Raw genomic sequence first — 143,227 nt, forward strand, 5'->3', positions numbered from 1 at the left:
TTAAGCTGTATGTCTGGATTTTGTTCCTTTGCGCCCTCTGGTGGTGAACTGTGTAGGGTACAGCATTGCTGTTTGGGTCTCCACCCAGCCACTTTTCTTTTGCTAGCGCACATGGTGTCTGCATGCTGCAGCTCACAGGTAGCTCCACACATGGAGAAAATATCGTTTAAAGAGTGGAAATAATTGACAAAGAAGATGGAAGATAAGGCAATAAGGCCATAGAGGACTATTTAGCACCTCCTGGATGTCAGCTCATGAGGTTTGTGTATTTTAAATGTTTATTTTCTGTAATTAAGGATTTTTGATTGATTGACACTACGTACAAGAGCGCATTTTGATGTGATGTTTTTGTTTTATTGTTTTGTCCGTGAGCAGTTCTCACGGGTTGCCAAGACCAGAATAAACCCTGTTTTATAACTACATTGTGCGTACGTCAATCCTTGAGGGTGCTACACTAAATTTGATTCTGTTCATCTGGACGTAGCGTTTTCAGTAGGAGAAACCTTTCGTCACTCATCCAAGAGACGTATTCACCCTCAGCTGACTGCAGGTTTCCCCAATCTCATAAACAGTACATTACATAGCATAAATCCTGGCAATCTTTCTGGCAGCGTACATATCACTCTGTTTGTGTCGGGGGACCCGATCCTTGGGGTGGACCAGTTTTTGGCCACAGAGACCCGGTGTTTAGAAAAAAATGCATCTCAAATGCTCCGATACTCCTGACACATACGGGATCACTACAGTTTTTCGCTTGGGCAGCGGTTGTCCTTCTCTCCTGGATCGGCTGGAGATTTCTTTAGGCGCCTTCCCAGCTTTGACAAAAGTCCGGCTGGGATAACCACATTTACTCAGGGCCTTCTTGATGTGATGTTCTTCTGCCTCCCTGGTCGCTGTGTCAGTGGGGATGGTGTTCGCTCTGTTTTGTAGCGTCCTAATGACACCCAGTTTGTGCTCCAGTGCATGATGAGAGTCAAACCTTAAATACTGAGGAGGGGGCCTAGGGGTACATCAGTCACCATCTTACAATGCTGTGATTGCAGCTATTCCACCGTTCTCTGTGAATGGTACTCATGGCCTGTTGGGTCTGTGTTTCCACAAGCCCTGCTAATTCTAGAGACTTATTCATCATGAAGAAAACAAGACAGTCGATCGATCAAACACTTGTGCAAGGGAGGCCTCGTCTGTGTCCACCACGAAAATGACCTCGACCACAACCTCCCTTGCTGCCCTTTTTATTGAGACACAGTTCACACAAAACACGTCAGAACAAAGCCACGCCCCCTTGGTAAAAACAAAAAACTGAGTTCTCTACTTCCTGTCTTCACTTTTTCTACTGAAATAAAAGAGCTGATGCAGAGTTTTAATCTAAGTGGTGACGCCTGTCGTTCAGGAGAAAACTGCAGAAAAATTGCTATTTGACGCAGTCATGTCAGGTTGATTTGGGTTCCAGAGATTCGTATTATTGGGTTTTTATTTACTGATCTGATGATGGGGAACTGGGGTTTAACTTCTGAAAGTCACAGAGAAACTTTGATTTCAGTGAACTGCAGATAAAATTCAATAAAATCCAAACACTCAGATATGAAAGCTGAGCTAAGAGTAGGCTAGCTTTCGCTGAGAGTTTGGTTATCTGATAGCTTGGTCCATTTTTTAAAATTTGAAAATATTGAAAAAGTAATGAAAAGTAACATAGCACTAGTTTATTAAACAGCAATGCCTAAGCAGCCCTTAGTTTCGAGAAGAATAATCTTTAATCTCTCCTGTTCTCTTTCTTACATCTTTTCTCACTGAGTTTCGCTCCATGAGAAACAGTCCATCCCTGAAACAGTGTTTTCTGATATTTGTTGAGATGTTTGAAACATGTACTTTGAAATTACCTGTCACTTCCATCCATCCATTCTCTTCAGCCTATCCTTATCAGGGTCGCAGGCGGGGCCTATCCCGGTTGTCATAGGATCAGACCCATCACTGAAAAAAACAAAACTAAAGTTACTCTACATTAGAGCTAGATAGATGCCGAATTACTGCAACTTAAACTTGATTGACTTTTGCAGCACGAACACGTGACAGGAATGACAGAAATGCAGACACGTCTACAAATGTTTTGGCAGCATCAGCTGAGAGGAAAGCAACAAATTGCAGCCCAAAGATGATCTGGCTGGACATTAGCTAGAAATTCACATGATAGCCTCATGTGACAAATCAACATCAGTCACATGGGTGTATCAAACATGGGCTGCAGAAAGAAAATAGACACATATGAGAAAAGTGACCCACTGAACCCAAATCAGCTTCAAATTTTGAAAACTATCCTGGGAAAACATTCTTACCTATGACCAAAACCTGGAGAGTTGAGTAAGCTCTGCAGTGTGGTGGCAGATTTCAGTTCTTGTGTGTTAATCACATATTTAATCATATCACATTAGTTATAGTAATTTCACTTTCTGACTTAGTTGTATGCATGTTCACTACAGAGGGGCCTTGTGCTCTGCACACACAGTGAGACCATTGTAAGGGAGACATTAAATAGATAGTGAGACTCTTTTTGCTTATCGAGGGATGCGGATGTTTAGGTAGGGGCCCTGTTATGAAGTTGAAGGTCTACAGGCATCCTGCTTGTAGGGAGGTGACGGGTGGTCATAACTTTCCTTGGATTGGGGGGGGAGTCAAGGATGAGTTGGACTGAAGGTATAGAGATAAATGATGTGCTGTGGAACGTTCTTTATTTGACAGTGTTTGGGAAGGTATAAAATTGTTCATGGGCGGTGTCTTTCCTCAGAAAACTGTTTGGTGTTAGACCTGAACGTTTTCTCCACATTGCAATGTGTTTATTAAACCCACTTCAAATCAAGCTCACTGGGTGTGTTGCAGGTTATTGTTAAAATTTTCATAACAGCGGCAAAGGAAGCCCAGCAGAGGATGAACTTCCTGAGGCAGCTGAAGAAATTCAACCTGCCAACACGGACGATGATGCAATTCTACACTGCAATCATCGAGTCCATCCTCACCTCCTCCATCACCGTGTGGTACACTGGAGCCACTATCAGGGACAAACAGAGACTGCAGCGTGTTGTGCGCTCTGCTGAGAAGGTGATTGGCTGCAGACTCCCATCTCTGCAGGACCTGTACACCTCCAGGACACTGGGGCGTGCAGCTCGGATCACAGCTGACCCTTCTCACCCTGGACACAGTCTGTTTGACCTGCTCCCCTCAGGCAGGAGGCTCCGGTCCATTCGCACCAGAACCTCTCGCCATAAGAACAGTTTCTTCCCCTCTGCTGTTGGACTCATGAACAATAACCATATGACTGTTCCCACCACTAACACATGACCCTACACCATGTTCACTGCATCATTCCATGTTTGGCACTGATCACCACCTGCACTCATGTATATATAGTGGGGCAAAAAAGTATTTAGTCAGCCACCGATTGTGCAAGTTCCCCCACTTAAAATGATGACAGAGGTCAGTAATTTGCACCAGAGGTACACTTCAACTGTGAGAGACAGAATGTGAAAAAAAAATCCATGAATTCACATGGTAGGATTTGTAAAGAATTTATCCGTAAATCAGGGTGGAAAATAAGTATTTGGTCACCTCAAACAAGGAAAATCTCTGGCTCTCACAGACCTGTAACGTCTTCTGTAAGACGCTTTTCTGTCCCCCACTCGTTACCTGTATGAATGGCACCTGTTTGAACTCATCATCTGTATAAAAGACACCTGTCCACAGCCTCAAACAGTCAGACTCCAAACTCCGCCATGGCCAAGACCAAAGAGCTTTCGAAGGACACCAGGAAAAGGATTGTAGACCTGCACCAGACTGGGAAGAGTGAATCTACAATAGGCAAGCAGCTTGGTGTGAAAAAATCAACTGTGGGAGCAATCATCAGAAAATGGAAGACATACAAGACCACTGATAATCTCCCACGATCTGGGGCTCCACGCAAGATCTCATCCCGTGGGGTCAAAATGATCATGAGAACGGTGAGCAGGTGTCATGGTCTGGTTGGGCACCTGCAGGTCTCAGACAGCGGCTCCTCCTCCTTTAGGCGGAGTCAGGTTGCCCCTCCCTGGCTGACCACCTGTGAGCAATCGTGCCAGCGGTATATCAGACCTGCGCTCTCAACCACTCATCGCCTGAGTATCTGCTATTCCCATCGATAGCACCCGGAGTGGAGATCTTGTTCCCCTCGCTCCCGTCCTCCTGGACCTGGGCCGCCAGCTGCTCACACAACGTGGCCTGCCGACCCACTGCTCACCTACCTGCCTGCCTCCCCACGCCTCGACCGCTTCCGGGTTTTCCGCTCCACCTGTCCCCTCCATCTGAAACCAAGTAAGGCAATTCAATTCAACTGCGGAGGATTATTGGTTGTCTGCTGGATCCCTCTGATCGTGATCTCCTCTTGTTCCAGTGCCCCGGCCCCTACCTAGTCCTGTTTCTACCTCCCCGCTGTCCCCGCTGTTCAGCCGTCTCCTAGAGGTGTCTAGGTCGCCCTCATTTTCTCAGACGAATCCTACGCGCCACTAGTGTGGTGGCGTCGCCTTGTGTTTCACCTTTGTTTTCCCTGTGGGCGGAAATAAATCATTTGTTTTCTGTCACCTCGCTTCCGGGTTGGTTTCTGCGCCTGTGTCCATCCCTGTTCCCTCGTGCCGTTGAGCCGTGACAGCAAAGATCCCAGAACCACACGGGGGGACCTGGTGAATGACCTGCAGAGAGCTGGAACCAAAGTAACAAAGGTCACCATCAGTAACACACTACAACGGCAGGGAATCAAATCCCGCAGTGCCAGACGTGTTCCGCTGCTGAAGCCAGTGCATGTCCAGGCCCGTCTGAAGTTTGCCAGAGAGCACATGGATGACACAGCAGAGGATTGGGAGAATGTCATGTGGTCAGATGAAACCAAAGTAGAACTTTTTGGTATAAACTCAACTCGTCGTGTTTGGAGGACGAAGAATACTGAGTTGCATCCCAAGAACACCATACCTACTGTGAAGCATGGGGGTGGAAACATCATGCTATGGGGCTGTTTTTCTGCCAAGGGGACAGGACGACTGATCCGTGTTAAGGACAGAATGAATGGGGCCATGTATCGTGAGATTTTGAGCCAAAACCTCCTTCCATCAGTGAGAACTTTGAAGATGAAACGAGGCTGGGTCTTCCAACATGACAATGATCCAAAACACACCGCCCGGGCAACAAAGGAGTGGCTCCGTAAGAAGCATTTGAAAGTCCTGGAGTGGCCTAGCCAGTCTCCAGACCTCAACCCCATAGAAAATCTGTGGCGGGAGTTGAAAGTCCGTGTTGCTCGGCGACAGCCCCAAAACATCACTGCTCTCGAGAAGATCTGCATGGAGGAATGGGCCAAAATACCAGCTACTGTGTGTGCAAACCTGGTAAAGACCTATAGTAAACGTTTGACCTCTGTTATTGCCAACAAAGGTTATGTTACAAAGTATTGAGTTGTATTTTTGTTATTGACCAAATACTTATTTTCCACCCTGATTTACGAATAAATTCTTTACAAATCCTACCATGTGGATTCATGGATTTTTTTTTTCACATTCTGTCTCTCACAGTTGAAGTGTACCTCTGGTGCAAATTACTGACCTCTGTCATCATTTTAGGTGGGGGAACTTGCACAATCGGTGGCTGACTAAATACTTTTTTGCCCCACTGTATCTATCTACTTAGCACGTTTAATTCTTATTTTTATGTTTATTTAAGTGCTGTCTGACAGTATGTTTGCACTAAGTGCCGCAGCAATTTCCTAATGTTGTAAACCTGCTCAAGATTTGGCAATAAGATTCTGATTCTGAAATGAGCATTCCTTTAAATGGTGAGCAGTAGCTTTCCATATAGTCTGTTTTACACCTCGACCAAACAACAAATACAAAATTAAAACATTTAAAAACAAATCTCAGACATAATGTTGAGTCTTTTGTATGATTTTGTGCATCTCAAATAAAAAAAAAAGGAATAATCCAAAAAGTAGTTATATTAACACTAAAACACACAAGAAAAAAAAGTAAATTATTCCTCCCAAACAAATCGTATAAATTCCAAAAGCCCAAATAAAATCCTAAAAGATATAAAAGACAAACAAAACAGAAAGCAGAAAGTCACCATAAAAACAGCAACAATGAAGTCAAACTGGAAGCCAAACATGGAGTAGAAAACCTGAAACTCAGTCCTATGAAAACTACAAAGGAACAAACACTCAGTATTGTCAGAAATACACCCCACTATTAGAACAATAAAGCAATTAAAATTGAGCCAAATAAAAATCAAAAACACAAACCAAACAGAAAAGACTGAAAGAGAAATCTTCACGGCAACTCAAAATCCCAGGAGCTGAATCAGGGATCATGTCAGAATCTCCAACATAAATAGTGCCCTCACTACATTTCCTGTTTGTCATTGAGTTGATTTTCTTCTTTATATTGTGTCAGATAAAGTCTGACAGCTTTGAATTAAAACACATTGAAATAATTTCATATGATGTGTTTACACAGATGAAACCAGCCAACAGTAAATCAGATGCTTCACACTAACTCCACATGACATTCATCAGTAACCAGGAAAGTGAAGCTTTAATCCTGGTTCAGATGGATTAACATGAACAATCTGTTAATCCACTGAAGCTCACAGACTTCATCAACCTGTCAGATTATCTAAAAGACTGAAAGACGTCGTTTTAAACACTTACTGTTGTTCTGAAGGATCTCTGAAACCCTCAAACACTCTTCTGATCATCAGGATGGAAAAATTATCCACTGAGAGCAAATAGAAAAAAGAAAGGAAACAAACTTTGACGATAGTGATTTGGTCTCTGGCTGCACTAAACAGCCCCAGTGAACAATCTAACCCGTATTTCCTTGTCAGCTGTTTAATACGACACACCTTAGACCAGTTTGACTTCATAGCATTCCCGGACTTACTCAGCTGACTGGATCTGAGCCGTGTATTTGACAAACAAATACCACAAACACACCTAAAGTAGCAGAGAGGTAACAGCAACAGGAAGTTAATTCTCTGGCACAGGTGGATGTGTAGACTTTGTAGACTGTCTGTGTGTTTAGAGTTGAGATAAATGATGAATGAAGGGTCTCATGACAAAATGATAATAATAAAAGTCAAAGGAGTTTTTGTATCCAATAAATATAGACACTAATAAGAGAACATAAATAAAAGAAGAACAGTTAATATTAAACACACACATTACAGAAAATGTCAAAGGAATTAAAATATACTGTTGTACCTCCAGAGTGTACTGATTAACGTAAAGGTTGCTGGTTTGATTCCAGCTGGAGACACAAATCACTGTTGGACTGTCAGGAAGGGCACCGAGTGTAAAACTCTGTAAATCAAAATAAGGGGCACTAACTGCTGTGGGGTCGTCATGTGACCAGGAGCAGTCAAATGTAACTACTTTCTCTTTTACTCAACAGTGTTGAATGTAACAGTGTTGTTACTTTCATCTGTACAAAGTTTGTGTAAATAAGTTCTCACAGACAGAAAATCTGTGACACCTCCCACCTGACCACTTCAGAATCAGCTGAGGATATTTGTACAATCATTTATTAAAGGTTTTTAAATACTACATATATATTGGAATTACATACCCTTGCACTAAACAGCAGTGTTGGTTAAAATATGTCTATCATTTTGTGCCCTCATACTTATAGTTCAGGATATACATACATGACATTTTCAGGGCTAAAAATCTTTGTTAAACTCTGTTTCCAAGTATTCTGAATGTTGACATTTCCTCTATAAAGATCTGAAGGAATCTCTAAACACAGTTTTGTGGTTGTGGTGAAGTGAGTCACATAAAGAGTGTCACATTTCAGGAAAGCCACAGTTTTGTATATCCTGGTCAGACTGGTTCAGCTGACAGTGTTTGTTTGTTGTTGGTACAGCTGGACTCTGGGTGTGTCAGTGCATATCATCAAATGAGCTTCAGTAAAAGTAAATTCATCAAGGACTAAATGATTAATTGGATATTAACCAGATACTGATAATGAAAATTTTTGCTTCTTTTCTAGTTTATTATTCCTCCACTGAAACACGTCAGCATGATTAGTTAAACGACAGCAGGACAAATGTGATGAAACTCAGCAGGAGAGAAGAGACAAGGAGCAAAGTGTGACCAATATAAGCAACGTCACAAGGTCACTTTGTTCCTCTGTGCGTGCAGTGAATCAACACTAGAAAATAAACCATTTACAGTTAATATAGTCAGCAAACACTTGAAATTATAGCAAAACCCGAGGATGCTGAGGGAGCTGCAGCGCCCCCTGATGTGGTTTTCGTCATGTCGAAACCACAACCAACAAACTGACATGACTCAGTTGCACAAATAAATAATAATTTTTCACTCCAATTACATTTTTGATTTCTGATTTGATTTTCTTCCTTCACTTCTGAATATGAGGTTAAACTCTTAAACAGATTAAACTCTTATTATTAAAACAGTTAAGTCTGTGTTTGCTAACAGCAGAGCAGAGCTGCTAAAATTCACATTTTCTTGTTGTTAGACCAACTTTTTATAAATAAATGTCATTTGTTATGTAGATCAAGCTGTTCTGTGAGTGCTGTCCAGTGCTATATTTGTGTGTATGAAATATTTTCTTACAACATCCTGTTTCACAGACAAATATGGTATTTCTTATTGTCTTAAACTTATTTTAATGGAACACAATCAAATATGAACACATTCATAACAGTTTTGCTTAAAGAGGAAATGTCTGTGAAACAGGATGATGTAAGAAAATATGATAAAATATTTAATCTACACAAAAAAGCATTGATTTCTTAATTTTGGCTTTGAGAGTTTAACTTTCTCAGTACCCAATAAAAAAACATTAAAATGTGATTACAGTCTATCATCTTATTCTCTTCATATTACATAATCCATCCATATTACAATTCGTAAAGTTTTTCATATTGTCTTGTAGTGAAACATTAATATACATATTGTAACTTATATTGTAAATTTAGCAATTAACAACAACTATACATTGCAATTATTCTACATTGTGAAAAATATGTGGTATGCTCCTGATAAAATATTGATATGTCAATGATGTTTAAACTACTCTATCTCACTGAATACACCCAAGATATGACCACAATACAAATGTAGACAAAATAAATTATGACTCTTACAATGTACAAGGTTTCCTTTGACTTAACACTAAAACAATTCAAATCAGTGAAATTGGGCATAAGAAGTCATCAAATTTTGTTTAATTTTAGTTGTATTTTTATATAATACTAACACTCATTCACTTAAACAAACAAACAAACAAACAAACAAACAAACAAAATTATTAATAAGCACACTTTTAAGATCAACATGGGTTGAGCCAAAGTGCTGTACATAGTAGAGATAAAATTGTAAACATGCATAGAATATAAAAGACTAGTCGGATTAAAAGCTAGAGAGTACAAATGTGTTTTCAACCGGGTTTTAAAAATGTCGAGTGTTGGTGAAGACCTAATGTGAAGGGGCAGACTGTTCTAGAGTTTGGGTGTAGCGATCGCAAAAGCTCGGTCACCACTGTTTTTCCCTCTAGTTCTGGGCATTGTCAGAAGCAACTTATTTGCAGACCTAAGGGCTACTTGTTTTTTGTTTTTTTGTTAAAAGATCCGAGTGATAAGATGGAGCTAATACATTCAGAGATTTAAAGACAAACAGCAAAATCTTTAAGTCGATTCTGCGATGTACTGTCCCGAATTCGACAAGTGGCACAAAAACAAACCAATGGAGGCCCCAGTAGAGTGCAATCAGATGAAGAGTTTATTAAGAACACACGTGCGGGAAGAAGGACACAGCATCACATCTGCGGACTTCTTCTGCCAAAAATACACAGAGAATGGTTTATATATCATCAGGGTTTGACGCCCCCTCTTGCGTTCTATAACATATTTTTGTATTTCTAAGAACATCATTTGCATCTTGTACAGACAACGAGACAATTTTTACAGCTGAGTTCAGACACAGAAGTTCCTCTTTCTAACATCTTTTCCCAAATAAGACGATGATTTCAGGCCCTGGAGATACCCGTGGACTTGTCCTCCTGTTGACCCATCTTCTGTCACCTGTTACTAAGTAAACTCTTTTTTAAAAAAATTTTTTTATTAAAAGTTTTGTAATTATGACAGTCGTCCACATGGAAAAAAAAAAAACAGTAAAAAAACCAAACAAACAACTCATGATCATCGCTTCTCTCTTCTCTCATGGTATGTTTAGACCAAACACAAATCCCTCTTTTCTCATGATTACATATAGAGATACAAAATTTGAGCCTCAGTCATCTTTATGGACCGCCAGCCTGTATCATTCAGCTTTGATATGGAAACAGAAAAAAATAGGAAGGGAAAAGTTTGTAAAATCAAAATTCATTCTATATCTCACAAATGTTAATTTCTGTGCAGATTGTACCTTCTTATTTTCCTTTGCCTTTGCTAAAAAATAACGTCTTATTGCAGATTATATTCTGCCACTGAGAACCTCATAAGCTCTTTTATAAAAAGGTACTTTAATTTAGCAATACACACAAACAAACAAACAAAAACAAAAAAAAACAAAAAAAAAAAAACAAAAAAAACCCCCCACCCCCCCAGAAAAAAAACCCCCAAACAAACAAAGATACTACGCTCTAACAATAACTTAATGGCACAGTGAAACCCGCAGATCTGCTCGGTCTGGGGGAGCTCCCCTCCACCTCTTTACAGGTCCCATGTCATTAGGTTTTTACTACTGTCCACTCAGCACTTTACAGTCCATCCCTGATCATATTCGGAAAGGGGTATTTCCAGTCTCTTTTATAAACTACCTTTAAAAAAACAAAAAAACGTCCTTAGCAGACCTTCCTTCTTCCAGTAGTTGCGTGAATATCTCATCCCACATTACCACCTTCAACAAATCTGTCCCACTTCCTCCAATTTTTATGAAATTGGTCCATTTTGAGGTTAAAAAAAAAAAGTAAGTTTTTCCATTCTATATATTTCCTCCATTATTCCTATCCAATCTTTCTTTGTTGGGGGCTCTCTCTCCAGCCACCTCCTGGTAAGCGCTTTTTTGCCAGCTCCCAACAGGATGTTTATCAAGTTTTTGTCCTTTAAGGAGGCTGCTGATGGGATATCGCCCAAGTACACAGTACAAAAATCCAAATTTAGTTTGAGACCAGTCACCAAGTAAATTGATTCGACCAATTCACTCCAGTATGACAGGATTATTGGGCATTTCCAAAATATATGGAAATGATCTGCCATGTTTTCCCCACAGTTTCTCTAGCAGTGTCCATCTGTCAGTTGACCTTTTTGTTTGTATTTTATTTTGGGTGTTATGAAAATCCTAATAAAATTTTTCCACTCCTGTAATCATTATGAAGCTATAATTTGAGGTACAATAAAAGATACATTTAAAAAAAAGTTTTTGTACATTACATGGGGATTACAGGCATAGCAGCACTGAAGTAGTTCCCTGCACCATCCAGGTAACCTGGGTGTAAGCCAATATAGTTAGTGTTAAATGAATATTCAGATGGTTATGAATCATCTCTGGATAATTTCACTACAGAAAGATATGTTGAAGAAAACAGGTTAGAAATGTTCTGTGTGGTGTTGAGGACAAACATATTAATAGCCCAAAAGTTAGAAGAAGCAGTCAGTTTAACGATAATGTAATGCTTAATTTTAAATGAATAATAATTATTTTTAATGGGGTTTTTTTCTAACACTTATTCCAGAGTATCTATTGTCATTGTCAATTGTAACAGAGAGACAACACTGCCACCATGAGGTCACATTAAAACACTACTGGACACTCAAAGCAATTTAGTCAGTATGCCACATTTTCCCATTCACAAGTTTTTGTAACTTTCAGTGTCTGAGAATGTACAGAGAGCAACTTAGTAATCAGCATCTGGGCTGGATCAGACTGAAGCAGCCAGAAATCATCAAATTATTGGAATCAGAATCAGAATACTCTGGTCTAAGCTGCTGGGGGGACCAGTTAGAGACCAGCAGCTGGACATCAGTGGTTGGACTGGTGGACTACTTCAGTGAAGAGTAGACGACGTCTGGCTCTGGTTTAAAGTCTGAACACAAACACACACAGTTCAAACAACAGGAAACATGATTACAAGCTTTGTAGTTCAATCAAGACCTCCAGTCTCCACCTCTCTGCATCACACACAGTCTCAGTTCAGTCTTTACTGGGGACCAGCTCAGAAACAAATCACAGAGCTTCCATAGTGTCCACACTTCAATTGCTTAAATAAATTTCACACTCAACTCAAACCTGAAACAGACAGACCTTTAACAATTAGCTGGTCATGTGCATAAAATGGAATTAAAAAGAGATATAATTGATACTTCTAGCTTCTCTCTCTCTCTCTTTTTCTGTTTGTGTTCACTTGGTGAGCAGTCGGTGAGGCTTGAGACTGTAATGGTGAACATTGGTGTAGCAGTGAAATGAGATGTGGGTGTTTAACGTTTGACCAAGTGACTTGTAAACAGAAAATAAAAGAAGACCTAAAATTGAACCTTGTGGTACACCACAAGTAATGTCTATGATGACCACATTAGTTCCTTGTAGGAGTTGTGAATGAAAAAAAAAACAACTGCTTTCAAACCATTTTTTTTAACACATCAGTCATTTTCATTGATTGTTTAAGAAAAGTGGGTTTTAATAATAAAAATAATATAATATATATAATAATATAATAAAAATCAAGAAAATTATAGGGAGGAGGAGGGTTATTCAATCAGGAAGAGCAGAGAATCAGTGATGAGGATGTGAGGGCAACTATTAATAACATGAAGAGTGGAAAAGTGGTTGGCACAGAAGAAATGCCTGTGGGGGTGCATATGTCAGTGTATGAACTTTTAACTGATTATTTGAAATTAATGTTTGATTTGAACATTCACAAGTAGAACAAGTAGTAAGCAGACGTTGGACCTCATTTATTTATTTATTTACGACTAAAAAAATGTATTTACCAAATAAAAACTGACAGCTGAGTTATCTTTAAACAAAATGGGAGACATATCTCAAGACAAATGTGAAACTCTTATATTTCATTTTCATTCATTTTTTTTTTTATTAACTTACAACAAATTGTTTAAAATAGTAGAAAAACAGCCACTTTTCTGATAGAGATGAACGGTTTGATATCCTGAATTAAGTTGAGATAAGCTTAGCAAAAGACTGGAAACAGTCTGGAAATATTCACTTGGCTGTGTCCAAAGTTAAAGGTAAAGAGCAGCTGTACCTCTGGTCCTCTTTGGTGTGACAGCTATTTCTCCATAACTGATGGCTTCTGTTCTCTTTGCTGAGTAGACGGCAGCTGAATCACTCTCTGAAACATACAGAAATAATTGCATGTACAATGGTACTGTTTTAGTATTACACTACAGCTGTGGTAGCACATTGTTATTTTTGGTTTATTCAGATATTAAGTGTTAACCTTTATACACAGGTGTGGGTTTTCACTGTTTTTTTCCACCTCTGCTGAAAAACATTTGACCAGAATGAACCGGTGGGTGTTTCTGTGAACATGGCAAGCAGAAGACCACAAAAATGCCATCTTCTTTTAATGCAGACTGAGACACTTCACCACAGAGCACAAAGCAAACTTGTTCTCACAACATGAACACTTCTGTTAGCCAAACCAGGACACACTGTGGTAAAAGGTCTCATCACTCTCAGACTACAGTTAACCGGTGTCAACAACAGGAAGTTGCTTCTGTGGTTTCACATGCAGAAAGAAGTCAAAATAATTCATTGTATAAAAGTGGGTTAAGTGTCAAGAGTTTGTCTCCTTAGACATCTCGTGACATTGAATTATTCCTGTTAACAAGTTGCTTACTAAGTCCCAATCAACACTACTGTGGCATTTAATGCTCAGTTATATTGCTGCTTAAAAGTCACAACACACCTGCAATTTTGTCCAGGTAAGGTGGACTTGAAGCTGAGAGTACACCATTAGTCACTGCCAAATGTGGTGCCAAAACCTGTTGACCTGCCACATGTGAACCAAACAATTCTGAGATATTTGATTCCTCTTAAAACATCACTGACAGTTGATGTGATGAACACATCCTTCCTTCAGGGTCATGAACACATGCTGTAGTCAGCTTTGATTGTTCACCATTGTTGTGGCACAAGTGCTCATCACAACAATGAATAAATAATTAGGTGATGACTTCAGTGTTTTATATAACAGTAGATTAGCTGTTAATACACACACGCGATTAAATATGGGCTGATGCTACACAGGTGAAGGATGTGTTATGCAAAACAGGATGTTACATGAATTTACATGCTGGTTTCTGTGGGTGTTTTTTGACCACAGATTTTTAACATTTAACATTTTATATTACATATTTACATATTTATATTATATTTACACAGCTACATTTTGGGGGTTACATCTCTACGGGGGGTTATGCATCCAGTGCTTGTATTACTACTCTGGCCGCTGTGGACTTTATCTTCCACATCTGCTCCAGTTGTGTTATTAGCCTCTATTTTCTCATGGCCCTTCTTCCTGGTGTTTCTGTCCACTGGGATTGCCACATCTATTGCCACATCTATCGTTTTCAACCATCACTTGAAAACGATCACTGGTTGGAATCAGGTCTCACAAGACCATAGCCCTGTTGTTCTCAACCACCTTTAGTGGTGTCTCCCATTGGAACTTGGGAACTTACAGGACTATTCTATACGCCTTTAGAAGAAAACACTATAGTTCCTGTTATGTTATATGCGCCCAAACACTCCAGTATCTGTGTGGAGTGTACTGAATAGAAGGATTTTCTATGGTCAGTACAGAAGTGCTCAGATGGGTCTGTCTGGTGCTAGAGTCTGGTCTATCTGGTCTTAGGTGTACAGTTCTGTCTACCAGTAGCTGATGCTTTGACCCTCTGATGCTATCTACAATACCTGTCTGAGGTGTATTCATTTGTTTATGTTCCTACTTAGCTAGGTTGCTATGACACCTAAGAGGAGCTTCCATGTTTCTCAAGCTTCTGGGTGTTGTGCATCTGTCTCAGTGAACATGCCTTTGCAACATTGCTCAAAAGTCTGACACAATGGCTTTTGATTGGAAGACCTTTGGGTGGTCCCTCCATGCCCAAGGTGTGTTTTATTTTAACCCTAGAACACTATCGGCGGTGATTTTCACCCGAGCAAATGTATTTACATAATTTTCAATATGTTGCGTTTGTCTGAGTGTGGTGGGTCCCTGGGTAGCTTCAGCATTGTGTTTGACATTTTTGAAGACGTGGGTGTTTCCCTACCCCAAATCCCGCTTTTTCCTACAGGCATGTGTTCGGGTGAATTCCACCTGGCAATAGTGATAGAGGGTAAAGTAGGTTTTGGGTGGATTTCACCCGGTGATAGTGTTAGTGTATAAAATCAGGCGATCTTGCCGCATTTCAAGGGTGACAACATTCAGGCTCACCATATTTACTGTCCCTCTTCAACTACAGCTGTCACCCTGTTGCAGGTTTAGTGTCTTTGGCATCCCAGCTAGTGCGTAACACATAGGTAAGGTTTGTTTAACTTGGCAATTGTTAGCTGATTAGATTTCTTTTTCTTTTTTCTTTTCTTTTTTTTTTTATCTAAAAGCTATGTTATGTAGCTAGCTAGATAACTGTGCACATTATTTCTTTCAGCAAATAGCTAGCAATATAGCTAGCTGGTGAAGTTCTAGCACTCCTCTAGGGGGAAAAAATGCCAAAAAGGAATCCACTGAAGTACTTGACCCAAAAGGAAATAGAAGAGATTCTATTCAGGGAAAGCAGTGATTAAGATGTTGATCATGTGGAAGCAGAAGAGATGTATGACAGCGACAGTGACGTGGACTACATTCCAAAACCGGGCAATGATGACAGTGATAGTAATGGCTTTGAGCCTAGCACTTCAAGTCATCAGAGAAAAAAAATGCGACATCATGATTCAAGTAGACTGACCACCAGACAAATTCCCACCCCAGGACCTGTTGCCTCTAGGTTTACTGCCCATCTTACTTCCCCTGCCACGCCTGATGCGGTCCCTGACACGCCTGATGTGGGTCACAGGGGGAGAGGACACCGCCATGTGAATGATGACATGGCCTATATTGTGAGACTCCAAAACAAGTCTTACAGGTTTCCAGTGGAGTTCTCGGCCTCAGACATTGGCAGCTACCAGGACAGCTGCACGAAATTTTCATGCCTGCTTTTACACCAGGACCAACACCAGAAGCATCAAATGCTGACACCCCTGAGAAGTGTTTCACATTATTTTTTGAGGACCAAATCATAGACGAAATTGTGACATGGACGAACATCCGTATTGATGCTGAAGCTGTGAAGTATCGGAAGATAACAGTTACTTTCCAGAGAACAACCCCAGCAGAGGTGCGTGCAATGCTAGGGATTTGTATCTTTAGTGGTTGCCAGATGGACAACCATTTGTCTACTAAAGAAATGTGGAACCCTGCTACTGCTGCACCTGTGTACCGTGCTGCTATGTCTGAGGGTCGCTTTTCATTCCTCCTTAGCTGTCTCCGATTTGATGACCCTGACACACGGCAAGAAAGACAAGGCCATGGACAAATGTGTCCATTTAGAATGTACATCCCCAACAAACCTGCCAAATATGGTATCAAGCTTGTCCTTGCCAATGATGCCCAAAGCAAGTACCTGCTGACAGGAATACCATACCTGGGGATACTTGTAACACAACGACAGGATGGACAAAGTCTTGGCCAGCATTTCACCAAGGAGCTGACCAAACAATATCACCATACAAACAGGAATGTGACCGCTGATAATTGGTTCACTTCTGTGCCACTGGCGATTGATCTGCTGCAGAACTGTGGCATGACCTTAGTGGGAACAATAAAAGCAAACAAGAAAATCACGCGCCAGGCTCCAGTGCATTTCTCTTTACCAAAGAACTAACCTTGGTGTCCTTCCTCCCTGACAAAGCTTCAAAAAAGAAGGTTGTACTGCTCCTGTCATCCATGCATACACAACCAAGCATAGGACCCACTCGTAAGCCTGAAGTAATTGAATTTTACAACAAAACGAAGGGAGGTGTCGATACTTTTGACCAGATGTGCGCTCACTATGGTTGTGGAAGAAAAACCAAGAGATGGCCCCTTCGCGTGTTCTATGGCATGATCAATGCTGGTGTGATAAACTCATGGATCATTCACAATGAGAATGCAATGAAGAGAGGTGACAACCAAATGCAGAGGAGGCCTTATATGCAGGCTTTGGCATTGGCACTCATCAAACCATGGGCAGAGCAGAGGCTCCCCTCTTCAAATCTGTCACGTCAACTCAGAGTCGTGATCTGTAGCGTGCTCGACATTCCTACCCCTGGCACTCTTGAAGGTGACGCAGGACCAGTGGCAGCAGAAAGCAGCGGTCCCTTAGTGAGGTGTGCTGACTGCCCCACAGGCTTGGACAGGCAGACGCGATACAGGTGCCATGTCTGCCGTCGACCGGTGTGTCCACGCCATTACTACCCTGTGTGTACTGACTGCATGTAAGGAATAGGTAAGTAAGAGTGGTCCTGGAATTTGCATGTTATCCTTATTTAGTGCAGTGGTTATGAATAAATATCAATAAGTGGTGATTTCCAAGGGAATTCATATGGTAAAAAAAAATAGTTTAGTCAACTGGTCATTTTTACCCACTCATAAAATGTCATTTTTTGTTTCTCTCTCCTGCAGCTGTTTGCATGTAAAGGAGACTGTGCCTTCACCAGGGAAGACTCAAATATCCCAGGAATGGGTGGACCAAAGACCAAGTTTCCAGCATCATTATATTTTTGTTTAGGATTGGTTTTGTTCTCCAACTGCTAATTTTCCAGAAATTTTGGAGCATTTTCCCCCCATGAAACTTATTGAGCAAGCCTTGGATTCAGATGTGACAATGTCTTTTTTGTCCAGGTCATTGAACAATGGACTTGCTTTATGTTCTCATACGTAGAATGAACAAAGAGTATCCAAGAGTTAGGAGACTCTAGAGTATGGTTAAATTCCAGCCACCTAAAAGTCTGTGTTAGGTAGCCTGTTAATAAAATGATCTCATAATGCAGCTTCTTGTCTGCGCCATTTGGACTCTTAACAAACACTATCCCCCAGAGACTGTTCCCACCCACCAGTCTGAGCCATGGTCTAAATAACCCTTATCACTCAGGCCCCTCACACACACCAACTCTACTCAGAACAAGTTATTTGCACTACTTCAAAACACTTTGCAAATCTGTTCTCTATTGTATGCCTTTATCTTGATTTGTATATATTTCTCCTTCAACTGTAGGTTGCTGCCTGTGCGATCTGGACCCAGAAATAGTAGGAAATGAATAAAAAAAATAAAAAAATCGTGTAATTATTTACTTGAACAGCTTGTTAGCTTTAAGAACAAAATATTTATCTTGTTAATTTCTAAAATTTTGGGGACTTTATAAAAGCAGCCAATAAAATCTAAGAACCAATAAAGATTATAATATTCCCATCAGCTTCGTGCTTACTAGGAAATGTTAGCATGCTACCCACAAAGTAAACATAATGAATTGACCTACTAACTCAGATGTAAATCAAAGTATCTGGCTGTAAAAACAGACCATGATGGAGATGAAGAAGATCAGCTTTACCTGTCATATTTGAATTTTCTTGTTTCTTGTTGATGATAATTTGTCTATAAGTGACCTTGTCTGTTGTCACTGCTGAGTGGACTTCAGCATTCTCTGCAGAATGAAACAAACAAGGAAGACATCAGTGCAGGTCATACAGCTGATAGCAAAGCTGATTGAATAGAAATGGCTGCTGCAGAAACATTTCCACAAAAAGCATTTGATTCATTAATAAATAACTGACAATAACATTTATATAGAAAACTGATGACTACTCATGAGAAAGATTCGATCAACATATCAGAAAGTCAGAAACCACTAATTGATTAAATAAAAAAAATCATTTAGATTCAGTGTAATTATAAATACTAAGATAAACAGAATTTTGTTCAGCTAGGTTTTCACACCTGCAGCAGTTTTTTATTTGTTGCTTTTTATTTTTTAATCCTAAACAGGATGTTGAACCACTGTAGAGCTGTTAGCTCATGTTAACCACAGACCACAATCATTACAACAACACATATAGTATTGCATATTGTAGTATTGCATCTCTGAGATAGATATTTTTGAAATTCCAGTCTAAATTAATGGAATTAGGTGTAACTTTAATTGAACAGAGCTGTCAGGAAGTGCCAGTTTCTGATCTGATCCCTTTGCCCTTTGCTGTTGATGTGTATTTCTTAGCTATAACATCAGAGTTCATACTGGAACTATTCTGATAGGTCAAAGAGGGTGTACATTCTTCCGGGTTGACAGCCAATATTTCTGCATAACTCTGGCCTCGTTTAATGTGGCAATGTACTCAGTCACTCCACATGTCACGCATATCTAAACTCAGCTACACTGTTTGGTCAAAAAGTGTTGAGGAGGAACGGAAGACCTGATTTATAAAGCAAATATATCAAATGATCCAGTATCTCTCTGTTGAATCCATCACATTAGCAAGATGAGTTTCCTCCTGTTTTAGGTGATCCATCAGTATATCAGTATTAAATAACTCTGTAGCATTAGGAACCAGAAGGTTATCGAGACCCATGTTGAGTCTGGTAAACTCACTTGTATTCATAGTCACAATGTCTGGTATTCTTGGTGTAGGACACTAGGTATAGTCTTGAACTTCTAGAAGTCTGTGTGATTGCACAGGAGCAACCTAGAAAGGCCTCTAAGAATGAACGGCAATATGTCTGTGAAGGTTCTCAGTCATCCAGGTCATCGTAGTCAAAGGAGCTTGCAAAGAAAAGCGTCTGGACTTCCTTAAGTTACTTGAAGACGTTTCACGTCCCAGATTTTCTGGGACTCTCCACCATTTGACCTTAGAACTGAAGAAGCTACTCGGATGAGAGGTGAAACGTCTTCAAGTAACTTAAAGAAGTCCAGACGCTTTTCTTTGCAAGCTCCTTTGACCTCTAAGAATGAGGATGCTGAGGCATCAGTCATGCCCAGGTCTGGGTGGTTCAATCTGTGATTCCTGGTCCCAGAAATGTGTGAGAAAGGTCTGAGTCTCACCTTCATGTTTCCTTTATTCTACTGAACAAACTCAGACATGAAAGATCAGGAAGTCTGAGTCTCACCTTCAGGTTTCCTGTGAACACATCGTCTCACCAGCAGAACCAGGAACACCAGTAGAACCACAACACAGACTGATCCAACACATGACAACACTGAGAGAACAGGAGGAGAGAGTGATGGAGGAAGATTGATGGAGGTGGAACCAAGAGGAGGTGTGGATGTAGGTGGAGGTGTGGATGTAGGTGGAGGTGTGGTGGTGTGTTTGTCTAAAATAAAGCAAACACAGTCATTAAGTTGTCGTCACATTGTGAATGTTGAAAGCTGCAGAAACACAGACAGGTGAGTGTGTCACCTGTGACAGTGATCCAGCTGGATGGAGACTCTCCATGACTGCTGATGTCACACTTGTAGAGGCCTTCATCAGACCTGGAAACATGCTGGATGGTCATGTGACCTGTAGGCTGCTTCCTGATGAGGGAGCCATCTTTATAGAAAGCAGCTGGGAGGTTGGAGGGAGTGGTCTTTGTTTTACAGAGCAGAGTGACGTCATCTCCCTCCATCACAGGGAGGACAGGACTCTGCAGGATCACTGATCCACCTCAACACAGAGACAAACTACAGCATTTCATCCATTTACACACAGCTTCATCAACACTAACTCCACACACTCAGCTTACCAGTGACTGTCAGGTTAACCATGTTACTGATGGGACCCTCTCTGGACTCACACCAGTAAACTCCACTGTCCAGTGGAAAGACATAACTCACGTTACAGGAAGAATTAACTAAACTAGCTTGTTCTCCCCACCCATCTCCACACTGAGTCATTTGTAGGTTGCTTGTGTTTCTCCTCAGAGTCCATCCAGCAGAGCTGTCGTCCTCCTCACAGCTTAGAGACACAAAGTCTCCTTTATAGAACTGAGAACTGCTGGGACTCACAGTCAGACGAGCTGTGAGGGTTAAAATGAAAAACAATTGTGATCTGTTACACTTATGTTATATAACAAGTTAATTCTGAAACATGAACCCAATCAGGTCATATCAGTGAGCATTTATCAGGGTTAAACTGTGACAGAAGAAGATTACTGACCTTGGTTTGTTGTGCAGCTCAGCAGTGAGATCAGAACTAAAGAGAAATGACACTCAGGTTGATTTCAGGTGAACATAAAGAACGATTCCCCTGCACCACCTTTATCTAAAAAGCAGCTCTTTGTCTTAACTGGCTACCTTGTGAGTATGCACCAAATATTTAAAATTACAATAATATATTTATGTCCACTGTGCAGCTGTGTTGATATAACGAGTGAATGATTTGATCTTTTCACTGCCTGCTGTGTTTCCTCGACTCCTGAGCAAAGATAAAGAGTCAGTTCAGACCTGCAGTTGGTCCTCGTTGTATTTTGAACTTGAATTCAGCCTGATTTTTTTTTCATGTCTTCTCCTCCATCATCAGTTATCAGGAGAGCAGACAGTCAAAGTACAAGAATTCAAACAAACACAGAGATTCTACTTACAGAGCAGACACAGCACAGATGTTTCCTTCATCGTCCTTCTCACTCATTTGAGCTTTTTTTCATTTCTGTCACTGACACCAAGTAAAGCCCGCCCTCTTCCTCTGAGCACAAGCTTTTCTATTGGTTCATATGCAGTTGTGGGTTATTCTCTTGTCCTTTTAGTGAAATATATTACGTGGATTGGCTTTTTGTGGAAAAAAAACCCAAACAAACACTTTAAACCACTTCTGATGAAAAGATAGAATAGAATAGAATAGAATAGAATAGAATAGAATAGAATAGAATAGATGAAGGAACAGTAATCACCAGTAATCTGAAACATATAAGAAAGCACTGTTTTAAATTAATCGAAATATATCTTATATTTCATTTCTTTTTTTTTTAAATTTTGTTTCACACATGGTACAGCAGTAATTCATTTCCTATATCTTTGATGCCCCAGAAATTCACAAAGATGAAAATAAAAATCTGAAAAAAATGAAAGTAAAATCCATGTCCATGTAGTGGACGTCCCCTCAGTGAGAGAGGCAGATATGAGCTGAAACACAGGAATCAAACCAGGGACGCTGCTGTTATGGAGCTGAACTGGAACCATTCAGACACTGAGGCCCTCTGAACACATTTTAATTACAGCTGTGCAGAGACACACTGATGACTGACTGGAACACTATGATTCACATTTTACATGAACACCATCCTCACACATGGTTTATATATGGCCACTAGAGGGAGACGTTGGACTTTAAATACTAACATGGATACAAGCAGATCATCTCACTGAGCACCAGTAAGTTTCCAGGTGTATTTAATGATTAATAATGCCCTTTAATGTTTGCATAAATATGAGATCAGTTTAATTTACAAGAGGAAAGGTGTGTGGTGAAACATATGTGTTGTTCTGTTGTATATTTTTCAAATTTAAATTTTGATCAAGTGTTTTTTTTTTTGCTCATTTATAGAAATGAGCAAATTTTCCTATGCTTTTTTCATGATTACAGATAAGCAGTCTCTTTAACCCTTTAAGACCTACCATAGAAACAAGTCCACCAGAGCTTATATTATATTTTTACATGGTGTGGTGCCATTTTTGGGAGCATTTCAAGTTGATATACATCGATACAACTATTATAGCCCAAATTTTAATAATATGTATGCATTAAGTGCATAGTAATTACATAAATTGCAAAAAAGTGCAATAAACTACAAAAAAATTGAAAATATTTTTTGTTTTTTTAACATATATTTCTAGTTAGAGAAATTTAAGAGGCTTAACCCTCAAAGCTGTAAATACAAAAAAGTTGCACAAAATAGTTTCCCACCACAGGAAATTTATTTTGAGTGTCTTCATAGTTTTATTTTTGAAATACACCAATTTTCATATACTGCTTGAAAAACGAAAATAAATATTATACTGCAAATTTGCAAAAAAGCAGCATATGCATCAAAATAAACTATTTCCAGCAGTGCAATATGAGTCCTAAACATCCCAGAAACGACACAGAAAGTCATAAAGTCAAACACAACTTTTAAAAACACAAGTATAGGCTCATAAGCCCCCGATGGTAGAAAACTACATTTCCGCAAAATGACGTCACTTCCGGTTTCAGTCAGGTCATGGCGGACATGCGATAGTTCGCGCTGACGTCTATTCCAACGTGGGAAGTGTTATGAACAGCTGATCGGATCAGCAAAGCGTGTTTCTGAAATATTATGTTTTTGTTGCTGCAAGTGCTTTTTATGCAGTTTTTGCAAAGCAATATGTGGAAGGAAACTGTGACCTAGGACAAGCTGATGGCATAAGATGTAAGTACAACTCCTCCGGTTTCATTGTGCAAAAAAAATTATTGTGCTAGCTTACGTGGTTGCAGTGCTACCGGGATTTCAAAATAGTTACGCAAAATGGAGCGTGTCCACTCCGACCGGCTTTAAAGGGTTAAGAACCAAAAGAAGTCCAGCTGCCTTTAGAGGACCAGGATGTGGAAGACTAATAGTCGATAAATACAATTTTAAAGAGCGGCGACCAGGAGCCAAGGTCCTGGAGGACCAATCCCCAGCTACCAGGACTGGCAGTTGGGACATGTAATGTCACCTTTCTGTTGGGGAAGGAGTCTGAGTTAGTGCGTGAGGTTGAGAGGTACTGGTTAGATATAGTCGGGCTCACCTCTGGAACCAGTCTCCTGGAGAGTGGCTGGACTTTGACTCAGTCTGGAGTTGCCCCTGGTGAGAGGCGGTGGGTATCTCTGTATCCCTTCGGCTTGCTGTCTGTATTTTGGGGTTTCTCCCAGTGGACGAAAGGGTTTGTTTGTTTCCTGTGCCTCTGGTTCGGTGAGCGGGTCCTGATCGTTTCGTGTATGCGCCGAGTGGCGGTTTAGCGGTTTAGAGTACCCAGCCTTTTTGGAGTCCCTGGGTGGGGTGCTGGAGGGTGCTCCGCCTGGGGACTCTCTTGTCCTACAGGGAGACTTCAATGCCCACGTGGGCAACGACAGCAAGACCTGGAGTGGTGCAATTGGGAGGAATGGCCTCCCGGATCTGAACCCGAGTGATGCTTTGTTATTGGACTTCTGTGCAAACCACAGCTTGGCCATAATGAACACCGTGCTTGAACATAAGAGTGTCCATAAGTGCATGTGGCGCCAGGACACTGTAGCCCGCAGGTCGATAATCAATTTTGTAATCGTATCATCAGACCTAAGGCCATATATTCTGGACACTCAGGTAAAGAGAGGGGCTGAGCTGTCAACTGATCACCACTTGGTGGTGAGTCGGATCAGGTGGTGGGGAGGACGCTGGACAGACCTGGCACGCCTAAACATACAATGAGGGTTTGCCGGGAACGTCTAGCAGAGGCCCCGGTCTGCGAGATCTTCAACGCACACCTCCAGTAGAGCTTAACAACATTCCAAGGGAGCCTGGAGACATGGAGTCCGAATGGACCATGTTCGGCATCTCTATTTCCAAAGCAGCTGCACTAAGCTGCAGCCACAAAATGGTTGGTGCCTGTCGTGGTGGTAATCCCCGAACCAAATGGTGGACACCAGAGGTGAGAGGGGAGCCATCAAGCTGAAGAAGAAGTTAGGGTCGGTTAGCCTGTGGGACTTAGGCAAAGCGGAACACGGAGCAGGCAGTGGCTGAAGCAAAAACTCTGTGGGAGGAGTTCGGAGAGGCCATGGAAAAAGACTTCCAGATTGCCTCAAGGAGATTCTGGCAAACCGTCAGGCAACTCAGGAGGGGAATACTGCGTATTGACGACTGTCAAGCCTTTGAGTCGCCGAGCAGCTGAATAGGGGAATAATGTTGACGCGCCCGCTGTTCAAAACGTAAGTCAAAGTTCCAGATTAAAAAGATTAAAAATCTGTAGAAAAACAGTGATCAAAAACATTCTAAGCTTGAGCGGTCAGCAAAAGTCGACTTCCCCCATCACCCGCTCATTCACAAAAATTCCCTCGGGACGTGAACAGGTGATATAGCAATCACTATTACTATTACCGACACCACGTAACCCAAAGCTACGCCTATCCACAACACTGCGGGTAAAGCGCTGCTGAGTTTGACTGAGAAAATTTTTGGGTGGTGGAAGGAATACTTTGAGGACCTCCTTAAGCCCACTGGCACGTCTTCCATGGAGGAAGCAGAGTCTGAGGATGAAGGGGATGACCAGCCAATCTCTGGGGGTGAGGTCGCTGAGGCAGTTAAACAACTCCCTGGTGGCAGAGCCCCTGGGGTGGATGAGGTCTGCCCTGAGTTTCTAAAGGTTTTGGATGATATAGGGCTGTCTTGGTTGGCATGCCTCTACAATGTTGCGTCGAAATCAGGGAAACCAGACCATCACACTTCCTCCTCCATGTCTGACAGTTGATGTCACACACTGTGGAACCGTCCTTTCTCCTACTTGAAGGCGTACAAAGATCCTGCGTGATGAACCAAAGATCTTAAATTTTGATGAATCAAAATATCTACTTAGTCAATTGCTTTTTTTTTGTAGCAACACACAACTTTGGTATGGTACCACAGTGTGCTCCAACACTGCTTTTATGCAGACAGACTAACTAATTCAGAAAAGTTTGAACACCTGTAGGAATTAGGTGCACTAGCCTTCATGGCTTGATGACCCTCTGTAATCCGATTACTTTTTCCAAGTAACGAGTAAAGTAAGGGATTACTATTGCAAAAACGGTAATTAGATTACTGTTACTTTCCCGTAGGAACGCTGCGTTACTGCGTTACTAAAACCGTGATTTATTTTGCGAGAATGTCTCATGACAGTGACGTAAGCAAGTGTGACGTTTGTGACAACAGCTGTGTGCAGATCAACAGTGGATCATATATCGAGTGCGGGAGAGAGTATGAGCGTGCAGCGTTTAAAGCGTGGAAGTACTGACCTTACTTTAAGTTTGATTACATAAAAAGTGACAAAAACATTAGCGTCCGTTAGCATTGTGCGTGGGAAGAAAACTTATTTTTACAGTGAAAAAAAACCCTAAACTTCAAAGCAAGCACCGAGTGTGCTACGACGTAATGGGAAACTCACAGAGAAACTCGCGAATTCTTCCACTGACCGCTGCGGCACACCTGCACCAGGGTAACCCTCCGCCTACCCTACTCCTGCTTTATCTAGGTAGAGATCACACAGAGATTTGTCTGCACCTCACCCTCAGTACCTCTTGCTTACTGTCCTGGGCATGGGGGTTAGCTGTTCTTCTGCCCTGCACCCCAGTTCTTTGTTCCCATTCCAGGAATGTCTAATTGTATTATTATACCTGTGAAAGCAGATTTCTTTTCTCATGTATTAAATCAATTTTAATCATATCACAGTAGTGATAGTGATGTCACTTTCTCACTTAATTGTATGCGTGTGCACTACAAGTGGGCCTTATGCTCTGCACACACAGTGAGGCCATTGTAATGAGAGACACTGAACAGATAGTGAGACTCCTGCGTATCAGGGATGTAAATCCTTAGGTGACAGCCAAGCAGAAAACAAGGTCATATGTCATATAATTCCCTCTGTGAGGGAGGAGGTTTTAAGGATGGGGCTGAAGGTATAGCCCTCCGTGAGATGGCCCACATGTAAAGAGTTGTGGAATGTCCTTTGTTTGAGAAGGTATAAAAGAGTTATATGGGCCGTGTCCATCCTCAGAAAACTGTTTGGTGTTTGATCTGACTGTTTTCTCCACCGAAGTGCTTTTCTTTTCACTTTTCTTTAATAAACCTCACTTCAAAAGACACACTCACCTGGTAGTTGCAGTTTTATTTAAGATTTTTCATCACTTATCCTCAACAGGGGGAACAAAGAAATAGTTTTCGTTCTTATTCTAATTTAAATATCTAGTTTTTAATAAATAATGATCTGAATCTTACAACCAAAATTTTTCATCTGATGTAAAATGTATAGAAATCCATTATTGTATATAGTAACTAAGACTAATATACACCCTAGTAAGATATTGTACTTTTTCCTTTGGGAAGGTACCATCTGTGCAGTCTGCAATTCTGTTGAAGAAAGATGTTGAATCTATTTAATTATTGTAGAAAAATAATTGATTTCTGTGCATTTGTTTTACACATGCATTAAATTAAAGTCAATTACGCTGATTAAGCATCATGAGGTGGAGGGTGGTTCCCTTTTTTTTTTTCTGGGAGTTGGCAACCCTATTAGTTAGTGGAAATATTAAACAATATTAAACAACCTAAGTACTTTTTAGAATACCAGGATAGGGAGAATGGTGCAAGTTTAAGTGTATTGACGGATACATTTAACACCCAACTAAATGCTGAATGCATAATCTGGCCCATTTACCATCCAAATAACCTCTCAACTCTGGTTTTTATATTAAACCTTGAAGGCTTGTTTATCTCTTAGAGTTCCTGTTTAATACATGGGTAAGAAGATTATAATATATCGCCATGGTGCTTGAAAGAAAAACATAACAGCACAACTCACTAAAAAGGGGCATGTTATATTGAGTCAATACTATCACAGATACATGCACAACTGACTGTAATTATGAAGTGGAAACAAGCATAGTTTACACACGTTTATATTTATTTTTGATTGATTCAAGTTGCAATAAAATTTCCATCAATGTTCAGGAAGTCAGAGAGCTTCTGATTAAAATTATTTACAGTCACAGTTTGATAAAAAACAAACAGACAACAAACAACCCACACCGATTAGCATTAAAAAAACAAAAGAAACAAAGGACCAATATGTGAAAACCTCCTGGAATATTTAATGTGAAGGAACAGTTAGACAGTAACAGACTGAAGAGTTGCCTTCATGGAAGGTAACGTTCAATAAAGCATATGCTTCCCACTGCCTGAATCATTCCAGGTCATAGGGAGAAAATGTCGGACTGTGCAGCTAAAACGAAATGTTTCGGTTTAATTTTAATGTACTTACACTTAAAAACGAGTCAAACAAGTAACTTGTGATCAATTGATCCTGAATGCTATCAGACAGATATTAACTGTCTATAATCCAAAGAACTTTGTCTGTTCTTTAGATATAAAATGTAAATTCAACCTAAAATCTGGATGTGTCTGACATGTACCTGATAGATATTTAGTGTTATTGATTTCTGTCTTTCCACATTTTCTGTGACAAGACTAATGCTGTCGATGGGTTAAGCTGCTTATCCCGGAAGACTGAAAACAACAACAACGCCAGAATCACAGTTAAGCTGACATTTCAAACAAGCTGAAGTTCAACAGGAAGGTGTTTATGTTTTTTGAACCAACAGCAACAAGAAGAATCGCAGCAGAAACAGTCAGACCAACAATCAGTCCAACAGATCCATCCTCTGTGTCTCCTATCTATGGACGCTGTCCTGCTGTTTGGTGAGGATGGTGAAGCAGTTCATCCTCAGCAGTCAGAGTGACATCACTCCTTGTGGAGTGTTGGAGACCGTTGCCTGTTTTCAGATCATTTTTGTCTCTGTGTTCATCATCAGGAGATTCAGAATTCAGCTGTATAAAGTTCTTAGACATTTGAATCTGTGGTTCAGCGGGAGGACAGCGTGATTCCCGACTCTGTTGTTTATATTGTTTGTAGATCAACAAAACAACAGCAACAAAAACAACAAAAACAAAACCTGATACTGCTATCATTCCAAAACGTCCTCTAGTGTATCCAGGCTCACCATCTCCTCCTGTCTGACCTGCAGGTGAGAAACAGGTGTGAGGTGTCAGCTGTCAGGTAGGTGATGAGTGAAGAACAGAACAGAATCCATTTCCTCTTCAAACTGCTGTCAGACATTATCTACTGCACTCTGATCACATCACTCAGACCAGCTGCTTTCTACAAAGTCTCATCAACAACATCTTTAGAAACAAACATCAACAAGCAGGAAGCAGCTTCACCTCTGATCACACACACACTCAACTCTACTCACTCACCTGGAGGACCAACTCTCAGGTAGATGATGCTGACAGGCTTGTCATCTAAAACACCTCTCTTCCTGCGCTTTGCTCCCCTCTGGACGACACGACACTCGTATGTTCCAGTGTCATTAACCGTCACATCCTTCAGAATCAGAGACACGTCTCCATCCTTCATCTGTCTGTCCTGCAGATCCACCCGGTTCTTAAAAGATGGATGCTGCTGATCTGGGTTAAGCTGCTTATCCCGGAACAGAAGCACATATTTCTCTCCCAGGTCAGCTCTGCTCCACTCGATAACTATGATGATGTTGTTATTTGGAGCTCGACATGGCAGAGTGACGTTTTTCTGTCCAGACTCAGCTGGGATGATTTTCTGATCTGAAAGAAGACAAAAAAACCCCAAAACAAAGCAGAGCAGAGAGGTTAAGGGTCACAGTACAATGTACAACTGTTCACTTCTACAGCAGCAAATCAGAGTGAAGGTCACTTATGTCAAACCTCATTTTTTTACTGTTCTAAAGTCCGGCTGTTTCACTTTGTAACCTACTTACAATAAATAAGGTGCTAATTTTGAACTGTAATAAGTGTTTTGGTGTTTGGTGCACTGGAGTTCTCTGCATTGTTTTTTTTTTATGTATATCTTCCATTTTTCAGTAAGATACAGCCTCTCCATTTAAACCTATTCTATATCCATGTGTGTACAAATTCCTGCGTGCTATTTCTATTTATTCAAGAAAGAACAAAACCTGATCAACTAAACAAGTTTGTTCTTTAAAGTTTCAGCTTGTCTTAAGTTCTCTTGCAATAAATACATTTTAGTTGAGACTAAGAAACATGCAAATTACATGGAATCTAATTGTTCTACTCTTACTTGAAAAGTAAACTAAGGTTGACTGAATAATGTTCTATTATCAAAACTTCCTTTTTGCACTGTGCAATGTTATCTGCAATACCAATGCTTACATGGCATAATTTCCTTTGTGATCAATAAAGTTTTGGATTCAGAACAACTATTTAACAGGTTAAAGTAACAAAATGTTTTTACAGTGTTTAATCTGAGAGGTTTACTATAAGCCACTTCAACACAGTCAGGGTTTCTTCGTCAAACCTAGAACTCTGGTCAGAGACAATAAGTACCATGACAGTGATTATCAGCTTCCTTTGTTAACCCTTTCTGCTTCAGACTCAGTGTGTGCTCAAAAAACGTTGCTGGTTCACATGCTTTACTCTTCTTTTTTGTAACGTAGAACTATGACCACTGTCGGCTAGCTAGTCTTTCATTAATTTTAAGATTTTATTATTTATTTTGACCAGGCCTTTGCTGTTTCTACTCCTAAATTGTGGCACAAACTGTCCCTTCACATCAGAACCTCCCCAACATTGGACACTTTCAAAACCCTGCTGAAACCAGTTTTTTTCCTTGGCTTTAAAATCAGAATGAGTTTGTAAGACTTTTATTTTCTTAATCAAATCTTCTAATTTTATCATTCTTTTTCTTAACTTTTATCATGTCTTCTGCTGTTTTTATTTCTTATGAATATCTTAATTGTACAGAACCTTGGCCAACAGTTGTTGTTTTTAACCTCCTGGGACCTGGCGTCCACATATGTGGACATCACATTTTGGGTTATTTAGACCAAAATACTGAATTTTGCTCTACAAGGGCCTGATATCCACTTGCGAGGACATTATACTGCTACTGTTCTATCAAAATTTTAAACGAATATCCTCATATGTGGCTCTGATTTTTCTTAAAAACAAAAATAATGCAAAAAAAATCTTTTAATTCTTTGTTTTTACATTCATTGGGCCCCAATATGTCCAAATATCAAAGAGAAATTAAAAATGCATGCAGTGGAAGAGTTCGGGTCTTAGGAGGTTAATGCGCTATATAAAGTTTGACTTTAACCATAGCTCACTCCAATCACAGACATTGTCAGAAGAACAGATGATACAATTCTATAAAGAATATAACAATAAAAAACAGTATTATTATTGCTACTGTTTGGTTCTTTTAAGGATATTGTTGAGGTAAACATTAATTAATATTCCTTCAGCAAATAATCAGCATCATACGAAGGGCTTATGGTAAAGAAAGTAGTCAGAGAAAACGGAGTTGTTTTCACCAGGTTTCCATGACGATTAAAAGAGCCACCCTTATGACACTAAAAACTGACTTTCAGCTCAAGTTAACTTCTTAACTTGCTTTAATTTTTCTTAATAAGCACATCCCTATCTACAAAACATACTGTAGATTGTGAGTGTGAAACATTATCAGTGCTGACTTGTGATATAATCCCATTTACACCTACAGGCCAGTGGACACTCTTTCAGTGATGAGGATGTACACATTCTGGACAGGGAGGAACGCTGGTGTGAGCGCGGAGTCAAGGAGGCCATTTACGTGAAAAGGGAAAGACCATCTCTGAATCGAGCAGGGGGCCTAAGGGGACATCTGTCACCATCTTACAATGCTGTGATTGCAGCCATTCCCCAACTCTCTGTGAATGGTACTCATGGCCATTGGTTAATGATTAGTGGCTGTGACAATCTGTATTATCATTTTTTATTAAACTGACCTCTCAGCCCATTGTTCCTTCAGTGAGCTGGCTTCAGTCATTATGCAAATGTACTGTTTATAAGATTTGGGGAAACCTGCAGTCAGCTGAGACTGAAGAAGTCACTTGGATGAGTGACGAAATGTTTCTCACACTGTAACCTTTTTGGGATTGCAACTTTGTACTTAAATTGTTGGGTGGTTTTGCTACCATTGGTAGTTACGGATGAATAACTAGCAGAATAACAGACTATGCCACAGGGCGACAAACTATCATGGGGTGTTAATGGGTGGGTCTCCGCTCGGGAGCAAAACAAATTGTGTTCTCCCTTCTTTTCCGATAACTGCTAATTAACAGTGGTTAGCTCAGGGGCTGCTTCCACCCCAGACTTAACATTGGCATTACAAATTTTAAACTTTCACTAATGTTTACAAGCACTGCTGCCATCTTGGATTGTGATCTCGGGCTTCTTTCACTTTCTAAAGTTGAACGTGATCACGAAATTTCCCACAGAAAAATAAAACACGCTTACAAACCAACACTCCTTCTGTTTATCTCTGTGGGGGATTTCTTTAGTTTCCAAAAGTTAAATCTCACCTGCTGAGACAAACACGAAGACGCCGACCAACAGTGGAATGGAGCAAAGCGGAGCATATGTTCGAGGAGCCATTTCCGTATTTAGCTTCCAAGCTAATACGGAAAGGTGGGTTCTCCAGGTGATGAAGTCATGTGACTTACGTCATTTTAAGTCACGTGACTCAGGTACGACCCAATAAACAGTACAAGCGCTAAGACCCAAGTTACACAGTGGGCCACTACTGACCAGCTAACCACGGATCATCAGGCAAAAATCCCCACAGGTTCTGAGGAGCTCCTGCAGGTTGATGGCAGTAACGGGGGAATGTCTGCTACAGTGGGAGTCACACTGGCTGTTCAGCGACCCCCCTGGCAATCACCTGTTGCTAGGGAAAAATTCCCAAGTAACAATTTTCCGACAGGATGACAAAATTCTCCCAGTAATTATTGTGGTTGCTAGCATACTGCTGCAGCTGTATTTGAAAGTACGTAATATTTGTGGACAAACACCACGCAGTTACACCCGATCTGTAACGAACATGAAACATGACAGGAGGAGAAAATAGAGTTTCCTAAAAGTTGGACTTACTTAAACACATTGGGTGTAGCGCTGAGGCACAACATTTACTTTGAAGACAAACCGTGTTGATCCTTTGGTTTGTGGGTCACTTTTTTATAATTTAAGAATTGGGATTTGTGTTATTGTGTGGGAGTGTAGCCCCATCTTTATTTTAACTGGTAATTATATGAAAATGCGTTTCAGGTCACATGACAGAGTAACGCCTATCTATCTATCCTATCAAATAGTGGAACAAATTAGTTTCTCCAGTGAGTAATTAAGTAACATTACTGCATTACTATCCCCACTAATGGAGATTCTGAAAAGAATAAGCAGAAGAGACTAGATGGACTGATGGATGGATGCCCTCTTATTGGGCATTTGAAACAGAGCAGCATATTTCTGCCTGTCTCCACAACATGTACTTAGCACACAGTGATATAGTAGCAACATCTCCAGATCTATAAGTTTGCCTGCTGCTTTAAAAAGTAAACTGGAGATTTCCTGCTGACCCACCTTAGCAACTTTAAGTTTCCTGGTAATTAAAAGTTACTAAGAAACTGTACTACAATTAACATATGTGATGACATCGGCCACACATGGGTAAAATCATGTATTCTCTTCATTAGTGTGGTTTACAGTTATTTCAGTAATATAATTCAGTAATGTCTGTACTTAAATCTAACAGTGATATTATGAAGGGCATTGCGTGTTTTTTCTAAAAATGTTTCTGTTATATTAATATGTTTTTTTTTTCTTTGAGTTACCTGGTTTGGGGAGGTGGCTGTTTCCTGTCTGAGCAAAAGGTGTGGCCAAGGGCTGAGGACTTTGAAAACACAATGCCTGCTCAGCAGCACCAATCAAGTGCTTGTCATAAACTGTTTTTATTTTTCTTCTTTTTTAGGTTTAGTTGTGTTTTTTGTGCTTGTTTTGTATTGGAGTTTGTTTTTGTTTTGTTTTGTTTATTGTGTGTAAATGGTTTGGGCAAACCGCTATAAAGGTTACCCTGCTGTCTCTTTGTATTTAGGTCAGTGTTTGAGTGAAGTTGCATCTGCTTTGCTTAGTTACATTTCTGGAAATTACTTTTCAAGTAGAGTTATATTTAGTTTACGTCTTTCGGCCCACTACTTTGTCCTTCTGAATGCTTTTTTTGTTTGTTTGTTTGTTTGTTTGTTTGTTTGTTTTTTTTGGGGGGGGAGTAAAATAAAAAAGAAATTTGAAGACATTTTTCCTGTGTCCTCTATGCCTCTATGTCATGTTTGATTTTCTCAGTGTACAATGATCAATGTGATTGAAAAGAGACTAAATAGTTTGTGACACATAGAAATTGATTACACAGCTGGAGAAAATTGGGTGATGGAAGACTTACATACAAGACAGTCTAAGTTATTTATGTTAATTATTTACTTTTTTTGATATTATGATGAAAATAGCAGTTGTAATCATTTATACACTTTTTTGTATGAGACATGCAGAGGGAAAGGGTGAGATGGAGGCAGATGTGATGACCCCTAAAGGGAATAGCTGTAAGCTCACTTTTACAGTAATGCAAATATAAATGATGTTTTTTGGTGCTAATGTCACTGAATATAAATTAAATTATTTTTTTGTTTCTCTTTGCCAAGATACAACACCTACTCTTGGAAACCACCTGCAGGTGACAAATCTACTGAACAGCTAGGGCACCCCATTAGTTGCTCAGTGTGTGGAAAAAGAATCAGATTTCCCAATAATTTCATGATGGGGTTTGGTTTGTGGTCTGGCTACAGAGCAAAGGTGCAGCAGCCGGTTCTGGACATGGTCTTAGGGTAATTTGGTTGTCACAGATGGCAAGCAATCCAAGCACACCTTCGCTACTTTAGTAGCTGCCAGGGCTAGAGCTGATGCAACCTTTAACTATTTGTCAAATGTACAGACTCAATATCTGGTTTAAAAACACAGGGACTTACATGTAGGGTAAAAATTTCCAGTTTATCAAATCCCACCAAACAGTCCTTACCTTTAAATCTAAGCTCTCTTCTTCCTCTCCCGTCCTGTCTTTCTTATCTTTCTCCATCTCTGAGTGAAGCTAGCTCTGTCTTTTCTCTTCCTGTGAAATACAGCAGCTCGACCTTTAGCTACAAGACACTGTGAGACAAACTGCACACAAACAGTTTGTGTGTGTGCTGATGTTTGTTGAGGTGATTTAAACAATGCATGTGAAACGACCTGACAAAACATTACTCCCTTTACGCTCCTCTTTTGTAGTGTTAGATAGATGAGGCTAGATGTAGCAACTACAAATGAAGGACGTCTGCACCCAAGTAAAACAAAAATCCACCAACCTACTTTAATCCCTGATATGGTACATGACTTTGCCTCTTTTACCTCTTTTTATGTGACATCCCCGAGTGATTAATACATGAATAGGATTGCCTTTCATGTGTTACTGTTTAGGCTCAAATGGGTTTGATTTTTGAAATAATGAGTCTCTTCTGAAACTATTAGGAGTACAGATATTTGTTTCAAAATGTAGGGAGTAGAAGTAAAAAGTTGTTGAAAAATGAATGCTCAAGTAAAGTACAGATACCTGACAAGTACAAGAACAAAATATTTGTACTTTCTACTTCCTACCTCTGAAAGTAATTGAGTAAAAGCTTAACCACTAAATGCTTTACGTGTTTTCGACATAACATTCATCTGTAACCAGTAAAGTGAAGATTTAATCCTGGTTCTTACAGATTCATTAACGATCTGTTAATCCATCTGAAGCTCACAGACTTCAGTCGACCTGCCAGATGACCTCTCAAATGTAATTTTAAACACTTACTGTTGTTGTGAGAAATCCCTGAAACCCTCAAACACTCTTCTGATCATCAGTGTGGAAATGGAAATATTATCCACTGAGAGCAAATAGACAAAATAAAGAAAAAAGTGACCAAACAAGGATAGTGACCTTGGTTTGGTCACTGGCTGCACTACAAAGCCACAAACAACAATCAAACCCGTACCTCCCTGTCAGCTGTTTTCTATGACACACCTTCGACCAGTTTGACTTCATAGCATCACCTTAGCAACCACATTCGCTGACTTCTTAAGTGATTGGCTCAGAGCCTGCACATTTGACAAGCAAATACCACAAACATACCTAAAGTAGCAGAGATTTGACAGTGACAGGAAGTGAATTTGTTTTTCAAACACAGGAGTAATGTGCTGACTTTCCCATCAACTCTGTCCATGGATTTAGATGAACTTGGTCTAATAGCAGTAAAAATTATGTATGAATGCTATAATCATAAGTTAATAACAATGATAAAAGTAAAATAAGTTCATGTTTTAATATTAAACATACACAACATAGGAAAGACATCTGTCACAAAGCAGAGCAGCAGAAAGTAACAACTTTTTCCTTTTATACCTTCATCTGTGCAAAGTCTCATTACAAAGCAGCTGATGTTTTTTTGTACTACAAATACTACAAATATTTTCAGAGAATCAGTCTTGAAATACACAGCAGTGGGGGTTCAAATGTGTTGCCTTACTTTTTCAGTATTTTAATTCATCATAAGCACAAGTCCATTAGAAATCCACGTAGAAGGGTTTCTGTTAAAAGCTGAAATTAAACTATTTTTAATAACTCCAAGTCCAAGAATGATGGATTTCAACTTTTTAAGGCTCGTATGACCATGTGTGATAGCTGGATGCTCAAAACTAGTTTTAATACATGAAAGCGCCCATTTTTAGCTGAATTTCATTAACAGTTGGATCTCTGTTTCCAAGTATTCTGAATACTGACATTTCCTCTAAAAAGATCTGAAGCAATCTATGAAAACAGTTTTGTGGTTGTGGTGAAGTGAGTCACATGAAGAGTGTCACATTTCATTAAGGTCAGATCATGACAGTGATTATCAGCTTTCTTTATTAACCCTTTCTGCTTAATCCTCAGTGTGCGCTCAATAACCTTCTAATGTGCGTCATGGTCATCCCTGTCTACAAATACATACTGCAGGTTGCCTTTCATGTGTTACTGTTTATGCTTAAATAGATTTGATGTTTAAAGGCTTGCAGTGATGTGAAATAATGAGCCTGTTCTGAAAATGTAAGAACTAGAAATTACAGATATTTGTTTAAAAATGTAGGAAGTAAAAGTGGAAAGTTGTCAGAAAAAAACTACATAAGTAAATGACAGATATCTGAAAATTCTACTTGCACACAGTGACAAAATATTTGTACTTCATTACTTCCCACCTCTGTGAGTACCCGAGTAAAAGCTTAAACCAGCCAACAGTAAATCAAATGCTTCACACTCACTCCACAAAACATTCATCTGTAACCAGTAAAGTGAAGCTTTAATCCTGGTTCAGATGGATTAACATGAACAATCTGTTAATCCATTGAAGCTCACAGACTTCAGTCAACCTGTCAGATTATCTAAAAGACTGAAAGATGTCATTTAAACACTTACTGTTGTTCTGAAGGATCTCTGAAACCCTCAAACATTCTTCTGATCATCAGGATGGAAAACTTTTCCACCGAGAGAAAACATGAAAAATAAGAAAGAAAAAGAAAAAAATCTTTGAGGACAGTGACCTTGGTTTGGTCTGTGGCTGCACTAAACAGCCCAGTGAACAATCTAACCCGTATTTTCCCATCAGCTGTTTTATACGACACACCTTAGACCTGTTTGACTTCATAGCATCACTGTTGCAACCACATTCCCTGACTTCTCAAGTGACAGGATCTGATGCTCTGTATTTGACAAATACCATAAATATACTTAAAATTTATACACAGACGAGAGGTTTCAATCTGTCTCCTGATTCTTTTGACATTTTGATTCCTCATAATGGAACGTCCATGATAAAGCCACATAAACTTTTAAGGGGCTGAAAATGGAATTTGAACTGAAACCAAATCAACTCCAAGTGCACGATGCGATATATCATGTTTAAAGAAATTTTACTTTTTTAATATCTATGACCAGTGTTGGGAAGGTTACTTTTAAAATGTATTCCATTACAGAATACAGAATACATGCCCCAAAATGTATTCTGTAACGTATTCCGTTACGTTACTCAATGACAGTAACGTATTCTGAATACTTTGGATTACTTAATATATTATCATGCTTTTTACAACAACGTGAATGTACTATTGCTGTGTGATTTATTACTATTACTGAAGGTCCACGACTCCGAACTGTAGTAAAGGGACCTCTGACTAATACGGCGGGGTCCCTGTCGGCTCGTAGCCGAAAAATAGCTTTACTTTGTTGTCTGGGTCAACTTTTCTTGCGAAAGACAGAGAGAGGCGTTGAAAGGCTGCTCCAACGGAACTTATTGTTTTCGGAGGAAAACACGAACACGGTGTACAGTCGAGTCTTAATAGCTTACTTACAACTGGGCTCGTCAGGCACTCTTCTTGGCTGAAGTGGTTATTATTATATTTACATGCTTCCAGCTCCCGTTTTTCCTCGATGACAACTCGTACCTTTCCACTCCCCTTTTTCTCCCTCCTCGCGCTCACAGACCCATAACGTGTATGGCAGTCCATTCTCCCTGCAACACGGACTACACTGGCCATGATGCTACATTCTTTAGAGCTATGCTTGTAGCATTCTGCCTGTTAGCTTAGCACAACAACAACAACAACGAAAAGGCGCTCTCTCACCCAGGAAACACACAGTCGCAGAGAGAGAGAGAGCGTTGCCCTGTAACCATGGCAACCGTAACGCTGCCGCCTGGAACAACAGAACGTAGCTGTCAAACAAAACCCAAACAGTCCTGACCCGCGACAATATGAAACAGGAAAGTACCGCAGTGTAATCCATTTATTTCAACAAAGTAACTGTACTCTGAATACCACCTTTTTAAACGGTAACTGTAACGGAATACAGTTACTCATATTTTGTATTTTAAATACGTAACGGCGGTACATGTATTCCGTTACTCACCAACACTGTCTATGACATAGACCAACAGAAACACACCCTGTTTGATGTTTTTTCTGATAATTCATTGGTGAAAACTAAAGAAAACGGCATTTTGGGAAAATTATGAAGACTCATATCACCATGTGAGGTAGCTGGCTGCTCAAAATTAGTTATAATGCATGACGAGTCTCATTTTGACCTTAATTCACTAACAGTTGGATCTCTGTTTCCAAGTATTCTCAGCACTGACATTTCCTCTAAAAGGATCTGAAGGAATCTCTAAAAACAGTTTTGTGTTTGTGGTGAAGTGAGTCACATAAAGAGTGTCACATTTCATAAAGGCCTGCTTTTGTTATATTGTGGTCAGATGGGTTCACCAGTCAGTGTTTGTTGTTGGTACAGCTGAAATCTGGGTGTGTCGTTTCATATCATGTCAAATGTCCTGCTGTAAAAGTAAATTCATCAAGGACTAAATGGTTGAGTGAAAATTAATCAGCAGCTTCTCTGATTATAGTTTTATTATTTTCCTATTTATTCTTCTTCCACTGAAACATGTCAGCATGATCAGTAAAAGGCAGCAAAACAAATGTGGTAAAACTCAGCAGGAGAGAAGAGAGGAGGAACAAAGTGTGACCAGGAGGGACCAGGTCTGTTTCTCTGAGCTGGCAGTGACTGAACAACAGTTTATAGTCAAGCAGTAAAAACTTTGAATAAAATATTGAAAATCGAATCTAAGGAGCTTGGAACGAAAAGCGCCTGGACTTCTTTAAGTTTCTTGAAGACGTTTCACCTCTCATCATTTCATATGAGCTGTTCGCACTAAAGTAAAAAGAACCATCACTTATGCAGATGCCCTTTCGGCGCCAGCTGCAAGGCTGGAGCTGAACAACAACACCCTGATAACGACTCTGTTTAGACTGTTCTTCCCATTCCATGCAAGGCCACCTGGGTTGGCTGGAAGACTGTTTATTAGCCTGGCAGGGCGAAGGACACTGTCTCAGCTGAACTCTGGACACATACACACACACGCACACAGACATATATATATACATATGCAGATGTACACTCATCCCCCCTCCAAACGCCTTCGACGCTTATTCCCTTCCGATGCTGACGGTGGATCAAGGAGACCAGCGCATGCAGGCCCGGATGTACTGTCTAAATCGGCTGTCTCTCACCCTTTACCCACCCCTGTTGCTTGTCATGTGTTTCTTTGGTGTATTAAGAGTTTTTTCATGTGCTATGTGCAGAGGTGTTTTTTTCTGTTCTCAAACTGATCTCCCTGTTGGAGCTCAGTCTGGGGGGAGTTATTTTTTTCTCCTTATCTTTCCTCATGTGGTGCATTTTCCATTGCTATACCTCTCTGACCTGTCTTCCCCATTGTGTAATGTATGTATGTATAAAGGTATATCAAATCCAAAAAGCTTCTTCAGTTCTAGGGTCAAATGGTGGAGAGTCCCAGACTTAAGCTCTGTGGGAGTGTCCCACCAAGACAAACGTCTTCAAGCAACTTAAAAAAAGCATAGACACTTTTCTTTCCAAGCTCCTTAGACTATGATGGCCTGGATGACTGAGAACCTTCACAGACATATTGGATGTTAAGCAAATCAAGCAAAAACATAGTAAAGGTTGTGAAAAGTAAGGATATTGAGGGATCTTCAGCGTCCCCTGGTGGATGAGCAAATATGGTAAATATGTGTGCAAAATTAAATAAATAAACAAACAGATAAGTGTTTCACTCTCCGATAGTGCAGCCCCACTGATGGTGGAACTGAACCATCAATTCCTTCAATTAGTAATAAGTTACTTATTACATGTGCACATTATCATGTTTTTACAGTGACTGATCTGAAGGGTGTGCTATGGAGCTAGTCCAACCTAACCAGGCTTTCTTTGTCGCAGGTGATGATCAAACATAACAGCCCAGTTTGAGATAACAGCTAGTGACAGTGATGATCAGCCTTCAGCTTTAGCCTCTTTGTGTGCTCTGACATAAAAGTGACTGTTTGACATGGTTCACTTTTCTTTCTCAGAAAATCAATGAAAACACAGCCTAACCAATCAAATATATTGTGACAGAAAGAGCTAATAAGGATGTGCAAAGAACATAAATATAATAATAAAATTCAACATTATCAGTGTTATCATAATTTACACTACTATTGTGTATATATTACCTCAGTGTATTGACCTTTATCTGCATTTTTTCTATATTAAGTTTCGTTTTTGCTTCTTTGATGTCAAGCCCAGAGTTTGTAAACAGTTCTTATCCTTATTGGACAAATTATTTCATCTGTTCAACACTGTTGCTGCAAAAAACAAAACAAAAAAACCCAGCAACTCTGAAGAAAAGCTTGAATCTTGTATATACATATTTTTACGCTTAATGTGTGTTCATCACAAGTTACCATGATGATTTAAATGGACCTTTTACCACTTTAAGCATGACTTAGCTAACCCTTAAATCTAGCGACACAGTTACACTCTTCTATACAACAATAGCAATATTGTCACTTTCATCTGAGATGGAAAGTTACAAATTTCTACTTTTTCTATTTCTTATTTCTACTTCAAGTTGGACGTCAGTTTTACAGAGTCACCTCCACCAACACCAGCCTCACAGTCTAAGATGCAGCGGTGTGCATAAAAAGTAGGAAACCTTTAATCTTACACTTAGACTGTTGTGGAATTGTGCTAACATCGTGCTGTTCTGGTAGTTTTTGATAACTGGCAGATTGGTGACCTGTCCAGGGTGTAACCAGCCTTTCTATATTAGCTGGGACAGGCTCCAGACTATCCCAGCTAATATAGCATGGACATTCATGGCCTCCACCAAACAAGGTTCAAGGCCATGGTTGGATTTTTTGGTGGATAATTTTCCACACAAACTTTAGAAAACTGATTTACATAAGAACAGAGAGCTAAAAAGAAAATCACACCATCTGTAATTTTAAAATTTTCAGTTTATCAAATGCCCTTGAGCACATTTAACCATTAAGTAGTTACGATGGCTGCCCCTCTTTTCCCTTCCTGGTAAAGCAGCTTGCTCCTCTTTGTAAAGCTAGTTAGATGCTGCATCCTGCAGGAAGCACTGGGGAGACTGCACTTGCACTTGTTCCTGTGCACTTGCCTCACAAGTATAAACGATATAAATGATACAGCTGAATCAAAGGTATCGAGCCTATTTTGAAAATGTCAGTACAAAGACAGGAAGTGGTCAAATGCTTTTCCACAGCAGTCACAATTCATGAATTTGAGGTTTATCAGATGCCAAAACCCTTCAGCTCTGTAATAATAAAACTGCGGTGGGTTTTTTGGATGTAGCTGCTGCTGGTTGGTTTCAAGGTGAGAAAAAAATCTCTGTCATCAAACAGACACCTTTACTGTACTGAAGCTGTTATAACCACTGCATGATCCTGCTATTTTTAGTCTGCAGCTGCTGACTGATGTTCGCTGTGCACTAAAGACAGGTGGGTGTCAGCCACAACAAAACAGCAACAAATCAGATTTTCCACAGGACATATTTTAGAAACCCAGAGACCCACGTGAGAAACACAACTGACAGCGGGGGAGCTGGCCCCAGGGAGGGGTCACTTGCCCCTCCCTTCCTTCCCTCCCCATCTCCAGCTGCCTCCCTCTTCCCGCTCCACCACAACCACCCACACATGCAGGGCCTTGGATTAGGGGTATGTCACCAGGGTGCAGAGGAGGCTACCCCCCCCCCCCCCCCCCCCCCCTCTGTCCCCTTCTGGCTGCCTCTGCCTCAATTTTATCCCACAACTTAGACATTCACATTACTCACACTCTCATTACACATACATATAGGATCTTGGGGGTGGGCACGATACACGGAGTCCAAAGTACCATCAGGGTGTACACCCCACCCCTGGCATCGTTGCCCACCTCTCAATTTTAAATACACGTAGACATTGAGGGCTAACAGGAGGGACTATGCGCTTACCTGCTGCTCTCTGGCAGGTAGCTCCATGCCCTCCTGGGTTTTAAATGCACCTTAGAACACACATGCATCAACATTACAATGAGCGGGTGGAGGGAGGTTTGGAGTCTTCTCTCACCCCCGTTCTCTGCGACCTGCTGGAGCAGGGGGGCTAGGAGGAGGAGTTGGCCGTCCGACTGCGGTCTGGAGTGTGGAGCCTTCCTGCTGCTGCGGAGTCGGGGCGGTCTGCCTCCCCCCACCGCAGGGAAAAGGGAAACACCACCTGGGTCTGGGTGCAGTTCCCCCCTCCAGGGGCGAGGGCACCTAGACCCGGTTTGTAGAGTACGCTTGGGGAGTGTGATCGTGTGTACAACGTCTCTTTATGTCTGTCTCCACGTTGGTTGAGTGTGGAGTAAGTGCATATGAGAGCATGAGGGTGGGAATGGATGTTTGTGTCTGTGTGTGCCTGTATTTCTGTGTCTATATGTCAGATTGGGTGTCAGGCGCCACCTCTCTGGGGACATCTCAGGCCCTCCAAGGTTTGGAGGCCTATCTCCCCCCACCACCACTTCCCCTGCCAGTGGCGGACCCCCTCAGACATCGGTGCGTTGGTGGTTCTTTGTGTCCGGGGATGGGCGTCCAGGTACACACCGGCTCACTCCTTGGCGGCCGCTTATCGGGGCCTGGAGCCTGGGGCTCGCTCGGGCCACTTCGGAGGTGGGGTGCCCCCGGCCTCTCGGCCTGGGGCTCGGTCACTCAGGCGCAGCTGGCTGCCGGCGGAGCTCACGGGCGCGTCACTGCAACTCCCCCTGGCTTCTGCTCCGCGGCTGCTGAGTGAGCCCTCATCTGGGACTCTCCTCAGCTCTTTCCGGGACAGTGGCGCAGCTGCCCCTCTGTTGGTCTTCCTTGGTCTCTTGTGTTCTGGGGGCCTCTGGATGTCTGGAGTTTTGATCTCCTCCACACCTGCTTCATGCCCTGGAGGACGGGGCTGTGGCCCCCCCACACCCTCTAGCACAGTGCTTCCCAAACTTTTTCCAGCCACGTACCCCTTGAGACATGTCACCCTCAGCCGCATACCCCCTACTACGAACGACTCTTAATTAGTGTCTATAAATACATTGCAATATCGCATGCATAAAGATAAATACTGCACAGTCGATTATTTCTCACCACCAAATGAATTTATCAATATTTTTTAGTAATGACAGAGTTTTAATAACAAACTTTACTACTTAATACCAGCAGTGTATCAAAGGATTTATTAGAATTCACTTTTTTGTCGAGAGCATAAAGGCCATGAACTTTCATTAAACAGAACTTTATTTAATGTGATGGATGTGCTTGAGCAGAGGCACACAGCTCTTCAATGTTTGGCTCAATTTGGGAAAGGCTGAGTCTTAAATCGTTTTCCACACAAAGTCTTGCTCTGTATTTTGTTTTCATGTTTGTTAAAGCAGAAAATCCCTTTTCGCATAAGTATGTGGTGGCGAAAGGCATCAGAGTCTTGACAGCGCGCTTAGCCAGCGCGGGCTGTTCAGTGCGCAGCCCTATCCAGAAATCCGCCAGGTTCTTTTGAGCGTGTTCAACTTTTAGCGATCCATCTGTGGCGATTTCAATTAGGCTCTCCTGGTCAGACGGTGATAACGAAGTAGGCACGGCGGTGAACGGGTGACGTATCCAATCATTTGAGCCGTCCGTCTCTGGGAAGTATCGGCGTAACTGCACTGCCAGCTCCTCAAGGTGCACGTTACATTCGCGCTTTACACTTTTAGATAGTGTGAGATCATTAGAGCACAGAAAATCATGCAGCACAGGAAAGACTTCAGTGTTGTTTGTATCCAAGCAGTTCTTCCAAAGGTTTAACTTCTTTATCATGGCCTCAACTTTATCTTGAACATTGAATATAGTTGCAGAAACGCCTTGTAATCCGAGATTGAGCTCGTTCAGACGAGAAAATATATCACACAGATAAGCCAGGCAGGTAAGGTACTCTTCATCATGCAAATGTTCAGACAGCTCAAAGGGATGGTTACTGAAGAAAACTTTAAGTTCATCCCTCAACTCAAAGAAACGGGTCAGCACTTTCCCTCTAGATAGCCAGCGAACCTCTGTGTGGAGTAATAATGTCTCATGCTCGCTGCCCATCTCATTGCACAACGCAGCAAATAAGCGGGAGTTCAGCGGCCTGGCTTTCACAAAGTTAACCATTTTTACACTCGTGTCCAAAACATGTTTCAAACGGACAGGTATTCCCTTTGCAGCAAGAGCCTCTCGGTGGATGCTGCAGTGTACCCAGGAGGCATCTGGCGCGACTGCTTGCACACGCGAAACCACACCTCCGTGTCTCCCAGTCATGGCCCGTGCGCCATCAGTACAGATGCCAACACATCTGTCCCACACGAGTCCATGTGTGTTCATGAATGTGTCCAGCTTTTGAAAAATATCTGCGGCAGTTGTCCTTTGTTCCAGCGGTTTACAGAACAGCATGTCCTCCTTGATGGTTCCTTCATGAATGTAGCGCACATATACGAGAAGATGCGCCAGGCCAGCCACATCCGTGGACTCATCTAGCTGTATTGCATAACATTCACTTTGGCGTATGCGCAGAAGTAGCTGCTGTAAAACATTTTCTGACATTGCATTGATGCGCCGTAAGACAGTATTGTTTGATGATGGAATGGACTGTATCGTCTTTTTTGCCTTTTCCCCCAACATTGTCCCTACCATATCTAAAGCAGCAGGGAGAATGAGGTCCTCCACAATAGTGTGGGGTTTGTTGTTTTTAGCCACTCTGTAACTGACCATGTAAGATGCTTGTAGTCTGTTTTTATTCATAAGATCTGGCACCTGAATGCAGGTTTTACTTGTTGAAAGTGATTTTAGCTGTCGCTCAAAATATTCCCTTGGTTTATTTTTCAAATGGGGATGATTTGTCTCTAAATGTCTGCGCAAAAGTGAAGGTTTCATTGAGTTCTGAGACAATACTTTTGCACAAATAACACACTGTGGCCGGGGAAATCCACCAATATTTATACACGTAAACCCCAGCGAAATATAATTGTCATCATATTTGCCCTTCTTTGATGAGGTTGTGTTACAGTCCGTGCTGTCATGCTTTCTCCCACTTTGACGCTCCGCATCAGACACTTCATCACTTTCCACATGGCTGGCTCCAGCTATGCTAGCCACTTGGCTAGTAACCACAGATACATCCCTGCTAGCACTGCTAGCATCCAAATCTGACGAACACATTGTTGTTGAACAATCACCTGTGCGGTCACTGGAAAATGCATCTTCAGATATGAGCTTATTGGTTGTTGTGGCCGGTGTCTCTGTGGTAGGGCCTTTTTTTCTTGTTAACCACTTGTCCATTTTCGCGCTGCACTGAATGCTTGGAGGCAACTTCAACTGTTAGGTGTCAGTCATTTGGGCAAATCACGCCCATGTATTTTGTCAGAGCTATTTTTTTGCTGAACACCAGAGGGTGGTATATAGTCATGTATTTGACAGGCAAAAAAAACTGCATTAGCGCAAATTTCGGCTTTTAAAACTTTTGATCCCCACTCCAACCCCAACCCACGCGTACCCCCTACAGCCACTTGCGTACCCCCGAGGGTACGCGTACGGTAGTTTGGGAACTACTGCTCTAGCAGATTATTACATGAAGGAACCTTTTAAAAAAACAAAAAACAAGCGCGTCCATGCTCACAGGTGTACACACGGGTGATCACACCCACAAACTACACCCTTTTTGGCTCCTACCTCAAAGCACACTGTGTTCTGTTGATCTTATGTGCTGCACAATAATGTTTAACATTTAGTATTTACTGTCATATTCCCATATATCATTGTGATGTTGTTTATTCTATTACTCTTGTTCTCTTCTGCTTGCTTTCTTTTTTCTTTCTCAGCAGGTGATCCAGGTGATTGATATATGCATTTTTTTTTTTCTCTGCCCGTTCGGTTGGTTTTTGTCTTTTGCCCTTCTCCCCCGTCCCTCTTCTCAGCTGTTTCTCTTTCCCTCTTTCTTTCTCCCCTTCTTTCCCCCAGTCAAGTCTGTCCTGTATTCAGCAAGTGAAAATAAAATAAACAATAAAAGGTGAATCAAATGGACCATTACGGCAAGGCTGGGATGGTCAATTTGGTAAAGTAAATCCGTTGGGCATCTTTCTTTGCCTTTAGACAACAATTCTGATGGCAATAGAGCCAAACGGGACAGGCCAAAAAAAAAAAAAAAAAAAAAAAAAAAAAAAAAAGAGAAACACAACTGACACCGACATTTTATTGATGCTACAGAAATATTGCAAAAATACACACACACATATATACATATAAAAAGTTTATATTGTTGATTTTGCACTAAAAGGCAATTTTTTAACTCAGAAGCATGAGTCTTATTAACTAGAAAAAAGACATAAAAATCTCTGTGACGTGTGGATGTCCAACCCGAGGTGCGGGGGGGGGGGGGGGGGGGGGACCAATCAGAGACCAGCAGCTGGATGTCAGTGGTTGGACTGGTGGACTACTTCAATGAAGAGTAGATGACGTCTGGCTCTGATTTAAAGTCTGAACACAAACACACACAGTTCAAAAAACAATATTTCTGGCAAATGTTCTTAATACGAGTGTAGTTTAGAACAGTGAAATAGAAATAGTTCCTCTTTTGCATGAAAGAAAACATTTTCCTTTCCAAGCAAGAAGACGATTTGATGTACTACTGGCTTTAGTCAGGATGTGGTTAGCTTGGCTCTGTCAAAACCTGGAGATTAAGATCAGCTGTACATCCGGTCGTATGCTGTCTGATTGTCCATAACTGACACTTCCTGTTCTCACTGCTGAATTGACTGCAGGTGGATCACTTTCTCCACAATAAAACACAGAGAAATTACTGCAGTTATAACAACAACAGTACTTTTACATTACCGCACTACACATTACAGTTTATGCAGCTGCATGATATTAATGAAAACCTTTTAAATAGCACGAGGTTTTCAGAGTTTCTTTTTTTTCCTTCACTATTGCAAAACAGGATTTGACGTCAGAGTTGGAAGATGTTTCTAAGAAAAAGTAGGTGTATGGTCTTTTGATCATCCTTTGATTCAGACAGGCACATTTTACCACAAACCAAACCTGCAACACGGAAAGGTCCTCACAACATGAACAGTACCATATGCGTGACATACTGCAGTGAGAGTTTTCATCAGTGTCAGACAGCAGTTAATGGGAATAACAGGAAGCAGCTGCTGTGGTTTTAAAAACAGAATTTTAAAGAGGTCACAGTTGTTAGCAGGATTGGAAAGAACAATTTATTATCATTTTGAAAATCATAAAGAGACAAACTGAACAGAGCACACACACATCTGAGCCCAACCTGATTTATTGCTTAATTGTGTCACTGAAAGATGGTCTGTGGGGTCCATATAAGGTGTACCAGTGGCTAAATCTGCAACACCAGGCCAAAGGTGGTTGAAAGAAAATGATGCTAAACTGTATTTGAACCAAACAACACTGAGATATACAGTAACGTTCATCCAGGGACATGAACCAGGTCCTTATGACTCTGGAACGTTAGCTGTGAGAAGTAACTGGATTAAACGCGTGACTGGAACGGAACAACTCCTCTAGCAGGATTTTCACGCTCCCAGCAGCTCCTGAAAAATAACCAAAGCAACAATTTACCTTTGTTTTGCTGCTGGCGATGTGATATTTGGACGTATGTGATTTCAGTGTTGATGTCATTTCCCATGTTTGCCTCGTGTTCAGCTGCAGTGAATTTAAAATGAAAAAGAAAAGAAAGACTAAAACTCTGAAAGAACATTTAATCGAAGCTGTTTAAAAGAAAAAAAAAAACTAACAAAAACACTAAAATTAGAAGTCTGAGTCTCACCTTCAGGTTTCCTGTGAACACATCGTCTCACCAGCAGAACCAGTAACACCAGTAGAACCACAACACAGACTGATCCAACACATGACAACACAGAGAGAACAGGAGGAGAGAGTGATGGCGGAAGAGTGATGGAGGTGGAACCAGGAGGAGGTGTGGATGTAGGTGGAGGTGTGGTGGTGTCTTCCCCTAAAATAAAGCAAACGCAGTCATTAAGTTGTCGTCACATTGTGAATGTTGAAAGCTGCAGAAACACAGACAGGTGAGTGTGTCACCTGTGACAGTGATCCAGCTGGATGGAGACTCTCCATGACCGCTGATGTCACACTTGTAGAGGCCTTCATCAGACCTGGAAACATGCTGGATGGTCATGTGACCTGTAGGCTGCTTCCTGATGAGGGAGCCATCTTTATAGAAAGCAGCTGGGAGGTTGGAGGGAGTGGTCTTTGTTTTACAGAGCAGAGTGACGTCATCTCCCTCCATCACAGGGAGGACAGGACTCTGCAGGATCACTGATCCACCTCAACACAGAGACAAACTACAGCATTTCATCCATTTACACACAGCTTCATCAACACTAACTCCACACACTCAGCTTACCAGTGACTGTCAGCTTAACCATGTTACTGATGGGACCCTCTCTGGACTCACACCAGTAAACTCCACTGTCTGACAGGATGATGTAGCTAATGTTACAAGAAGAACCATTTACTTTTCCCCACCCATCTCCACACTGAGTTGTGTTTCCTATATTTGTGTTTCTCCTCAGAGTCCATCCAGCAGAGCTGTCGTCCTCCTCACAGCTCAGAGACACAAAGACTCCTTTAAAGATCTGAGAGCTGCTGGGACTCACAGTCAGACGAGCTGTGAGGGTTAAAATGAAAAACTGATGATCTGTTAAGAGTTTTTTTTTTCTTTCAAAAAGCAAAAAGAGAGTTTCTGCAAACATGAACCCAATCAGGTCATATCAGTGAGCGTTTCTCAGGTTTAAACTGTGACAGAAGAAGGTTACTGACCTTGGTTTGTTGTGCAGCTCAGCAGTGAGATCAGAACTAAAGAGAAATGACACTCAGGTTGATTTGAGGTGAACATAAAGAACAACTCCACTGCACCACCTTTATCTTAAAACGCAGCTCTTTATGTGAACTGACTACACTGTTGGTATTCACCAAATATTTATTATTAAAGTGATATATTTGTGTCCACTGTGCAGCTGTGTTGATATAATGAGTGAATGATTTGATCTTTTCACTGCCTGCTGCGTTTCCTCGACTCCTGAGCAAAGATAAAGAGTCAGTTCAGACCTGCAGTTGGTCCTCGTGGTTTGAACTTGAATTCAGCCTGATTTGTTTTTCATGTCTTCTCCTCCATCATCAGTTATCAGGAGAGCAGACAGTCAAAGTACAAGAATTCAAACAAACACAGAGATTCTACTTACAGAGCAGACACAGCACAGATGTTTCCTTCATCGTCCTTCTCACTCATTTGAGCTTTTTTTCATTTCTGTCACTGACACCAAGCAAAGCCCGCCCTCTTCCTCTGAGCACCAGCTTTTCTATTGGTTCAAAGACAGAGGTGGGGGACTCCCTTATTTTCCTCTTCATTGAAAAATGCCAGTGTTAAACTATTCAAAACCCCCTGTAGTGTTTTTATATAACATAAACCTTACAAAAATGTCTTAAAGCTGCTACAAAACAAATAGTAAAACATGAATGCATACGAAATAAAATGTAAGGATTTATTTATTTTTTTAACAGAATCTGGGTTTAACCAACACACTGATGACCAAGGTTATTATCGTCAACGAAAACTAACGAAATAACGACAACTAGAAGTGAAAAAACATTTTCGTTAACGGAAATAAAAATAAAAACAAAAAAAGGAAAACTAACTAAAACTGTAATGAGTGTTCACAAAACTAACTAAAATTAACTGCATTTATAGCAAAAATGTGTTTAGTTTTCATTGATGTGTGCGTGTCCTACAATAGTCAAGGGTGAAAATGAAGTTTAGTTTCCAGATTTTTTCTTGCTGTGTCTCATTATGCCAGCAGGTGGCAGTACGTTAGTCGAGTCGTCTGTGTTGCTGCTCCGTCCACGCGCAGAATCATGTCAGGAAAAGTCGGGAGAAAGCGCCAGAGTCCAATTTGGGATTACTTTGAATATGACTGTGTTTTGGATAAAGCAAGTGTCTTGTAGTGGAAAGAGACAAATTATGAGGGACATTTCTAAAGGGAAGAAAATTCCACAAACCTTAAAGTGCACTTGAAAACCTCACACAGAAGGCTAACCTAGCTTACCTTGAGAAGGTAAGGGAGTACACTCAACCCTCATCCCCAGAAACAGACGCTAACCCCAGGCAAGGCAGCGTGATGCATCCCGAGACAACAGGACGGGGATATCTACACAACTGTGTGAGTCAATTGCCTTCAAAAAGTTTATCAATTCACTTGAACCAAAATTACGAACACCCGGTGCTGCAAGAGTTAATAGTCTCATTGGGGCCAAGATATACATTTTATAGTTGCCTGGTATCAATGGTTGTTCATCTGCCTTTATTTATTTATTTATTTAAAGAACCCATAGGTGGGAATGTGAGTTGTCTGTCTCTGCATGTTAGCCCTGCGACAGACAGGGTGCAGGGTATGGTAGCTGGAATAGCAACATACCCAAGGATAAGCAGAAGAGCAGGACTGATATGATGAAACTGGGATTTTGTTACACTTAATTATTGCAAACACAACTAAAACTATAACTGACACTAATCAAAACTAAACTGAAACTAAGGATTTTCAAAAAAATAAAAACTAAACTAAACTAGCAAACAATTGGTAAAAACTAATTAAAACTGATATAAAATTGAAAATCTGAAGTCAAAACTAAATAAAAATAAAAACTAATGAAAATTGCAAAACTATTAAAACCCTGCTGATGACTGACTGGAACACTATGATTCACATTTTACATTAACACCATCCTCACACATGTTTATATATGACCACTAGAGGGAGATGTTGGACTTTAAACACTAACATGGATACAAGCAGATCCCCAATGAGCTTTCATAGTTTGTTAAAGAATGAACAAAATCAGCATGTGCAGTTCTAATGAAATGTTTACATGTATATTTACTGTAGATAAAGATTACCTTAATCCTGTGTTTAGGCTGGAGATGAATGAGACTGTGGAAAGTGTTAAACAGGGTGTGCTTCTTGATCAGCCTGTAAACACTAAAGAAGAGCTCATTTATTTCCAGAGTACAGTGAACATATTCAATAAATACATCGGCTCTGATGTTCAGTCTTCCCTCTATCCTGGACCTGTACACGTCCAGGGTTAGGAAACATCTCTGCTCACAACTGTTCAAACTGCTGCCTTCAGGATGGTGACACGGAGCACTGTTTACTAAAACCATCCACCACAGAGACACTTTCTTCCCACAGGCTGTCACTCTGGTTAACAGTGTGAAATAACCCACTGTTATAACATTAAATTCATATGCACACTGCATTACTCAATTTTGTATAATTTAAGACTTTATTTTACTTCACTTTGCATATTACAAACATTTGTGGGAATGTTTTGAGGAAAACACAAACCGAGTACATGGTAGCTATGAAAAATGTAATTGAGTTTGAACATGTTCGCACGTTCACACCCGTCAGAGTGAATCATGTCTCCTTTTCTAGGAAAGGTTTTTTGGCTTCAATCTGATTCCAGCCCCAACAGTCTTTGGCTCCTGCTCGAAAATGACATGCACAAAATAAATGGAGTATTACTCTGCAATTAAAAACTCTGTATAAACAGTCTTGGTATCAAAATAAAGCTAACACTTGTGAGACTTCATGAGAGGTATAAATATTACAGTAGACATTTCTGTGTTAAAGTAACTGAGCGTGGAACAAGGGAAAAATACATTTTTTTCCTTGTCTAAATTTTTTGTTTTTGTATTTTATAGCATTATACCCATTTGAAAACATGCTGCGGTGGACAATAATCTTCAGAAAATCATCAGTCAACATGTGGACATTATCTGTGCAAAGACTAATGCTGCTGAAGTGGAACAAAGCTGAGTTACAGAGGTTTTAGTCAAGACTGCCCGGCCTCCTGCAATTTAGCAGAATCTGTGGGAGTTGAAATGTCTTAAGTATTAAACAGCAGAAATTATTTAATTTATTTTCATGATTAAACTTTTACTCATTTGGGCCAATAGAATCACAGTAACATCACTGCATTAAGGTTAATCCTGCCAATCACAAATTGCAAGGCAGAAACATACATAGAGCAGATGCATGACGCTGGTCATCGTCCAATGAAATCTCTTGTGAAAACAGATGATTTAAGAATTAAAAATAATTTTTAAAAAAACACACTATTAGCACAGTAAGACTTTATTAACAGTGACACAAACAAACTCGTAATTATCACCAATACTTAAGTCAATTAAAAAAAGACCAAAGTGCCTCCTTCATGGAAGGAAAATAACTATTTACGCTTCACCACTCACTCTAATATTTGCTCTCTTTGGTTTCAAATCGCTGCAGTAAAACTTTGTATATCTCACTCAGTAGTATTTCATTAACGGATGCTAAACACTATCAGGCAGATTCATTATTGCTATCAGCCACAGTAACCTCCCCCACGTTCAGACAGTCACATACAGTGTTGATGTTGTCTGCTGCTAGTGTCTGTGATTATTCTGTAACAGTTTGTCTTTGGGAGCCAAAACACTCAAACTCTACTGGCTGTTACAAGGAAACTATTTGTAAGTCACATTTGAGTTTCCTTTTCTTTTCAAGAGCAGAAGAAACGTCTGCAATTTAAATCCTGTCAGCATAGTTAGACTAATGTAAAGTTGTATGAAATTCAGGAAGTGTTTGATGCCTCCTTGTTGGATGCTCAGTATCATTAGCGTCAGCCTGTACCCAGATCATCTGTTTGCCCCTCGATGTTCAATGACAACAGTGAGAAGACAGAGCAGATCGACTCTGAGATCAGCCAAGTTGGATCCCGGCCTGATCCGGTTTAAATCTGTGATCCTTTCAGTTTTAGATCCGTGCAGCTCTGCGAGTGAACTCGGACATGGTTTGTTGAACTTTTACAGAGTAACAACATCCTCAGGCGCTCTAGTTCTGAGTCGACCCACTGAGACATGTTAAGGTGACTTTCATTGAACAATCTGTTTAGACTCCGAACCTTTGAAATATTGTTTGACATCATTGAATGAGTGAATCTTATTCTGTAATCTGTCATTTCAGCCTCATCCTCACACAAGTATTTACATCATCTCCAGGATCCAGCTGTGTGAGACACTTTTTTGGTCGGTGCGATAGAGAAGACGAGAGATACTTTGTCATTGATCCGTGTATAAACAACATTAAATGCTTTCAGTACAATGGAACTGACCTTCTGACAGCCGCATCACTGTCCACAGTTATAAACACGGACACTAACCTGTAACTGGAAATTAAACCAGCTTCTTCTCATTATTTTGCTCCTTTAAGCACTTTGACAGCAACTTTATGAAGGAGAAAATGCACTACTCTGCCTGGTTTACACTCAATGTCACTTACCCATTATATTGTATATTATATAGCTTTCTTGTTATATGTAAAATTGTATTTATTTAAATTTTTACTTTTTAATTATTTTACTTGCATTTTTAATCACTTTTATATTTAAATATATTTAAATGTTCATTTGCTATTTATCTAGGGATTGAGAGTAACGCAATTTCTATTCTCTGTATGTCCTGTACATGTGGCAGAATCGACAATAAAGTTGACTTTGACTTTGACTTTTGACTTTGACACCGAGCGTCATTCAGCCAAAGGGAAACTGGTCTGTTGAGTCTGTTAACCCAGCAACTGACTCAGAGTTAAAATAAACTTTAAGGGAAAATCGGAGTTTCTCTCATCACTGCTTAAACAAACTTAGAGATGTAACCCAACCCTTATTCCTGGAACAGGGCTCGCATGTTCTTTCTATGCCAATGATAATTAAATAGATAAATAAATAAACACCAGCAACAAGCAGCCGAGGAAACAGACCCAGCCTGTGTGTGAGAGAAAGGTGTGAGGCGTCAGCTGGAACTACCAAACTCTGCAGTTACATGAAACTGATTTCATTCTGTGTTTTCATAAGGCTGTAATAACACTGCTGAGTTAGTCATGTGACAGTTGGCAGAAGAGCTTTGAGACTGAGAGGAGGTGTCAGTACTGTATCATGGGAAAAACTTGTGTTTGGTTTATTTGTTTTTTGTGCTAATCCTCTTTCTCAGTTTGTTGTTGGTGCTAGGCATGTTCTTAAATTCTTAGTAATGCCAAGATCACTGAGATCTTACAGTTTTTTGGTTATTTGGGCCTCAGTTATAGTTAAATGCTAGCAGAGCACATGGTTAGCCCTGGTGGGGGATGGATGGATGGGGAAGTTAATGTGACTGATAGTGTCTTTGTTTTCTACGTGTGGTGCTAACTAATCCAGAAAAATCAAATCAAATTCTCAACATGCTTGATGTCTGGAGGAGTTCAGCATCATCAGCTTCTATGTAGTGTAGATCCTCTCTGTTTCTACACTAATATCAGCAGTAGGAGAATCACTCACACCAGGAGGCTTCTGTGAGCTGTGAGTCTGTCGTTGTTTTTGTCTTCTGTGGATGAAAGGAACAACTCCAAGAAGAAGCAGTGATGAAGTGAAGAGTAAAAGGGCAACGATCAGTCCAATATGTCTAAACCTCTCTTCTCCTCCTGGTGGTCCTGCAGGTGAGAAACAGGTGTGAGTGTCAGCTGTCAGGTGGGTGATCACAGACACACTGAACTCTAGTGACTCACCTGAAAGATCACAGACACTCAGGTTGATGATGCAGATGGGCTCAGTCTCCAAAATGGCTCTCTTCCTGCGGTTTGTCCCTCTCATGAAAACACGACACTCGTACGTTCCCATGTCGTTAATCGTCACATCCTTCAGGATCAGAGACACGTCTCCATCCTTCATCTGTCTGTCCCGCAGAGCCACCCGCTGCTTAAAAGATGGATGCTGGTTGTCTGTGTCAAACTGCTCATCCCGGTAAAACAGGACATGCTCATTCTTGAGGTCAGGTCTGCTCCACTCCACCACTATGACGGATTTGTTTTGAGTTCGACACGACAGAATGGCACTTTGTCCAGATACAGCTGGGATGTTTATCACAACTGAAAGAGAGGAAACAACAGCAGCTGGTTAGTGTGAGGAGCTAGAGTGAGACCACTGAGCTCTGCTGAACACACACACGTTTATTTTACATCATTGGGAACGAGTTCGTGATCAGAGGTGAAATATACGTGTGTGTCTAACTATGCAAATATTAACAACATTTCTTACATTTTAGAAAATACTACACCCACTAATAAAAGCATTTCTTAACATTAGTGAAAAAATAGGTTGTAGTTTTCTTTTTCTTTTTTTAATGGTTTGTTTATTGAACGCTGACAATTTATTTATATTTTGTGAATTAAATATTAATTGACATTTATGGGTTTTAATTTGTATCACATTTGCTACATCTGACATTTATTTTGGCTTAAAATTGGGTTTTGAAATTTATTTGTGTTTTTATGGGACAAACTCTTGAGGAATTAATCATGTAAAAGTCTCAAAACCCCACAAAAAATCATTCAACTTACCTCCAATAAACATATACCTCCTTATGAATGACAGCTGATATTATTTGTTATTATTATAATTGCAATATTACTTTGCAGCGTGGTGCACAGGTCCAGAAAGCGTACATCCATATTTCAGAAATGCCACAAATACAAAATAATATATAAATCCGCAACACGTCCCCGTCACATAGAAACATGAAATAATTGAACTAAATACTCAGGTCTCGATGCTCATGGCAGTCAGAATAAGTCATTAAAAAGAAAGCTACTCCTGAAACTTCAACACATCTCAGACACACTTGGACACACACAGTGACAAGTCCTAACAGACTGCCGCCAGCATCATGTCTTCACACACAGAGACAATAATTATTAATATGGCAAAAAGACAGATCAATTTAAAAAGCAAAAGGAAACACAGCTAAATCTCACCTGCAGAGTCGACCACAACGAGGACGACAAACAGCAAAGTCGAGCAGAGCGACGCAGTTACAGCAGACATTTCTGATGTCTTTCAATAACATAACCCAAGTTCAAAAAAACCTGACAGCATTAGACTCTTCACTGACTGAAATCCAACCATCCAAAGGAGTCATGTCACAACTGTGCAACGTTAATAACAGTTAATAACAGAGCAGACTTGATCACACCTGAGTTTTTAACGGTTTCAGTTCCTGAATAATTTTTGCATGTGTCTTATCTCCATGTTTAACTGCAGCCTCCAAAAAACAAGCTGTGTTGGAGCCACAGAGAGCAAATCTTTTGTTTGTTATGGAGCACCAGAGAGTCTCTGTGTGCATCTGATTACAGGGAAAGAATGAACCAGTGGAAACGCCCGCATAAACGCGTACAGACAAGCTACATACCACAGAAGTGAGGGTGTGAAAGCAAAGGACTGAGATGGGTTTTTTTTTATATTGCATTTGATGAAGCCTGACAGCTTCTTCATATGAATCCATTTATCATGATGTGCTTCACAGAGTCGCTGTTACATGTCGCTTGTTGTAGTTCATCTCAGGTTGCATTTACCTCATTTTTTGACTTGCTGAGGCCTGATGACTTTTGGTTTTTTTGGCATGTAAAACATGGGAATTAAAACAGGCTGTGGTTTCTTTTGCTTGTGCCTGCATAATACGGTAAAACATTCACATCTACAAATAAAACCCTTTCCACTAGGACAAAAGATGGCAGTAGGTGAGTCTGATCTGATAACACCTTTGACTTTTCACCTTATTGTGAAGGAGGGGTTTGTGAGCTCCGAAGAAGCTGGGAGTATGTGAACTGGGGGGCAGCCAACTTTGATAAAGGGCATTTGGCTGAAATTGTTCTGTTATTATGTAAAAAACAAATGTTGGAATAAAAAAAAGAAAAACAGAAAGAGAAAGAGAGAGTTTTCAGCTAAACCACAACTGTAAACTGATATTATAATTGTTTCCTGAGCCAACAGTGGAGCAATGAAGTCAACTCAACATGAGTGCAGAATATCTTCAGTTCATGCTTTGAAACTGCATTATATGAAGAAACACACTGGGCCAGCTTCTCTTTACACCTACAGCAGCTGCTCAGACATAGAAACCCAACCTTGTTTTTTTTCAACCGATTTTTGGAATATCAACAAATTAAATCCATAGTAAAAAAGAAAATTAATCCCAGTGAAGCTGAATTACAAACACCACCAAGTGTGGTACAATTTATTTAATCTAAAACCCCCCAAATTATTGTCTAAAATACACAGAACACTTTCTAAAATAGATGAATCAATATCCCTTCCTATTGCAAAATGGGAAGCAGATTTATCGATCAGCTTAGACCCAAACCTTTGGTCTCAGATATGCTTAAAAACCTTTCAATGGATCAGAAATCCCAGTTTGCAATTAATACAATACAAAATATTACACAGAGTGCACTATACTGGTCATAGGATGTCCAAGATGGGCTATACGCCTTCCAACAACTGCTCACACTGCACAGCAAATACACCGGACAATTACATCCACGCTCTTTGGTTCTGTCCACCAGTTCAGAAGTTTTGGCGTGAGATATGTGAAGACTTATCAAAGTGTCTGAAATGTAACAGTCCAGCCTCCCCTTTAGTATGCTTGCTGGGCAACTTGGATGAGGTCACTGCAGAAATAAACACAGCCCACTTTGCTTTTACGGCCCTATGCATTGCCAAAAAAATGGTCCTCATTAACTGGAAAAATAAAAATAATCTTAATTCTAACCAATATAAAAACCATCTAACAGATCACATTAGTCTTGATACAACATCTGCCATCACATTTGATCAATCCCTTTGGGCTCCTTTGATTGGCTTCATCACCTAGTGGGGGTGGGGGGTCATGGTTTGGTCCTGCCTTCGCTATTGTGGTTGACATGGGGGTAGGGAAGGCCCTAGGGACGTTTTCCCTGGAGGGCCTAGCCAGGGGAATGTGGCCATGACCTGGTTAGGGGCTCTGGTGGCTCTTAGATGGTGTTTTCCTTGTGGCTGCGTACAACGGAGATGAGGGGGGGTCTGTGCTGGCGGACGTTGGTTACTGGCCTGGTAGCCTGGCTGCCCCTGGGTGGGTCCGGGACGGGCGTGGAGGCTTGAGGGTCTGGGGGTGCTCCGCCCCCGGCCTGGGGTGCTGGCTGGGCCTTGGGGGCTTGGGTCCTGGCTGTTGTGTCGCCGGAGCAGTGGGCGGGTGGGTGCAGGGGGGCTCAGCCCCAGTGCAGGGGACCTCTGGTGCATCGGCCGAACTAAGGGGCTCTCTAACTGGTGGGTAGGTTGTTATATCTTTGCAGGTGGTCTCCTCACTACAGGAGCTCACTCTGCAGGTGGGGGGAGAGATATAGGAGAGGTGGAGAATGAACTCAACCTGGGTGTCTATTGTCTTGTGTAGTTTGGGAGATGATTGGATGATGGGGTGGGTGCAGTTTTCTCTGGGGTGGAGTCGGGTGGGCTGCCCCGGACTCTGTGGGGCTGGGCGGTGCTGCTGCTACGGGCCCTGGTTCGGATGGGCCTGGGCCTGGGCCCCCTTGCCCTGGTGGGTTCCAGAGTGTGGGGGTGCCTACTGGGGTCAGCGAGGGAGCTGACCCCAGAGTCCATGCACACTCTTTAAATGTGCATGGACTCCTAAAGCTCATTCTCCTGTCTGTTTTTGTGGTGTTATTATTATAGAGCACCATAACAGTAACAATAAGTCCACTGGTGGCATCCTTTACACCACTGCATATGATCCATTCACTGAGTTTGGTGAGGCTTGCATGCAGCTGCTAGCTTGTTGCTGTGTAGCAACTGACTCTGCAGAAAGTTTGTGCTGACCCCATTCCATGATTTTATATGGCAAACTTCATCATGGCTAAGTTGCTGTCATTTCCAGAATCTTCCACTTTGTAATAACACCACTAACAGCTGACTGTGGAATATTTAGTAGAGAGGAAGTTTTACACTCCTGTCACTATGGAAGTGATTGGAACACTTGGATCCAATGACTTGGATGAATACTTGGGGCTGTGCAGTTCACTTCTAAAACACTGTTATACCTCTGCAGTCCTACAATTTTAATAATGAAGCAACAGTGCCATCATGAGGACAGAATCAAACATTGCGCTGGATAATTTTGAAGAAAGAACAGAGGTGAGATGAGGAAACAATAAATATCATGCAAACACTTCCACCACGAAAGCAAAATTACATGTCCTGTTATTCAGAAATAAAAACTATGCATTCTCAAACACACATTTCCTCTTCTCAAGCATCTCAGTGCACTTTGTTTATTCTTTGTTTTCTGCATTCAGAAAATGTGTATTAGGTAGCCACAGCCAAATAAGTCAAATTTTCCATCTCACACTTCAAAAGTGTATGAGAACCTGTCCACTGAAAAGGACAGGAATGAAGAGCCCCTCTGGAGGGCAGGTGTCCAGTGGTGAGTTAACAGGGCTGAAAGACGGGAGACAGAGTCCCTAACCAGCAATCAGATGCGGTGATCCAGCGCCAAAACACTGGGGCGGCTCAGGTCGTCCCTGGCCTCCTAAGTCCTGTTGAAGCCTGAGGCTGGGCAGAGATGGACCTCCTGGTGTGTTTCAGATCAGTGTTCTGCTGCACAATCCAAGCATGTTTCAGCTTGGTACAAACAGATGATGGGACATTTTCCTTCAGGATTAAAAAAAAAATTGTTCATAAATTTCGAAAATAAAATAATAAAAATGGAACAAACGAAAACACACACTGGTATCTCATTTCTGTCTTTATTTTTCTTTTTTACATTTGTCAGAAGGTTAACAAACACTCCAGGTTTGGGTTATCTTTGTTCAATATTAAAATTAGTTTAAAATACATGTGACAAAAGTCAAGAAGTCGTCAGAGTCACAAATTCATGAGCTTCAAGTTTATCAGAAACCAAAACCATTCAGCTCTGTAAAAAAAATTTCTGTGTCAGCTGCTGCTGGTTGGTTTCAAGGTGAGAAAAAAGTCTTCGACATCAAACAGACACCTTTACTGTATTGAAGCTGTTCTAACCAAAGCATGATGATCCTGTTTTTTTGTTTGCAGCTCTTTGGTTTTCGCTGTATTCTGCAGACAGGTGGGTGTCGGTTAGCCACAGCAAAACAGCAACAAATCAAAATTTCCACAGGACGTATTTTAGAAACCCAGAGACCCACGTGAGAAATGCAAGTGAGAGCGAAAATTTGTTGATGTTGCAGAAATCCAGGAAACACAAAAAAGCTTTGTTTGGTGATTTTTAGCTTTTTCAACCAAGATGAAAATACTTATAAAAATCTCTGTAACATGTGGATGTCCTCTAGTCTGAGGTGCTGGGATGAACCAGTTAGAGACCAGCAGCTGGACGTTAGTGGTTGGACTGGTGGACTACTTCAGTGAACAGTAGACGACGTCTGGCTCTGGTTTAAAGTCTGAACACAAACATACACAGTAAAAACAACAGGAAACATGATTACAAGCTTTGTAGTTTAATCAAGACCTCCAGTCTCCACCTCTCTGCATCACAAACATTCCCAGTTCAGACTGATTAAGTGTGAACTGGGATGCGGTTTGAGGTTGAGCCAGGATGTGGTTAGCTTAGCATGGCAACAGGATGAGCAGCTAGCTTGTTTCTGTCCTAAGTTAAAGATAAAGAGCAGCTGTACCTGGGACTCTTCGTTCTGATGGCTGTCTGGCCATAACTGATGTCTTCAGTTCTCCCTCCTGGGTAGACTACCACTGAATCCGTCTCTGTAGAATGAAACACATCTAAATTGCTGCACGCACAACAACTGCATTGCTTTTATGTTATTGCACTAAAGCTATTGCAAAACATTCTTCTTTTTTGTAAAGTGGCACAGTAAAGAGATTAAGCGATAACAACTATGGCTGTTTTCTTATCTGAACTCATCTGCTGTGAAACAGTTGTACACATGAAGGTTTCTTTGACACAGGACGACCACAAAGCTGTCATAGCGCCGTAAATGCTGACTGATGTATTTCACCATGGAGCACAAAGCAAACATCACAGCATTAAGGCTGCTATTCAGCCTTAGTTACAATCAGGTACAGAGAAGGCTCATGTTAATTAGAATCTTCAGGAAGATGAATGTTTTTCTTTTTTTTCTGCACAGCACTAAAATGAATGCTAATGTTCATAGATTCTGGTTGCTTGCTTTAGTATCTAGCTAGCCCTCGAAAAGGGGAATGAGCATAAAGGGAGTAACGTTGTTTCAGAAGCAGGTAATTTCAAATGCAACATGTCTATCAACTTAATAAACATCAGCAAACACACAAACTGTTTGTGTGCAGTTTGTCTCACAGTGTGTTGCTAGCTAAAGGTCCGGCTTTGGGACCATTAGCAGCTCACAGGGACTGAAAAGAAAGAGAGCTAACGTCACTCAGAGATGGAGAAAGATGAGAATAGAGGAAAGGAGAGGAAGAAGAGAGCTTAGAGTTAAAAATATGTGTTATGTTTTATTCAAAAACTTCCTTGAAAACAATCTGCAGTTTAGGTTTGTCACATTGTGATGGATTTAGTGTGTGACTGCTGCACAGTGGTTGTGATTTCATGGTCAGAGTTAGCTTACATCAAATGTAGCAGAGACCAATTTGAAACTAAGCTGATGACACTGACATTCATTTACTAAATTTCACCTTCACACTAACTTTATCCAGTCTAGTATAAGGACAGTGTGTACACAGTGTACTGTAAGTGTATTGGACGGAAATCAGTCAAGATAGCGTTTGAAACATCTGCTCACAACTTGTTGAATTCAATTTACAGAGAACAGGAAACCTCAGGGCAGCAGATCATAGCCTACTGATGGGATTTTCCCCACCCTGAACCACCGTGTGAGGTTCAGTGTACAGATATTTTCTACTTAGATAAAAAATATCTGTACTTTTGCCACCTCTGGTATTGAAACAGAGACAGAACAGATTTTTTTTCAGATAAACAATGAACAGCTCTGTGTTGAAACACCTGCAGCTGAAGTGTTTTCTTTCTATCAGAAACAGGATGCTGGACGACTGCAGAGCTGTTAGCTTCAGTTAACCACTGTTAAAAACATGATTGAGAAAATGTTCTCGTACCCATTTCATACCAAACTATACTCATAATGCACAAAAAGGTCACACATTTGCAGGTCCATTAAATTCTTCACTCATATTTTCTGTAAATATCCCCAAACTGTAAAGCTACACAGAAACACTCTTAGAAGAAAATCCGACAACTAAGCAGAAATTTTGAAAACATCCTCCTCGACATAATATTACCTCTCTGTTGTCTGATTGGCTGCTGCTGCTGATTTGATATCTTGATGGTGTCGTACATGACATGAGTGATGATTTCATCTTCTAAAACATCTTTATGATATTCTGAAATTTTCAAAAATGAAAAAAAAATCTAAATTAAATATTTAAACAGAGATTAAACTTAAATTGTTACTGTGGTCATAATAAATGTGAACTTTATTCTACTAAACAAACTCAGACGTGAAAAATGAGGAAGTCTGAGTCTCACCTTCAGGTTTCCTGTGAACACATCGTCTCACCAACAGAACCAGTAACACCAGTAGAACCACAACACAGACTAATCCAACACATGATAACGCAGAGAGAACAGGAGGAGAGGTGGATGTAGGTGGAGGTGTGGATGTAGGTGGAGGTGTGGTGGTGTGTTCGTCTAAAACAAAGCAAACACAGTCATTAAGTTGTCGTCACATTGTGAATGTTGAAAGCTGCAGAAACACAGACAGGTGAGTGTGTCACCTGTGACAGTGATCCAGCTGGATGGAGACTCTCCATGACCGCTGATGTCACACTTGTAGAGGCCTTCATCAGACCTGGAAACATGCTGGATGGTCATGTGACCTGTAGGCTGCTTCCTGATGAGGGAGCCATCTTTATAGAAAGCAGCTGGGAGGTTGGAGGGAGTGGTCTTTGTTTTACAGAGCAGAGTGACGTCATCTCCCTCCATCACAGGGAGGACAGGACTCTGCAGGATCACTGATCCACCTCAACACAGAGACAAACTACAGCATTTCATCCATTTACACACAGCTTCATCAACACTAACTCCACACACTCAGCTTACCAGTGACTGTCAGGTTAACCATGTTACTGATGGGACCCTCTCTGGACTCACACCAGTAAACTCCACTGTCTACTAAGACGATGTGGTTGAAGGTACAGGAAGAACCAGCTGATTCTCCAAACCCATCTCCACACTGAGTCCTGGTGTGTGTGCTTGTGTTTCTCCTCAGAGTCCATCCAGCAGAGCTGTCGTCCTCCTCACAGCTCAGAGACACAAAGTCTCCTTTAAAGATCTGAGAGCTGCTGGGACTCACAGTCAGACGAGCTGTGAGGGTTAAAATGAAAAACTGATGATCTGTTAGACTTTTGTCAAAAACAACAGAATGACGTAAAAGGTGTTTTGTTAAATAAATATGTTAAATAAATAATTTCATTCATATGTGAAACTGATGATCTGTTAGACTTTACATTGTGAAACATGAACCCAATCAGGTCATATCAGTGAGCATTTCTCAGGTTTAAACTGTGACAGAAGAAAGTTACTGACCTTGGTTTGTTGTGCAGCTCAGCAGTGAGATCAGAACTAAAGAGAAATGACACTCAGGTTGATTTGAGGTGAACATAAAGAACAACTCCACACAAACAGCTGACAAACACACAAACTCATCTCTCTGATTAATCTGCTAATTTTCAGTTTGATGCCAGCAACATATTTCAATAAAGTTTGGACAACAAGCGACTGAAAAAGTAAATCCCACAAGGTCATGTGTCAACTGTGCAGCTGTGTTGATATGAGTGAATGATTTGATCTTTTCACTGCCTGCTGTGTTTCCTCAACTCCTGAGCAAAGATAAAGAGTCAGTTCAGACCTGCAGTTGGTCCTCGTGGTGTTTGAACTTGAATTCAGCCTGATTTGTTTTTCATGTCTTCTCCTCCATCATCAGTTATCAGGAGAGCAGACAGTCAAAGTACAAGAATTCAAACAAACACAGAGATTCTACTTACAGAGCAGACACAGCACAGATGTTTCCTTCATCGTCCTTCTCACTCATTTGAGCTTTTTTTCATTTCACTGACACCAAGTAAAGCCCGCCCTCTTCCTCTGAGCACCAGCTTTCTATTGGTTGAAATACAGGCATGGTGGAGGACTGACTATTCTTCATGGAAGGACACAATTTATCCAATTATCCAAAACAAATTTAACTATTAACAAACAGCCTTTTTTTCCAATTTTTTTTATCATTTTTGTTTTTGTTCTTTTTAAAAAATCTTAAGCCAAAAACTTGTTCCTGAAAGCTTTAAATTGAAAGCTAAGATACAAATCAAACCAGGGAGTGCAGTAATGTGTTACACGTTACATGAAGGCTGCTGTCTGACTGCTCATCATAGTATCATTCGTATGCTGAGACATCAGTGCCAAAGAAACAATGTTCCTGCCTGATCTTAAAATCTAGTTTTCAGTGACTAAACCTAAATAAGTGGGTTCAGATCAGATCTTTGCCCACAAGGAAAAATGGAAAGATTACACGATGCATGTGATTGATGAACTGCAGTGGCTCTGTTCTTTCACTGCAATCACGTGTAAAAGAACAGAGTCTCCCCCTGCTGGTCATTAGAAAGAATGCAGGTTTAACATTAACAGGTTTAGCTTCTCCTTCCAAACCTGTGTTAAACACACAGGCCTATGTGTAATTCAGGTTAACAAAATGCAGAAATAGTAAAGCATAAGTACTGAACATATAAGTCTACTATAATAAATAGCAACAGAAGAGAAAAAAGAAAAAAGGCCTCAAAGAGTTCAGGGTGGTATCAACGATACTGATTCGATACTCTGTACAAAAATGTATTTTATTCATTGTATCTTTTATTTTGTCTCAAATTATAGCATCATAATGATTACAGGACATCAGATTACTTGTTCTTATCACTTAATAATGCAGTCCTCTCCTCCTCTTTAGAGGAAAAATATGTCCACTCCATTTATGCTCAACCATTGTTGTGAGTGTGCACGCCAATGGGCTGCGACACATTTATACAGCCGTATTTCACACATGATTATGAAAGGTGTACGAGGAAGTAGTTCCCTCCAGGGGCGGATCTAGAGAAATTGTCTTAGGGTGGCATGAGGGTGGCAAAGAAATCAAATGGGGTGGCAAAATAAAAGCCTTTTTTTCAAACACATATGCAGGTGGTTACATGTGGTTATAATGATTCAAATGCAGTAATTATACATGTTTTTCATATAAATATAGTCTATAACGTAATTATTGTCTGTAGCCCACATAATTACACACTTTAGTTACATAAAACATGTGAGTTTTGATTCTATGTACTCTATAGCCTGTATAATAAATATGTAGCCCAATAAGTATAAAATCCAGAAAGCTACACAACATGGGGTGTATCATTTACAAACACGAGTCTAACTTAAGTTTCACTGTTTTTTGTTAGAAAACAGTCACATTGTTACAGCTTAAATTACACAAAATGTCAGAAATCTGCACTGTCATAAACAAAAATTTAAACCAAAATTTTCATGATTTGTTGGATTAACCCTCTGAGGTCTGAAATACAACTGACCATTTCTGACTCCTTTTGAGTTTACGTTTGTATTTCACCCTCAAATTGTTTCATTTTATTTTTTCCCTTGCCTTTCATTCTTTTCAGCTCAACTGAATTTAGTTGTTTTTTTTTTCACTGACATACTGCATTAGTGTTACTGATCTGAAATCACACAAAGAACTTAAAATCCTAGTAGTATTTTTTTACTGTAAAAAACCACACAGACATGTTGAGTAAATTTTTATAACTTGAACTGCAAATATAAATTGTACATTTTGTAAACATATACAACTATTTATCTAAAAATGCAGCCAATACACCTGCAATTTTTTTTTCATTTTCTACAACCACTTAAAAATATTACTAAAACTAAAATGAGAGAACAATCAGGTGTCACAATAAGATGCCCCACAAGTGATGTGTGCCAGTAAAAAAAGTTTGTCCACCAAAAGACAGAACAGCACAGGGATAAGATTAGATTAGATTAGATTAGATAGAACTTTATTAATCCCTCGGGTGGGTTCCTCTGGGAAATTCAATTTCCAAAAAAGCACAGCACCGACAGAAGTTACAGAGTTACAGAATATTATATATATATATATATATATATATATATATATATATATATATATATATATATATATATATACACACACACACACACACACACACACACATATATATATAAATACAGAGACAATATAAATAAAATATACGAAGGGGATAAATAGAATAAATAGGAATAAAAATAAAAATACAAGTGAATTGCACATTTCAAGTATTGAGTATTAAACCTGCAGGCCTGACAACAGGAGGTGTATCATAAAACTTTCTACTCAGTGTTTACATTGCAAATGTGCCTTAGTGACATTCATTAGTGCCCTCAGTGACACACAAAACAAAATAACGACTACACAACACACTAAGTATACACTCCACACTAAACGTCACAAATCTCCCACATCTAAAAACTCTCTCCCTCCCTCGCTCTGTCTCGCTGCCGTTACCGTCGCTCCAAAAACTTTCCCTCTTCCTAAACAACCAAATCCCACGTGTTGACTTTTTAAAAAAAAATGGTCGACATGGCGCATTTTTCCACCAATAGGAAAGAGGTGGCTTTTTTTTTCTTTCTTTACTGTTTTCGCGCTGTCCTTAGAAAAAACACTATGCAATATATTCAGTTTTAGCATTTATATTCACTGTTGACTGTAACTACGCTCAAAGTGTTAATGCTATCTTATTTCAATAAACAACACTGTCATATGGAAAACTGGGGTGGCACTTGCCACCCCATGCCACCCTTCTAGATCCGCCCCTGCCAGGTAAAAAACAAACAAAAAAAAAATAAAGTGTCTGAGGGGGAAGGTAGAGCTTTCCGAAATGTTTCCACAGAAGAGGTGACTGTGAAGATGAACAAACACTGTATTTCACAGAGTCTCTGACAGACAGCACAGAGACGCACTGACACAGTCTGAACAGGTTTGATGATAATCAGAGAAATTTATCATCAAACCAATGTCTGTCTCCTGGGGCCCGTTCTTCGTACGTCGCTTACTACATCCAAGATCAAATCATCGCGCTAACTTTGAGCTCGCTAATCCGGTTCCCCGAACACACCTGCTGTTGACGATTAGTACAGCTGGATGAAGTAATGTGAGATCACTGGGTGTCGTAAAAGGGGCTACGCATCGAGAGTAGAAACATTGATCGGCAACCCTCTGATTGGTCGGCGCAAATGTCGAAGGAGCGCGCTCGGTATTTTTCGGCAGCAGAGCAAGAACTCCTGAGTGAGGGATTTCAGGAGTTTCAGAGTTTAATTAAAACGCAAGGGAAAAGGCTGCAAAAGCAAGGAGAGAGGGCTGGCAGAAAGTTGCTGACAAATTAAACTCGTAAGTAATTTAATAATAACAATAATAATGGATTGGATTGATATAGCGCTTTTCAAGGCACCCAAAGCGCATGACAATGCCACTATTCAGTCACTCTCACATTCACACACTGGTGGAGGCAAGCTACAGTTGTAGCCACAGCTGCCCTGGGGCAGACTGACAGAAGCCAGGCTGCCATATTGCGCCGTAGATTTATCATATCACACTATATTATATTATATTACATTATATCCTCTTTCACATTAGAGCCACGACAGGACCCACTAGAACATGGGAACAAGTAAAAGTGGAATATAAGAATATTCTACAGAATGGTAATATTTATCACTTATATTGCTTTTCGTCTCTTGGAAAGAGACCCTGAAATAATCTGTTTGTTTGTTCATAACAGCAACCAAGAAAAGGGCAGAGCAAAAAAAGACAGGTGGTGGTCTTGCACCCCCTCCTGGTTAAGTGAATAATACCCTCACGGGAAAATCGATATCTCTCTATGAGCACACTGTTGCGCTGAGCTAAAGGATCCTGTCTATCCCGCAATATACGCCGCGATCTAATCCTGTTTACATAAAGTAAACCTGCTCCCGAGCAGGTTTACGCTTACGGATCTGTTGCTATGACAGCAAGTCCCGGATGAGCTTCGGAGAACCGAACGATCCAAGATCACGCGAGATCGTCAACAATCAAATCCAGCTACCTTACTTAGCGAGGTACAAAGAACAGGCCCCTGGATGATCAGATCATCTGTCTGTACCTGAATGTTCACTGACAGTCTGAGAGTCTGAACAGCAGCAGGAGAAAAACTCTGAGACATTTCAAAGAAATCACAGGTAAGCTGACATTTCAAACAGGTTACAGTCCAACAGCAGGCTGGAATTAATCCTGACTCTGCTGTTGTTTATTTTTATTGTAGATCAAAAAACAACCAACAGCAATAGTAATAAACACAGCAGAAACTGAAAGACCAGCGATCAGTCCAACAGATCCATCCTTCTTTCCTCCATCCTCCTTCCCTCCATCCTCTGTGTCTCCTCCTGTCTGACCTGCAGGTGAGAAACAGGTGTGAGGTGTCAGCTGTCAGGTAGGTGATGAGTGAAGAACAGAACAGAATCAAACTGCTGTCAGACATTATCTACTGCACTCTGATCACATCACTCAGACCAGCTGCTTTCTACAAAGTCTCATCAACAACATCTTTAGAAGCAAACATCAACAACCAGGAAGCAGCTTCACCTCTGATCACACACACACTCAGCTCTACTCACTCACCTGGAGGAATGACAACCAGGTCGGTGCTGTTGATTAGAGTCATAGGTCCTCCCACTTCCTGGACGACACGACACTCGTATGTTCCAGTGTCATTACTCGTCACATCCTTCAGAATCAAAGACACGTCTCCATCCTTCATCTGTCTGTCCTGCAGATCCACCCGGTTCTCAAATGATGGATGCTGGTCGTCTGGAACAAACAGATCATCCCGATACAAAAGAACATATTCATCTCCCGGGTCAGCTCTGCTCCACTTTACCACTATGTTGTTGTTGTTTGGAGCTCGACATGTCAGAGTGACATCCTGTCCAGATTCAGCTGTGATGATTTTCTGGCCTGAAAGAGGAAAACAGCACAGAGCAGAGAGGTTAAAGGTCAAAGTACAACTGTTGACTTCTACAGCAGTCAATCAGAAACAATATTATCTGTCAATGTTTATAAAAGTATAAAAGTACAGTATATTGCAAAACTTACTGATCAAAACTATATAAAAATGATTTCTTTTACTGGTCCGTTGAACAAAAAAAAAAAAAGCTCCAGAAAGCAAAACACAAAAAATAGAGGAAGTGCTGATTGGACTGTACCAAGTGTGCCACACGATGGGAAATTCATAAATGATTGGAGCATTTTTTTTTCAAGTACCTGCTAATTTTAAATTAAACATTTCAAACAGATCAACAAATACAAGCAAACACACAAAGTGTTTGTGGGTAGTTTGGATTAAAGTGTGTTTGTGTGTGTGTGTGTGTGTGTGTGTGTGTGTGTGTGTGTGTGTGTGTGTGTGTGTGTGTGTGTGTGAGAGAGAGAGAAAGAGAAAGAGAAAGAGAAAGAGAAAGAGAGGGAGAGAGCAAATGAAAACAATAATTTCTGTATTCATAGGTCCTACAGGACAGGACAGAATCACTTAATCATTAAAAGTTTTTCCCCTGAAAACACTGCATTGACTAAATATTCTGTACATGCACATCAGAAAGCAGCCATGATGGCTCCTGTAACTCCTGCTTATATGTTGCAGATTGTAGCTGTTAAAATCAGCAAAGAGCAGAAAAGCATCAGAAGCAGCAGCAGGTCAGCTGATCACAGCCTGAACACAAAGAAAACAAATCTGCAATACTGATTATTATGGGACTCATTTCTAAGACACTTTTCCTATCTCAGATGGAAAGTTTCTAGCTGTTAAGCATCGAGCAGAGTGACGCAGTTGGAGTAGACATTTCCGTGTTCTCGAGTTCTGCTAAGCTGACACTTAGATCGCTTTATACATATGTATATATATATATATATAAAACCATTTTTGGTGTTTTCAGCGGATAATAAAATCTGACAACCTGACTCCTTTAGTTTTAATTTAAGGTTTAAATAAAGCCAAAAGTTGCAGATCTCAACTGCTCGATCCACCATTTTGTGTCGTACAGACACATAGATAGATAGAACAGCAGGCAGCCAGAAAAAAAAGTGTGAAGCACCAAAAAGAGGTGATTTCAAAGAGTATAAATGAAATAATGTCTTTAAAAGTGAATTTAACATGCATAATATACAAGAAAGAGACTTTATCAGACTGAGTGAGTCCACCCAGTCTCTTCACATACGAACAAACTGAACTCATATGATAATGACTCTACTGCAAACTGTTTATCACACAAGAAAATATTGTATAACAGTAAATTATAAAACCTCACCTGCAGAGACAAACAAAACAAAAACAAACAGCAAAGTCGAGAACACCAATGCAGTCACAGCAAACATTTCCGTGTTATCACTGTTCTGATTTAGTTTGTTCTAAATGTCTGAGTCTGTTGGTATTTTCACTGGCAGAACCTGGGTTAAAATCTAACTATATTAGTTTAAATTTTAGTTTAAAATGTAAAAAAAAAAGAACGTTTTCTTTCAACCAGCCAGACACACCCGACTTCTAAAACAGAAGCCGCGTCAGAGTGACATAATGACGGGGCGCACCGTAGGACATTTGGAAATAAGCGACATAGTTGAAAGAAAGTTTTAGTGTTCAGATCTTGAACAATCTCCACAGAACTAATCAGAACCTCTCATGTGTCAGTCGTCATGTATGAACAGTTTGTGTTCCAGTCTTTGAAGCAGATGTTTGTTTCTGACAGTAAGTTTCAGGCTCACAGCTTCAGTCTCCTGCCCCAACCAGCTTTGTAGCTGTGTAATGACATCACACTGACACACACATTACACTTCTTTGCCTCTGTCACAGCTGGATTACACCAACAGACATTAGGTCCACACAGACCCCACCCAGCCTTGTGTCTCCTTCACACACAGACAAACTGAATCAATATGAAAATAAGTCTTTGAGGAATATTGTTAACTATTTAATCAGAGTGACACTCATCTCAGCTGCACAGACAAACATGACAAACATCAAAGTGGAGCAGAGTGACGTAGTTACAGCAGACATTTCCATTTTCTACATTTCTGCTGATCTGACTCTTAGTTTCATCTAAAAGTCTGACTCTTTTTTTAAACAGTTTTTCTGTTAAAACATTTTTTATGCGTGATGTTAACTGAACTGTAACCATGACAACTGAAACTTTTTACCTAAAAGACTGAAAATGATTTTAGAAAAACACAGCAAACACTTACTGTTGTTGTATGGAGACCTGTTAAATCCTCAAACTCTCTTCTGATCATCAGGATGGAAAAAAAAATCCATACAAAGATAAAAAAGTGTGAGGTTGGTATAATCCATCTGCTCTTTCTGTAGGTCAAGAAAAACCTGATAAAGTCCCAGGAAGTTGATTCTGTTCATCTGGACGTAAAGTTTTCATTTGGAGAAAAATATCATCACTCATCCAAGTGACTTCTTCAGGCCACTGACGACTGAAGTCAACTTTTTTGGATTTCCTTACCTGGATGACTGAGCATGTATCAGGACACTATGATGAACCTATCCTTTATGTTTATTTAACATGAGCAGTTAAAAAAAAGTAAACAATAAAAAAATAATAGAATGTAACAAGTTAATCTGTGGGAGAACTCGCTGATGCCACAACGCTGATCTAACTGACTCATTTCACTTTGACATCCTGTTTTAACAGACACATCCTAGTACTCAGAACAGAACCTAACCACCTACATTTAACCACATATGTAATCTTACTGCAGTTACAGGAAACGAACTTCAACTGGTTTCAAAGAAAAAGGGTGGATCGGTAGAGACAAACTTCCAATCTGTCAGTGATTTATCTTTAAGTTGTGTTGGAGCCACAGAGAGCAAATCTTTGTTCTTCATGAAGAACCAGTGAGACTGTTTGGACTGTCCTATGAAACATCAGTGCAGGAGTCTCTCAGTAGATCTGTTTACAGTGAAGACAAAGAAACACCCACAGAGAAGACATGGAAAAAGCAAGCGTCAGCAAATTGTCTGCAATGCATGCAGCTCCTGCAACACTTCCTGTAAATCACATGACTCATATGAATCATATCACTGCACCTAAAAGGCTGAAAGCTCATTTTAAAGACTTGATGTTGAGGATTTCTGAAACCCTTGAACACTCCGCTGATCATCAGGACTGAACAACAGAGACACTTTAGATCTGTGTGACATTAGTGCCGATAGCACTTATTCCTGATTGCTCTGGCTGTAGGCTCAGATATTTGACAAGAAAATCCCATGTATGCTAGTTGTTGTTTTAGAAAGACACAGGTAGATGTGTAGAGACGACCTCACACTCCACTCTGTCTGTGTGTGAATGTAGATTTGATCCCAAAGCTGTTTATTAAACCACTCTTAAAGCTCTGCTGGTCAGGGCTCTTGGCTGAAGAAGAAGAATTATAAATAAATAATGTAAGAAAACGCACACAAAATATTTACTGACTGCAGCTGCTGAATAAAAGGAAAGTGAGATGTATTTCATGAACTGTGATACTAAGAAACTACTTTTGGATTTTAAAAGTGGTTACATTGCTCTTATTTGTAGAGCAGCTGCCATGCTGTAATACCCAATTTCACACTGCAAAAATGGCTAGTCTATATTTAGGAAATAAATACTACATTTGATACAAAAAGCACTGAAAACAAGTGAAATTATCTGTCCATGCAGCAAGTTTATTTTACTTAATAAGAAATCTTGAAATAAGATTTTTTAATCCAGAAATAAAAGAACACATTTGAGAATTGAAGAGGGTTAAAATAAGCTTTAAAAAGCTCAATTTAAGATAAAATTACTTGATATCAAGTCCCAAAAGTAAGTTAAATATGCTAAATTACAGTCTTTTTTTATGTTTTGAATTCTTACTTGCAGCAAATGAATGCACTGCAACGAGAAAAATAGTTCTAATACTATGAAAAACTACTCAATATTAGTGAAGTATGATTAATTTGTTTCTTGATTCAGGTTGGCTTATCTTAAAATAGAGCCAAATCGATATTAAATCCAGGCAAAAAAACCTTAAAACAGACCTTTTTCCTAGAATACTCCTTGGCTTCTACTGAAATCACAACCAGGACAAGAGTGATATATGTCAACATTTATTTCTCTCATGAGAACAAAATCCTTTTTTTAAACAATATAGGGCTGCTGCACAATCCCTAAAAGTCTAAATCAACCCTTTAAAAGGCCTAAACAGAGAAAAGAAATTACATTTTTGGCCTTAAACTTTTGTGACAGTCACATAGTCTCACAATGTTATAAATAATGGCATTACTGACTTAAAACTTTACATGCCTCAGGTAAAGTGTCACTAAGAAAAAACAACAACTTTCATTTGTAAAGCATTATAAGTAAAGCCGTTTCTCAGGACATTGCTAGGCAAATTAGGAACAAAGTTGTACAAACGTACTACAAAACTAAACAAACTGCAAATGACCTGATAAAATCCTGCTTGGTATTCACCTATTTCTCAAAGAACGACTTCCACTCAGCTATTGCTTTCTTATATGCACTAGTGGCATCTTGATCATGGATGGCATCAGTGATTACCTCAGTTTGTATGACAGAGAGGACCGTTGCAACACATTTTGGGTATGTTAAGTGCAAGGTGTAGTAATATGCCATCAACACCAACATTCCTTCCCAGAAATCCTCCAAGGGGAGAGTGGTCACTGGTATGTTTCCTACAGCAACAATGCTGGTTGTTCCATCAAAAAGCAGCACTGGGGAAAAGAGAGGCCGCTTCTCCAGGTATAGCATTGCATCTTCACCCGGCTAGAAAAGCACAAAAAAAGGACAAATTCTTCAAGATTTTAAATGAAAGGGTTGCTGTGCATCCAAACAGCTTAAGACACAAAAAGCAATATCAACAGTTTAGAATGCTCCAACTGATTTACTGTTGGAATAGAAGAAATAAATATAAAATATCATGAATATGAAATTTTGGAAATGTACACAGCAAAATCTCCAGTGTTAAATTAACACTAGAGAGTGTCTATATGGGTCCACACCTCTGAGTGTTAAATACAACACTGTTGAGTGTTAAATTAACACTTTGACAGTGTTATATGTTTAAAAGTAACCTAGTCAGTTTTGAAGATTAACAAAGGCTAACACTGAGCAGTGCTGATTTTCTAACACTGGAATATTTCTAACATTTTGATTTATTTTCCTGTGTTAGAAAATCAGCACTGCTCAGTGTTAGCCTTTGTTAATCTTCAAAACTGACTAGGTTACTTTTAAACATATAACACTGTCAAAAGTGTTAATTTAACACTGGAGATTTTGCTGTGTATTAATTCTGAGCATGAATTTTCTCTAGTTTGCAGCATTTTTATCATGTCTATTTGTGCTTTTTTTCTCATTTGTTTTTTAAAACTATTTCTTTTAACTTTGTTACATATTCTAGTTTTTGAAGGCCTTTTTAAATATATCATTTCACTGCTTCTACTTGTATCCTAACTGCAATGTGCTTTTGCTCTGTGCTGCCTCTCTGGAGTAGGTTTTGAATAACAATTAAGAAATCCTGACTAAGGAGTAATTTAATCCCTGCTGAATTGAACTTCAATCCACTCTTATTAAGCAGGAAAAGCAAAATAATAATATTAATAATAACAATACAAGTAAACAGAGTACAAGTTACAGTGGCTGGTATTGCAGCTGTTCGCACCTTGAGGATATGAAGGAGAGCCTCACTGGCACTTCCCAGCCGCTTTGGTGGTGTAGTTTTTGAAGGAAAAAGAGATGGAAGTGCATTGAAGAGAGTGACAGTAAAATCCACTGTGAACGGAGAAAAGTATCTCAACAAAGCAATCCGAACATATCTGATGTATGGATTTAATGTATGCAAAGGCCACTTACCTCCACGTACATCCAAGGGGAGAGGAGGTTTCAGGACCTTCTTCCAAATGCCATAGAACTGCACCTTCGAACAAAACTCTGCCCATCGACCCTTCATTTGATCTTTGTATTTGCAGTTGGAGCCACCAATGATGCGACGCAGTTCATCCATCGCCTATGACAAAGTTGTGCTCAGTTAGTCAAGAACTAACTAAACCTATCCAGAGAAAGCAAAGAAATTTAACTGAAGGTAGTTGAACTTACATTTCGTATGTCTTTGAAGCACGGGTATGCTTCAAGTATTTTTCTAGGCCTGTCTTCTTCCCTTGTAACATCTGCGTCAATAAAAGCTCGTCTGGCCTCAAACTCCAGGTCCAAAATTTGAGCAACGTCACTTTGGTTGGGTTTTGCATTGGGTTTCCTGTACATGTTGCTCAAGGTTTTGTAATGTCTTGCCTGCATCTTCAGGCTGTCATGGTCTGCTAGGGAAAGCAAAGAGCAATTGTAAGACATGGTGTAACTAGACTTCACAAAATTCAGATTTTTCTAATCAGTCATTTCTAGTAAGGTTGCATGGTTGTTTTTAAGTATAATATTTATGAGAATTAATGTTTAGGTTAAATATGTTTGAGTAATGAACTGACCCTATATGTCCTGATCATTTCCCTTTGTGTCCTTTTCTTATAATGATCATGGATTTATGTTAATTGTTAGTTTGAACAGAATCAAATATTAAAACGAAAGTTTAAGATGCCCGTGAATAAAACTGTGGTGAAAATAAGGTAAAGGTTGTTTACTGTGTATATCGTTCACATCAGTGTGAACAGTGATTATGAGCTGATGGATAAAAATATTTTAGGTAATTTGATCTATGACAGAAACACTGTGATAAGGCATGATAGATGTGACCAGCATGAGGATTTACATGTGTAAATAATCAGCACTGAGTAACACCCATTACAACACAAAATGTTAAAATACTTACTATGGTTAACTGGCAAACTGGAATGAGGGATCTATCATATGTTGATTTTACACACCAACTCGAGTTAATGCCAAACCACTATGATTTATGGAATAAACACTTAGAACGGGGTTCATTGCTTCAACCATATTTTGGAAAGAGCTGTAATAGGAACAGTCAGACTGAGAGGTAGATAAGGGTGATGGTGGACTTACCAACAACATCATCTGGAGGTGCAGTTGAAGGACCTATATCAGGCCTGGGTGCAGAGCATGAGGCTGACTTGAATAATAGTGGTAAAGCCAGCGTAGTATTGTTTGACGTAGTTGGTACAGTGGAGGGTAGCGGCAATTGGGATTCTTTCTCTGAGGAAAAAACAGAAGATGAACAGAATGGGTGGTCTCTTTGAAGTTTTAGATGTCCAAAAGTCATTAGTACAGCAGACCAAAGTACACACCTGCATTTGAGTTATCCTCGCTGAGGTCATCATTGCTCTCAAGAAGTATGGTATAGTCACTTGAACCACTTGCTTCACCACTTAGGTCACCTTCAGTCCCATTGTCTGTGTCATCTGAGCTGAAAAGAGTCTTCCTGGGCCTGCCTCGTTGTGGCATGGAGCCCTGCCTCTTCCTTGGAGACTTCATATTTTGGAGTCGTTTGTACAGTTTGGTGTAGATGGTCAGCTGTGGTAAAATAATATATTTTTGTACATCCTTTTATTATCTCACTCAATTTTAGATATTGTAGTGGGTAAAGAATGACTTACGTATGGCATGTGTGTGTCAGCATCACGTAACATGGGGTAATAGTCGACAATCTTCTGTGACATTGCTCTCATTTCGAGTTTGGAGGGGTATGTTACTTCTTTCCCCATGGGACTAGCACGGAGGATTGCAACCATGCTGGTGACGGTGTTCCTTACAAGTCTGCAACAGAGCTCCTTCGACATCCTACAGTCCTTTTCCTTTCCACTGTGGAGCAATGCAAAGTACTGACTGCGCACCATGTCCAACTCTGAATCTGTATACACCACATACTCTGGTGGGTCTGGCATTTTCATTTTTTTGTCCGCAGTGTAGGAAATGGGAGTGGAAGTTTGAGGCTGACATTGTGACACATCAAAGCCTAAGGGGTTACTCTCGCTTCGATGGAAAGTGTTGGCATCTTGGTCAGTACTCTTAAACTATAACAGTTGTGGGATATAAACAAAAATACACAATTAGGCAAATTAATGCTAGACAATATGGACAGTAATCATCTTCTTAGTGGTATAATGTGTATTTACCTTTTGGCTGATAAAATCCCAAATCTTCTTTCTACGGAAGAAATTTTCATGGCCCGGAAAAAGATCCTTTAGGTCATCCCGGGTAAAGCTTCTCAAAGTTTCCTCATCAATATTCGCAGCTGTAAAAGAGAAAAACAACTTCAAAAGTGATATTTATTTCTCTTTTCCTGGGCGTGGCTTATAACATATTGAGGTCATTTTTTGTCAGTAAATGTATTTTAGCAATAAGTAATATTAACAGGATAAAATGTCAAACTTAAAACAGTTTATCAAATATTTGGGAATGCAATAAAACTATTTTTGGGTGTCTTCAAGAATGATGTTCCAAGTCTATTTAGGCAAAGACAGCTCAAGGCTATAATGTGGATAAAGTTCAGAGTAGAGTACAATCCTAGCTCCAAGTTTCAGAAATGATGCTAACAGATGCTAAGGCTGCTTAGCTAACGTACCAAAATAACTGAAAAATAAGACTTACCCTGCAACACAGACAGTATGGCATCATCAAACTTGTCCATGCCGTGACAGCAGTTCTCTAGTTTGTTCCAAAGCCTCCACTCACAGTACCTGGAAATATCCTACAGCTTAAATAAGATCATTTAGCTAAAGTTAACACATTAGCTAGATTGCTAACTAGCAGCAGCCCTCACAAAACACGACTTTATCTTAATAACACCATTGTACCATAGTATTTTTCAAATCAACTTAATGTTACCAACCTTAAATTACTGTTCGCTTTGTTTAGATAAATAATTTTGATCTTCGTAACGGTCCTGATGGTTAACAAAGCAGGGGAAAAGAGTTTGTCCCGCGTGAAAGTAACATCACGACAGGAACTGAAAATGCGCATGCAGAAAATTATTTATATTTAAATTTTTTTAAGTAAAAAAAAAGAAAATAAAAATATAAATTCAGTCTTAAACACTTATTGCCTAAAAATAAATATAACTGATGTAATTTAAACCTGAAAAATTGGATAATTAAGGATACATATATTTTTAAAATCGCCTACCTTTCCCATGGTCCCACACTCTCATCTGTGGCCTTCAGTGGAGAGCGGTAAAGTAAAGCTGCATTGCTACAGCGCGAAAACAGTTCACCATGGCGCTCTGGAGATGTATGATCTGTTTTATCTTTGTTTCTTTAACTCTGAAGGTGCTCCTTAGCCACATAAATGCAGCTCATGGTCGAAGGCAGGATTTTTGGGTTTACTGTGGAATAGATGGCTGTGAACAAGATTTCAGAGTTTTTAACTCATTCTTTCGCCACATTAAACGGACGCACCCTCTGTATTTGACGAATGGAAGCCCACCAAGAGGATGGAGGATCCCCCCCAACATCCCACTCTTTAGGATCGGAAAATTTTGGTGTTTCAGTCTTTGCCAACTGTAGTACTGCAACAACAACCAGCACCGTGGAAATATCAACTGGTGGATCTTTGCCTGAAGTGCAGGAGCCTCAGGTTGTTGACAGCCCGATCACGGTAAGTGTTAAACTAAATAAAATGTAGTGTGGCTTCTGATGACAAATTTAGCTATGTCTAACTCCTCGTATTTGGTCCTATATTACTTTTAATCCTTTTCTCCATTTTTAATCAAGAGAAATTTAACGAGATCTCGCGATATTATATCGCTAGATATTGTTCTTCAAACTGTTACAAGCGATTTCCACTATGGTTGGATTTTAAATCACAATTTCATCCTGCAGGATGAAATAAAAAATAAATAAACAGAATAGCAGTTCAGTGTAGATAGTACAGGCTATGCTGCAGCCGGAGAAGGCACACACTCTGCGGCTGGCATGTCTCCTGGTGAAGTTTGCATCAAAGACACTCTCAGCGCGCTTAAATCGTTCAATGTGGCAGCAATTTGGGTATCTCGTAGGAATTACAGTTTCAGGTAAGACACGGAGTATTTGGAAGCACTGTAAAAAATCTGTTGGCCAGAAATACTGCCAAAACATGGATAAGAATGATTTTCTTGAAAATTAAATTAATTAATAAATGCATACAATAAAATATATCCATATACTAATACTAACATAAATTCTAAGTGCAAATCTAAATTACGTGATTTAAAAATACATAAATAATTTAATAAATACAACAAACATGTAAAGAAACTAATATCTAAGTGCGAACAAAAATTCATTATTTAAAAAGATAAAATCTTATTCTCATGAATCCAATCCCTAGCCTCATCAAAACAATGGACAACCCCTTTTTTATTGTTTCTTTGTCTTTGATTTCTTTTCCATTTCTTTTTTCTTTATTCCAAAGAATGAATATTATATTATCTTATATTATATTGAATATTCACAACTGTAACACTAGTCACTGTCATGCACTTTGTTTTTTAGTGGACCAATCATTAGGTGTAACTGATTATACCTGTTATGTAAGAATTTCTATAATTGGCCAGGAGTTTGGAGTAACTTTGTTTTTCTGCTCTAAAGGAAGAAGCTGTTGCTACAACATCCTTTACCAGACATGATATTACCAGATCTGCTGCAGCTTTTGCTATCAGTGTTCAAGAACAGTGCCACTTATCACAGGTATGTTATAGTCTTAATGGATCAATACATTACATAAGGCAATCAATGTCTTACTTGTTCATAATGGAATTCAGAATTATTATTTTTTTATATAAATGCAGAATAAGTTACTTTTGTTTCAAATGTTTTCACAGAGAACGGTCAAACATATCATCTCAGGAGTGCAACAGTATCAGGCTGTTCTTTTGGATACGCTCAAGGAAAGAATGAAGACAGTGTTTGAAGATAATGCCGAGGGAACCACTCAGCTTCAAGATGAGGCTTTGGCTACATTTGATAAATTCATGGATCCTTTCTCCACCATTGCATATGGACAGAGTAGAGCCATAGGGGAAATGTTCTGTCCAGTCAACGCAGAGGAAGTAGTAGTATCCCAGAAGATATGTTGGGTAAAGCAAGGTCTTTCAAGGGTCATGTCCATAAGGAACAAAAGTTTTTACTATGTACCATTAATTGAAAGTCTAAAGCAGTTAATGACTAATGAGAGAATCTTTACCATGTTGAACACTGCACCACAAAGAAGCAGAGAGGGATTCTTCTATGATTTTAGAGACGGGTCCCTCTTTACATCTCACCCCTTGTTTTCTCAGAGGCCAAATGCATTGCAATTAATACTGTACACAGATGAAATTGAAATATGTAACCCCTTAGGGTCCCATGCTTCTGCAAACAAATTGGTCATGTTTTATTATACTTTAGGAAATATTGATCCAAAATTTAGGTCAAAGTTAGCTGCAATACGACTTCTTGCTATTGCTAAAGCAAATGACATTTCTCAGTGGGGTATTGATGTTGTACTGAAAAGAATACTTCAAGATCTATCACTGCTTTACAATGGTGTAAGGATTGAAATGTCAAATGGTGAAATTGAATTGTTTGGTGCTGTTATAGCCATTTGCGGAGACACGCTAGCCCAGCATGAGATTGCTGGCTTTAAAGAAGGGATTGGTTTTGCTTATAGCAAATGTAGACACTGTGAATGCAACTTTGATGATATGCAAAGTGTTTTTGAGGAGAAGAAGTTTGTTCAAAGAACTCTGGAGAAACATATGAGGCAGTGTTTTGGAATAGATAAAGCAAGCACAGATTTATTGAAAGCGTCCCTCAAAACTACTTATGGAATTAATAGAAGAAGCAGACTAGTTGATGTTCCTGCATTTGACCTGATCAAACAAACTCCACAGGACATAATGCATGTTATTTTTGAAGGTGTTGCATCAATGGAAGTTAAATTTGTATTAAAACACCTAATTCTCTCAGGACAATTGGAATTAGACAAGTTTAATTCAGACATTCAAAATTTTCCTTACTCACCTCTTGAAATACGGGATAAACCATGTCCTATTACCTTTGGCACTTTAGTGGCTAACGACAACAAATTGAAACAGTCTTGTGGACAGATGCTAATTCTTTTAAAAATATTACTTTTTCTTTTGTATGGTGTGGAGAGTGAGTATGTTGTATTTATTAGAAAGTTAATTATGATAGTTCAAATAGTTCTTGCTCCCATTATTTCTTTACAAACTGTATTGCAACTGAGAAGTATGATTGAAGAACACCTGTATCAGTTCAAGCAACTTTTTCCCGAAGCCAATATAATACCTAAGCAACATTATATGTTGCATCTTCCCAGTCAAATCTTATCCCTTGGACCTTTAATAAGGAGTATGTGCATGCGCTTTGAGGCAAAGCACTCCTATTTTAAACAGTGGGCTTCTAAGTTAAATTTTAAAAATGTTTGTAAATCCCTTGCAAACCACAATCAATTTCTTGAGTGTTGTCAAAATGAAATAGGCACTGAACATCCTATTTTTGCAAAAGAAAAGGAATCCGGGCCAGTATCAGCTGTTAAAAATAATGAATATGTTAGGAAAAAAATTAAAGAATTTTTTGGAATAGATGTCATGCAGTCTGTTGTCTCAGTGAAATGGTATGTTCTAAATGGCAATAAATACATTGCTGGGAAGTCCATGATTATTGCAGATGTGGATGGCACTTTCCCTGTGTTTGGACTGATAAAGGATATCTTTTTGATTGACTCATCTTTTATTGCTTTTGAGTACCAACGCTATGAAACTTTGAATTTAAATGAAGACTTATTGGCATATGAAGTAACTGTGCCCATTGTTGCTCAAGCTACAGAATTAGCCCATGAGCTCATTGATTATACTTCATACTTTTCTATTAGTTTTAGGGACAGTGTGTTTGTGCCAATCAAATACAGTCTTTCTGATATTATTTCCCATAGAAATCACCCTTAAGATTAGGGTTGCACCAAGTATTGGCTTAGTGTAGTTTGTGATGATATCAGTTGACAGTCATTAAATGTTCGCTAAACCAATGTCAATGTTGTACCACATAATGCTGGCATGCTGTGACAAACAGCTGTCTTTGAAATGTGATTTGTATCATAAATTGTGGTTAATTTTTTTCCCTTATATGTACAACTTTGAAGTCAGACATGATTTTGAATAAATCACATTTTCAACAGGTGCCTTTTGTGAATTTCCTAAATCAAGCAAATTGAGTTTGTCACTCTATCTTGAAACAAGTGATATTTTGAGAGACATCTGGTGAGAGACCTAATGTAGGCTATTTTAAGAGTTATTCTTCCCATTTCTGGATTTCTGTACTAATATAGACACAATTATATGGTTATTCTCAATTTAAGTTTATTATCTAAAATCCAGACTTAGAAACAAGTAAATCTTTTTTTAAAACAAGACAAATAATCTGGCCTGTCTAAAAATAGGATTTTAAATCATGGCAAGCACCAGATAATTTGCAGTGCACTGTTAGATGGCAGCAGACTTTTAATGTCATTCATGGCCAATTTCAAGCTTCACTGAGAGGTTTAACAGGAGCTCTGAGTTCCTTCTGCAGTCCCTCATGGTGACTTTTCATGATCTCTTTTGACACTTCCATTGTGGCATATCTCTTTGCTAAATATTTCTTTCCATCTCGTGAATTTCGTGTCACAGAGCGTCATTCTGCTGCCTAACAGCCTCTCTCTCTGCTTTGGCGACAGCAAAAGATTCTTCCAGAGCTTTGCTGTGTTTGTATTTCTCCTTCAGTCCCCAGATTTCATGTTGTATAGCTGAGTTCTGCTTCCTTATTTCCTCTGTGTCATGTTTGATTTTTTTTTATGTTTTCTGCAAGATGTTTCTAGTTTTGTCAGTGAATGATTCTTGTCTTTGCAAAGAAAATACTTTGTCAACTTGTGTTGGAGAGAGTGGTGCAGTGCAGTGAAAATGCAGTTTAAATGACTGCCATGAAACAGTTGGAGCATGAAGGATGGCAGAGCTGGTGATGTTTGGGATCAAACTCATTTAAGAGAAGAAAAGATACGGGGTACATTTTTGTCATATTTTGGGAAATCTTTAGATGTCACTAATATGGAACATTTTAACATGTTTACATTGAATCTACTCATTATTGTTGTTGTTATATATTATTATTATTATTGTTATTGCTATTTTTAATGTACATTTTTTTAACACAAAAATATATAAAAAGTGTTACTATAAAAGTGTTACTTATAAAAGTCTTAAAAAGTTACTCCCTAAAGCTCATTTCCCTTTTCATTTAAACTGCGTGGTCAGTGCATAGTTTTATATCTCACCTGTTTAGATTTTGTTCAGGCGTAAAGTGAGGGTCATGACTGCTGTGACACTGTGGCGACCCACTCGAGATATTTGTCCTTTAAACTTGTTTGTTAAAATATAAAACTTTGTTATTCTGTCTGCACTCATTAGCAGGTATTGACCTGGTCTTTCTTGATTTTTTTCTTTTTAAATCTCAATTAGACTTTTTACCTGGATGTGCCATAAGATCATTATTCCAGATGTTAACTTTGATGAAAAGTCTCCCCTCCTTTGTGCACAGTGCTGATGGTGGCATATTTTAAGTGCACTATGCATTCACACGAACCAGTTTGTCAAATAATTTAGACACTTCAAATATGCTTGAATATATTGTGTGGTCTGTAATGAACCCAAATAAGTTAAATATGCATGTATGTTTTTCATTACTTACTTTCTGATACTTTAAATACAAATGAAACAGCAAAGTGAGCCTTTTTTTTTACTTTTTTTTTTTACTTTTATCTTTTAGTGCTGCATCTGGATGAGAACAGAATACGTGCTGGTTGGGCAGAAAGGCTTATTAAAGTGAACTCAAACACAGCACACAACAAAAATAGCACATTAACATAACACAGAGGCTAGAGTAGCCTGGCAGTGAATTACTTAGTTATTTATTTAGAATATATTAGAAAATACAGCAAAAGTTCTAATACAATATACTTAATATAGTGATTACATAGATACTCATACAAAATCACTGTAGGCAGCGCTGTGCACAATAACTCTCCTCAGGACCTTCAGTCTCTCATGAACTGTAAATGTTTAAACACTCTGAGTGGCATTATTTATTATTATTTATGATTCTGTGAGAGCGTGTGGCTGACCCAACAACTACAGTACATTGATAACAGATTTTAGTTATGATAGCAAATGTAATTGTATTTTACCAAAACAATGAATTTTCTGTGGTTTGGTTCATTTGCGTGTGAGAAAGCGTTACAGACATTTCAAATGATTAAAAACGAAAATAAGAAATAGTAAACATGTAACATATTTAAAAAAAAATCCAATATAAACAAAAAAATTGAGATCTGCTATGAAATTCGATGAACAACATCTGTTATTAAAATACAATCTGAAAAGTCTAGTTTATGGATGAAAACGTTAAAGTTGATCAGACTCCTCAGGCATATGAAACTTTTACCCTTTTATAATAATGTAAAAACACTGATTCAGTATTGTCCAATCAATCAATCGAACACTAACAAACAGATTATTAGTTATCTGTAATCCAAAAGACATCATCTGCACTCACACAGTCGTCTACAGTGTTTATGCTAACACAGTGTGAACAGGTTTGATGATAATCAGAGAAACGTGATGTAACCAGTGGCACTGGAAGATGTCTGCTATCTGTCGCGTGATTGGCAGAGAATTATTGAAATGTAGTTAGATGTGGAGGTTGGTTCTCTTCGGTTGAGGTTTAAAGAGTTGAAAATCATCAAATGTAAACACTAATAGAAAGATCATAAGTTTGTATTCATTTAGATTGGGTTGCTGTTTGTGAGTGTAACATATAGGTTGATGCTGATAATTTTGTGACAACAATGTGACAGAAATACAGTGATTAGTGTAATGAACTGCTTTTTCCAGTAAGTAATTCCATAAGTAACTGTATTACTTTTTGGAAAAGTAACAAGTAACGTGTAATACATGATTGTATCTTTGTGTAATGATACAGCTTTTATATTTATATTAGCAGAGTAAATGCTTAGCCCTTGTAGGGGGGATTAATGTGGCCATGAGAATCACTTACATTTCAAACTGCTGCTAATGAACATCAGCAAACTAGTCTGAGCCCTGGCTCTGTTGTTGTTTACATCTTCTGTACATAAGCAAAACAACTGCAAGAAGAATCAGACCAAAAACTGATAGACCAAAGATGAGTCCAACAGATTTAACCTTCTCTTCATCTCTTGGCTGACCTGCAGGGGAGAAACAGGAGTGAGGTGTCAGCTGTCAGGTAGGACCATGAATGACCAGAATGAAGACCATATCCAGGTAACTCTTGGTTTTCAATGTTATGAAAGTGTTGTTCACTTCTTACTGTGAGCAGCACTGTGCTGGATTAGCAAGAGTGAAATTATTGCCTACTGACCAATCGTCTCCAAGAATAGTATTACTTTACTTGGAAGATTTCTCTGACCTCAGAGTGGAGATAGCAAAATTCATATTGTGTTTTCTTTCATTAGTACAATCAGTAAGAAATATAGATTTTTGGATACAAATGTTATGGTTTATTATTATATTTTATGTTTTTGATTGGTCAGATGTTGTCAACTCCATTGCTTCATGTAACTATAGATAAAATGATAATCCCTGGGTTAAGTTATCAAGCTAATAACTACTGCTTGGTCTGACTGCCAGTAATGAAGCAAATGAATATTGGAACAATGCCCTGAGTATGTTGAATGCTTCATAGTAAAGGATCCATCTGCTTTCCATAACATCAACATCAACAACATCTTTAGATACAAACATCAACAACCAGGAAGCAGCTTCACCTCTGATCACACTCAACTCTACTCACTCACCTGGAGGATCAACAACACTCAGGTAGATGATGCTGATGGATTTCCATGAGCGTGTTTCTTTCATGACTACACGGCACTCGTATGTTCCATTATCATTAATCGTCACATCCCTCAGAATCACAGACACGTCTCCATCCTTCATCTGTCTGTCCTGCAGATCCACCCGGTTCTTAAAAGATGGATGCTGGTCATCTGGAACAAATTGCTCATCCCGGTACAAAACCATATATTGTGGCTTCAGGTCAGCTCTGCTCCAATTTACAACTATGATGTTGTTGTTTGGAGCTCGACATGGCAGAGTGATGTTCTGTCCAGACTCAGCTGTGATGATTTTCTGGTCTGAAAGAGGAAACAACACAGAGCAGAGAGGATGAAGATTAAAGTAGAATTGTTCACTTTTACAACAGTCAATCAGAATGAAGGGAAACAAAGAAAGTCCAATGAGCTCTACACATATACACATAGGTGGATTGTTTTTTTCTTTTTTTTTTTTTTGTTATTTAAAATAGAATTTATAGTATATTAAAAATCGTAACGCTAGCTGGATATAATTTTACTGTAATCAATTTTAGTATTAAGTGAACTAACAGCTGATGGAAGAAATCTTAATCACAAAAACATTTTTAATCATGAGCAAATATTTAATACTTCATAAAGTGTGATGTGCTGTGATGATGTCATTATCAGCTGGTATATTACAAAATATGATATAATTCACATGAATAACAACAGGACATTAAAGTGATGAAAGTTTGTTTTAACTTTGTTATTCCTTTAATAAAGTCTCTGTTCAGAAGACCACAGTCGTAGGAACAGCAGAGATACTGTGTAGGACCCTCAAACTCCAAGGCCTCTGGTAGAGGACCCAAACTTAAAGACTGCCCACAGGGTGAGTGGAGATTTATTTTTATAAATATAGTTATAGTTGCATTATTGCACATGGACATGGTCCAGAGTATTAAACTAACTTAATAACAACAGGCACCTTGCAAAGCGGCCTGAAGGTGGACTTCTAGGTAGCCAAATTGTGTGACTTGAGTCTTTCATGTCATTTAGTGAATCTGCTTATGTAGAAGTATAATATGAATTACTATGTTTTCTACGTGGCTAGTTCATGCTGCTAAAGCTAACAGATATGTTACACACTGGTAAGCTAAAATACATTTGGTGTTCTGTAGCATTACTGTGTATATTTACAATTGATATCAGGCACTGAAACGTATATGGAAAGATTAACCTACATAGGAGTACTGATTTGGATTTACTGAGGTCATAATCACTGACAGAAAAGGTCCGTAACTTCATAACTATGGATATACCAAATCAATAAGTCATCATACTGTTAACATGTAAACAAGGTCAATGCCTGTCCTCTTTATCTCAGAGAGAAACACTGTTTTTGTTTAAATACCTAAATCTCACCTGCAGAAATCGGCACGACGAGAAATACCAAAGTTGAGAAGAGCAGCGTGCTTACGGACGCCATTTGCGTGCTTGTTCTAGTTTGAGTAGTTTAGAGGCACTTAGAGTGCTCTTAATGTCTGAGGATCCTGATATTTTCAGTAAATAACAGAAAATCCAAGTTTAAACCTGACTACATGAGACTAAATTTAAACTTTAAACTAAAATAAAGCTAAAACTGATCACTACCGCAGGGACATTGATGAGTCACATTAAAGTGACGTGCAGAGTGACGTGTCTGAGTGCATCTATTGTTAAATTCTTATTCTATATTATTTTATAAAAAATCAGGTCAGAGTGTTTACCAGGTTCAGTTGTTATCTCCACAGAACAACACTAATTTTGTAAACCAGTAAAGTGAAGCTTTCATCCTGGATCAGCTGGATTAAGATTAACAGACTTTTGTCAACCTGTTAGATTACCTAGATGTAAGTAAATAAGTACATTTGATTTTTGTTGCAAATCGAAAACCAAAGTGCTTATAACTTAATTAAAATACAATAAATAGTTTCCTAAAAAAATATGCTTTTGAAGCTTTTAGTCTGGAGATAGTTCTGAAGGCTCAAAAACGTCATTTTAACACTTACTGTCGTTCTGATGGCATCTGTGAAACCCTCAAAGAGTCTTCTGATCGTCACGATGAAAAATTATCCACAAATGTAAAACATTTAAGGTCAGTATCCACGTGTCTTCTTTTTCAGTGGGTCAAATGGAACCGCATTAAATTGTATTCCACTCAAGCAAAAAAAGGTAAAAAGTTCATGAGTTAAAAGTCAAAAGATAAAACATAAATTAAAAATCTAAAGGTAAAGTGGACGTTACCACGTTACCTTACAGCCACATATCAGGAAATGCACCTGTAGTTCCCCGTAGCCGTTTTATTTCACAACATGGACCGGTGTAACAGGTTAGTAGCCACACCTGCTTGATTCCTGAATGATTTTAATTTAATAACAAAAGAAGTGAAAACCAAACCTGACAAAGTGCAACAGCTTCTAACTGCAAACTTTTTCTTTCAAAGAAAGACTTCCTGATGATTAGTTAACCAACTGCAATAGATTAACAGCACTTGGCTGTTCCTTACTCCCTACAGTTTTTTAGGAAGCATTTATCTTTTCACACACTGGTTCTGCAGTTTGCCTTGATTTTTGGTTTTTTTTGTGTAATATTCCCATTCGTCACTCATCTTCTAAACAAACCCAGGCCCTCTTATACGCTCTTTAACACCTGAAACTGCCCCCAATTCTCAACTGCCTTTGCTGCATCTCCTCAAGCCACCGTTAATGTCACGGTTCTGGGTCATTCTGACCCAGCACTTTCAGTTTCTTATGTTTTTGGTATTCTTCTGTATTATAATTTATGTTCTGATTCTTTAGCTATCCTATGTTGATTATTATCATTATTGTTCTATGTTCCAGCTTATTCTGGTTTAGGGTTTAGTTCTTAGGTTTTGTTCTTTTGCCCTCATGTTTAGTTTAGGTTTAGTTCTGTGCTTAGTCTTCTCTGCTCGTGTGTTCCCTCTGTGTAAGTCCGCATTTCTTAGTCTGCATCTTTGTGAATTGTTTCCTGTTTTATTTTGAAGGGTTATGTCTTATGTTTGTGTGTGACTTCTGAGGATTTTCAAAAGTTCTTTACTGAAAAAACTGATAACATCAGAGCACATATCCTGCTCCCACCCCAAGACCCTTCTGAACAACCTGCATGTTCATTCTTTTTCTCAAAATTTAAACCACTCTCATTAAAGAATGAACATGCATTATTCACTCTCATTATCCCTGTTTTAGACCAATCTCTAAGCTGCCATTTCTTAAGGTTCTAGAGAAAGTTGTCCTCCACCAATTATCCTCATTCTTAGACACACATAATATCCATCCATCCACCCATCTTCATCCGCTTTATCTGGGGCCGGGTCATGGGGGCAGCAGCCTAAGCAAAGAGGCCCAGACCTCCCTCTCCCCAGCCTCCTCCTCCAGCTTATCCAGGGGAACACCAAGGCGTTCCCAGGCCAGCCGAGAGATATAATCTCTCCAGCGTGTCCTGGGTCTGCCCCGGGGCCTCCTCCCGGTGGGACATGCCCGGAACACCTCACCCAGGAGGCGCCCAGGAGGCATCCGTGTCAGATGCCCGAACCACCTCAGCTGGCTCCTTTCGATGTGGAGCAGCAGCTGCTCTACTCTGAGCCTCTCCTGGATGGCCGAACTTCAACCCCTATCTCTAAGGGAGAGGCCAGCCACCCTTCGGAGGAAGCTTATTTCTGCCGCTTGTATCCGCGATCTCGTTCGTTCGGTCACTGCACACAGCTCGTGGCCATAGGTGAGGGTAGGGACGTAGATCGACCGGTAAATTGAGAGCTTCGCTTTTATACTCAGCTCCCTCTTCACCACGACGGACCGGTGCAGCGTCCGCATCACTGCAGCTGCAGCACCAATCCGTCTGTCGATCTCCGGCTCCCTTCTCCCATCACTCGCAAACAAGACCCCGAGATACTTGAACTCCTCCACTTGGAGCAGGAACTCAACCCCGACCCGGAGTGGGCACTCCACCCTTTTCCGGCTGAGAACCATGGCCTCAGATTTGGAGGTGCTGATCCTCATTCCCGCTGCTTCATACTCGGCTGCGAACCGTTCCAGTGCGAGCTGGAGGCCTTCACCCAATGAAGCCAACAGAACCACATCATCCGCAAAAAGCAGAGATGAGATTCTGAGGCCACCAAAGTGAAAGCCCTCCGCCACTTGACTGCGCCTAAAAATCCTGTCCATAAAAATTATGAACAGAAACGGTGACAAAGGGCAGCCCTGGCAGAGCCCATCACCCACCGGGAACGAGTCCGACTTATTGCCGGCAATGCGAACCAAGCTCTTGCAACGGTTGTACAGGGATCAAATGGCCCGTAGCAATGGGCCAGACACCCCATACTCCCGCAACACCTCCCACAGGACACCCCGAGGAACACGGTCGAATGCCTTCTCCAAGTCCACAAAACACATGTAGACTGGTTGGGCAAACTCCCATGCACCCTCAAGTATCCTTGAGAGGATAAAGAGCTGGTCCAGTGTTCCGCGACCAGGACGAAAACCGCATTGTTCCTCCTGTATCCGAGGTTCGACTAGCGGATGAACTCTCCTTTCCAGCACCCTGGCATAGACTTTCCCAGGGAGGCTGAGGAGTATGATCCCCCTGTAGTTGGAACACACCCTCCAGTCTCCCTACTTAAAGATGGGGACCACCACCCCGGTCTGCCAGTCCACGGGTACTGCCCCTGATCTCCACGCAACATTGTAGAGGCGTGTCAACCAGGAGTTGTTTAACTGCCTCAGTGACTTCGCCCCCGGAAATTGGCGGGTCATTCCCCTCATCCCCAGACTCTGCTTCCTCCTCGGAAGACGTATCAGTGGGATTAAGGAGGTCCTCGAAGTATTCCTTCCACCGCCTGACAATTTTCTCAGTCGATGTCAGCAGCGCTCCGCCAGCACTATACACAGTGAAGGTAGAGCACCGCTTTCCCCTCCTGAGACGCCTGACGGTTTGCCAAAATCTTTTCATGGCCGCTCCGAACTCCTCCCACACCCGAGTTTTTGCTTCAGCCACTGCCCGAGCCGCATTCCGCTTGGCCTGTCGATACCTGTCGGCTGCCTCCGGAGTCCCACAGGCTAACCAAGCCCGATAGGACTCCTTCTTCAGCCTGGTGGCTCCCTTCACCTCTGGTGTCCACCATTTGATTCAGGGATTACCACCATGGCAGGCACCAACCACGTTGTGGCCGCAGCTCAATGCAGCAGCTTTGGCAATGGAGACGCTGAACATGGTCCATTCAGACTCAATGTCCCCAGTCTCCCTCGGAATGCTGTTGAAGCTCTGCCGGAGGTGTGCGTTGAAGATCTCGCGGACTGGGGCCTCTGCTAGACGTTCCCAGCACACCCTCACTACGCGTTTTGGTGCACCGGGTCTGTCCAGCATCCTCCCCCGCCACCTGATCCAACTCACCACCGGGTGGTGATCAGTTGACAGCTCAGCCCCTCTCTTTACCCGAGTGTCCAGAACATATGGTCGCAGGTCTGGTGATACGATTACAAAATCAATCATCGACCTGCGGCCTAGAGCGGCCTAGAGTGTCCTGGTGCCACGTGCACTTATGGACACTCTTATGTTCGAACAAGGTGTTCGTTATGGCCAAACTGTGATTTGCACAGAAGTCCAATAGCAAAACACCGCTCGGGTTCAGATCAGGGAGGCCGTTCAATCACGCCCCTCCAGGTCTCGCTGTCATTACCCACGTGAGCATTGAAGTCTCCCAGCAGGACAACAGAGTCTCCAGGTGGAGCACCTTCCAGCACCCCACCCAGGGACTCTAAGAAGGCTGGGTACTCTGAACTGCAACTCTGCGCATAAGTGCAGATGACAGTCAGGACCCGTTCCCCGACCCTAAGGCGCAGGGAACAAACCCTCTCGTCCACCGGGGAAAACCCCAACGTACCGGCAGCAAGCCGAGGGGATATTAGAATACCCACCCCAGCCTGCCGCCTCTCACCAGGGGCAACTCCAGACTGAGACAGAGTCCAGCCCCTCTCCAGGAGACTGGTTCCAGAGCCCAAGCCATGCGTAGAGGTGAGCCCAACTATATCTAGCCGGTAACTGGATAAATATCAGTCTGGTTTCAGAGCCTTCCACAGCGCAGTCTGCTCTACTGAAGGTGTTCAATGATGTTGCTTTTATCAGCTGACTCTGGAAAAAGTACAGTTTTAATTCTTCTAGACCTGAGTGCAGCATTTCACACTGTCGACCACACATTACACATCTTTTCTCTTAAAAATCTATTAAATCATTAACTTGTAGGACTTTATTCTATGAAAACCTTTATGAGTTTAAATATATTTTGGTTACATATAAATATTATATTTTCTTTTATGGTTTTAGAGGCTGGACTGTAGGGTAAAAAATAATTACATGGGCAATAAGAAAGGAGGTGACATATACAGCAGGTCAGAGTGTTTCACAGGTTCTGTTCTTAAATGATGTCCACAGAACAACACAAACATAACCAAACTCATCCATCTAACTGGAGGTTCAAACCTAGATCAACATATCTACCATGTATGCAGATCAATACCATTTAATGCTTTAAACACAAACAGTGTCACTTTATCCTGGATTCTGTAATGCACAGTGAGACAGTGCAAGGCTGCTGTTATCTCTCTTTTTTGTCCTAGTCAGTAATCTGGCATTTGGCTAATGACTGTAGTATGCAGTGCATTACAGGTGTCCAGTTTACATGTGAAAAGGCATGCATAACCCTTACCGAAAACATTTTCAGTCTGGTGATTGTTCTAAAGGCTGAAAGACGTCACTGTTGTTCTGCAGGCATCTCTGAAGCCATCAAGCACCCTTCTGCTCATCAGGAAGGAAAAAATATCCACAAAGAAAAAACAGTGTAAGGTCAGTATACATTGTATACCCACTTTAACTTTACTGTATAAAGAGCTAACATCTCCAAAATGCTATGAGTAGTTAGTCATTATAAGAAGTCTTTGTGAACTGAAAATCAAGAATGTGGGATACTGTTTGTCCGTGATTTGGAGAGCCCCAACGCAGGGGAAAGTAATTCTGTCGAAGAGACCTACCTTGGCAGTTGTGCAGGTGAAGACAAAGGGAAGAAATTCTTCATCATATTTTCTAGTATTTGGCTTGGAAGAAAGTTGGTTTGGAAACATATTAAGCCAGTGGTTCTTAACCTGGGTTCGATCGAACCCTAGGGGTTCGGTGAGTCACTCTCAGGGGTTCGGCAGAGCCTCCGCCGTGACATGCATGCCTCATTTTATGCACCAGTAAAAAACATATCTATGTCTTGAATTTGAAAAAAAAATCATATTTTATTTTTCACTAAAGAGGGGTTCAGTGAATGCACATATGAGGGGTTCGGTACCTCCAACAAGGTTAAGAACCACTGTATTAAGCGATGCTGCATCTTCTGCTTTGCGTTTGTGTGGTAGCCCCGTTGAAAAGTTGTCCATTATGCTAGCAGTGTCTAAGCGTTCTTCTTTTAAAATTCATACCCCCCACACCCTTGAATGGCTCTACCCTAAGCCCACAAGGTTGACAAATGTTTCAAAGAGAGATTTTCATTTGATCCCAAATAAAAGAAGTGAAAACAAAGACCTGACAGAGTGCAGCAGCTGCTGACTGCAAACATTATTAATGCTCTTTTTTTTTTATTGAAGCTCTCAGACACTCGGCAGTGAAAGCATGAACCTGTTTCTACTGCTACTGCTTCACTACGTCCAGCGGGCTTAAAGCAGATTTCAAAGAGTTATCACAGGAGTGGGCCGTGGTCTCTGCTGCTGTAAATAACACATTATGATTAAGGCTTTTTTTGAGCAGGGTGTTACTTCTTAGCCAAAAAATGATAACCCTTGTTAAAACTCAACTTTAAATATTTTTTTGTATTTACCTCATTTTGACACTTCTTGATTTGTTGCTTGATACATGAAACCTAATAATTGTAAAAGGTTGTGCTTTCTTTTGCCCATGACTGCACATGAGTACTTACGAGCACAAACATGAACAAGAGAGATGTTAGAATGATAAATAACAGTCAGAGGATCCTGGGATTTCACCCGAGGGACTGAGTTGATTAAACACACAAAAGACTGCACTGCAGTCATTTTTATTTCAGGCTAGGCTAAATGTTGTATTTGTGGCAAATCATTCACTACGCACACTAGCATCAAGGTCAAGCGACAGCTCTTTTGTTTGTGGCAACACATGCACACACACTGCGATTTTTAGCCTCTCAGCCCAGGACACAGACACTCCTTGATGGCTGCCGCACTCTTTTCCTGCTTGGCTCTTGTCACTGTGGGAAACACACAGTCAATCAATCTGGCTGAGTTCCAGCCCCGCCCTGAGCCTGTCCCTGCAAGCTCACTGTGTCACCGCTTCGCACCGTTTCACCGGACACTAACATGTTGGGACTGGTTAGCATCCCTTTCACCACATGTTACATATAATTCTCTGCTCTGACTTACTCCAAACTTCTGTATAAGGAGCAGCTTCAGTTCAATTTAAGCTTTGAATGAGGTGAGACAGAATTAAGGTTAAAATGCTGCAGAAACATAATAAAAGCAACAGAATGATAACACTGAAACGGTAACAAATCAAATCACTAGAAATGGGAGGAACTAAAGAAGTGTAAATGTGTTTTCATTCCCAGTTACATCACTGATATGTTGCCAGTGAACCTGATTATTGTGAAATTTCCTCCAGCCCTTTCTTTTTAGTACCACTTACTTTTCTAGCCTTTTGTTTTCCACTTCCCAACTTTTCGAGACATTTTATGACTGTTAAGTTTAAGCTTTTCTCATCGTAAACATTTGAAATGTTTTCTATGTTCTGTAGTTCATAAAATATGGGCTTTTTTAAGTTGGCAGAGAACTGCATCCTGTTTCACATTTACATTTCAGAACAGTTCAGCAGTTTGCACTTTCATGAAAGGACTGTTTTGAATCCATCCACCCATCCATTCACTTCCGCTTCTCCTTTTCAGGGTCGCGGGGGGTGATGGAGCCTATCCCAGCTGTTTTGAATGTGCAGTCTAAATAAAATAAACCTCCACAAAAGGGTTGTTTTCATCTGTTGGGAATTTGGTTAAAGGATAGTAAAGGAGACAGAGAGGAAATGAAATAAAAGGAACTAAAGCTAATTATTCCAGTCAGAAGGACTCAATTAAAAACACCAAACACACTGATTCTGTTTGTATTATTGTAGTTTATTTTCAGTTTCAGTGTTTGTGTTTTAAATATTTTTTCTGGAGGTTTAAATATAAAGACAGTCATTTCAAGGTCTGAGCTCTCAATACCTAAGGCTACGTTCACACTGCAGGCAGAAGCGCATCAAATATGACTTTTGACCCTATGCGACCCATATCCGATCATGGTATGACAGTTTGAACAGCACTAATCCAATATTTTCAAATCCCACCTAAGTCACTTTCGTATGTGGTACTGAATCCGATGCATATCTGATGTTTTAGAAAGCGACTGCTGTTTGAATGATCATGTCGCATTAAATCCGTCTTTTACATTACTGACACAAGACAGACACCAATTATCAGCGCTGGAGAAGACAAATGAGAAAGCATGGCGGCGGAAACTGGAGACGGAGCGAGTCAATGTGCGCCAGATTAGAAATAAAATGGGCAGCAAAACACAGCTGATTCCCCATCACATCACACTGTGTTATGGAATTGGATTACATACGTGCTACATAGTTACTTGAGCATTTCTTCTTTGACGAAACCAGCAAGGAAGAATTTTTTTTAATCTCATCTCTCCTAATAAGGTATGCACACAGTAATAAATATCACGAATGATAAGTGCCATAGGCAAGGCAAGGCAAGGCAAATTTATTTGTATAGCACAATTCAACAACAAGGTGATTCAAAGTGCTTTACAGAGACATTAGAAACAAAAACAGATAAAAAGCATTATTTAAAATTGATTAAAACAAGCAAACAAACTAACTAACTAAACACACACATTCACATTCACACCTTTTTGCGCGATCTGAACCCTTATCCCTTTTTTTTTTGCTCCTCCCCTTTGTGAGTGTGGACGCTTCATCTCTTTGCTCTTGAATGCTTTGCTTCTTATATTGATTTTTATTGATTTTTATGCTGATTTTTTCCCTTTTTTCCGTGTGAGCTTACCTGCGATAACTTCTGGACACTTGTAGATCATTAGGACTAGAGCGTTCTTAACAGAAACAGCAACATTTTATGGTTACCTTATCCTCAGCGCTCCGTGTGTCTGTGGCCTAGACACAGCTGAAGCCTGATTACAGCGTCTGGGCACCGAGCAGCCTCAATAGCCTGGAAAGGTGCTAACCGCTAGGCTAACTAGCAACAAGATGCCTTCCCTCTCCACAGATGACTACCACAGCCTCCTGCAGAAGATTGCAGTACTGGAGACAAAAATTCATCGCTTAGAAGTAAACGTGGAGGTAAATGAACTGTGTGGAAATGAAACAACCTTGCCTTTGATTCAAAACAATGGCGATGAGCAAGCTAGTACACAGCTAAGGAGCACAGATAACATGACCAAGAAAGTAGACTCTGTGCATTATTATAAATCCTCAAGTGATAATCCCCCCTTAGACTGTCTTGGTGCAAAACCAAGACATAAATCATGTCTCCTGGAAGGGGGAGGACGTATCACAGGCAGGGCACAGCGAGCTGAAATCTCTGAAACCGACTGGCCTTCACTTCCTACGAGACAGAGAAGCTCTTCTACCCCTGTATACGGGAGGAAACAGGACTGGACAACCGTGAATAGGAAGGTTAACAACAAACCTCCAAAACAACTGAATGTGAAACTGCAGAACAGATTTGCTCCACTATCAAAGGACCCTGGATCTATATCGGACAACCATCCATCTAAAAGCAGCGAAATAAGGTCTGAAAATCTGTTGAAAAGTGAAAGGCCACAGGGAAAGCTAAAGGCTAGGCCTGAAACTCTGATTGTGGGTGACTCTGCCGTAAAGGATGTACAAAGGATGTGCGGTAAGAACACTAAAGTCCTCTGCTTTCCTAACGATATGGTCAACAACCTGAAGGAGAGAATTCTTCAAATTGCAGATGAATATCCAACTGTGACAAACATTGTTCTGCATACAGGGTCAAACGATGTGTCCAAACAACAGTCGGAGGTTCTGAAACGGGACTTTACTGGATTATTAAATACTGTAAACTCTCTGAATGCAGCTGTATTCATCAGTGGACCTGTACCGCCGGTCAGAGGAGGAGACGAGAGATTCAGCAGGTTGTTTACACTGAATAAATGGCTTATATCAGCATGTGCTGACCACTCAGTGCATTTTATCGACAACTTTAATATTTTTTGGGAACGCAGGCATCTGTTCAAAGCAAATGGATTTAATTTTAACAAGTCAGGGGTGAAACTGTTCACCTCCAACTTGTTTTATTCCATACGTCATCCATCCGTGCTTGGTGCCAAGGCTGAGATAAACGAGGAGTTATCTCATAAAGAGGAACAAACAGTACTCCAAGAACAGACAAAGCCCAGCAGAAACCTTGAGGAGGAGCTCCATTTGCCCCCACCCGGGAAGAGCCTCAGAAAGGAGAGACATCCATGGCATCTGAGGAAGAGCCTCAGAAAGGAGAGACATCTAAGGCAAGAAGAGGGGTCCCTATTTGCCTCCAACTCTCTCAACAACACCAACGACCAGGACAAGGGACCACGACCTTCCCCAGTCCCCCAAACCCCTGACAGGCCATCACCCTCCTCCCCCTCCCTTTCTCCCTCCTCCCCACACCTGAAATTCACTGAGGAGATGATGGAGCGGGTCAATGCTGGGCTCAGATCTACCCCCCGTCCCAATCCCTTTTTGTCCCCCATAAACCCCCCACCAGAGCGGCCAAAGGTTCGCCATTGAGCCCCACCCTCAACAGAGCAATCGAAGTCACATTGCCCAGCCTCGCCCCCCTTAGTTCCTCTTCATGCCCTGTCTCCGCAGTCTGATATGTGATATGTGAAGGGTCCGGGCTGTGAGGATTATGGCAGTGATGACTTTTCCCAGGAGAAGCTGGGACCCTGTTTACTAGAAGGTTTTAAAATTTCTGTACTTTTAGGTGACAGGAGACATGTGGCCTGGTCAAAACACAGAGAGCTGCACTCTAAAAGATCTTTAAACATAGTAAACATACCTTGTGTGCCACAGACTGCTCCCAAACACGAGGGGACAAGTAATACCTCTAAAACACTTAAGTTGGCTTTATTAAACATTAGATCTCTAGCTGGGAAAACATTTTTAATTAATGATTTAATCACTGAGCACAGCCTTGATTTTATGTTTTTAACTGAAACTTGGTTGGACCAAAGTAACAGTGGAGCTGTTCTCATCGAGACGACCCCTCCTAACTACAGTTTTATCAGTGAGGTCAGGGCGAGCAGGAGAGGAGGAGGGGTTGCTGTCTTATTTAATGAATCATTTCAATGTAAGCAGCTATCTCCTGGAAGTTTTCAGTCTTTTGAATATGTGGCTTTACAGCTGAAGGCCCCATCCAAAGTTGTGTTTCTTAATGTTTACAGGCCTCCCAAATACTGCACAGACTTTTTTAATGACCTCAGTGAACTGCTGTCTGTGATCTGTGTTGATTTTGACTGTGTAATTATTGCTGGGGATTTTAACATTCATGTGGACAACCCTCAGGACAAAGGGACTAAAGACCTGAGTAACACTCTGGGCAACTTTGGGCTGACTCAGCATGTAACAGAGGCCACACATAATAGAGGACACACTCTTGACCTACTGATCTCCAAAGGCCTGAGCATTTCAAAGGTTACTGTGTCTGATGTGGGCCTGTCTGATCATTACTGTGTTTTCTTTGAAAGTAAAATCTCAGCCCACACAAATATATCAACAACAGTGATCACAAAACGGTGTATAACTGAACACAGTAGTGCAATTTTTAACCAGGTCTTCCCATTAACACCTGACCTGCCCAGAGGGTCAGTCAATGAGCTCGTCAATAGCTTCAATGCTAACATGTTAAATGTAATGGACACTATTGCTCCCATTAAGGTGAAGGTTATCTCTGGAAGGAAAAAGTCTCCATGGAGAAACTCCACACTGGTGAAAAATGAAAAAAGAGAGTGTAGGAAAGCTGAGCGCAGATGGAGAAAAACAAATGACATTTATAAAGAGAAACTTCACAATTATAATTTACAACTGAGGAATGCAAGGAGGTCCTACTTCTCTGACATCATCACTAAAAACAGCCATAATGTTCGGGTCTTATTTTCTACAGTTGACAGGCTAACAAACCCTCCTGTGTCAGTGGCAGCTGAACTTCATTCGACCATGGCCTGCAATGACTTTGCCAAATTCTTCACTGAAAAAATCCAAAAAATTAGACAAGCAATTGGTACATCAACAGCAGATCCAGGATATGTACTGTGTCCACCAAAAAACTGTTTAAACACCATGAAACAGTTTCAACCTATTAACAGCAAAGACCTGGAGGACATCTTAGGTCAACTGAACTCCTCCTCCTGCTGTTTAGATGTCCTGCCAACAAGTTTTTTCAAAAAGGTCTCAAAGACTTTAGAGTCAGACCTGTTACAGATCGTCAACTTTTCTTTATTATCAGGTGTGTTTCCAGAATCACTAAAAACTGCTGTAATCAAACCTATACTGAAAACGGACAATCTTGACAAGACACAAATGAACAACTACAGGCCGATCTCAAATCTCCCGTTTTTAACTAAGATCATTGAAAAAGCAGTTTCCCAACAGCTCAGTTACTTCTTAAAACAGAATAATTGCTATGATGCCTTCCAGTCAGGTTTTAGACAGAACCACAGCACTGAAACCGCTCTGACCAAAGTGTTTAATGACATATGTCTGAATACAGACAGTGGAAAAATGTCAGTCCTAGTTTTACTGGATCTCAGTGCAGCATTTGATACAGTTGACCACAACATATTACTCAAACGACTGGAGAACTGGACAGGTCTTTCAGGAACTGTACTAAACTGGTTCAAAACATACGTAGAAAACAGGAAATACTTTGTATCAATAGGTAACTTCACATCTGAGCAGACAAGTATCACATGTGGAGTTCCCCAAGGTTCCATCTTGGGACCCCTTCTGTTTAACATCTACATGCTCCCACTGGCACAGATTATAAACAACAACAAAATAAACTATCACAGCTATGCAGATGACACACAAATATATATCACAATGTCACCAGGAGACCGAGGCCCTGTACAGGCTCTTGGTAAATGCATTGAGGAAATCAATGACTGGTTGTGCCACAATTTTCTCCAGCTAAACAAAAACAAAACTGAGGTAATAGTCTTTGGCGCCAAAGAAAAACGATTACAGGTCACCAGAGAACTTCAATCTATACATCTAAAAACCACAAACCAGGCGAGAAATTTGGGTGTAGTGATGGATGCAGACCTAAACTTAGAAAAACACATTAAGACAATAACAAAGTCAGCTTACTATCACCTCAAGAATATATCAAAAATAAAAGATCTGATGTCTCAACAGGACCTGGAAAAACTAGTCCATGCATTCATCTTTAGTAGGCTTGATTACTGTAACAGCATCTTTACAGGTCTACCTAAAAAATCAGTCAGACAACTACAGCTCATTCAGAACTCTGCTGCTCGAGTCCTCACTAAGACCAAAAAAGTGGACCACATCAGTCCAGCTCTGAGGTCTTTACACTGGCTGCCTGTCCGTCAGAGGATAGACTTTAAAGCTCTGATGCTGGCCTATAAAGCTCTGAATGGTTTAGGACCAAAATACATCAATGACCTCCTGACCCAGTATGAACCATCCAGATCCCTCAGGTCATCTGGATCCGGTCTTTTATCAGTTCCCAGAGTCAGAACCAGACACGGAGAAGCTGCATTCAGCTTTTATGCTCCTTATATCTGGAACAAACTCCCAGAAAGCCTCAGATCAGCTGAAACACTCAGTTTATTTAAATCCAGGTTGAAGACTCACCTGTTCTCAGCTGCATTTGAATAAAGCACCAAATCCACACTTTAAGCTTAAATTTCAAAACTTACATTTAACTACTGATTTTATCTACTGTTCTGATTTTATCTGTTTTGATTTTATATACTGTTGTTTGTTTGTTTGTTAATTAGTTAGTTAGTTTATTTGCTTGTTTTATTCAATTTTAAATCATGCTTTTTATTTGTTCTTGTTTCTAATGTCTCTGTAAAGCACTTTGAATCACCTTGTTGTTGAATTGTGCTATACAAATAAACTTGCCTTGCCTTGCCTTGCCTTATCGTAAGGGGAGCTACCAGTCCTTCTGTGGACGAGCTACTTTCTATTTTAAATTCCCTGAATTTAAAATACTCTCTAGACTCAGTCTAGACCCAGCTGGGGAGCTACCCAGAGCTCTAAACAGGCTCTAATACAAATAAACAACAATACAAATCCTATAATCTGATTTCTGTCTTTCAGGTTTACTACCAAAACCACTGAACTCATTTGCTGAGAGTTCAGATAGGAGCCTGTAAGACTGTACCTCAGAACAGTTTCTATTGTAAGGACGAGACAGGCATCAAAATCAGAATCCTTATTGTCATTAAATATCAGACGTTCAGCAAACATACAAGTTAAATGCCCACGTATCTGTCTTTGTAGATTTATTACTTCCTCCCTGCACGCCTCTTTTTATCTGTGCTACTTTCCCACCGTCCTTCCCCTCCTTAATGTTTTTCTTTCCATCATGTTCCTTCGTTCAAAACGCCGTTCATTATTAGTTTGTCCTTCTGACCTCCTCCTTCCTCCTTCTATTCATCTGCTTTGTCCTTCTCTGTATCTCTCTCGCTCTTTTAATTCTCTTGCATTTCATCTCATTTAGTCGTTTGGTATTTAACACACTCATATACAGGCGCTCGTTCACCTCCAGACGAGGTCATCAGATGATGACATAATGATGGAGGGTCTGTGCTGAACTCTGTTTGTGCTCGGCAGGTCAGCCCGGTGCCGTGTCATCGTCAGGGTCGTTTCTCCTGCAAGCGACCCTGCGGACGACCTCTGACCTGTGGCAACCACTCCTGCAGCAGAGAGTGTCATCTGGTTAACAGCGGCAATCCAGTAAGATGTTTAGATGTCTGTTAATGAAATCTGATGAAATAATAAATGATGGCACCAACAGAAACTGCTGTTCCTCTGTCAGCCACTTGAGACTGGCACCAAACGCTGGGCGGTCCCCAGAGACTGTATATAACAGATGGATGTAGCTGCTAGGGCAAATAAGTCACGATAATACCACTGCAGATATTTTTTAAGTATATATTCACATTTCCTGGCAGGTACAACAATAGCAGCTCTGGCAGTGAGTCAGCCTCCAGTGGCAATTTAGAAAAAACACAGTTACTTTTGGATACGTCCACAAAAGTTTGATCCTTTGCACACATCTAAGAAAACTCCTGCTGATGGTGGAAACAACAAACACACCACTGAGCACCACTGGACTGTGAAGCAGGAAACTACTGACCCAGCGAGCGTTGGTGGAGCGCTGTAGTTGTATTTCAAATGACACTGGATATTGGTGACAAAAAAGCAGGGCCGTAAACAGCTGGTTATACACAGCAACCCAAGAGTACGACATCCCAGGGAGGAAATGTATTATAGTTTTGTTTTTTTATGTGACAAACGACACGTTTATGATAACCTGACTGTGCGACGGGTGTAACAGGTGAAGGATTGCAGTTAAACAGGCCTTTACATTACAGTTAATCCATCGCACAGGAACCTGGTAACTGGTGCTCTAATATTCAAATAAAATCCTCAAATTTCACCAAAACTGGAGCTCAGACGTCTTGAACCACCTGTTGGTAAAGTTAAACACAGCAGCCATGTTATTGGTCAGATAATTTCATTAAAAATGCTCCAATGTGCCAAGGTCACGTCCAGGGACTCCAAATAGCTGATGTCATCATCCACCTGTCAGTTAAAGCCAGGCCCTTAATAATACAATCTGTAAGCCCAATTAAAATTTAAACGGGTAATTTATAAAGTACAGTAGAGTTGTTAAGAAGTATGAGGCACCTTGTGCTTTTGCAAACATCTAATTACATGTTAAATATCTTATCTGAGATGTTTATTCATAAGAAGTTTCATCATCAGTGTCAACACTTTTTCATGCGTTTACAGTGCAACTCTTCTTTTTATTAAATTTCCTTCCATTGCTTAAGGACTTTGACTGATATAAATAAACAAACAAATAAATAAATAAATAAATAAAAGCTTTCTGTAATCATTGTCCTGACCATCTTTTGAGCACATTTTACTTTGAAGTTTGGAATTTGTTTTTTCTTCAACTTTCAATACTCTAAAAGCAGACTTTAAATGTGATCCTGAACCACTCCCAGGACAGATGAGATATATAATCGCTCCTGTTTGCTGTGCTGAACCTTTGCTGCCCTGATGTAATACCCAGTTTGACCAGTGGATGGTAGCAGACTTTGAATGTGTGTGTGCTGGTTCAGAAGGTATGAGTCAGTAAGAGCCACGTGTTGATAAGTTTGGAGTTTATGAGACACTGAAACACTTAATCTCTCTGTTTTCATTATAAATTACTAAGTGTTACACTCTGAATATTATTCAGATTGAAGCAATTTAAATTTAAAATCCTTTCATCAGTCAAAGAGTAACAATCTGCTAACAGCAATATGGTCACTCTACTCTGTCTACATATTTGATCAAACACATTTGAAAATGTTTATAACAATTTGCTGAAGTTTAAATGAATAAATTTCAGGATTTTTGCCTACAGTAGTGAAACTTTTCCAAAAGAAAGCCATCAGATTTTGTGTTTCATCAGATTTGTAATGGCACCGGATATCGGTACCCATTCCTAATTGCAACATGGCATTTTGGGGCAAAATGGGAACATAAATAGTGTATAGTGTGTATGTGAGGATTTTGAATTCAATTCTGGATTTGAAGGGAAGTCAAAACTAGAGATGGCACGATACCACTTTTTTATGTCCGATACCGATACCGATATCATAAATTTGGATATCTGCCGATACCGATATGAATCCGATATAGTGTTTTTTAATCAACAAAACTGTTTTTTAAAATATCTTGCTGCATTTTGCAAGTCTGCAAGTTCATACTCAAGTTTAAAACAACAACTACACTAAAGCTATTCTGTTATACCTGTATACAAAAAAAATATTTCATAGTTCAGCAATACTGATCAATCTAATAAACTTAGACCTACACCATCCTCCCTATTCTGGTATTTTAAAGAGTATTTAGCGTAAATATTAAGCAACCTAACTAATAGGGTTCCAACTCCCAGCAACAACAAAAAGAAATAAATAAAAAATAAGGAACCACCCCTCACGCGCCACCTCATGATGCTTAATCGACGTAATCAACCTTAATTTGATGCAGTGTGAAAAAAAATGCACAGAAATCAATTATTTTTCAAGAAATATTAAATAGATTCAACATCTTTCTTCAACAAAATTGCAGACTGCACAGATGGTACCTTCCCAAAGTAAAAAGTACTATAGCTTACTAGGGTATATATTAGACTTAATAGTCACTATATACAGTAATTGACTTCTATTCATTTTACATCAAATTAAAACTTTGGGTGTCAGATAATTATTTATTAAAAGCTCGACATTTTAAATGAGAATAAGAAAGAAAAGTATGTCTTTGTGCCCCCTTTTCCCTGTTCATGCCCTATCGGCCCCCCTGGCTAAACTTTGCTAGATCCGCCCCTGAACAGTTACCAGCGTCAGCTACGTAGAAAAAGATCCTGGTGTAGAAAGTAATATTAAATACATTCTAACAACAGCTTATCAAGCTTAAACGTTCTGCTGTTGTTCAGCCGCTGGTTTCCTCTTTCTGGTGCAAAGTGGGCCAAAAACAAACAAGAGACACGGACTCGCGACAGAAAAGCCGATCAGCTGATCATTTAAGCAGTTTCACGATTGAAGTAGCAGCCGGAGAGCGAGAGGCAGTCGCTTGTTAAGCTTAACGTGGGAATGCTTTACAAACATTCAGAGATGGACTTACACACTTGCTTTACTTCTCTCGGGGATAACTTTGTCGGAGATGAAATGCCAGGTTGCTAGCGAAGCTCCACATGCTATCCAGATGTGGCAGGATGAATGTTATCCCTCGGTCCAACCCACTTTCAGCCTGGCCCATTAGGGGGCGCTGGTATAAATAGTGGCCATTTGAGTGTCTCTGGATTGCTTGCCTGTGATCTCCTTTTTGGTCATCTGACTTCCTCGGTGTGGTAGAGATCGTTTGTGGGTTACTCCTCTAAAGTCTCCATCGCGGCTGGTCGTAGCTATAGAAGCCTCCTCTGAGCTATTCTGCTTACATTCTATGACCCGGCTTACTTGGTATGTAATCAACTTTTGTTACGCTCTCTGCCTTCTATTGTTCTTTTATAGTAATTATTTATTATGTTTCGCAGGAAGTGTGGGCCTTAGTTTTGCGCCAAGCTACGCGAACTGAAGTGCTGCTGTTTTGCCTTGCTGTGCTTTTACCGTCTGTTCCCGTTGTGAGAATTCTTTCCCTGCTGCTGTCAGCTTTTACAGTGGACGTCGGCGAGGACAACGGCCATATGCATGCCGGTTATCGGAGTCAGCTGGCGTGCATATTGATTGACTGTTAACTTATCGTCGTGTGGACGGCAAGTTGGAGCAGTACGGCGATTCCGTTTGCTCCAGATTTTAGAGTTTTATTCAGATTGTATGTTGTTTTATTGCTTTTGATTTGTAGTTTGGATTCTCTGTTACACCACTGGTGGGAGGCCCTTTTTCTAGCTGTGGATCACCAGTGTGGTCCTGCAGTTGGGTTATCCCCCGGTGCTACACATTAGTTTGTTGTAATATATTAAAATTTTCTTTGTTTCTTTTTATTCAGATGCGGAGTGCCGACGTGGAGGAGACTAGGGTGCCTTGGTGGTGGGATCCCTTGAGTGTACACACCTGCCTTGTTTAGTTTATTAGTGTGAGTGTGTGTGATAGTGTGCTGCACTTGTGTTTTGGGTGTGTTTTCTTTCTTTAGTTTGTGTGTGGCATCCCTGCCCCTCCACTGGTAAGCCTCAGCTCTGAATACCTTTTTAAGCATATTTGTACTTGAATATTTATGATTGTGCTTTTATATGGTGTTTTAAATAATTATTAATAAATTGTGAATTTGTTGATCATTGAACCTTGTCTCTGGACTGAGTATAGCGAACCTAAGTGCCTTTCTGGTGATTTAGTGTTACTTTCAGTATTCTCTGGGTGAAATTCCCAGGGTGGCGTTGTCTTTTTAAAAACTGAAGAGTATTTACTTTATATCCCAACCTCGTCTCGCCACACAGACCACCGACAGGTCGGCATGCCACAGCTGCTCTATCACGTGATGCATACTGCTCCGACTGCTAACGTTCTGAGGTGAGTTACGGCGTGTTGCAAGTTTTGCGAGGTGCTTTCGTGATATTTAATGGATCGGATTACATTTTTTATTTTTCTCCGATATCCGATCCAGTAATTTAGGTCAGTATCGGACCGATACCGATACGTAATATCGGATCGGTCCATCTCTAGTCAAAACAGGAGAAATATGCTCTCTCTTTCTAGTCCCTGTCAGGACTCTTGCTGCAGCATTTTGGATTAACTGAAGGCTTTTCAGTGAGCTTTTTGGACATCCTGATAATAATGAATTGCAGTAGTCCAGCCTGGAAGGAATAAATGCATGAACTAGTTTTTCAGTGTCACAGCGTTACTGGAGGCCAAGGTAATGCCATCCAGAGTAAGAATCTGGTTAGATACAATATTTCTAAGATTTTCAGGGCCGAGTACAATAACCTCAGTTTTATCTGAATTAAGAAGCAGAAAGTTAGCGGCCATCCAGGTCTTTATGTCTTTAAGACATTCCTGCAGTTAAACAGAATTGGTCCTAGCACTGAACCCTGTGGAACTCCATAATTAACCTCAGTGTGTGAAGAGGACTCTCCATTTACATGAACAAATTGGAGTCTATTAGATATATATGATACAAACCACTGCAGCACAGTACCTGTAATACCTACAGCATGCTCTAATCGCTCTAATAGGATATTATGGTCAACAGTATTGAACGCTAAGGTCTAGCAGGACAAGCACAGAGATGAGTCCACTGTCAGAGGCCATAAGAAGATCATTTGTAACCTTCACTAAAGCTGTTTCTGTGCTGTGATGAGCTCTGAAACCTGACTGAAACTCTTCAAATAAACCATTCCTCTGCAGATGATCTGTTAGCTGTTTGACAACTACTCTTTCAAGGAAGGTTGGAGATTGGCCTATAATTAGCTAAGACTGCTGGGTCTAGAGATGCTTTTTGAGTAAAGGTTAAACTACAGCTAGCTTGAAGGCCTGTGGTACATAGCCGATCATTAGAGATAGGTTGATCATATTTAAGATTGAAGCATTAATTAATGGCAGGACTTCTTTGAGCAGTTTTGTAGGAATGGGGTCTAAAAGATACGTTGATGGTTTGGAGGAAGTAATTATTGAAGTTAACTCAGAAAGATCAATTGGAGAAAAAGAGTCTAAATGACTTAGATGATCTGAATCTGAACACTATATAATACCGACTGTAGCCTCAGCAGAGGTAGCATCTGCAGACCACAGATGGTCTAAACATCTGCAGAGGATCGAGAGTAGATATACTGGATGAAGAATTTTAAAAATAAAGCTGCAAGGCAGGAGGAAACGAGGAATATGCATACAAAATTAATGGAAAGTAAAGGAAGGCATGTAGACGTTTGATCTGCTGTGGTGACTGCTAAAAGGAGCACCTGAAAGAAGACAAAGAAGAAGAGCATCATATAAAATCTTCATCATCTTCTTGTGAGTCTGTGTCAAGGTGTGGTAAGTTCCCACATTGTGCAGTAGATGAGCAGGTTATTACAGCAGTTTGGTAACAGGTTCTAAAGTCATGGTGGAAATCATCAAGTGTATATGTGATGTGCTTATGGAGGATAGAGCCAAAGGCAAGGTCTAACCAAGCAGCATACAGATCTGCTTTGCTGCACTTCACTGTCTGGATTAACTCCCAGATCACTGCAGATTATTCCATGGAGCCAAGATATTCCAGGATGCCTGCTTTCTGACAGCTTATCAGCTGGTCATACATTTATCCAAGATGGAGAAACTGATTTTTTTTTCCCCCTACATATTCAGCAAGGAAATGCCTCTAAACTGAAAAAAAAAAGTCTTGGGAGTAGGGATGGGTATCGTTTAGGTTTTATCCGATACCGGTGCCAAACCGGTACTTTTGAAACGGTGCCGGTGCTCAAACGGTGCTCAAACCGGTGCTTAAAGAATGAAGAACACAAAATTGGTCCAAAAACCTCTCATGTTCAGCTGTTTTTTTGTAAAAAGATAACAAAGTTAGCCTTTTCTGCAGCTATGGGGCATATATGGTATCACTCTTGTCTGGAAGCAGTGCTTAAACAATGGAAAAAACACAAACTTTGTCCAAAAACCTCTCATGTTTAGCTGGTTTCCACTTTTTCTTTGGTCAGTTTAGCCTTTTTGGCCAGGGTGAAGGGAGTATCTGCCATCAAACAAGAAGACAGCCGCATGTAACTACGACGGTGTTTGCTAGTTCACCTTACATGCATTAATGTAGTAACGTGGTTAGCCTACTCAACGTAAATTACACATGAACAACATTAAGCTACTCACGCAGAGAAGAACGGCTGTTGCTGCCATCATCATCCGTCATCATTTCTGCTACACTGGCAGGGCTAGGGGCCAGGACTCTCCTCTTCGGGATTTTGGGGGATGTTGCTAACTCCAGGTCCGATAACAGGCACCACACCCGCAGTAGATGTGCTCGGTGTGAGGTCTCGCAGCAAGCTATACGGCGCATTTCTCGGCTTTAAAAAAAAAACCGCTATGCGTCGCCAGGTGTTTCATCGGATTTGAGGTGTTACCTCCTTTGACAGTATCACAGTATCAGCTTAAAGCACTTGTTGCAGGCTGCTGAGTTTGCATCTTTTGCTGTGAAGTACAGCCAGACTTTTGACCGCTTCGCCTTGGGCATTTTTTAATCTGTAGCTCTGCTCTAAAAGAACGTACGTACCTGGGCCCATAGCTGGACTGGCCATCGGGCATACAGGGCATTTGCCCGGTGGGCCACTGGCGATTTTTTGTTTTTATGGGCCGATCGATTTTTGGTCTTTTTAGAAGGGTATAAATAATGAAAGGTGTTGGATTGGCCAATTTGTCATGATCGACTCTGGGCTGGACCAATTACAGCCGAGGAGGTCGGATGCACCCTCCCCCTTGTTTAGCAATCTTATAGACGAACTAAAGAAAATGGAGAACAAAAAAGGAAAGGAGGTGCAGAAAAAATTAGGGCCAAAAAGAAACAAACCCTTCAGGCAGACGCTGCCAAATGTGTAAAAATAAGTGAATTGTTTGGCGGTAGCTATGGCATAGCTTCCACAGATTTAGCAACATCAGCAAGTGATGGAGGCCAGCAGGTGGATGAGGGAAAGGGGAGGCAAGAGGAGGAGAGACCCGAGGCGGCCGCCGGTCATAGTGGCAGAGGAACTGAACTTCAGGTAAGAAGTTATGACCTGCTGTCTATCTGTGTCAGATATAAACCAAGTTTAGTTGTAGTTTGTTTTCGTTGTGCTGACTTTTTACAGTCGCTTAGAATAACTGGTACTGCGTACTAGCTAGCATGACGGAGTTTATATACTGCTGGGCGCGTGCTATGAAGTTACTGATAGTAAATTTTATTTTATGCTTTAGGTTAGTTTCTCAAACTCCTCAAAATGTTAACAAATTGTGCCAATCCTTACATGTTGCACCAGGCTGATTTATCATCAAAAGTGGAGAAGTCTGTGACAGAGGAGACAGAAGAGCAGCAGAGAGAGATGGAGAGATGACTTTATGTCATCCGTGAGGGATGCATTTGACATATGTTTCACATATTATAGCCCAACAAGTTACTTATAGCAATTTAAATACGAGCAATCAGTTTTTGGCAAATACTGGAAAACAGTTTTTGGCAGGCAATCACTTTTTGGCACAACATTGGCTATTGCGGTTAATAATACAACAGCTTCTTGCCATTTTTTGTGTTTCTTTTTATCGCTGTGTAACTGAGTTCAATTGAAAGCCTGCATGCGCTAGTACCTCTTGCCACAAGTTCCTAGAATCCTTTGCGGTTTTACCCCTGAATGACGTCACATTTTTGGTGGGCCGGTCTCTAGTCAAAATGCCCGGGCTGATTATTTGTCCCAGTCCAGCCCTGCCTGGGCCCGCCTACTATCCTCGGAAACGTAAAACGATTGGCTAGAATTCAAAGTGTATCACATCTCGGGGAAAAAAAAGCACCGAAATAAAGCACCGAAATGTGCGCTGCTTTTCGGTCTGGTTACTACCGTTTATGTCAGAACCAGTGCCATCATGGCACCGGATACCGGTACCCATCCCTACTTGGGAGTTTTGCTCCCTTGAAATTAAGATGTTGCATGGTATGGTCTGAGGATACCAAACTATTACCATAAGCCTCTATAGCTCATTCACAAGCATAAGGCAGTTCTTAAACATACTTTGTTTGGGTCAGGTGCATGTTGTGTGTTCCAAGATCACCATATTGATTTCCTCAAGAGGAACCGTTTTTTAACCAGCTAGTGGATTTCCTTTTCCCAGTTGTCTTCTGAGGCATGTCTTGGAAAGCAGCTGCTCCCCTCGGCATATATGAGACTCAGAGCCTGTGTTGCCTCTCAGAGTGTTCTGTAGGGGTGCACAGACTCTATTTGAAGCTTCTCTGAAGTCCCTCTGACTCACATCTGGACGTATTTTTCATTTGGTTTTCTTGTGGACTCTGTGATAGTGAAATGAGTCTCCCGCGGTGAGACCAGTATACCTTTCCTATTCCAGCTGCAGAGTTCAGATCATTAGCTCTTTTGTGCTTAACCAAGTAATCTCTTTGTCTAACCCGCTAGTGCTCGTTTGCATCTGTTTTTTCCACCAAACTTATACGCAGACTATGGAAAGTTGTTATTTTAGACCATTCACAATTGATTTCTCTTATGAATCTGTTTGCTAGGTCCATCTTCTATTTTGTCTCTTGATAGACAATTGGGTTTTCTCGTTGTTCTGTGTGTATTTTGTCTGGGCATCCAAGTAGTCAATGCTACATGGGTGTGTGGAACTACCATTAGAATTGAACTGGGAGAGTTAGTCGGGTTGCTCCGAAAGATTTCCAGGTTCTCCTGGGGATCCAGAGATCCTCCACTTTGCTGAAGTAACTTCTGCAGATATCCACTCGATTGCCAATGAACTGTCCTCACCTATCCATTTATGAAAGTTTAATGGATTTGTCATATTCAAATGAATATTTTATAACAGAACTGTGATAGTTTCTGAAACTCCTATTTAGGTTCTAAGTAAAATGCAACCTGACCCTAAAAACTAAGTCATACCCAACCAGCAGACAACTTTTAGAGGTCAAACGTATTATTCACAAGGCAGATGTAACACCCATTTATACCAATAGATGGGAGAAGACTTTAAATGTAAATCATGCCCATTCCAAGCTACACTTAGGTTATCAGACCGGCCTCTTTACTGGTTTAGGGGCTATTATCCAGAGCAAGGTCCAGTCTGAGTCATATTTTCTGCATTTTATCAGAAACTGAAACACTTTCAGCTCTCTTGAGAAGCTGCTACAAGAAACTTTTCAGGATTTTTGCAATGCTAGCTGCTGGTTGGTTTCTGGGTGAAATAGTCTTAAACACACACATCCTGTATTGAAACATTTCTTTGAAGATTACAGCTAGGGCCATGCTGGTTTTAGTCTGCATTGTTTTTTTTCCACTGAAAGCAGGCATGTACACTTAGTGAAGTTAATGAAGTCAACTTTTTCATGTGAAATTGTCGTGAAACCCACTTAACCAGGTAAGAAAACCAAAGTGGATCAAAACTTTATTGATCTTCATAAAACTGAACATCAAACACAAATAAATATAAATATCACTAAACTTATTGAGGACATAAATACATATCTAAATATTTATATTGTTCCTGAAGATTATGGAGGAAGAAACAATTTTGAAAATATGATGTGGTTTTCTAAGTGACAAAAACACAGGAAACATATGAAAATAAAGCGGAGGTACTGTGGTCTGAGGTGCTGCAGGGAGCAGTTAGAGGCGAGCAGTGTGCATCAGTGGTTGGACTGGTGGTTGATGATGTCCATCCAAAGTAGTTTTCAATTTCGCATCACTTCACTGAAGCGTAGATAACGTCTGACTCTGGTTTAAAGTGTGAAGACAAACACAGATCAAACAGAAGTAAATATGATTCTGTCCCTAACACGCCGTCCTGACTTTGCTGAAAACCACATCAGCTGCAAATCACAATGTGAATCTCTCGTGCAAATGTTCTGCTTCCTTATTTGAGTTTGCTATTGTGAAAAGTGCAGTCTTCCTAAAAAGCACTGTTACACTTAATGCAAATATCTTAATGGGATAGAGTAGTCATAACTGGGACTTCAGCCAAATATTCATAAATTTGGATGTTTCACACCCCATTAGCTACCATTAGCTCACACCAGGTGGCAGCTGGCCGGATTGGACAAATGGACGAAGCTAAATAATAACGATAATGAGTGCTCTTCATTTGCACTACAGCAGGAAGTAGCTTGGAAGCATAAATAGAAAATAGAAGTGTTAGGTTTGTTTTACAATTAAATTAAAGAACTATAAAAACCGTCACCCTCTACCTGAGCTTTTGACTCACAGGCATTGCACATAAACTGACCCCATTATTAGAAACTCTGGTCATGTTCAGTGTGAACATTTACCTCTGGAACATGAGCTATATGACAGGAAATGAAATGTCTGCCTAAAGATGAAGATAAAGAAAAGCTGTACCTGTGGTCGTCTTTGGGCTGATGGTTGTTTGTCCATAACTGCCAGGTTTTTTTCTCACTATTGAGTAAACTAAAGCCGAATCATCCTCTGCATAATAAAGCACAAAAAGGCAAAAAATGTTATTTTTGTTTATGTAGCTTCATGAAAAGATGAAATAATGATCTTTATATAACTTTTAGAAATAGCAGCAGGTTTTCAAAGTTTTTTTTCTACTTCTTAAGATCATAGCTGTGAACCAGCAAAGAACTGGCGGGCGTTCGTGTGAAAGGAGAACATGGACGACCACAAAGCCTTTTTTGATGCAGGCTGATGCACTTTACCACGGAGGACAAAGCAAACACTTTCACGTAATGAACGCTATTGTTAGCTAAAGCAGGGCACTCTGTGGTGAGAATAGGCATCAGACTGAAGCTAACTGAAATCAAAAACAGGAAGCTGCTGCTGTGGTTTTAAACTTTAAGAAGCCTGAAAAGAAACAAAGAACTGTGTCAAAGGAAGTTTGTTCTGTTGAGTTAAACTCTCAAATGTATCCTGCTAATCCTGCTAAAATGTTGTGTGTGCACTGAGGAGCACAAGGTAGCAAACTGACCTTGAGGTGACTTTTGTTGTAAATATATAATTCACCTGAAATTGAATCTTTGTCTAATCTGAGCTGCATTTTGGATTTATTGAAATTTTGGACTTCTATTCCTCTAAAGCACTGCTGATGTTCTCTGGGCAAAAAATGGACTAAAAGTCACAACACGACCAGTCTGTAAATTTTGTTGAGGCCAGATGAGGTTAAAAGGAAATTGGTGATGTTAATATTTGAACCAAAGTCCTGAAGTCTCTGGATGCAATGGGGCTGTTATAATTGTGGCTCTGTTGCGCGGATGTGGTTGATTGTCTGCAGAGTTGTGTTTTTCTTTGTTGCTTTGCTCGTGATGTCGTTTGACATGGATGATTTTGCGCAACACCCTTCCATTGAAAAGTTGGAGCGGTGCACAAAAGCAGATTTGTTGGTAGTGGCTAACTTATTCAGGGTGGATGTTCCGTTGCATGCCAAGAAGGCGGAAATTAAACAGTGTTTGGTGGAGAGACTGGTGGACAGGGGAGTGTTTGAGGGACAAAAAAACCTCGCCGAGTGGGTCTGGGAGTTTTGAGACGGCAGTGGGGGCGGAGGCTGCTGGTGCCATCCCGAAACCTTTGCCTGATACTTTGTTATCTAACCCTGTCACTGAGGAGCGTTCCTCCTCTGTTTTTCCTGCTTGCGCGGTAACTCGTGCGCATAGGCACAAGTACGGTGACGTGGATTTATCTGATTCTTTTCTCTGTGCTGGTGGTGGGCCGGAGTCTGAATCTGAAACCCGTGTTCCACTGACGGGCGACTCTGAGGCGATGCTGTCTGTTAGCCCATCAGTGACACCTCAACTGTCTTTGGAAATCAACAAAAAGGATTTGGTTTTGGCACAGCAGAGTGACCCGACTCTTGTGAGTTGTTTTTCCGCTGCCAACTCTAGCGACCAGTACCCTCGTGTTTATAGTGTCGAGGATGACGTGTTGATGCGTACCTGGTATCCGCCTACAGCTGGTGACTTGGGTTGGAATGTGTTTAAACAGGTTCTGGTGCCTCAACAGTACCGACCCAAAGTTCTTAGTCTTGCCCATGACAGTTTTTCTGGACATTTAGGTATTAGGAAAACCTATCACCGCATTCTGCGTCATTTCTTTTGGCCAGGATTGAAGAATGACGTTGCTAAGTATTGTCGTTCTTGTCACACCTGTCAGATTAGTGGTAAGCCTAACCAAGTCATTCCACCCGCTCCCTTACACCCTATTCCAGTTTTGGGGGAACCTTTTGAACACATCCTCATCGACTGCGTTGGTCCACTCCCTAAAACAAAATCGGGTCACCAGTACCTCTTGACTCTGATGTGTGTTGCTACCCGTTTTCCCGAGGCAATTCCATTGCGCACCCTTAAGGTGAAACCAGTTGTTAAGGCATTGGTGAACTTCTTCTCTATCTTTGGTTTACCAAAAGCTGTTCAAACTGACCAAGGCTCTAATTTCATGTCTAAGATTTTTGCTCAAGTTGTGCAGTCACTTGGCATTAAACATCGGAAATCTAGTGCCTATCATCCGGAGTCGCAAGGTGCGCTCGAGTGGTTTCATCAGACATTGAAATCGATGATGCGGAAATTTTGCCTTGAGTCTCAAAAGGAGTGGGATGAGGGGTTGCCGCTGCTTCTTTTAGCAGTGAGAGAAAGTGTGCAGGAGTCGTTAGGATTTAGCCCTGCTGAGCTGGTGTTCGGTCACACAGTGCGTGGCCCCTTGCGGTTGCTTAAGGAGAACTTCCTGTCTGACACTGTTGCTCCTAAGGAAAATGTGTTAGACTATGTGAGCTCTTTCAGAGAGCGTTTGCATAAAGCATGCGCAATTGCACGCGATGCTCTCATTGCAACACAAGGTAGGATGAAGAGGAAGTTTGATGTGAAGGCTGTGCAGAGGAAATTTGAGGTTGGTGATAAGGTTTTAACACTTTTACCGGTCCCTGGATCTTCCCTTCAGGCCAAGTTCAGTGGTCCGTATACGGTGCAGGCGAAATTGAGTGACACGGATTATGTCATCGACACCCCAGAACGAAGGAAAAAGTGTCGTGTATGTCATATTAATATGATGAAGCCCTACTTTGCTGGCGGTGTGTCGACAGTTGCGACTGTGGTGCCAGTTTCTGAAACTCGGTATGACCCTGTGGATGACGATTTGGTTTTCGGTGGTACTGTGGGTTGCGCACAACTTAGGAACTCTAAAATCCTACGTGATTTGCGGTCACATTTAACTGAGGTAGATGGTGATGTTCGAAATGATGTGTGTCGGTTGATTGAGAATCATCCTAATCTTTTCTCGGACACTCCATCCTGTACCACCGTGTTGGAGCATGATATTGATGTGGGGGACCATCCTCCAATCAAACAGCATGCCTACCGGGTGAATCCCACTAAACGTGCTCTTTTCCAGACAGAAGTCTCTTATCTGTTGGAAAATTGTCTTGCTGTCCCTAGCTCTAGTGCGTGGAGTTCCCCGTGTCTCCTAGTGCCTAAAGCGGACAAGACCCCACGGTTTTGTACAGATTTTCGGAAGGTGAACAGCGTCACCAAACCTGACTCCTATCCTCTTCCCAGGATGGAGGATTGTGTTGACAGGGTCGGTTCTGCGACGTTTGTTACTAAGCTGGATTTGTTAAAGGGCTACTGGCAGGTTCCCCTAACATCACGTGCGGCCGAAATCTCTGCTTTTGTTACTCCTGACCATTTTCTCCAGTACACTGTCATGCCTTTCGGGTTGCGCAATGCTCCCGCCACTTTCCAACGGCTCATGAATATCGTGCTGGGCGGCGTCTGCAAGTGTGAAGTGTACTTAGACGATATTGTCGTCTATTCAGACACCTGGTCAGAACACATGGAGATACTCGCTGATGTGTTCCATCGCTTGGAAAAGGCATCCCTCACCCTCAACCTTGCCAAGTGTGACTTTGGTAAAGCCATGGTGACGTATTTAGGGAAACAAGTGGGTCAGGGGCAAGTGCGCCCTATCTTGGCCAAAATCCAGGCCATACTGGACTTTCCTGCCCCTCAGACTAGGCGTGAGCTTCGCCGTTTCCTCGGCATGGTGGGCTACTACCGAGGTTTCTGTCAAAACTTTGCGGAAGTGGTCGCACCCCTCACTAGCCTCACTAGTGTGTTGAAATCTTTTGTGTGGACCTCTGCGTGTCAGAGTGCGTTCCTGGCTGTTAAGACTCTCCTGTGCAGTGCGCCAGTGCTGGCTGCCCCTGATTTTGCACTCCCTTTTAAATTGGAAGTGGACGCCAGTGCAAACGGGGCAGGTGCCGTGTTGCTACAGGAAGACCGTCATGGTGTGGATCACCCGATCGGCTATTTCTCAAAGAAATTTAATGTCCATCAGCGGGGGTACAGTACGATTGAGAAAGAGGCTCTCTCTCTGCTGTTCGCATTGCAACATTTTGAGGTGTCTGTCGTTGAAAATATACACAAATTGTGAAATTGCACCTCTTTAAAATGCAGCTCAATTAAACCTAGCTCCAAGAATAATTTTCACCGACAGTTCTGAGATAAGCTGCATGTTATTCTTGAATGCAGTTGTGGGACCGGTGTCGTGCCAAAGTAGGTATCCCCGACAGAATTTGTTTCCCCTGTGCTGGGAGCACGCAGGAAGTACTGATGTTTTCATTTTGTGAAAAATTAGTATCGTTACATTACCATTCAGTTTGAGGGTTACAACAGAAAATTATATATTTATTGCTCATGGGGTATCAGATGGGATTATTTTAATAAACCATAAACATTTTGGCTAATAACTATTTTTATTCTCCTGTAACTTTATTATATAAAGAGCTAAAACCTCCAAAGTTTCAGGAGAAATGCGTCATAATAAGAAGTGTTTGTGAACGAAAAATCAGCAATGTGGGATACTGTTTGTCCGTGATTTACACAGGGGGAACAAATTGTGGCAGGACCAGCCTGATATTATTTGTATCCCACTATAACTTCGTTGTATAAAGAGCTAAGATCTCAAAAATGTCAGGAGTAGTTAGTCATTATAAGAAGTGTTTGTAAACTAAAAATCAACAATGCGGGATACTGTTTGTCCGTGATTTGGACAGTCCAGCGTGTGCTCCCGACGCAGGGGAAACAAATTCTGTCGGGGATACCTAGTTTGGCACGATAGTAACTTCAGGTCACTGCAACAAGCCCAGGTACAGTTTACCGACGGATGGGTACAGGACCTTGAAATGCACCGTGTAGAACGAAAGACCATCGTACGTATCATAAGTTTACCAGTCTCACAAATTGTCTTCATAAAAACACAATCGTTAACCGTTTATTAATAGGACCTTTAAGCTCAACGGTAATTAATTAGCAGTGGAAATAATTTCTGGTACGCGTTACAGAAATGTAGCAGTGACAATAATACTGTATGCTGTAATCGTACTGGGCAATTAGTGATACAAAAAACCTGTTTTATCCTGTGAATAAAAGTATATGTTTTTGTCACTGTACCATAATAACAGAAGCGAAACGCAATATTGTGTCAGGACAATTCACTATTTATGCACAATAAATAAAGGAGCATAGCGCGACAATTTCTGTTCAGCGCCAGACTTGCTTGTAACCTATCACCAATTATGTTATGAAAATGACGTATTAACTACAACAGCAGACTGACCTTTGTGTAAATGCTTGGAGCAGACTAACCTGTGAGCTGGAGGGTTCTGGGACGTTATATTTTGTCTTTGAATGGCTGCAATCCAGGCCACCCGTCGCCTCTTTGTTACTTCGGAAACATGGCTCGAACAATTTCTCTTCAACGACGTAATCCGATAACAACCGATCTCTTTACCCGTCGGCTTTCCGTGGCTGTCATGCGACCGGCTATTGCAGTTAATAATACAACAGCTTCTTGACATTTTTGTGTTTCTTTTTATCGCTGTGTGACTGATTTCAATTGAAAGCCTGCGTGCGCTAGTACCTCTTGCCACGAGTTCCCAGAATCCTTTGCGGTTTTACCCCTGAATGACGTCACATTTTCAATCTCTATATAATATGCATGTTAAATTTTATATTTGGGGTGAAATATCAAGTCTTTTCAAGTAAACCGGTTCAAGTCCAATTCAAGTCCCAGGTCATTGGTGTAAAATTCCAAGTCAAGTCACAAGTCTTAGAACATTTTTTCAAGTCAAGTCTAAAGTCATAAAATTAATGACTCGAGTCTGACTCGAGTCCAAGTCATGTGACTCGAGTCCACACCTCTAGTTTATACCGACCACAATCCCTTGGTATTCCTCATGCGGATGCAGAACTCGAACCAAAGGCTAATGAGGTGGTCTCTCCTGTTGCAGGACTTCAATTTGGAAATCCGTCATAAGAAGGGCACTGAGAACGTGCTAGCAGACGCCTTATCCCGTGTTTTCCTTTAAAAGTAACTGTTCAAAACATCTATCAAGGAGATGTCTTTGATTTTGGGAAGGGGGGTGTTATGGCTGTGGCCATGTGTGGCCTGTTTTCTGTCTGTGTTTTCTGTACTGTGCTTAAGACTTTTCTAGTTCCCTCCCCTAATGAGGAGTCGTGAGCGACTGATTGGACCATGGAGCGGTTGACTACCTTCAAAAGGCCGCTCTGACAGCTCCGAGAGGGGGAGAGAGAGAGTGGAACGAGCGAGTAGCCGGACAGCCGTCGCGGCCCTGACCCTGGTGTTCCCAGCCCGTGCTTATCTTGTGTATTTGTGAGAGTGTGAAATTGTGAAAGCCGCTCCTAGTGAATTAGTTGAGCGCTTAGGCACTCTTGGGTTGAAGCGGAAGGGGTGAGCTGCCTTTTCTTTTGGAATGGTTTTCTCCTGTTTTCCGGGTAGGGAGCGAGGGATAGCTCTGTCATTTGTTTGTTCTGTTTTTCTTTCCCAGGGTTTAGTTAGTTTTCTCTGGTGGGACTTAGTTGGTTTTGTTTATTATTTTGACCTGGGCTCACCTTGGAGCTATGCTTCTTTTCCTTAAATAAAAACACCTTTTTACTCACAACTGGTTTGGATGTTTGGCTTGGGAACCAGGGCGGGGATTTGTCTCTCTCTCCTCCAACCTTATGTGCGTCCCTACCCGCCTAGACTGGGGGCGTAACACCACCCCCATACCACTGTTTGGACATCGGGAACAGTGGCCTTGAATTAGTAGCATTAGGTGATGATCTCACATTTCAAATTCAAATCCAAAGACACAGAGTGTATTTTATTTTCAGGAGGCTCATATTCCTTACTCTCCCTAAGAAGGTCAATGCCAGGAATACTGACAAGTCCACCCATTAATCAAACCTTGGATAAAACAAAAAACAGTTAAGCCTACATCCTGTTCATGGAAAACTGGATGGGCTCTACATCCTCTCTGGGATAAAAGTGTGCAAGATAGTTAGACCAGTTAGTTGGTTTTTTTTGGGTTTTTTTTTTTTTGTATTTGGAGAATACTTTCAGCAAAGACGGCAAACAACAAACAGCAAAGTCCTGTTGGTGGCATTTCAGAGGTCTCAGACCTGCTGTTTTGGATAGTTTATGGGTCAATCAGAAAGTAATATATTACATATCCTACGTTACTTATGTTGAAGGTAGTGTACTAGGTTACTTAAGTGCTCACTGAAGAAAGTACTTCATTAAACTACTTGGTACTCCCTGAAATAACCTGAAATGCATTGTCTAATAATTAGAAGTTAGCAATATAAATCTTAGCCTACAGTCCCAAACATTGATGTAAATCCTTTTTATGGGTCACAAAAGGGTGCTGTTTGCAAAAGAAAAAAAAACACAGACACGAGCATCATTATTACCTGTGCTTTCTTGTGTTCCTTCAACTTGACTGTTTGATATTTTGATTTCACTCTCTGTAATGCCATCTTCTGCTGCCATATCTTGATATGCTGAAATGTAACAGTAAAGTTATTTACTGTAAATATTATAGAAAAAAAATGAATCTAAAGAAACTGACCTTCAGGTTTCCTGTGACGACATAGTCTTACCAGCAGAACCAGTAACACCAGTAGAACCACAACACAAACTGATGACAACACAGGAATTACAGGATAAAAGAGTGATGTAGGAAGAGTGATGGAGGTGGAACCAGGAGGAGAGGTGGATGTAGGTGGAGGTGTGGATGTAGGTGGAGGTGTGGTGGTGTGATTCTCTAAAATAAAGCAAACACAGTCATTAAGTTGTCGTCACATTGTGAATGTTGAAAGCTGCAGAAACACAGACAGGTGAGTGTGTCACCTGTGACAGTGATCCAGCTGGATGGAGACTCTCCATGACCGCTGATGTCACACTTGTAGAGGCCTTCATCAGACCTGGAAACATGCTGGATGGTCATGTGACCTGTAGGCTGCTTCCTGATGAGGGAGCCATCTTTATAGAAAGCAGCTGGGAGGTTGGAGGGAGTGGTCTTTGTTTTACAGAGCAGAGTGACGTCATCTCCCTCCATCACAGGGAGGACAGGACTCTGCAGGATCACTGATCCACCTCAACACAGAGACAAACTACAGCATTTCATCCATTTACACACAGCTTCATCAACACTAACTCCACACACTCAGCTTACCAGTGACTGTCAGGTTAACCATGTTACTGATGGGACCCTCTCTGGACTCACACCAGTAAACTCCACTGTCTCGTTCAACAATGTAACTGATGTCACAGGAATAATTATTTAATGTTCCCCATTCAGCTCCACACTGAGTCCTCTGTTGTTTGCTTGTGTTTCTCCTCAGAGTCCATCCAGCAGAGCTGTCGTCCTCCTCACAGCTCAGAGACACAAAGTCTCCTTCAAAGAGCTGAGAGCTGCTGGGACTCACAGTCAGACGAGCTGTGAGGGTTAAAATTAAAAACTGATGATTAAATATACTTTTGACAAATATGATGCCACATTGAAATAATTGCATTGCATAATAATTCATTTAATTTATTTAATGTGTGAGAATTCAATCAGGTCATATCAGTGAGCATTTCTCAGGTTTAAACTGTGACAGAAGAAGGTTACTGACCTTGGTTTGTTGTGCAGCTCAGTAGTGAGATCAGAACTAAAGAGAAATGACACTCAGGTTGATTTGAGCATAAAGAACAACTCCACACAAACAGACAAACACACAAACTTGTCTCTGTTTTTGTATATCTGCACATTTGCTACCAAAAACATGTTTCTATATCATTTGGACACGCATCTCTCTTTGATATATCTCAGAGGAAATCTACACAGGAAGCATGCTGGAAAGACAGCTGTATCCACTAGAGTATTAAACTTCTGGCTGCTCCTTTATTCAGAAGAGGTCACCACAGCAGGTACCTCCACATCTTTTATTTGGTAAAGATGTCCTTCCTTATGAAAGCTCAAAGACTTTTTTTTTAACTTCCCAGGGAGCTAGGAATTATTCACTTGTCAAGCAAATCTGTTAAATACCACAATGTAAAACTATCACCTATACAACTAATGGCAAACCTTCGAGCACAGAAAACTCAGAAGGTAGAGTGCTTGCCCCATGATCGGAAGGTCAGGGTTCACTGAACAGCTACCCTGAGCTGTATTGGTGGCTGCCCACTTCTTCACTTTTTGAATGGATTAAATGCAGAGGCCTAATTGCAGAAGTTGCAACTAACTACACTATGAGTATACACAAAATATCCACTTTTTAAAAATAACACAGTAAAGTCATGTGTCCACTGTGCAGCTGTGTTGATATAATGAGTGAATGATTTGAGCTTTTCACTGCCTGCTGTGTTTCCTCGACTCCTGAGCAAAGATAAAGAGTCAGTTCAGACCTGCAGTTGGTCCTCGTGGTGTTTTGAACTTGAATTTTCTCCAATTGATCTTTCTGAGTTAACTTCAATAATTACTTCCTCCAAACCATCAACGTGTCTTTTAGACCCCATTCCTACAAAACTGCTCAAAGAAGTCCTGCCATTAATTAATTCTTTGATCTTAAATATGATCAACCTATCTCTAATGATCGGCTATGTACCACAGGCCTTCAAGCTGGCTGTAGTTAAACCTTTACTCAAAAAGCCATCTCTAGACCCAGCAGTCTTAGCTAATTATAGGCCAATCTCCAACCTTCCTTTCATATCAAAAATCCTTGAAAGAGTAGTTGTCAAACAGCTAACAGATCATCTGCAGAGGAATGGTTTATTTGAAGAGTTTCAGTCAGGTTTCAGAGCTCATCACAGCACAGAAACAGCTTTAGTGAAGGTTACAAATGATCTTCTTATGGCCTCTGACAGTGGACTCATCTCTGTGCTTGTCCTGCTAGACCTTAGTGCAGCATTCGATACTGTTGACCATAATATCCTATTAGAGCGATTAGAACATGCTGTAGTATTACAGGTACTGCACTGCAGTGGTTTGTATCATATCTATCTAATAGACTCCAATTTGTGCATGTAAATGGAGAGTCCTCTTCACACACTGACGTTAACTATGGAGTTCCACAGGGTTCAGTGCTAGGACCAATTCTGTTTACATTATACATGCTTCCCTTAGGCAGCATCATTAGAAGACATAGCATACATTTACACTGCTATGCAGATGACACCCAGCTCTATCTATCTATGAAGCCAGATAACACACACCAATTAGTTAAACTGCAGAAATGTCTTAAAGACATAAAGACCTGGATGGCCGCTAACTTTCTGCTTCTTAATTCAGATAAAACTGAGGTTATTGTACTCGGCCCTGAAAATCTTAGAAATATGGTATCTAACCAGATTCTTACTCTGGATGGCATTACCTTGGCCTCCAGTAACGCGGTGAGGAACCTTGGAGTCATTTTAGACCAGGACATGTCCTTCAATGCACATATTAAACAAATATGTAAGACTGCTTTCTTCCATTTGCGCAACATCTCTAAAGTTAGAAATATCCTGTCTCAGAGTGACGCTGAAAAACTAGTTCATGCATTTATCACTTCCAGGCTGGACTACTGTAATTCATTATTATCAGGATGTCCAAAAAACTCCCTGAAAAGCCTTCAGCTAATCCAAAATGCTGCAGCAAGAGTACCGACAGGGACTAGAAAGAGAGAGCATATTTCTCCTGTTTTGGCTTCCCTTCATTGGCTTCCTGTTAAATCCAGAATTGAATTCAAAATCCTGCTCCTCACATACAAGGTCTTAAATAATCAGGCCCCATCTTATCTTAATGACCTTGTAGTACCATATCACCCTATTAGAGTACTTCACTCTCACACTGCAGGCCTACTTGTTGTTCCTAGAGTATTTAAAAGTAGAATGGGAGGGAGAGCCTTCAGTTTTCAGGCCCCTCTTCTGTGGAACCAGCTTCCAGTTTGGATTCAGGAGACAGACACTATCTCTACTTTTAAGATTAGGCTTAAAACTTTCCTTTTTGCTAAAGCATATAGTTAGGGCTGGACCAGGTGACCCTGAATCCTCCCTTAGTTATGCGGCAATAGACGTAGGCTGCCAGGGGATTCCCATGATGCATTGAGTTTTTCCTTTCAAGTCACCTTTCTCACTCACTATGTATTAACAGACCTCTCTGCATTGAATCATATCTGTTATTAACCTCTGTCTCTCTTCCACAGCATGTCTTTATCCTGTCTTCCTTCTCTCACCCCAACCGGTCTCAGCAGATGGCCGCCCCTCCCTGAGCCTGGTTCTGCCGGAGGTTTCTTCCTGTTAAAAGGGAGTTTTTCTTTCCCACTGTCTCCAAAGTGCTGCTCATAGGGGGTCATATGATTGTTGGGTTTTTCTCTGTATCTATGAAGCGCCTTGAGGCGACTTTTGTTGTGATTTGGCACTATATAAATAAAATTGAATTGAATTGAATTGAATTCAGCCTGATTTGTTTTTCATGTCTTCTCCTCCATCATCAGTTATCAGGAGAGCAGACAGTCAAAGTACAAGAATTCAAACAAACACAGAGATTCTACTTACAGAGCAGACACAGCACAGATGTTTCCTTCATCGTCCTTCTCACTCATTTGAGCTTTTTTTCATTTCTCTCACTGAAACCAAGTAAAGCCCGCCCTCTTCCTCTGAGCAGGTTTTTTTTTTTTTGTAGTGGTTCAAAGACAGTGGTGGAGAACTAACACTTTGGTATTGTGCAAAGATAACATCATTTGAAAATATAACTACAAACACACGCTAGTGAACACACGCTTTCAATAAGAATAGTTACTGAAAGCTGCTTCACATACAAGACCAGAAATTCAGAAAAAGTGAGTACAGAAAAAGGCCTCTGTGGTGAATAAACAAAGACAGAAATGCTAGTGGCATGCGGTGACCTTTACAGGCCCACACACACAAAACATTTAACTCGGCTATTTAACAAGACAAAATGAACCAGACTAAAAATATACCTATTTTGTATACACTGACAGCCTCCCACAACATATCGTCACCTGAAGATACGTAAAATATTGGCTTTATATACAATATTACCAACATTACCAAAAACACATTTACCACTAGCTGACTGTGACAAGTGGTAGAACAGTATTTAGAATTATTTCCTAGAAAAAAGTATGTATGTCATTTGTTGGTGGGCTTTAACTTTCCCAGTGAAATATATTTTTCCAATTTGATAGTAACAATATTCAATATCAGTTCAAGTTTGTTTTATTTATAGAGCACCAAATCACTACAATAGTCACTTCAAGGCATCCAGTGTTGGGGAGTACCAAAATACAAGTACAAGCGTTATGTTTGTAGCTGTGGGTGTTTGGACTTTTAAAGCACTTTAAAGAAAGTTAATGTTCAATTTTAGAGAACGACTGGATGTTTCGAGTAACAGTATAATTTTAGCACTTACAGATCCGACAGTGAGTGGTTCTCGTTACTCATCCAGTCTGAGAAAGCACTGGTTGAAGTGTTCGTGTATTTATTGATTTATTTTAATTAATTGTGTTTTATGTATATTATGGTTTTATATTTTTACAAATGCTTTATATGTATATGTGTGTATGTTTGTGTATGTGTATATATATGTATGTGTACGTGCACGCACATATGCATGTGCGTATATATATATATATATATATATGTATATATATATATATATATATATATATACATATATATATATATATATATATATATATATATATATATATATATATATATATATATATATATATATATATATATATATATATATATATACACACATCACATTACATTACACATTATTGGCCCAACTAGTAGCCCGGTGTTCCAACATTCTCACATTGACGAGGTACAACATAAATGCTAGAACTGACCTGAAAGATAGGATCATGGCCAAGCTTGAAACCTGGACCCCCCGTAGCCGGTTACCAAGATTACGTGAAAATGAATCAAAGCAATATTTGCTGTTTGTGTGAAACACTACTAAAAATATAAAAAGCATACAGTACTGTACTTGTTTGAGTTCTTTAAGTTGGACTTCTTTTAAGTTTTAAGTTGCTTGAAAATTCAAGCAAGCTTTCTGGTCTGTGTGTTTTATGTTGTCAAGCCTGTGATATTCAAGTCAAGCCTGTGTCTCTCCATGTTTCCTGTCTTATTTTAAAAGTCCTCCGTTCTTTGTTCAGTGTGTTTAGTTTTACTCTTTACCTTTGGTTTGCTATGTTCATTTGTGTCAGCTGTTTCCACATGTGTTTCCACTTCCCCTGATCACTTCCTGTGTGTATTTAGTCTCTGTGTTTCGTTCAGTCTTTTGTCAGGTCATCTGTGTAATTTCCTTCAATGGTGCACAAGATTAAGAGTTTTCATGGTCATGATATGTTCATGTTCATGTTCGTTCATCATAGTTATTTGCATGTTCCTGCTCAGAATCATGTTCCTGTCAGTAGTCACAGTTTAATCATAGTAACCACAGTTTAGTTTTCCCTGTTTGGATTTTCAAGTTTTAGTTTTTGTCCCTGTTTGCCTTTTGCCTTATTTTATGTTATCAGTCTGTTTAGTTAAACACACCGGCTACTCAACCGTGACAGGATGTTTATCAGATGAGACAGAGTACTCTTCTACTTCAAACTCATTTATATTGATTGTCTTTCCAGAGACACATCAATAACTGATTTATAACTCCATTCACCCAGATGGTTTTATATGGCCAATAGAGGGCGATATTGAACCGTAAATAATACTTAGACACATGCAGCTCTGCAGTGATGCTTCTGTAGTTATAAATAAAATTAACTTGTGCGTGTTGTTAGATGACTATATTTTAGTAGTTGCGAAACAGACTGCGCAGGCTGAAAATTCAAAGATGTGGGTATCCTGATAACTGTAACTTCTAATACAAACTAGAGTAAACATACACACACACACACACACACACACACACACACACACACACCGCTGAAAAAAAGAGAGGCAAAGATTCACTTTTAGGTAAGTGCCATTGGACAATGATTTTCATTTTTGCTTAAAAATAAATTAATAATTAATAAAAAAGACTTAAAACCAAATGTTAAAAAAAGATTTTTAAAAAGTTCTGTACTTAAATATTTCTAAGCAGTTTACAACTGGCATCTAATGATTTGTCTTCATTTTCTGAGATGAAGAAAGGAGTTTATATATTAGCTACAACCAGACAGGAAAAAGTCAGATTTTCCACTGACCTTTTTCTAAACCCAAAGAACCAAGGAAAACAAATGAGCACAACTTAAAAAAAACCAAAACTGTACAGAAACAATACTGTTGTAGTTGTAATAACACCCAGTAAACGCAATAATAATAATAATCTTTTATGTGGATGTCCTGTGGGCTATGGGGACCAGTTAGAAGCGAGAAGCTGGATGTCAGTGGTTGGACTGGTGGACTACTTCAGTGAAGAGTAGACGACGTCTGGCTCTGGTTTAAAGTCTGAACACAAACACACACAGTTCAAACAACAGGAAACATGATTACAAGCCTTGTAGGTCAATCAAGACCTCCATGTACCCACCTCTCTGCATCACACACAGTCTCAGTTCAGACTTCCTCTAAAAAGCACACAAAACTCGGCATCTGTTTTTACTACACCTGCTATTTGGTAGTTTTAGCTCAAATGTAGCTTAAACCTCTTTCTCCCACGGCACTGCTATTCTCCAACTCATGTAGAACACCCCCCCCCCCCCCAAAAAAAAAAAAAAAAAAAAAAATCTGTCCAATGGACATTCATTTACATCCTTCAGTCAGGATGTTAAATATTAAAGACAGAGAGCAGCTGTACCTGAGCCTCCTCGGTCTCATGGGTGTTTGTCCATTACTGACGTCTTCTGTTCTCACTACTGAGTAGATCGCAAGAGAGTCTGTTACTGCAGAATAAAAACAAATTTTAAATACAGCATTACAAGACTGCTTTGAAATTCTTTTTTTCATTTTGTTTTAAATGATGTTTTTCCGGTTAGTTTTGATCATTCATAAAAATGGTTCTAATTCCTAAACAGTTGACGTAAAAATCCACTGAATCAACCAAAAGTCTGCCCTTTATTAATGTCTTCATTGTTTGATTTAAAATCTACTGATGTGGTGTAAAGTGGCAGAACTGCAAATTGTGGTCCTAACTATTTCTGTTTATGAATCTTTATGCAGAAATTAAGTGATAACATTTATAAATAGCACCAGATTATTTTCCTCCCCTGACTTCTTAACACAACTGCTGTGAAACAACTGACTGCAGAGTAATGGGGGACGTTTCTGAGACAATGAGGGCAGATGACCACAAAACTGGCATCCTCTTTAAATGCACACTGATGCGCTTCACCACAGAGTACAAGACACACACCTTCTAACTCGTTATCTGAAACAGAACACTCTGTGGTGAGACCTTTCACCAGCATCAGACTGCAGTTAACAAGAACCAACAACAGGAAAGTACTGCTGTGGTTTCACCTGCACAACTTTAAAGAAGCCATAAGGACTCGTATTTTAGATGGCATTTGGTCTTTATATATGTCACGGTGACAATAAATCCTCTCTGATAATCCTACTAACAACTTGTGTGTGTTCCAAAAGAAAAAGCAGAGAGCAGACATATGTGGGACTAAGCCACGTTTTGAGTATTTCTCGTTAGATCATTTGTGCAGGGGAATAAACAAAATCATGCAGGGCTCATAACCTGGATTACCGACTACGTGACAGGTCAACCACTATATGTTAACCAAAACGTATAACCATCTACACTATGGAGGGTGGGAAGCTCAAAGGCTTATAACTCATCTGTTGATATCATTACTGTTATTATTAAGATTGTGCCACTTTATGACTATTTCCACTGTTATTCTCATATATGGGATACTGTTAAAAAATGTGACAAATATCTTACCTGTCTTTCGTCTAACTGGGTGTTTTTGATCATGTGATATGTTGATGATATTGCATGTGGTGCGGGTGATGACATCAGCTTCTGCAGCTTTGTCTTCTTCAGCTGAAATAATCCAAAATGAAAAGCAAAAAAGATTATTCCAAATGGCCTGAAAGAACATCAACTCTAAGAAAACTTACTGGAAAAGTTTGAGTCTAACCTTTAGATTTACTGTGAACATTTTGTCTCTTCAGCAGAACCAGTAACACCAGTAGAACAACACAGACTGATCCAACACAAGACAACACAGAAAGAACAGGAGGACAAGTGGTGGAGGTGCAACCAGGAGGACGTGTGGATGTAGGTGGAGGTGTGGTGGTGTCTTCCCCTAAATAAAGCAAACACAGTCATTAAGTTGTCGTCACATTGTGAATGTTGAAAGCTGCAGAAACACAGACAGGTGAGTGTGTCACCTGTGACAGTGATCCAGCTGGATGGAGACTCTCCATGACCGCTGATGTCACACTTGTAGAGGCCTTCATCAGACCTGGAAACATGCTGGATGGTCATGTGACCTGTAGGCTGCTTCCTGATGAGGGAGCCATCTTTATAGAAAGCAGCTGGGAGGTTGGAGGGAGGGGTCTTTGTTTTACAGAGCAGAGTGACGTCATCTCCCTCCATCACAGGGAGGACAGGACTCTGCAGGATCACTGATCCACCTCAACACAGAGACAAACTACAGCATTTCATCCATTTACACACAGCTTCATCAACACTAACTCCACACACTCAGCTTACCAGTGACTGTCAGGTTAACCATGTTACTGATGGGACCCTCTCTGGACTCACACCAGTAAACTCCACTGTCTCGTTCAACGATGTAACTAATGTCACAGGAAGAGTTAAATGATGTTCCCCACCCATCTCCACACTGAGTCATCTGTCGTTTGCTTGTGTTTCTCCTCAGAGTCCATCCAGCAGAGCTGTCGTCCTCCTCACAGCTCAGAGACACAAAGTCTCCTTCAAAGAACTGAGAGCTGCTGGGACTCACAGTCAGACGAGCTGTGAGGGTTAAAATGAAAAGGTCTGAAAACTGAAAATGGTTACAATAGTGTAATTATTCCATAATTTCATCAGTTTTCTATGTGAGCTCCATTGTGAAACATGAACCCAATCAGGTCATATCAGTGAGCATTTCTCAGGTTTAAACTGTGACAGAAGAAGGTTACTGACCTTGGTTTGTTGTGCAGCTCAGCAGTGAGATCAGAACTAAAGAGAAATGACACTCAGGTTGATTTCAGGTGAACATAAAGAACAACTCAACACAAACAGCTGACAAACACACAAACTCATCTCTCTGATTAATCTGCTAATTTTCAGTTTGATGCCAGCAACATATTTCAATAAAGTTTGGACAACAAGCGACTGAAAAAGTAAATCCCACAAGGTCATGTGTTCACTGTGCAGCTGTGTTGATATAAGGAGTGAATGATTTGATCTTTTCACAGCCTGCTGTGTTTCCTCGACTCCTGAGCAAAGATAAAGAGTCAGTTCAGACCTGCAGTTGGTCCTCGTGGTGTTTTGAACTTGAATTCAGTCTGATTTGTTTTCATGTCTTCTCCTCCATCATCAGTTATCAGGAGAGCAGACAGTCAAAGTACAAGAATTCAAACAAACACAGAGATTCTACTTACAGAGCAGACACAGCACAGATGTTTCCTTCATCGTCCTTCTCACTCATTTGAGCTTTTTTTCATTTCTGTCACTGACACCAAGTAGAGCCCGCCCTCTTCCTCTGAGCACCAGCTTTTAAATCAGTACAAAGACAGAGGAGAGAACTGCTCCATGTCCATGTAGTTACGTACCCCTGAGAGAGGCAGATATGAGCTGAAACACAGGAATCAAACCAGGGACGCTGCTGTTATGGAGCTGAACTGGAACCATTCAGACACTGAGGCCCTCTGAACACATTTTAATTACAGCTGTGCAGAGACACACTGATGACTGACTGGAACACTATGATTCACATTTTACATGAACACCATCCTCACACGTGTTTATATGTGGCCACTAGAGGGAGATGTTGGACTTTATGCACTTACATGTTTACAAGCAGATCATCAATGATGCTTCAAAGGTTTGTTGTAACACTTGGTTGCTGAACATTTGCTATTTGTAATAAAACTGATCAAACTTTTCCAATCCAGAATTTTCAAGTAAAAAAAAATATAATAATGTGAATACTGTGTACATTTTGACCAAGATTCCCAATGCAAAACCTTATTAGTGCATAACATCGGCTGCTTGATCACTAAGCATTTTGAAAATTATTTCTAAAGGTTTAAAAAAAAATCAAAGTAAAATTATTGCTTTTTGCTTGACATCTGCTCAATGAACTGCATGAACCCCAGACTGAGTGATTTCACAGGTCATGGAACTGTCATGGTCCTGGGTCGTGCGACCCAGTGTTTTGTGTTTTAGCCTATTTTGATGTTTATTCTTTGTTTAGGGTCACTAAGGCAGTCCAGCCATTTGTACATATTACCCGTGTATTAAGTCTCCCTTGCCCTTCGTGTGTTTATGTCTGCGTGTCTTATATTGTCAAGTCCATGCTGTCGGTTATGTCATCTCCCCTGTACTACGTCTCCCCGGTTCATGTGTCTTGTCTAATCTCCATGTTTCCTGTTTTACTTTGAAAGTCTGTATTCACGGTCAGTGTATTCAGTTTCACTCCTTCTGTCCTGTCGTTAAGTTCATGTGTGTCAGCTGTGTTCCCATGTGTGGCCACTTCCCCTGATCATCCCTCATGTGTATTTAGTCTCTGTGTTTCATACAGTCTGTCTCGGGTCGTCTGTGTTACCACCTCCTGTGTTCTGTACCTCCAGCCATAGTCTTTCCTTAGTTTTGTCCAGTTTAGGTTTTCTGTTGAGTACTACACGTATGCTGCCCTCATTCTGTTTTTGTTCTTTTCATCTGCCATAATAAAAGGCTCGTTTTGTTGGAATCCACTCCTGCATCCTCGTTTGTGTTCGCACCTGGGTCCACCACACACCTTTCCGCACGGTCTGCCTCCGCAGAACTCTGCACAGAACTCGATCCGCTCGTCTCACCGCTGCAATGCAAGCCTGACGTCTTTGTTTAGTAATATCGGATACATGGGATCCCTCACGTTGCCTCCAGGATGGAAAACGATGAAAAGAGAGCCCGTTATCCAGCTTCTTGCCTTCACGATCGTGAGATCTCAACACAACACATACGAACCATGACATCACGCTCCAAAGCCCTATCCGGTTGTTCAGTCTGACGTCACTAGCCGTGTCTGGGTCTAAACTCCGCTGCAGGTCCATATATCAAACGATCACTATGGCATTACTGAGAGTTGAAAAACTTTTTAAAGTCTTTCATCTTTAATAAAATGATCAGCGTTCTGCTCTACCAGGTGTAACAATTGAGTTTAACATCCAGGCATCCATGAAAACGGAAAGTCAAAGTCAAAGTCAAAGTCAACTTTATTTGTCGATTCTGCCACATGTACAGGACATACAGAGAATAGAAATTGCGTTACTCTCAATCCCTAGATAAATAGCAAATGAACATTTAAATATATTTAAATATAAAAGTGATTAAAAATGCAAGTAAAATAATTAAAAAGTAAAAATTTAAATAAATACAATTTTACATATAACAATTTATGAATTTATGACATTTAAAAGTTAGCAGGGAGTTAGCTCGCTAGCTTCTATCTAAATACAATATAGCATGTCCTGACTGCGGGGTTTTGGAAACAAATTAAAACGTACAGCTCTGCTATCACTTCCAGCATAAATGAAGACAGAAAACTAAACAGCAGTGACATTTGTAGGGTTACTGAAGTTGGGCTAGCTGGTATATAATGATGTGCTACATGACCGCTAGCGACACAGCTATGTTAGCATAATATAAACAAGCTAACTTTTTTTCCACTCGATAAAAGTTAACGTGAGTGTTGTCGGTGGTCAGGAACAAATGTAAGCGCATGGCAGGATGCTGTAAAAGGACCAAACTTCAGCCAGGAGAACAACTGAGATAATCCATCCACAATACGAGGTTAGTCATTCATATACTGCTGCATGGGCTGGGCTGTAGTTCCATCCTAAGGTTTTAAAAACTGAGCTTAAATAAATGATTAGCGGTAATAAAAGCCGAGGGAGGTCAACAGGGATCACTGACTGTTTTAGGAGCTTTTTGAGATCAAATAGAAGAAAATACGTAACATTAAACATGTTAACAACACAAAAGCCATATTAAACGCAGACTACTTTAGACCCGGAAGTATGATTCGTCGCGTCATCACTGAACAACCGGATAGGGCTTTGGAGTTGACGTCACGCCGCAATGCATTATGGGAGCGCAGCGGCATTTTCGGGGTCTACGAATCAAACCAAACACACTGTGTTAGAATGACGACTACAAGAAAGATGCTTAAAAGCAGCTCAAAAGAGAATGAACTGTATAGAGACCGATTTCATTTAGAGGCGAAGCAGCGGTACTTGCAGAAAATAGCCTGCATTGGAAATGTGGACCCGTATGAAATACGGCTGTGGAGTAGAAACCCTGAAGACCAACCACTATTGATGTAGCCTGACATATTCTCGTACCTTGTCTGTGGAGTCAGCGCGTACAAGTCGTCATTCAAGCAAAGGTAAGTCAGCTCGAGTACTGCGAGTGAAATGCGTTTGATTTCCCTGCAAACATTCACATTAGTGCAGCATAAATTCATTCATGAGGGGAAATTACAGTGAGAACATGTGGAGGCTGTTAGGTGGATAACATAGTGAGTTCAGTGCATTGATGTGACACCGTCCTGAAGGATTGTTATTCTTTATGGTTAAAGAAATTGCACTAATTTATTCATATTTATTATAAATAATCCTAATTATACATCTTGCTTCCATGTTTGTATCTTGTGTCACTAAAAATACATTTTATTTTAATTTTATATATTGATCAATGACCTGCAGAATCTCCTTATCATATTAAGTGATTCATAATTGTCACTTTATGCTTTCTCCATCTCTAAAGTGATGACATCCTTGCATTACATCCTTTAGGTTCATTTTCTGCAGGCAGGTTTCTGACAGAGAACAGGCAGATACTGTCACGGTTCGAGGCAGCGGCCGTGTGAAGAGTGGAAGGAGGACTCAAACGCAGCACTATTTCAGACGTGAAGGGTGATTTATTGACAATACTGAACATAAAGTGGAGATGGCAAACAGAACTAAGGACGAACTAAACTGGGAGAAACTACACAAAGGAGTGGCAAACCTGAACATGAAGGGAGAACAGCAGGGAGAGCACGCAGGGAAATTCACCGGGTATGAACACAGACGACGCGACGAGGAGCAGAGGAAAACACACACTATAAGTACACAGAGAGACACTGGGAAATCACACACAGGTGGGAGACACAGCTGGACCTGGTTAACCTGACGAGACAGGGGAACACTGACACCAGGGACCAATAGAGGGAGCACAAACTCAGAACCCAGTACCTAAAATCCCAAAACACAAACCATCCCAAAACAGCCCATGAATAATAAAGAGAATAATAACAATAAAGAACACAAAACAAAGTCACTGAGTCATGGTCGCAGGACCATGACAGTACCCCCCCCCTCAAGGGCTGGCCCCTGACAGCCACAGAAACACACCACCAGACCCGCGCGGGTGGCAGGGGGCCCAGGACGGAGGGACCGGGCCATGACCAAAACGAAGGCCCCAGAGTCCCAAACAAACGTTCACAAAACTCACAGGGGAGCCGAGTCCGAAGCCCAGTTCAGGCGGCCGGCCACGAAGAAGGCCGTGGCGGCGCGTAAAGAGTTCGGGAGGCCGTCCACGAAGAAGGCCGTGACGGCGCGCAAAAAGTCCAGGAGGCCGGCCGTGCAGAAGGCAACGGCGGTCCGGGGGCCGGCCGTGCGGAAGGCAACGGCGGCCACTCAGGCGAAGAGGGTCCGGGGGCCGGCCGTGCGGAAGGCAACGGCGGCCGCTCAGGGAATGGCGGTCCGGGGGCCGGCCGTGCGGAAGGCAACGGCGGCCAGTCAGGCGACGGCGCCCGGCCAGTAGCCTAGCCAGCGGTCTAGAAAACGGCCGTTTAGCTCCAGACCCAAACGGGGCTGGGCCAGGCGAGGCTGAAGGCACGGAAGCCGGGGCCGCAGCGGGCGAAGATGCTGAAGACGCTGCTGCAGGCGATGATGCGGATGCTGAAGACGCTGCTGCAGGCGATGGTGCGGATGCAGACACGAAGGCTGGACCAGACGAAGATGCAGACACGAAGGCTGGACCAGACGAGGGTGAAGCAGACACGAAGGCTGGACCAGACGAGGGTGAAGCAGACACGAAGGCTGGACCAGACGAGGATGCAGACACGAAGGCTGGACCGGGCCAGGCGTGGATGAAGCTGGGCCAGGCGAGGATGAAGCTGGGCCAGGCAAGGATGAGTCCTCAGGCTGAGGCGTGGTAGTAGCAGGTGGTAGCGCTGCAGGTGGTGGTACTGCAGGAGGCAGCGCTGCAGCCACGGGTGGAGAAGCAGCCACAGGTGGAGAAGCAGCCACAGGAGGCCGGACGGGCTCCTCGGGCCCCCCAGCCGACGTGGCAGTCAGTGTGGCACGAGGCCGGACGGGCTCCTCGGGCCCCCCAGCCGACGTGGCAGTCAGTGTGGCATGAGGCCGGACGGGCTCCTCGGGCCCCCCAGCAGGCGAAGCCGGAGGCTGGACGGGCTCCTCGGGCCCCCCAGCGAAAACAGCCGCAGAACCAGCGGGCACCGGGGCCCCCAGCACACACAAAACAAAACTAGGAGGCACGTGGGCCTCTGGCACACATGAAACAAAACTAGGAGGCACGTGGGCCTCTGGCACACATGAAACAAAACTAGGAGGCACGTGGGCCTCTGGCACACATGAAACAAAACTAGGAGGCACGTGGGCCTCTGGCACACATGAAACAAAACCAGGAGGCACGTGGGCCTCTGGCGCGCGTACGGAGGGCTGCAGCTGCGCAGAGCACTGACCCTGCTCAGGCAGTGACAGCCCGGTGCAGTTCACAGCTGGCATCTTGGCCTCCAGGGGTCCAGAGTAAGCTGAGGGCAGTAACCCAGCCTCTGGGGAAGCCCCGGAGTGAGCAACAGTCTCTAATGTTGCCAGCTTTTGAGGAACAGGTCCGTTGTAAAACAGTTCATCTCCCTGCTTAGAAACAGCGGTGGAAAAACAGTGTGAAAATTGTGACTCAGCCATCAACTGAACTATGGGTTGAAGCGATGCTAGCGGTGGTGGTGACTGAGTGGCTAACTGGAGCGGCGGCGGAACAGGTAATTGTGTCCGTAGGGAGGCTAACGGTTGAGCTAAAGACCTGGAAGCTTGTGGCTGGACACAGAACTGAGCCGGAGAATGGTGATAAAGTCCTGGCTCGGAGGGAGCGGCAGAGACACAGTCTGTCAGTTTTCCAGAGGGTTTGTACACGCCCACTTGGGAAGGATCCGTTACCACGAAGGTAGGTAAGCGACCCGTACAGTCTCCCATCCCGCTCTGAATAGCCCCAGAAAACAAAGTCCCGGAATCTGGGGAAGCCAATGCATCCCGCTCACTCACCGCCTCGGGCTGCTCGAAAGTAAATGCAGACGGGGGGTGAAGTCCAAGGTCCAAAAGGAGAAACTCCCGCTCCCACGAACAGAGCGAGTCCAGAAGCCATGGGAGACCGGTCACCAGACGCTGTAGCCGCCTCTCTATAGCACGCTGGGACGTGCCGCCCGGGCTTTCCAGCCACAGGTCGATCAGCTCCTGTGTGGCATCGATGAGCGTCTCCCGTAGCTCCCTGGACGGATTAAGCGCTGCTGGGTCCATCTTGTGGTCGCGTCGTACTGTCACGGTTCGGGGCAGCGGCCGTGTGAAGAGTGGAAGGAGGACTCAAATGCAGCACTATTTCAGACGTGAAGGGTGATTTATTGACAATACTGAACATAAAGTGGAGATGGCAAACAGAACTAAGGACGAACTAAACTGGGAGAAACTACACAAAGGAGTGGCAAACCTGAACATGAAGGGAGAACAGCAGGGAGAGCACGCAGGGAAATTCACCGGGTATGAACACAGACGACGCGACGAGGAGCAGAGGAAAACACACACTATAAGTACACAGAGAGACACTGGGAAATCACACACAGGTGGGAGACACAGCTGGACCTGGTTAACCTGACGAGACAGGGGAACACTGACACCAGGGACCAATAGAGGGAGCACAAACTCAGAACCCAGTACCTAAAATCCCAAAACACAAACCATCCCAAAACAGCCCATGAATAATAAAGAGAATAATAACAATAAAGAACACAAACACAAAGTCACTGAGTCATGGTCGCAGGACCATGACAGATTTAGAATATAACATGCAGCGTTCTATAGATGGAAAAAGAAATGAAAAATTACATGTATGTGCTAACTTTCTAAACACTTTGTTACATTTATGATAAAGTAGATTAAACACATTTGTGTCGGCCTTGGCTCATTAGTTCTTGTCTTTAAATGAACTTTGTCTGTGTGTGTTTCAAGTCCTGCACTCTCAAAGACTGAATGAACCAGCATTGCAGCCATGGGTCACTGTGAGCATCACAGGGAAGGTTGAAGTCGCCCACTGCACCTGTATGGCCGGAGTCGCAGAGACCTGCAGCCATGTCACTGCTCTTCTGTTTAATGTAGAAGCAACAGTGTTGATCTGTGGCACAAGGACTGTTACAGATGAACCTGCATACTGGGTTTTGCTGGGTAATATGACCAAGATACAGCCAGAGGTTGGCCATAAGATAGACTTCTCTTCAGCTGCTCAATCAAAACATAAACAGACCATCTGTAGTGACAGGTAAAAGGAGCCGTCCTCAAAACAGAAAAATCCCACCTGCTACTGTGGAGGAGTTGTCACTGCTATTGGAATCTTTGCTGGAGCACAGTAAAGCTGTGGGTTGTGGGAATGACCCATAATGTTTTATCTAGGGGTCTAGATTTATGCCTGTAGTGCACTGCCATGTAAATAATTTGCATTTACTGAATATATACTGACTGAGTACCACTGTTCAAAAGTTGAATAAAGAAACAAACTAATTTTTGCCTCTTTTTTTTATTTTATTGAAACCACCTTATAGAGCATCACATCAGTTACAATGTAGAATCCATGTCATTTATAGTTTACAAATGACAAAATGTTTACACAAAATCATGAGTGTTTACATGACATCACCCACTACTAACATTATTTACTGTATCTTTTGAAAAAATACAGCAATTTTAACAGGACAATACTTAAGAATATTTAACAGGAGCAGGTTTCATTTTTCCCTGGTTTTATTATCACACTGTTCACCAAAACGCAGCAAACCTTCACCATCTTATCCAGTAGGGTCACCTCTTCACCCTCACATGGAAGAAGTAATCTGATTGGCATGGTGGTATGTTTGCAGCAGGTCCCTTGTGTAGCACTGGAACCCAGTCATCATGTTTCATCCATTTCATAGGCTGGTTTGCTGCAATAATGCCAAATAATTAGCATCTCTATAGATAGAAGGTAGTTCTGCAAAATCACTCAGTAGGATGTTTGTTCTAATTTGTTATGACCTCAGAGCGCATAGAAAATAAAACTAATAGGCTATAAAGAGTGATATGAACATATTTAGAACTTACCGGAATGAAAATGTCTGGAGCACCAACAGATATCTGGAGATGGAAGAGAACTACACGTCAGCTCGTCTCACAGCTGCTATCCAGGCTGGACGCCTTCGTTTGGTAACATCAATACACGAGCTGCCTCATGTTGCTTCCAGGTTGGGAAAGAATGAAAAGATAAACCCTTTTCAAGCTTATTCTCTTGCCGGTCGTGCGATCGAACATTGCAGCCGACCACACAGCAAATACGAACCATGGCTGTTGTGTGTGACTTCGCTCCCTTTTCACTTGCGCTAGACCCCCAAAATGTCGGATCGGGCCAAAATCCTTTCCACGCCCACCCCCCGTGACATCACGCTCCAAAGCCCTATTGTTGCTGGCGACTTCAACCACACCAATTTAAAGACAGTCCTCCCCAGATTCCACCAACATGTCTCCTGCCACACCAGAGGAGACAAGACTTTAGACCATGTGTATTCCAACCTGGCTGGAGCCTACAAAGCCACACCCCTCCCCCACATTGGACCAGTACGCCTCATCTGTACTGGATGACATCTCCGAAACCAAAGACAGTGTAACCACCCAGAAACGGATCACCATGTACCCCAACCAGAAGCCTTGGATGAACTGGGATGTTTGCCTCCTCCTGAAGGCCCGCAACACCGCCTTTAGGTCAGGAGACGCACACGCCTACAGTACAGCCAGGGCTAATCTAAAGAAGGGCATCAAAAAAGCCAAACTCCATTACAAAAAGAAGGTAGAAGAACACTTCTCCAACTCCAACCCCTGACGCATGTGGCAAGGACTCCAGACCATTACAGACTACAGGACCACCAAACCCTCCCCCGCATCCTCTGATGTCTCCTTCCTCAACGAGCTCAACAACTTTTATGCTCGTTTTGAGCGAGGGAACCCCACAACCACAACCAAAGCAGACGTGACGCCAGACCACCAACCTCTGACTCTCTCCCCCACCGATGTAGGAGCGGTGCTGAGCAGGATCAATGTCCACAAGGCTGCAGGTCCTGATGGCATCCCCGGGCGTGTTCTCAGATCGTGTTCTGGGGAGCTTGCAGGAGTGCTCACAGACATATTCAATCTGTCCTTGGCCCACGCTGTGGTACCGGCCTGCTTCAAATCCACCTCCATCGTCCCGATACCCAAAAACTCCAACCCATCTTGTCTCAATGATTACCGCCCAGTAGCACTCACCTCCATCATCACTAAGTGCTTAGAGCGACTGGTCCTAGCACACTTCAAATCCTGTCTCCCCCCCACGCTGGACCCCCACCAATTCGCATACCGCCAGAACAGGAGCACAGAGGATGCAGTCTCCATCGCACTGCACTCTGTCCTCTCACACCTGGACAACAACAACACCTACGCCAGAATGCTGTTTATAGACTTCAGTTCAGCATTCAATACAATCCACCCCTCACAACTCATCAGGAAACTGACAGACCTGGGCATCAGTTCCCTCATCTGCAAATGGTTACTGGACTTCCTGACCAACCGCCCCCAACATGTCCGGCTGGATAACCACTGCTCATCTACCATCACAATGAACACCGGTGTACCACAAGGCTGTGTGATGAGCCCTTTCCTCTACTCCCTCTTCACCCACGACTGCAGACCTGCTGATGGTTCCAACACCATCATTAAGTTTGCAGATGACACCACGGTGATTGCGGAGGTGCAGATGACACCTCCGCCTACAGGGAGGAGGTGGATCGTCTGGCTGAGTGGTGCGACACAAACAACCTGCTGCTTAACACCGAGAAGACCAAGGAGCTCATCGTGGACTACAGGAGGAATGCTGACCCACATCCACCCATCCACATTAATGCAGTTTGTTGAATTGTGTACTGAAAGAAACTGAAGCACACTAATTCTGTGTCACTCAAACTTTGCATGAACATCCTCTAGGACTGTTAAACAGTTGAATAGAAATTAGCAGATTGAACTGGTTAGTTTGTAGTAGTGTGGTGAGCTTTACAGTGATGCACTATGCTGGTTGCATTTGCAATGTTAATAGATCACATCAGGTGAAGCAACCATCATATTTAGATTCGGTCAGTGAATTCGACCTTTAAATTTATAGTTCCAAAAGTTAGAAATCAGCCACACAGCTCATGAAACAGCTGCTTATATCTTACTGGTCAAATCCTCCTCAAAAGACCAGTGAAGATCAGCTACATCATCACAGCCTGCACAAACTGAGATCTGCACAAAAAAACATGTTATTATCTGACTGACAGGTTAGGCCTAATTTATATTCACGTCTCTTTTGTTCTTTGTATTTATAAACTCTTTTATTCACAGATACTGAGATGCAACAGAATAAATACAGATTGCGAAGGTTTAAATGCATAAATGACAGCATGCAAGTATCCGCAACTGAAAATAGTTGTGGATGATTACTACACCTTTCTAATGTGACGTTGTTGTCCCTGGCTCTCCTTCTCTCTCTCTCCCTCCCACTCTGTTCCTGTGCTACTGCAAGTGTAACTACCGCCCCTCCCACCTCTTCCCAGTGCAAAGCACAAGGCTGGCATGCGGAGTGAAGCGGGGAAAAAGAGCGAAAGAGAGGGTGAGAGAAAGAAAAAAAACACACAGCTCCGGCTCGCGTCGTTCACTTCAAAGATACGGCTCTAGGGGACCAACACATCACTACTGTTTGAAGTTGCGGTTGAAAATTAAATCTGGTCGCACAGTTATGCCTTAAATTTGAGCACTAAACTCAGGTTGTGTTATTCCCCGAAAATACGGACTCAGCCTTTTATAACTAATATCTTTAGAAGATCAAAGGACTGAAATGTCTGCTGTAACGGATAAACTCTGCCTGACTTTGCTGTTTGTCGGATTCTTCGTGTTTGTCTCTGCAGGTGAGGTTTGACTGTTTGTCTGTGTGTGATATATACGGGTCAGAGTTATAGTATGAAGGAAGCTGAGCACAGCCAGGATGTGTTTGTGTTACTTAGCTCAGCTGGCAGTGACGTGGAGGCAGTTATCCAGTCCCTGCTAAACAGGGCTTTTTGTTCCAAGCTCTGTGCGCCCGCCCGCTGTTTTTTTCTAATTTAACTCATTAGAGCTTTGAAACTGTATATTGGATCCATTCAAAGATTGAAGTTTAATGTCCCACATTAACAACGTTGAAGATGACCATCTCCTGATCAGAGGCAGAGAATCTGCATTTTATTTAAAATATACTGTAAATAAAATATGTCCTTAATAGATTTTGATGATGTCTGTGGAAAAAAGTCATATGATTCATGAAATGGCACTTTTAGATTAAAAAGATAGTGTCAACATGTAAACACGTACTGGCTTAGTTGTACCAGCTATGTGTAGTTATTGACTTCCACTCTCAGAGTAAGTGAATTCAGACAATGGAAAGATGCTTTGATTATGCTTCTCCAGCTATAGAAACGGTAGCATGCAGAGACCCACAGTTTTAAGTGCAACAATTACGAGACAGTTAACATCAGCATCTGCCAAGCAAAAATATTTCTAATCTGTCCTTTAAAAATGAGTGCTTAACTTTTTAGAAATGTGCTCTGGTGTCTCGCCAATGATGAAATCAAATATTCCTACCTACTTAATGCCATTAAAATCCCAAAAATCTGGAAATTGTTGATGAGACTTTATTTGTATAGCGCTTTACTTGGTCCTAAGGACCCCAAAGTGCTTCACATTATACACAATCATCCACCCATTCACACACACACATTGGTGATGGCAAGCTACATTGTAGCCACAGCCACCCTGGGACGCACTGACAGAGGCGAGGCTGCCGGACACTGGCGCCACCGGGCCCTCTGACCACCAGTGTCTTGCCCAAGGACACAACGACTGAGACTGTCGGAGCCGGGGCTCGAACCGGCAACCTTCCGATTACAAGACGAACTCTTGAGCCACGATCGCCACCTGTAGAAAGCTGTAGAAAGCAGCTGGTCTGAGTGATGTGATCAGAGTGCAGTAGATAATGTCTGACAGCACTTTGAAGAGGAAATGGATTCTGTTCTGTTCTTCACTCATCACCTACCTGACACCTCACACCTGTTTCTCACCTGCAGGTCAGACAGGAGGATTCAGAGACCGTGGACTTATTGTCAATTTGTACTGCACTTGTTGCTGCTGCTCTCATTGGTTGTTTGATCTACTACAATCGTACATAACAGAGTCCCCAACCCAAATAATCAGACTAACCACTCTAATCAGTAATTTTCAGTTAAATGTGCTACCAATACACTTGGTCATAATCAGTAC

At 41.0% G+C, this 143,227-nt stretch overlaps 10 protein-coding genes across 14 annotated transcripts; 1 reads left to right on the forward strand and 9 right to left on the reverse strand.

Moving 5' to 3' along the window:
- Positions 1-20,203: 20,203 nt before the first annotated feature.
- On the reverse strand, positions 20,204-21,706 carry LOC147334170 (low affinity immunoglobulin gamma Fc region receptor III-like). The gene is made up of 5 exons (XM_086286689.1): positions 21,676-21,706; positions 21,252-21,287; positions 20,839-21,111; positions 20,514-20,759; positions 20,204-20,427 (listed from the first exon to the last, which is right to left on the reverse strand). The coding sequence occupies exons 1-5, from the start codon at positions 21,704-21,706 to the stop codon at positions 20,204-20,206; spliced, it is 810 nt and encodes a 269-aa protein (XP_086142815.1).
- A 6,003-nt stretch (positions 21,707-27,709) lies between these two features.
- LOC147334171 (uncharacterized) lies at positions 27,710-33,041 on the reverse strand. Its single transcript, XM_086286675.1, has 3 exons — positions 32,211-33,041; positions 29,071-29,433; positions 27,710-28,832 (listed from the first exon to the last, which is right to left on the reverse strand). The coding sequence occupies exons 1-3, from the start codon at positions 32,281-32,283 to the stop codon at positions 28,489-28,491; spliced, it is 780 nt and encodes a 259-aa protein (XP_086142801.1). The 5' UTR covers positions 32,284-33,041; the 3' UTR covers positions 27,710-28,488.
- Positions 33,042-43,919: 10,878 nt separating this feature from the next.
- On the reverse strand, positions 43,920-45,311 carry LOC147334172 (zinc finger BED domain-containing protein 5-like). The gene has a single exon (XM_086285889.1). The coding sequence runs from the start codon at positions 45,309-45,311 to the stop codon at positions 43,920-43,922; it is 1,392 nt and encodes a 463-aa protein (XP_086142015.1).
- A 3,358-nt stretch (positions 45,312-48,669) lies between these two features.
- LOC147334173 (sialoadhesin-like) lies at positions 48,670-49,692 on the reverse strand. The gene is made up of 2 exons (XM_086285890.1): positions 49,081-49,692; positions 48,670-49,001 (listed from the first exon to the last, which is right to left on the reverse strand). The coding sequence occupies exons 1-2, from the start codon at positions 49,427-49,429 to the stop codon at positions 48,670-48,672; spliced, it is 681 nt and encodes a 226-aa protein (XP_086142016.1). The 5' UTR covers positions 49,430-49,692.
- A 373-nt stretch (positions 49,693-50,065) lies between these two features.
- On the reverse strand, positions 50,066-56,919 carry LOC147334174 (ICOS ligand-like). Of its 2 annotated transcripts, XR_015128414.1 has the most exons (4): positions 56,555-56,919; positions 55,310-55,669; positions 54,291-55,234; positions 50,066-54,018 (listed from the first exon to the last, which is right to left on the reverse strand). XR_015128414.1 is itself a non-coding variant. In XM_086286724.1 (3 exons), exons 1-3 carry the CDS (start codon positions 56,622-56,624, stop codon positions 55,023-55,025), a joined length of 642 nt encoding a protein of 213 aa, XP_086142850.1. In that variant the 5' UTR covers positions 56,625-56,919; the 3' UTR covers positions 50,066-55,022. The 2 variants fall into 2 exon arrangements, 1 of the variants encoding a protein (XP_086142850.1); XM_086286724.1 differs by having other exon boundaries at positions 50,066-55,234.
- Positions 56,920-58,656: 1,737 nt separating this feature from the next.
- LOC147334175 (uncharacterized) lies at positions 58,657-68,885 on the reverse strand. Its single transcript, XM_086285891.1, has 7 exons — positions 68,774-68,885; positions 63,685-63,948; positions 63,360-63,605; positions 63,112-63,273; positions 62,865-62,966; positions 61,253-61,337; positions 58,657-58,933 (listed from the first exon to the last, which is right to left on the reverse strand). Exons 1-7 carry the CDS (start codon positions 68,883-68,885, stop codon positions 58,657-58,659), a joined length of 1,248 nt encoding a protein of 415 aa, XP_086142017.1.
- Positions 68,163-88,876, reverse strand: LOC147334176 (coxsackievirus and adenovirus receptor-like). The gene is made up of 4 exons (XM_086286825.1): positions 88,602-88,876; positions 86,554-86,892; positions 69,341-69,676; positions 68,163-69,114 (listed from the first exon to the last, which is right to left on the reverse strand). Exons 2-4 carry the CDS (start codon positions 86,777-86,779, stop codon positions 68,948-68,950), a joined length of 729 nt encoding a protein of 242 aa, XP_086142951.1. The 5' UTR covers positions 86,780-86,892; positions 88,602-88,876; the 3' UTR covers positions 68,163-68,947.
- Positions 73,834-79,330, reverse strand: LOC147334177 (uncharacterized). 4 transcript variants are annotated; one of them, XM_086286492.1, is made up of 9 exons: positions 78,835-79,330; positions 78,301-78,389; positions 77,826-77,944; positions 77,307-77,723; positions 76,998-77,223; positions 76,756-76,905; positions 75,841-76,058; positions 75,407-75,751; positions 73,834-74,511 (listed from the first exon to the last, which is right to left on the reverse strand). In XM_086286492.1, exons 2-9 carry the CDS (start codon positions 78,338-78,340, stop codon positions 74,200-74,202), a joined length of 1,827 nt encoding a protein of 608 aa, XP_086142618.1. In that variant the 5' UTR covers positions 78,341-78,389; positions 78,835-79,330; the 3' UTR covers positions 73,834-74,199. The 4 variants fall into 4 exon arrangements, with proteins under 4 accessions (XP_086142618.1, XP_086142621.1, XP_086142619.1 ...); XM_086286495.1 differs by having other exon boundaries at positions 75,407-75,516; positions 75,598-75,751; positions 78,301-79,330; XM_086286493.1 differs by having other exon boundaries at positions 75,841-76,055; positions 78,301-79,330.
- Positions 79,123-82,736, forward strand: LOC147334178 (uncharacterized). The gene is made up of 3 exons (XM_086287744.1): positions 79,123-79,305; positions 80,259-80,375; positions 80,510-82,736. The coding sequence occupies exons 1-3, from the start codon at positions 79,123-79,125 to the stop codon at positions 82,634-82,636; spliced, it is 2,427 nt and encodes an 808-aa protein (XP_086143870.1). The 3' UTR covers positions 82,637-82,736.
- Positions 88,877-112,616: 23,740 nt separating the features above from the next.
- Positions 112,617-121,953, reverse strand: LOC147334179 (sialoadhesin-like). Its single transcript, XM_086286608.1, has 6 exons — positions 121,599-121,953; positions 121,274-121,519; positions 120,993-121,187; positions 120,835-120,924; positions 113,474-113,560; positions 112,617-112,852 (listed from the first exon to the last, which is right to left on the reverse strand). The coding sequence occupies exons 1-6, from the start codon at positions 121,951-121,953 to the stop codon at positions 112,821-112,823; spliced, it is 1,005 nt and encodes a 334-aa protein (XP_086142734.1). The 3' UTR covers positions 112,617-112,820.
- Positions 121,954-143,227: the final 21,274 nt, after the last annotated feature.

This window comes from Aulonocara sp. 'chitande type north' Nkhata Bay, linkage group LG3 (genome assembly GCF_057382095.1).
Source record: "Aulonocara sp. 'chitande type north' Nkhata Bay isolate Kocher_YH1m ecotype deep benthic linkage group LG3, A_spYH_male_GT1.1, whole genome shotgun sequence".
Classification (NCBI taxonomy): domain Eukaryota; kingdom Metazoa; phylum Chordata; class Actinopteri; order Cichliformes; family Cichlidae; genus Aulonocara; species Aulonocara sp. 'chitande type north' Nkhata Bay.

Excerpts from the sequence above, each read along its gene's own strand:
- LOC147334170 (XM_086286689.1), bottom strand. The coding sequence starts at position 21,706 with ATGAAGGAAACATCTGTGCTGTGTCTGCTCT. Across the intron at positions 21,112-21,251 it reads GAGCTGCACAACAAACCAAG|CTCGTCTGACTGTGAGTCCC; the intron begins GTCAGTAATCTT and ends TAACCCTCACAG. Across the intron at positions 20,760-20,838 it reads GGTTAACCTGACAGTCACTG|GTGGATCAGTGATCCTGCAG; the intron begins GTAAGCTGAGTG and ends CTCTGTGTTGAG.
- LOC147334171 (XM_086286675.1), bottom strand. The coding sequence starts at position 32,283 with ATGGCTCCTCGAACATATGCTCCGCTTTGCTCCATTCCACTGTTGGTC. Across the intron at positions 29,434-32,210 it reads CTTCGTGTTTGTCTCAGCAG|ATCAGAAAATCATCCCAGCT; the intron begins GTGAGATTTAAC and ends GTCTTCTTTCAG. Across the intron at positions 28,833-29,070 it reads CCTGAGAGTTGGTCCTCCAG|GTCAGACAGGAGGAGATGGT; the intron begins GTGAGTGAGTAG and ends TCTCACCTGCAG.
- LOC147334172 (XM_086285889.1), bottom strand. The coding sequence starts at position 45,311 with ATGTTGGGGGAAAAGGCAAAAAAGACGATACAGTCCATTCCATCATCA.
- LOC147334173 (XM_086285890.1), bottom strand. The coding sequence starts at position 49,429 with ATGTTTGCAGAAACTCTCTTTTTGCTTTTTGAAAGAAAAAAAAAACTC. Across the intron at positions 49,002-49,080 it reads GGTTAAGCTGACAGTCACTG|GTGGATCAGTGATCCTGCAG; the intron begins GTAAGCTGAGTG and ends CTCTGTGTTGAG.
- LOC147334174 (XM_086286724.1), bottom strand. The coding sequence starts at position 56,624 with ATGTCTGCTGTAACTGCGTCGCTCTGCTCGACTTTGCTGTTTGTCGTC. Across the intron at positions 55,670-56,554 it reads CGTTGTGGTCGACTCTGCAG|TTGTGATAAACATCCCAGCT; the intron begins GTGAGATTTAGC and ends CCTCTCTTTCAG. Across the intron at positions 55,235-55,309 it reads GAGTGTCTGTGATCTTTCAG|GACCACCAGGAGGAGAAGAG; the intron begins GTGAGTCACTAG and ends TCTCACCTGCAG.
- LOC147334175 (XM_086285891.1), bottom strand. The coding sequence starts at position 68,885 with ATGTCTCAGAGTTTTTCTCCTGCTGCTGTTCAGACTCTCAGACTGTCA. Across the intron at positions 63,274-63,359 it reads CAGCTGGATCACTGTCACAG|ACGAACACACCACCACACCT; the intron begins GTGACACACTCA and ends GCTTTGTTTTAG. Across the intron at positions 62,967-63,111 it reads TGTTCACAGGAAACCTGAAG|AATATCATAAAGATGTTTTA; the intron begins GTGAGACTCAGA and ends TGAAAATTTCAG.
- LOC147334177 (XM_086286492.1), bottom strand. The coding sequence starts at position 78,340 with ATGGACAAGTTTGATGATGCCATACTGTCTGTGTTGCAGG. Across the intron at positions 77,945-78,300 it reads CATACTGTCTGTGTTGCAGG|CTGCGAATATTGATGAGGAA; the intron begins GTAAGTCTTATT and ends TCTCTTTTACAG. Across the intron at positions 77,724-77,825 it reads GGGATTTTATCAGCCAAAAG|TTTAAGAGTACTGACCAAGA; the intron begins GTAAATACACAT and ends CAACTGTTATAG.
- LOC147334178 (XM_086287744.1), top strand. The coding sequence starts at position 79,123 with ATGGAAGCCCACCAAGAGGATGGAGGATCCCCCCCAACATCCCACTCT. Across the intron at positions 79,306-80,258 it reads TTGTTGACAGCCCGATCACG|TGTTTTTCTGCTCTAAAGGA; the intron begins GTAAGTGTTAAA and ends TTGGAGTAACTT. Across the intron at positions 80,376-80,509 it reads AACAGTGCCACTTATCACAG|AGAACGGTCAAACATATCAT; the intron begins GTATGTTATAGT and ends ATGTTTTCACAG.
- LOC147334176 (XM_086286825.1), bottom strand. The coding sequence starts at position 86,779 with ATGGTTTTGTACCGGGATGAGCAATTTGTTCCAGATGACCAGCATCCA. Across the intron at positions 69,677-86,553 it reads GAGTGTTGTTGATCCTCCAG|GCCAGAAAATCATCACAGCT; the intron begins GTGAGTGAGTAG and ends TTCCTCTTTCAG. Across the intron at positions 69,115-69,340 it reads CCTGGTTGTCATTCCTCCAG|GTCAGACAGGAGGAGACACA; the intron begins GTGAGTGAGTAG and ends TCTCACCTGCAG.
- LOC147334179 (XM_086286608.1), bottom strand. The coding sequence starts at position 121,953 with ATGAATTATTATGCAATGCAATTATTTCAATGTGGCATCATATTTGTC. Across the intron at positions 121,520-121,598 it reads GGTTAACCTGACAGTCACTG|GTGGATCAGTGATCCTGCAG; the intron begins GTAAGCTGAGTG and ends CTCTGTGTTGAG. Across the intron at positions 112,853-113,473 it reads CAGCCCAAAGACGACCACAG|AGTCAGACGTTATCTACGCT; the intron begins GTACAGCTTTTC and ends ACTTTAAACCAG.